Raw genomic sequence first — 115,271 nt, forward strand, 5'->3', positions numbered from 1 at the left:
TATTAAAAAGCCTCTAAAACTATTGTATCTGCCTCCACCAGCATCCTTGGCAGCACGTTCCAAGCACTCACTGCCCTCTAAGTAAAAAACATGCCCCTTTCGTCTCCATTACACTTTGCCCCTCTCGCCTTCATGTGATGCCCTCTAATCTTTGACATTTCCAACCTGGGAAAAAGGTTCAAACCCTGTCTACCCTATCTATGCCTCTCAGAATTTTATGTACTTCTATCAGATCTCCCCTCGACCTCTGGTGTTCCAGAGAAAACCAGTTTGTTCAACTTCTCCTTGTAGTTAATACCATCTAATCCAGGCAGCATGCCAGTAAACCTTGGTGTACTCTCACCAAGTCCCCACATTGTTCCTGTAATGGGGTGGCCTTCATAGTGCTGTAGAGCACAGAAACAGATTCTTTAGCCGAACATATCCATGCCAACTGGCCTAATTTTATATATTTGCATTTGGCCCATATCACTCTAAATCCTCCCTATCCATATATCTGTCCAAATGCCTTTGCGTGACTCCTAATTGTATTTGCTTCTATAGCTTCCTCTGGCAACTCCATCAAGATATGGACTATCATTTGAGTGAAAATAGTTACCGCTGAGGTCCTTCTTAAATTTCTCCCCCTCTGACCTGAAGCCTATACCCTCTGGTTTTAGAATCCTCTTCCTCAGGAAAAGGACTGTGAGCATTCACATTATCCATGCCCCTCGTGATCTTGTTCACCTCAGGCCCAGACTTTCTAACCTCCCAATAACCCAAGCCTGTATCCCCAGGTAACATCTCTGTGAAACTCTTCTGTACCCTTTCCAAGGTAATGATGTCCTTCCTATAGCTGGGTGAGGAGAACTTCACACAGTACTCCAAGAATTGTCTTACCCAGGACTTGTACAGCTGCACTCTGATGTCCAAATCTTTGTTTTCAATACCCTTCCTAATGAAGGTAACTGTTCCAAATGCTTTTAACTAATTGTCATCCAAATCGTTAATGTATATAGCACAGAACAGGCACAACCCCTGCGTCACTCCACTTGTCATAGGCCTCCAATTAGAAAAATAACCCTCCACAACTTTGACTCCTTCCACCAAGCCAATTTGGTGTTCAATTGACTAGCAGACCTTGGATTCCATACGATCCAACCTTCCAGCCTGGCCGACCATGCAGTACCTTGTCTAAGGCCTGGCTAAGGTCCAGATAGATAATATCCACTGCCCTGGCCTCATCAATCCTCTTGGTGACCTCTTCAAAATGCACTTACAGGTTTGTGCGACACAATTTCCTGTGCACAAAGCCATGCTAACTATCTCTAGTCAGACTGTGCCTATCCAGACGCTGTCCACGAGAAACAACTCTCCCACCACTGACGTCGGGCTCACCAGCATATCTTGCAGAGTCAGTGTTGTAGATTTTGAATACATAGAGATCCCACTAATGAATAATTAATATGATCCGTAAAAGCAGTAATAGCATCAAGTTCCAATAAACATATTTAAAGGGGGACTGAAAAGCAAGAAATTGATCATTGAGATGAAAAACGCTTGAATAATGCATAGATACAAAAATTTGGGAGCACATTCAACCAGACTCAGCAACAGCTTCTTTCGCTCTGCTATCAGGCTTTGGACCATTCTTTCATAAGATGGGGTACAGTTCCAATTTTCCAACCCTACTCAATGCAAGACTTTTTCTCTGAAACTGTTACGCTACAGTACTGTGAAACTATATGCTGCTTCTTTGGTATTTTTCTCTTTGCTTTACCTGTTGTATTTGTGTTTGGCCTCATTGTATTCATGTTTAGTTTCAACTGATTACCTGATGCAAACAAAACCCGTCCACTGTATCGCTGTGCATATGACAATGATAAACCTAAACCTACAATGTATTTTAGCCATTACTTAAGCAAGAAATTGAAGCTTCAGTTTCAGTCTGCTATGACTGTTTCAACTGATAATAAATTTAAGAAAGGTTACACAAGCAATCGTTCACAAGGAACCTCATGCAATTTATAAACTTAAAACATAGCCAGCTGAAACATTTAACATGCACATCCACGACAGCGCGTTTATGAACAAAGGATTTTTACCTTCTGCTTTCAAGATCAGTCCAATTGGCGGTAAGAACATTTCTGTGAATGGTTTGCACTGATTTCCTGTGGGAACAGTGCCACAATGCCATCTTGCTCTACTTTAACATTCCCTAGTATTAGGGGGTATGAGGCTCCTGCAGAAAGATTAAGAATTTAAGAGAAGATTGTACACTATGTCTCTAACTTGGGTCATGAGGTAATGTGGCTTTTCATTGGAAATCTCTCTTAAATAACCCTTTACATTTTGGTAATCTTGCTCGGTGATTCTGAAAGTTGAATTCGTATGGGGAATGGAAATGTCATCCTTGGACTGCAAGGAGACGGTCTGAAAGGCATGTTATTGGAATAAAGTTCCACTTGCTATCCACTTTGCTGCTGTAACACTGTAAATTTCCCCGGTGTGGGACGAAAAAGGAATATATTATTAAGTAATGCCTACAGTATTTCCTATTGTATAAGAAGATAACTGCAGATGCTGGTACAAATCGAAGGTTTTTATTCACAAAATGCTGGAGTAACTCAGCAGGTCAGGCAGCATCTCGGGAGAGAAGGAATGGGTGACGTTTCGGGTCGAGACCCTTCTTCAGAGCCTCATTTCCTATTGTATATTCAGGTATATTTTTCTGTCAGTGATCTAGTTGTCTATTGAAAATAATCAGGTATGTGTAGTTCATGAAATATTAAATGGCTTCATAAACTGCACAATATCTGAAAAGTATTGAATGAGGTCTGATGAGGAATGCAAAGGCCTGCAAGGGAAATTTATTCTGATTTAAATTTCTTTAGCTGACTGCCCTGCATTGGTTCATGATTGACCGCTGCCACAACCAAACTATTCCTACTTGTATTCCAATCCGTTCACCCCGCACTCCTCTCCTATCTCTACAACGTTCCCTTATATCCTTCAAGAAACCTGCTTTCATCAAACGCTGCCCTTATAGATGCCTACCTTTACCTTGAGCATTACTTGCGGCCAACCTTCTAAAATTCCCAAGCTGTGAAATTTCCTTCCTAAATGTTTCTGCTTTATTCCCTCTCTCCTTTCCATCTGTTCCTTTTTATTAAAGATAGATTCAAAAGCTGGAGTAACTCAGCAGGATAGGCAGCATCTCTGGAGGGAAGGAATGCCAGACTGTCTGAAGAAGGGTCTCGACCCGAAGCATCACCCATTCCATCTCTCCAGAGATGCTGCCTGTCCCGTGGAGTTACTCCACCTTTTTGTGTCTATCTTCAGTTTAAACCAGCATCTGCAGTTCCTTCCTACACATGTTCCTTTTTCCTTATGTTTTATCTTTCTGTGTGAGCTTGTTGTCACCTTTCCGAACGTCACCTACATTCGGCTCACCATCCGTTTCTTTTCAGACTACAGCTCTGTGAACTGCCTTGAGATGTTTTGTTATGTTAGGTACCATGGGTTGGATTTCAATGGACATTTACCACTTTACACAGGAAGATTTAAAAAAAGTTCAGATAAATGACATCAGTGGCATTTATAGTAAACTAGACCAAGTGGACCCATTGGGCCCAAACCTCTCCTGCATTGGTGCAGCACCCTCCCCCCCTCCCCTCCCCCCTCCCCTCCCCCCCACTCCATCCCCCTCAACCCCCCACATCCTCCCTCCTCCCCCTCCCTCCTCCACCCCCGCCCTCCACCCCCCTCCCTCCCTCCCCCCTCCCTCCCTAGGAGATAGATTTAAACTTTAAAATGTGAATAAAGGAAGAAGAGTTGAAATTCAACCCATACCAGGTATACGTTCTCACCATTTACTACTCTCTCTGTGCACAGACCAAAGCATTTTAATACATGAATTATGATTGAAGTAGGCAGTTTTATAACTCATTGACGGAGAAAATAATTCCAAACAACCGTGTGATAAATATAAATCACCTTAATTAAAGTTATTGCACATTGTACGAACCTGCATCACTGGTTTCAGTTGGTATTCATAGTCCTTTATAAGAACAAGTCATAAAAGGCATCTGGTTCGAAAGGACTTTGGTGCCCTGTCTAGCTGAAATCACCAGTGCAATGCTGCAGGAATGAATATATTGTAAACCCTGTCTAATCACTAGAAACAGGTACTTCAGAAATTTATTTGGGATGTGAACACTGACTTAGGAGAAGCCAACCAACATGACTGTCGCAGACCTGTACATTCAGATCACCCTTTTACATGAATCCTACATGAATCTTATTTTTTATTTTCCCCTTATTCTCATGAACTCCCCTCAAGTTCTATCATTCACGGACTCACTGTTAACTCAGACTGCAGCAGCTCATTGCAAGTCAAGGCAGTAACACTAAACTATTCAGTGGTTGATCTGCGCACAATCCTCTAAAACATTGATTTACAGCCTCCTCTTCTGGAAGGGAGCACCCATCTGGCACTTTGGTTGCAGTGACTATGATGGCACTGAACATCAGTGGTAGTTCAGGCAAAATCACGTGGATATGAGATACCAGAAGAATGCGCACAAGTGATTAGTAAACCACGATATGGTTTTGCACTTGACTGGGACTCCATTGATTTGCCAAGCTGTGGCTTTCTCGATTTGTGCAGTCACTGAATGACCAGTTGGAGAGGTAGCAATGTTGGAACTGGGTCACTGTGAGGACTTTCTTTTTATTTATCATCATAGTTGGGGGATGGGTGTCACAAAGAGGTCAACAAATACAACTCATCCCTAATTATGATTAAGGTTTGGGAGGTGACTTACTGATCTTCTGAAGTGCTGGTGGTTAGGGAACTCCAGCACTGCTGTCAGAGAGCAGTTCTAGCACATTGGATGAGCCAATGCACGTGAATGGGGGAATTTATTTATTCAAGATGTGGCAGTTCCCCGAACCTATTTTGCAAATGTCTAAATGACAGTTGTTTTTGTCTATTTAACTGGTGCAGGACAATGTGTTTCCTTTAACAGGAAGAAAGCTTTGACACTTGGCTCCATTTATTTTTTGACCAAATCTGCAAACACTTTAGTAAAGGTGGTTTGCAGCGAGTTCAAAGTGGTTCATGGGATGGCAATGCAGCAGGCTACTTTGTATTTAACGAGGCAAAGAATGTTCATCGCCTTTGGAACTGCTCTTGCAGAGACGCCTAGAGAGCATTCTTCATTGAGTTTAAAACTGCAGAGAATTGCCTCACAACCCTAACATGAATTATAGATGGTGGAATGGGTCTGCAAAGTGAGGAGTTGAGTCTCTCACAAGCCTTTAACATAGTTATAGTGCATAAGTGCCTCGTTGTTGTTATTTTCTGGTCTAGAGTTCTTACCTGGCACAAAATGAAAGGCATAGATAGAGTGAATGTGGAAAGGATGTTTCCACCGGTGGGAGAGTCTAGGACCAGAGGTCATAGCCTCAGAATTAAAGAGCACTCTTTTAGCAAGGAGGTGAGAAGGAACTTCTTTCGTCAGAGGGTAGTTAATCTGAGGAACCCATTGCCGCAGAGGGCTATGGAGGCCAAGTCAGTGAATATTTTTAAGGCAGAGATAGACAAATTCTTGATTAGAACGTGTGTCAAGGGTTATGGGGAGAAGGCAGGAAAATGGGATTAGGAGGCAGAGATCAGCCATGATTGAATGGTCTAATAGAATGGTCTAATAAACTGCTTATTCTACTCCTATAACTTGTGAACAATATTAATGTCGTCCAAAATGCTTCGAAGTCTACAACCACAGCTGGGCTTTGCTCCAGGTAACAAACTCACAGGTAATTAATGAGTGTGTGTGTGTGTGTGTGTGTGTGTGTGTGTGTGTGTGTGTGTGTGTGTGTGCGCGTGCGTGCGTGCGTGCGCGCGCGCGTATACATATATGAATTGATTTCATTTGGAAGATGTCAATTTTATATTGTACAATGACTGTAGTGAGCCTTGCATATCAACATGCTGCAGAGGTGCACAGGTGACATTAACAGGGAAGTGACACCAAATAAATAATTAATACACAAGGTGGTCAACCAATCATGATCCACTCTTGGATTTATACTAAAGTTGCACTTAAAATAAAAATCAGCTAAGTGAATGAAAACAAACCCATGGTTTGAGAATTTAACTGCTTATTCCTTTACAACTTCCAACACACTTGGTGGATCAGGCCACAAAGCCACATACAAATCAAGTAACCATTTATTACACAGAGAGTCAGGGTTTTGACCCAGAGCAGGCAGTTAGCATTTGCAGAATAAAACTAGTAGACCTTCAAATCTCTCATTACTTTACAAAGACCTCCCATAATCTAGTATATCTCCATTGTAAATAAATTTTAATGCAACTCTTAGTTCCCCTATAAGGAAGTAACAAATATTTTTGGACTATTACAGGGTTCTTTGAATTATGAAATAAACTTAATAGAAATAGGAGCCTGGAATGGAACGTGATGAACTTGTTATCAGAGGTATCACAAGGATACCTTTGATTTGTACCAGCTTCTGCAGTTATTTTCCTTCACAATTTGTTATCAGAGATATTTATCAAGAACTGCATGCTCAGTATGTGACATTTAAACATGAATAACAGGTACAATTCAAGAGAAATTACAGGATTTGTATTGGAGGCGAATGAGTGCCAGAGTCAACTTTAAATGAAAATAACAGTGAGAAGAGTGTATCATGCATCAACAATTTAAGGATAGTCGGAAGGTGACAACATGAGTTAAAGGGGCAAAGGGAAGTGTCTGCTTCAATTGTGGGCAAGGAAGTGAAGAATGAGATTGGAAAAAGGAAAATACAAGTTCCTCAGCTTCATTGTGAGAAAACAAATTAACCATAAGAATTACTGTTAATTCATGTCCATATTTTCCAACATCATCTCCAGTATGTTGTTTCTTCGTGACGTAATGACAGATGTGGTTCACATTTGCATTTGTCTTACAACTGTACCTCATTAAGGTTCCATATCACGTCCTTCAACTTGAATTTGCTCCTGCAATTAATTCAATTTGTTACTCTCCATGCATCTGTACAAAGAATATAATTTCCTAATCTTTCTTTTTGCTCTGATGTTTTAAATCACAGATTTGTTATTTCTTTCTCTTGATTTAATTATTTTGAATCCTTTGGTTTACACCTGTAATACTAAATCATAATTTCTGCCTCTTCTCACTGGATAGCAGTAACAAGATCATTCCGAGTCAGCATGGATTTACGAAGGGGAAATCATGCTTGACAAATCTACTGGAATTTTTTGAGGATGTAACTAGGAAAATTGACAGGGGAGAGTCAGTGGATGTGGTGTACCTCGACTTTCAGAAAGCCTTCGACAAGGTCCCACATAGGAGATTAGTGGGCAAAATTAGAGCACATGGTATTGGCGGTAGGGTACTGACATGGATAGAAAATTGGTTGACAGACAGAAAGCAAAGAGTGGGGATAAATGGGTCCCTTTCGGAATGGCAGGCAGTGACCAGTGGGGTACCGCAAGGTTCGGTGCTGGGACCCCAGCTATTTACGATATACATTAATGACTTAGATGAAGGGATTAAAAGTACCATTAGCAAATTTGCAGACGACACAAAGCTGGGTGGCAGTGTGAACTGTGAGGAGGATGCTATGAGGATGCAGGGTGACTTAGACAGGTTGTGTGAGTGGGCAGATGCGTGGCAGATGCAGTTTAATGTGGATAAATGTGAGGTTATCCACTTTGCTGGTATGAACAGGAAGGCAGATTATTATCTGAATGGTGTCAAGTTAGGAAATGGGGAAGTACAAAGAGATCTGGGTGTCCTTGTTCATCAGTCACTGAAAGTAAGCATGCAGGTACAGCAGGCAGTGAAGAAAGCTAATCGCATGTTGGCCTTCATGACAAGAGGAGTGTAGAAGCAAAGAGGTCCTTCTACAGTGGTACCGGGCCCTGGTGAGACCGCACCTGGAGTACTGTGTGCAGTTTTGGTCTCCAAATTTGAGAAAGGATATTCTTGCTATTGAGGGCGTGCAGCGTAGGTTCACTAGGTTAATTCCCGGAATGGCGGGACTGTCGTATGTTGAAAGGCTGGAGCAATTAGGCTTGTATACACTGGAATTTAGAAGGATGAGGGGGGATCTTATTGAAACATATAAGATAATTAGGGGATTGGACACATTAGAGGCAGGAAACATGTTCCCAATGTTGGGGGAGTCCAGAACAAGGGGCCACAGTTTAAGAATAAGGGGTAGGCCATTTAGAACGGAGATGAGGAAGAACGTTTTCAGTCAGAGAGTGGTGAAGGTGTGGAATTTTCTGCCTCAGAAGGAAGTGGAGGCCAGTTCGTTGGATGCCTTCAAGAGAGAGCTGGATAGAGCTCTTAAGGATAGCGGAGTGAGGGGGTATGGGGAGAAGGCAGGAACGGGGTACTGATTGAGAGTGATCAGCCATGATCGCATTGAATGGCGGTGCTGGCTCGAAGGGCTGAATGGCCTACTCCTGCACCTATTGTTTATTGTCTATTGTCTATTATGTAATCTCCCCCACCCCCCCTCCAAATATCTACTTGCTAAATCCTAGAGATGGCCCTATTTAGACTTTACACTAGTTTAGTTTAGAGATAGAGCGCAGAAACAGGCCCATCAGCCCACCGAGTCTGCACTGACCAGTGATCCCCATACACACGCACAAACTAGGGACAGTTTACAATTATACCAAGCCAATTAACTTACAAACCTTTAGTCAGAGGGTGGTGAATATTTGGAATTCATTGCAACAGATGGTTGTGGAGGTCAAGTCATTGGGTATCTTAAAAATTGAAATTGATTAAATTCTTGATTAGCAAGGGTGTCAAAGGTTATGGGGAGAAGGTTGGGAGGTAAAGATAGATCAACCATAATTGAACGTCGGAGTAGACTCGATGGGCCAAAAGGCCTAATTTTGCTTGTAGGAGCTATTTATGTTTAGACTAGCTACTGTTGGCATATTATATTATTTTGTCCAGATATATCTTGCTGTATTATTTTGGACATTTGGGGGTGGTTGTTAGACGTACATGGTGGCATATATATGGGCATGGGGACTGGGAGTGGTCAGATACAGGGAGGGAGAGTATACAGTTCTTACAAGACCCGGGAACAGACCTTGATGTCCTTGAACGAAACCTTGGTGTCCTTGTACACCAGTCACTGAACGTAAGCATGCAGGTACAGCAGGCAGTGAAGGAAGCTAATGGCATGTTGGCCTTCATAATGAGACGATTTGAGTATAGGAGCAAAGAGGTCCTTTTGCAATTGGAAAAGGTCCTTGGTGAGACCACATCTGGAGTATTGTGTGCATTTTTGGTCTCCTAATTTGAGGAAGGACATCCTTGCTATTGAGGCAGTGCTGCATAGGTTCACAAGGTTAATCCCTGGGATGGAGGAACTGTCATATGAGGAAAGATTGGAAAGACTGGGCTTGCTTTCACTGGAGTTTAGAAAGATGAGAGGGGATCTTATAGACACGTATAAAATTATAAAAGGACTGGACAAGCTAGATGAAGGGAAAATGTTCCCAATGTTGGGGGAGTCCAGAACCAAGGGCCACAGTCTAAGAATAAAGGAGAGGCCATTTAAAACTGAGGTGAGAAGAAACTTTTTCACTCAGAGAGTTGTGAATTTGTGGAATTCTCTGCCATGGAAGGCAGTGGAGGCCAATTCACCGGATGAATTTAAAAGAGAGTTAGATAGAGCTCTAGGGGCTAATGGAATCAAGGGATATGAGGAAAAGCCAGGCACAGGTTACTGATTGTGGATGATCAGCCATGATCACAATGAATGGCATTGCTGGCTCAAAGGGCCACCTGTTTTCTATGTTTCTATGTAATTGAGAAGAAAGAAAGAACAACTGGAACTAGATGCTGAATTGGCAGCAACCAATGCAAGAATCAATATACTAGAGTATCTGATGGGATGAACTCTTATTTTTTTATGAAAAGGAACTGCTCAAAAGAATGGACACCGAGCTAGATTTTCTGACCTGGTAGACTTCATAGAAAAACAAGCAATGATACTATCGGTGATGAAACCTGCATTTTCTCCATTGTACACGTACAAGAAGAGCCACAAAGGGAGCACAATGTTGCAAACATACGCATTTTTGGATCATGGAAGTTAATTTACCTTTTGCACAGAAAGCTTGATAAGAAGGCTGAACATTACAGGACAAAATACCAAAATTCTCTTGCCTACCATGAACCAAGTGAAACCTGAGATCGGTCATCATATCTCAGGTTTGGAAATATCAAGTCTGGACAAAGACGATTTTATTCAACTATCTGATGTGTTCACACATAAGACCATGCCTGTTTCTCAGCTAAACATCTGCCAAATGGGCGGATTCATACTGTCAAAATGAATCAGCAACAGTCATTCCACAAGAAAACGGAACCAAAGAGATCAAGGAGTTGGACTTGGACAAAGATAATCTGCCAATGGAAAGAGCACTGGGATTGCGCTGGTGCGTTGAAACAGATGTGTTCAAGTTCAGGATTGCTGCACAGGAACGACCGTACACTAGACGTGGCATCTTGTCTGTGGTCAGCTCTACATACGACCCTTTAGGATTTCTAGCACCATTTACTCTGCCAGCCAAGCTGATTATGCAGGAGCTCTGCAAGGAGAAGCTTGGATGGGATGAAAGCATACCCCAAACCTTATCGCAGCAATGGACAGGATGGCTAACAGATCTCAACAAGATTGCGGAGTTTAAATTGGACCGGTGCATGAAGCCCACAAGCTTTGGTCAAATCAGATATGCACAGCTGCACCACTTTTCAGACGCCAGCGAAAGTGGCTTCGGTACTGTTTCATATAAATAAGACTGGAAAATTATAGCAAAGAAGTGCATGTGGCATTCAGAATGGGAAAATCCAGAGTGGCACCATTAAAACAGATGACGATTGCCAGAATGGAGCTTACAGCTGCAGTCCTAGCTGTAAGAGTTAACTCAATGCTGCGAAAAGAATTACAGCTTCAACTGGACAAATCCATCTTCTGGACCGATAGCACAACAGTGCTTTAGTACATCAACAACGACACCAACCAACAGCTGTTTGCTACAAATGCTTTCCAACATTTGTAGCAAACAGGATCTCTTTTGTAAGGGATACTACTGATGATCCAATGGACCTGGAAGCACTCACACCAAACCATCTTCTTAGGTTGAAAGCCAAGCCAATACCACCACCTGGACTCTTTGTAAAGGAAGACATGCATTAAACGCAGATGGAGATAGGTCCAATAAATGGCAGATCTCTTTTGGAAACGATGGACTCGAATACTTGCCTCTAATCCAAGAACGACAACAGTGGTCAAAGGTAAAAAGAAGCTTTGCTCCAGGTGACATTGTCGTGATGGCAGATTCCACTGCACCACGAGGCTCCTGGATAATGGCAGAATATTGGAGAACATACCAGATACTCAAGGTCTTGTGCGCACAGTTCGACTTCAGACTAAGAGCATTATCTTGGAAAGACCGATAACAAAGATATGTCTGCTCCAAGAAGCTGAAGCTGACGGCCCTAAAGATTGAAGAATCACTAAAATAGATTAGATGCCAACATGTAGTACATGCCTTTCCTTTTTCGATTATGTGTAAGGTTTTTACAGTTCCTTTTAATGTTAATTGGTAATTGTTTCATTATATACGTAGAACAATTAGGGGCCGGTGTGTGGATTTATCTTTAGACTAGCTACTGTTAGCATATTATATTATTTTGTCTAGATATATCTTATTTTGGACACTTGGGGATGGTCATTAGACATACAGGGTGGTATATATACAGGGTGGTATATATATGGGCATGGGGACTGGATATAGGGAGGGAGAGTCTGCAGTTCTTACCAGATCTGGGAGCAGACCTGGAGACTAGATCAGGGTCAGAGCAGCCAGCTACGACTTGTATGTGAGATATGTACAGCCTGGTATGTTCATCTCCTTGTTTGTACAACTACTTCAATAAACAACTAATTAAACTGGAAAAACAACTGGAAGATCTGTTCTGTTGGGGTTTGCGTAAGTTTATTCCAACTCCCTGTGTAGTAATGACAATTAGAAAAGAGTTTACTGGAAAAGTCTGGAAGTTGCCATTACACTGCTGCTCTGACATGAATTTTTAAAAAGTACCTTAAATTTATTTGTTTGAATGAGTTTTGATTTATCTGTCCTTGTGTGGATAAATGTCAATTTTAGTTTGATTGGTTCTGGTGAAGTAATTAAACTAAAGTTGATTACAAACTAAACTTAGGATATATTTTACTTTCTTAAAGGTTCTACATAAGTAAAACATGCTGTTGGTCATCACCACAGTACTAGGTTCAATTTTTATGTAAGATTAAATCCAAAAACTGTTTTTTCTTGCTGAAAATGCATGAGAATGCACTTCAGAAAATATACAGCTGAAATTGTTGGTGTTGTCAACTATTGCTATCTGTTCCTTTAGTTTTAATTCTGTAAAATCATCATCATCATATCATATATAAACTGCTGCCAGAAGCTAACATGTCTAGACATCTTACTTTGATACCACTGTTTCGGGATGTGTATTGTGAGGAAAGTTTTACCTTAGTACATTCGCACTTCATTTTTCAGAAGCCTACACTTCACAAAGGCTATATGTCACACTTGAAAATCACGCACAATTGTTTTAAGTTCTACAAGATATTTTGTGGTTCAGCATTTTTGAAAAGATGATATATGTTGCAGTCAGTTATCTATTGTTTTTATATTATTTCCTTGAGAACTCTGTAACCATACAAATTTTACAACAATTACCTTTCTGCCCATCGTGTTCATGTCATCCTCGTTTGCAGTCTATAGTCTGCAGTCTATTAGCTGCGCCTAACGGCTGCGGCTCTCTGGCAGTCTGTTTGTCTTTTTTTCTTTTTTTTTGTTTGTCGATGTTGGGATGGTTTTGTTTCTGTTTTTGGCTGTGTATGTGTGGTGGGGGGGGTGGGGTGTTGGTGTGGGGTGTGGGGGTGGGGTGGGGTGGGGCGGGGGAAACCTTTCTTTTATTAGGTCTCTTCCCCGGGGCGCAGCTCGCCCGCGGGGCCTTCCATCGCCGGCGCGGCTCGGCTGCGGGACTTAACATCGCCAGCGCGGCTCGGCCGCGGGACGTTTCGGTGCCCGGCGCGGCTTGGCCGCTGGACTTAACATCGCCAGCGCGGCTCGGCCGCGGGACGTTTCAGTGCCCGGTGCGGCTCGGCCGCTGGACTTAACATCGCCTGGTGCGGCTCGGCCGCGGGACGTTTCAGTGCCCGGTGCGGCTCGGCCGCTGGACTTAACATCGCCCGGTGCGGCTCGGCCGCGGGACGTTTCGGTGCCCGGTGCGGCTCGGCCGCGGGACGTTTCAGTGCCCGGTGCGGCTCGGCCGCGGGACGTTTCGGTGCCTGGTGCGGCTCGGCCGCTGGACTTAACATCGCCCGGTGCGGCCGCGGGACGTTTCGGTGCCGAGGGCGGCTCGGCCGCGGGGCCTTCCATCCCCTTGCGGGGGCTGTGCGTGTCGTTTGCCTCGGTAGGGGTCGAGCAGCCTGTCCGTGGGTGCGGGGGGAAGAGAGGGGAAGTTTTGTTGCCTCCATCACAGTGAGGGGATGTTTGGAGTCACTGTGATGGATGTTTATGTTTGTGTTGGGGTCGGGTGTCCTGTGTTCTTTTCTTTTTTGCTGTGTTTTGTGTGACTGCTGAAATTTCGTTCGGTGTAAAAAGCCAAGTGACAATAAAGTGTTGTTATGTTATGTTATGATCACTTTCAAGAGCTTAAGCAAAATAAATTTTCAATATGTTGAGAATATCTACTTCCACGATTTTGTGAGATCTATCTCCGTCTAGTTCTCTCTGCAAGTGTAAAAAAATCCTTAAATCTCTTCTAATCCTTTTACATGGTAATTTAAATTATGTTCCTTGGTTATTCCTACCAAGAAAGATAGGTTATTTAGTTGTTGGAAACAACTCTATCCCAGTCCTTATAATTAAAATAATTCAACCTGACAATATCCTTGCAAATCTCTGAACCTTCTTAAGTATGATTAGGTCCTTTCAGCAATGTGGTGTGCACATATTCTCTAGCCTTAGGTGCCCGTGCATAGCACCCAAAGCTTGTGCTTTGTTCGGTGTACAGTCCATTGCAGTTCTCAAGCATTTAGTGATAAGAAAAAATGTCATTCTAACTTACTGTTTATGCCCTTGGGAAAAATAAATTCAAGATAAAAGAAAACTTCTTAAGGATAGCGGAGTCAGGGGGTATGGGGAGAAGGCAGGAACGGGGTACTTGAGAATGATCAGCCATGATCACATTGAATGGCGGTGCTGGCTCGAAGGGCCGAATGGCCTCCTCCTGCACCTATTGTTTATTGTTCTATTGTCTATCTGCCCCCACCACTGACCCTGGAAATTTGGGTCCATGGCCCTGCCAAAGCTAACTTTCAAACGAGAAATGCAATAATGTGTATGGTGAAAAACCCCAAAACAAATATAACATAAATATGAGGGGGGAGGGGGGGGGGGGAGTACTAGAATCAGAAAGGTTGAGTTAGAGAACTAACTTCAAAGCAGGAAACCACTAAAACAGAAGATATATCAGAAATAACATATGCCGTGTTTATTTGTCCAAGCAGCGTCCCAACATACAAAGAAAAATAATTGGTTGATTTCTGCACTCAGTATGTTCACTTGCTGCTTGCTGCTGCTGTCTCTTCTCCACCGCGGGGACAACCCACGTCGCTTGTACTAATGGAAATCAACGGTGGGGGCGCACGGAATTTGCTTTCAGCAACATTTGCGATGCACCGCTCAGGTGAAAGTTTACTTTCCACTTTTACATGAAACCAGTTCTTTTTTTACACAGATAAGAAAGCCTCCGCTTTTTGCAAAATGCAACACCGCCTCCCTGCCCCCCCGGCTCCCTCTCTCTACCTGCCAGACACCCGCTATCTAAAAGCCACAAGGCAGAGCGCACGGCTCCATCAGTCATTGCTGCTCGCTGCTCGCTACACCGCAGTTTCTATTTCCTATTGGCATATATAAAACGATCGGGGCGAGGCCATGCATTGAGCGAGCTGCCATTGGCGCCAGGCCATGTCAGTCTTTCGGCACCGTGCTTAGTTCTTTCCCGCTGAGTGGTTGAACTGAGAAAGGGGAGCGGACGATGAAGTGTCTGTCTCCATCTCACAGACAAACCCTTTGCGCCTTACTTATTTCTCAGACTGGATGGGAAGTCGACTGGGCTAATCTCTACATATAAAGAGATAAACAAATATATAAAACAATGCGCCTCCCTCGAAAATGTTGGACCTTATGCACCACCATAAGCATCATTGTGATATGTTTTAAAACAAAGGACATAACGAGATCGGAGCACCACCATACGCAACTGGGGTAATGTGCATTATTCCTATGTTAAATTAAAAAAAGTGGTGAAATTTATTTTCAGGAGTTTGCGAATCGATATTTGGAATAATTTTTATGTGTTGATGTTTAATTATCTCCTGATGAAAAGCAATTAACGTTTGTAATCCACAAGTGATGTTTTTGTTACCTTTTAGAGGTGCCTTGTAAATAGTTGTATGCACATTTTACAGTCTAGTTAGTTTTAGTTTTATTGCATTATTGTGAAGACGTGACTTAAAGGCGTTTTTTTTCCCCACCCAAGTATTGGGATTTAACTGGAAATGTTCGTGGAAGTGGATCGGTGGGAAAGGCAAGTGTGTGATGCCCGACCCCAGATCAACCTACTCCCCATATCCCACCACTCCTTAACCCTCCCCCGACAAACTCGTGTGAAAGAAACGGAGCAGGAATCTGAGAGCGATGCTGAGACACGCTCTGTTGCCGCCTGTTAAAAAACCGAGCTGTGGCTTCTTTTCAGAAACTAAAACCCTCCAAATCACTGCCGTCTTTGTGTTGCGTTGTATTCATTTGCCACCTCGCTCTGCTTTTCTCCAGTAGGTGGGATTCTGCCTGCTCTTCACATGTGCTTTACATGCCCAGTGTTTGGTATGGTACACACACTGGATGGTTGTGATTTAAGTCATCTGTTCGCAGCTCCGAAAACACATTGAACCCAGCACACATTGAAGCAAACCACACCGGTTCTTTGTGCGATCAGTGTGTCTCTTTTAATAGACTTTGGAAGGGCACAGATTGCAACTATTTCCGATTCCCCGGCTGATACTAGTTTGGTATCTTCACCTCGGGGCTTCCATTTGGGAAACTGTCATTACGATGTTAATGTTTGCTAATTCCATAACGGTGGCGGGGTCTGGATTTGTCACCGACGAGTCTGCTTTTTATTTGCCAGTTTTGAGCTGCAAGACATCCCCGACCAAGAGATACCGCGGCTCTATCTTTTTGCAGATTTGGAGGAGACAAAACATTTTTTTTTAAAAGGGCTTTTTATTTTGGTTGCGTGCAAGTCATACAGTCTGGAGATGACACCGAGCTCTCGGACTGTCCTTCATTGGGAGGCGAGGCGAGGCGAAGGGAGGGGAGGGGAGGGGAGGGTGTTGTACCTGTGGTGAAGGCTCAGACTCACCAAGTCACAAGTTTAATCTGTGCTCCGTCGCGTCCGTTTGCAAAGCTAGAAGAGGCATTTGTGTGTGTAAACAGGAAACCCGCCTGTTTGTGCGCGTAGCATCGGCTTAACCATTCGGTCTTTGTGAACACAGGATGGTCAGTTGCTGTTGCACAGTTTCCTGCAACATGCACAATGTACCTTCGGTGCATCACGCAAGCTGCGGTTGATTCATTGTTTCAAGTAATGTCTGTAACATGTCCCCTCCCCTCCCCCTGCGAAACCTAACTCTTTTAGGGATGGAGAAGCGAGTCCTACACGACTGATGGTCAACGCCTCCAGTAAAGTAAATAGGAAGAATCTGCTTCCACGCTTCGAACACTCATTGAAGGGGTGGAAAAACAACGCGCCTCTGGTTATCAAGATCAGGTATAAAGTTTTATTTTTAAAACGATTTCATCCTATCTTATCGATATTGTGCGCCCATACCTTGGGTATGCAAGCAAGGAATTTCACTGTGTCTTGTCACATGTGACAATAAAGTATTCCATTCCATTCCTGGACTATAATTAACACAATAAAGCGATCAAATGTACTCGATATTCAAAAATGTCAGTAACTACTGCGAGTAAAGTAGGGATTTACAACCCACCCACCTGGCCCATCAAGAGTCAGGAGAGAGCTAAGGGTGTTTTATTGTCATATGTTCCGAAACAAACAATGAAACTCTTACTTGCAGCAGCACGACAAACATGTAAACATGCATTCAGGAGAGAGCTAGATAGAGCTCTTAAGGATAGGGGAGTCGGGGGGTATGGGGAGAAGGCAGGAACGGGGTACTGATTGAGAATGATCAGCCATGATCACATTGAATGGCGGTGCTGGCTCGATGGGCCGAATGGCCTCCTCCTGCACCTATTGTCTATTGTCTATAGTACACCATAGTAAACAACAATAGGAAGTTCAGTATATAAAAACAAACATTCAAAATAACAACTCCATGGGTTTTGGGTAAGATTCTCTCTGGCTCTTTAAACTCAGGTAACTGGCATGGAGATGCAACAGCCTCAAGCCCTGGAACCACTGAGAAAAAAACCTCACTCTGTTTTCTCAACTTTGCAGCCATTTGCAATGATCACTGTCCAAAGTAGAAAAATAACCCGAAATAAAGTTATTCTAACCATTTACATCTGAACTGAAATAAAGCATTTGCTGCAACTCATCTATACTTGCTCCTCCTCAAGACACCTGACATTTAGCTGAACATTTTAACTGGCGGGCAGCCCTGATATTATGATCTACATAATCGAGTAATATGAGCACTAATGATAGAAATGTTTAATGAACCATGGGTATTCCTCAGACAATTGTTGATATTAATAGAGTCGTGCCTGCAGAGTTCCTTATTACGTAGCTAAACCTGTGAAGAAGACAGTTTATATAGTCAAAATCTGAAATACGGTAATGTAGTAGCAATTTTAACCATCTATTTGTCAGCTAAATTATGAACATTTACATGCCCAATGTAACATATTTCAGTGTGGACTGCCAGGTAGTAGTTGTGTGAAGAGCAACAATAGAAAATACAGGAGGTCAGGCAGAATCTGTAGCCAAAAGGACAAGGTAATTGCTTCCAATGAAAGGCCATTGACCTGAAACATTAATGAAACCCAAAAAAGTGCTGGAGCAACTCAACGAGCCAGGCAGCATCTATGGAGGGAATGAAAAGGCAATAATTTGGGTCAGGACCCTTATTTAGCCGGAATATCAAAAGGGGAAGAAAGCTGGAAAAGAGGTGGAGGCAAGACAAAGTCTGGCCATTGATAAGTGGATAGAGGCGAGAGTGGTTTGGCAGATGGGTGAACAAAGGCTAGAAATTAAAAGGAGACAAAAGATGCCAGATAAGGAGAGAAGAGGAATAGTGTGTAAAGCCGGTGGGGCAAGGACAGGTGGGTCGAGGGGGTATTTGGGGCAGGTGTGGTTGGGTTGGGCCTGAAGGGGGTTGGGTGGGTTTGAGAGGGGAATGAGGAGGGGAGGGGGGGAGCTCTTTACAGATGTTGATTAGCTATTGTGTGATTCATGCATGTTCCATTTTTACTTCACATTTCTGGCATCTGCAGGTTTTTGATTTTGTTGTAGTGCCAGAAGGTACATTGACTAAATTTAAGCTCAAGAAATATAGGCCACTCTCTGAGCTGCACTAACTCATATTTGCGGCTGTTTATATGCAAAAGATGGTGGATTTTGTTTTTAGTGTTATTACCTTAATGTTATGGTGTATTCCAGTTGCTCTTTGAGGAAGCCATGTGATAAAGTGAACCAGAAGGATTATTGACTTTACGGCTCATATCCTGCAGGAATATTGAATTTGTGACAGAATCTAGAGGCATATTGAATTGGGGACAAGGTACAAGTAATTGGTGTAAATATTATTTTGACACTGAATTGGAGGAAGAATCTACTTCGTTGAGACTGGCAGTGAAATCTGAATATTTGTGTCTGAATAAGAAAATTTAACATCACCTTCTTATCAATTGCAACAAACATTGGCATTACAATGTTAATCTGTTTTTTTATTGTTTAGTTTCTTCTAGGCATAATCGTGTTTAGAACTCATTATTCTCTCCATCCTTCTCCTGACAAAGTATAGGTATATCTTGCTCCTTGGGTACTATACTATTTTTTCAAAAGGCATTTGTAATGGTTGAGACTATAATTAAAGTTGACAAATGATTGATTGTCAGATGGCTCAAGCCTATAAGAAACCCCTGACACAACTTACTAATCAAGAATCTGTCAATCTATACCTTAAAAATCTCTACCTCAACAGCCATCTGCGGCAATGAATTCCACAGATTCACCACCTTCTGACTAAAGAAATTTCACCTCATCTAATTTCTAAAGGTACTCCTTTTATTCTGAGGCTATGGCCTCTAGTCCAAGACTCTCCCACGAGTGGAAACGCCCTCTCCACATTCACTCTATCCAGGCCTTTCACTATTCAATAATTTACAATGAGGTTCCCCCTCATCCTATCTTCCAGCGAGCACAGGCCCAATCCAGCCAAACACTGGTCATCTGTTAACCCAATCATTCCTGGGATCATTCTCGTAAAAATTCCACCATCCCCAAAACCAGTTTAATGGATCTTTGCTGCAGTTTCTCGATGACACATATGTTCTTTTTTAGATATGGAGACAAAGCCTGTAGGAATTAAATTTGCACTCACATTTTTACACACTCCTGTACTTAAATCCTCTTGTAATAAAGTTGAACGCTTCCCTAATTGTATTTCATTTACTCCTCTGACGATTTGCATCCCTAATCATTTGTTGCATCTGCTTCTTGCCATTCAGAGATTTTATGTACAACAACATCCAGATCCATTTGAACATTAATGTTACCTAATCCCCTACCATTTCAGAAGTACTCAGTATTTCTCTTTTGTGCACCAAGGTAAATAGTTTGACATTTTTCCACATTATATTGTATGTGCCATGTTCTTGCTCACATATTCAGTTTGTGTACATTTCCTTGCATACATTTTCACATCCTCCTCCCTTCTGCACACTGTTGTACTTTAGTTTGTATCATCAGCCAACTTGGCAATATGACTTTATGTCCTCTCAGAGAAATCCTCGATACATCTTGTGAGCAGCTTCTGCCTAGGCACTGATCCCCGTGGTGACCCACAGGTCACAGACTGTCAGATTGAGAGGGGAAAAAAAACATTTATTCAGACTCTTTGCTTGCTGTTCAATAATATGTTCTCAATCAATAATACTCCTGACTATATATGCTCTAGCCTTGTTGACGATATTCCAGTTTTGGAGTTTATCGAAAACCTTTTAAAATCCAAGTATTCTGCATCCACTGGTTCCTCTTTAACCATTTTACTGGTCACATCCTCAAAGAACAGTAGATGAATCAAACATGATTTTCCTTTCAGAAATCCAAGTTGACTTTGTTCATTCATATCAGTCTTTTAAAGTTGTGTAGGAAGGAACTGCCAATGCTGGTTTATACTGAAGATAGACAGACACAAGTGCTGGAGTAGCTCAATGGAGCAGGCAGCATCTATGGAGAAAAAGGATGGGTGACCGTTTGGGTCTGAAGAAGGGGTCAGACCCGAAACATCACCCAATCTTTTTAAGTAGTTCTGCTACTATGTACTTCAATCTTGATTCAAGCATTTTTCCATTTTCATATACCTCTTCTTAGACTAGTAACTCCCCTTCTCCTTTCTTCTATCTGAAATAAAGGTGAACCATTTGCTGCCCTCCAACTGACAGGAATACTTCCAGAATCGATAGAATTTTGTAAAATCATATGTAAAGTATTAATTACTTACATCTCTTTTCTCCTCTTTTGAAACTCTGAGATGTAATTATTGGACCTATGGTATTTAGTCTCACAATTGAAACATCATTATGCCATACCCATGGACATGCACTTTCCAAATAGGATTGGAAGGGGGAGCAGAAGAGGTGAAGTACAGTGCGATTGTCGAATGGAATTTTAAAATTTATCCTTGCTTCATTCCAGTCAACTGTATCCAATGTAATAACTAATGTGGATCATACTCACCTGCCTGTATGCATCCATATTGGGCAAGCCATCAACATTTAACTTCTAGTGACTTCTTTGGAAAGTGCACCTGTGTGAATGCCATGCTTTGAAGGGGTCAGGCATAAATGGCAAATTCCTAGCCTCCTGAGTTCAAGATGATGATCACAGCATTGTGCTCAAGCAACAGGATTAATAAGGAGACACAAGAAACTGCAGATGCTGAAATATTGAGCAAAATACAAAGTGATGCAGTAACCTATTGGGTCAGGCAGTATTTGTGGAGGAAATGGACGGGTGATGTTTTGGGTCGGGACCCTTCTTCAGACTGGCAAACAAGATATGAGGATGATAACCAGCCTCAAAAGTTCATCAATTCCACCATGATTCTACTAACATCCACCTACACTAGCAGTAATTTACAGCAGCTAATTAACCTACCAACGTGGAGGGAACTAGAACATTCAGGAGAAACCATACAGTCATAGAGAGAGCATGTAAACTCCACATAGACAGCTCTGAAGGTCACGATCAAACCTGGGTTGCTTAAGTGGTGAGGCTACACCTCCAGCTGCTCCACCACAGTGCTACCTTATCCACCCATTCCACCAGCCTATATACATCCCCTGACGTTTATTACTATTCTCTTCACAGTTTACTCTGTCTCATGTTTTGTGTCATTCATGCATTTGGAAATTACATATCAATGTATAAGACATTGATTTATTTGATGAAAAATTGTGTTTATGGTACTGATCCTGGGAGAATCCCACAGTACACGTGAATTCAGTCCAAAACAGCCTTTCACTAGATATAAATATATAAACTACATCAATTACATTCTCCTTAGCAAGCCTTTTTGTAACTTCATAGAGTGTGGAAACAGGCCCATCGGCCCAACTTGCCCACACCACCCAACATGTCCGATCTACATTAGTCCCACCTGCCTGTATTTGCCCCATATCTCTCTAAACCTATCCTGTCCATGTAACGTGGCCCATCTGGACCTGGTAATTTATTCACTTTGCATTCTGGTAGCCTCTTCAGTGCCTCCTCAGCTGTTTAGCTGTTCAAAAATCTATATTTATCTTCCTTTGTTGAGACTCCAGTAACAAGATATTTTTCATACAATGCACATTTAGCACCTCAGCAGTCTCTTTGCCTCGGGGCTAAAATTTTTTCTTAGTTTCTTGACTTCTCCTGTTGCAACCTTATTCTGTTCAAATACCCACTGAAGCGTTTTAAATACTCTTTTGTGTGACCGGTGGTGACCAGTTATTTCTCACGCTCTCTCTTCCTCTTTTACTTCCTGGCTGAACTTTCTAAAATCAGTCCTGGTCGCGTTTGTTTTAACCATTAGGCATTATCATGTGCGATTTTGTTCTGTTCTCTTTTACTTACTATATTTTTGGTCCAATTTGATTGATAAAAGTATCTTTTTTAATTTCAGTTTTGTTTGTTGAAATATTGTATAGATACTTAAATACATGCTCCAAACACACATGGAAAATCAATAGTTAAATGAAAATCATACAATTCTATAATTTTCACATGGGTTTCTACTCTAACTATTACACTGCATTAAGATGCTTCTACTCCTCATGGCATTAAATTAATTTGCTACATTCAAACTAGAATATTTCTGAAGAAGAGTCTGAAGAAGGGTCTTGACCCGAAACGTCACCCATTCCTTCTCTCCCGAGATGCTGCCTGACCTGCTGAGTTACTCCAGCATTTTGTGAATAAATGGATTTGTACCAGCATCTGCAGTTATTTTCTTATACTAGCATATTTCTTTGCTTTTCAGTTGTGGTTTTGAGCAATACAATTGTTAGATATTGTTTTCTCGACTGCTGAAAAATATGTAGCACATACTACAATAAAATGTTGTATTATGTTCACAACAAAAATAATACTTAAAGGAGGGAATCATGTTAGCCAATTGCACAATGTATGTGACCAAAGCTAGATCACTTATCACTGTGGTTTCATTCTTATTGTATTCAGTTGTGCATTTCTGTTCAGACCTGACATTTTGGAACCAAATGGTTGATGTTTTCTTTCAATTACCCTCTTCTTAAGGAACAATGCTGAGGAAATTCTTGTTGATGGTATTTCCAGTGTCGAAGGCCATTGCAAGACAGGATATATTTTTTTCTCTTTTAAAGTTTCACCTCATAATTGACGGCATTTTGTATCAATGAAAAATTAGGGGAAGTAGTTTACAATAAGCCCATACAAAGAGGAAAGCCTTCATAATATTGTAGTTTATCCTTTCAGTCTGAATCCTTGAGCAAATCGTACTTGCTGTGAAATACGAGTAAAAAACACTTTTGAGATAATGGAATTCAAGTAAATTTAAAAAAATACAAAAAATGATGCTTACACACAATGGTCATGGTATGAAATCCATTTTATTAATTCTGTTCCCTCCAAACTTGAAATCAGATTTTTCACCACCAGAACCACCAATGACAATAGACAATAGACAATAGGTGCAGGAGGAGGCCATTCGGCCCTGCGAGCCAGCACCGCCATTCAATGTGATCATGGCTGATCATTCTCAATCAGTACCCCGTTCCTCCCCATACCCCCTGACTCCGCTATCCTTAAGAGCTCTATCTAGCTCTCTCTTGAATGCATTCAGAGAATTGGCCTCCACTGCCTTCTGAGGCAGAGAATTCCTCAGATTCACAACTCTCTGACTGAAAAAGATTTTCCACATCTCCGTTCTGAATGGCCTACCCCTTATTCTTAAACTGTGGCCCCATGTTCTGGACTCCCCCAACATTGGGAACATGTTTCCTGCCTCTAACATGTCCAACCCCTTAATAACCTTATACGTTTCGATAAGATCCCCTCTCATCCTTCTAAATTCCAGTGTATACAAGCCTAGTCGCTCCAGTCTTTCAACATATGACAGTCCCGCCATTCCGGGAATTAACCTAGTAAACCTACGCTGCACGCCCTAAATAGCAAGAATATCCTTCCTCAAATTTGGAGACCAAAACTGCACACAGTACTCCAGGTGCGGTCTCACTAGGGCCCTGTACAACTGCAGAAGGACCTCTTTGCTCCTATACTCAACTCCTCTTGTTATGAAGGCCAACATTCCATTGGCTTTCTTCACTGCCTGCTGTACCTGCATGCTTCCTTTCAGTGACTGATGCACTAGGACACCCAGATCTCCTTAAACGTCCCCTTTTCCTATCTTGACACCATTCAGATAATAATCTGCCTTCCTATTCTTACCACCAAAGTGGATAACCTCACACTTATCCACATTAAACTGCATCTGCCATGCATCCGCCCACTCACGCAACCTGTCCAAGACACCCTGCAACCTCATAGCATCTTCCTCACAGTTCACACTGCCACCCAGCTTTGTATCATCTGCAAATTTGCTAATGGTACTTTTAATCCCTTCATCCAAGTCATTGATGTATATTGTAAATAGCTGCGGTCCCAGCACCGAGCCTTGCGGTACCTCACTAGCCTGCCATACTGAAAGGGACCTATTTATCCCTACTCTTTGCTTTCTGTCTGTCAACCAATTTTTTATCCATGCGCTCTAATTTTGCCCACCAATCTCCTATGTGGGACCTTGTCGAAGGCTTTCTGAAAGTCGAGGTACACCACATCCACCGGCTTTCCCCTGTAATTTTCCTAGTTACATCCTCAAAAAATTCCAGAAGATTAGTCAAGCATGATTTCCCCTTCGTAAATCCATGCTGACTCGGAACGATCCTGTTACTGCTATCCAAATGTTCCACAATTTTATAATTGACTCCATTATCGTGCACAAATGGACATGTGACAGCTGTGGGTTCCTATAAGAAGGATTCTAAGGGGAGTAAGAGGCAACCGTGGCTGACAAGGGAAGTTAGAGATGGAAGAAAACTAAAAGAAAAGATGTATAACATAGCAAAGAGTAGCGGGAAGCCAGAGGATTGTGCAATTTTCAAAGGACAACAGAAGATAGCAAAAAGGGCAATACGGGCTGAAAAGATGAGGTACGAAGCGAAGCTGGTCAAGAATATAAAGAAGGACAGTAAAAGCTTCTTTAGGTATATTAAGAGAAAAAAATTAGTAAAGACAAATGTGGGTCCCTTGAAGGCAGAAATGGGTGAAATTATCATGGGTAACAAGGAAATGACGGAAGAGTTGAACAGGTACTTCGGATCTGTCTTCACTAATCCCTGGGATGGAGGGACTGTCATATGAGGAAAGATTGGAAAGACTAGGCTTGTATTCACTGGAGTTTAGAAGGATGAGAGGGGATCTTATAGAAACGTATAAAATTATAAAAGGACTAGACAAGCTAGATGCAGGAAAAATGTTCCCAATGTTGGAGTCCAGAACCAGGGGACACAGTCTAAAAATAAAGGGGAGTCCATTTAAAACTGAGGTGGGAAGAAACTTTTTCACCCAGAGAGTTGTGAATTTGTGGAATTCTCTGCCACATAAGGCAGTGGAAGCCAATTCACTGGATGAATTTAAAAGAGAGTTAGATAGAGCTCTCTAGGGGCTAGCGGAATCAAGGGATACGGGAAGAAGGCAGGCACAGGTTACTGATTGTAGATGATCACAATGAATGGCGGTGCTGGCTCAAAGGGCCAAATGTCCTCCTCCTGCACCTATTTTCTATGTTTCTATTTGTGTATTGGCCATTTTGTAACCGAGCCTGATCCCATTCTCAGAAAGAATTTATACAAGATTTATTTCCAGTACATGTCACTGGATTTCAAACAGTTGGAAATCCAGGGTGATTTCTTTAACTCTGTCTTGTTTAGTTCAGCAGTAAAAGGCACAATCACATTGGATCACGATCACGAGCACAATCCATTAGATCAATTAGAAGCAAAATAGGATAAAAACTGAAACAGTACATCCATGTATCATACTATGAAGTACAGTGAAAGAACTTATGTTTCCAGTTTAATCACATCGCTTATGTATACAAAAGTAAACTGTGTATAAGTGGAATTAAAATCATAATTTCACCAATCCCCATAATATATTCATATAGAGGAAACAACGTGAAGACAGGCCTTTCACCCCAACTTGTCCATGCCAACCAAGATGCCCATCTAAGCTAGTCCATGTTTGATCCATATCCCTCTAAACCTTTTCTACTCATGTACCTGTCCAAATGTATTTTAAATGTTGTTAATGTACCTACCTCAACCACTTCCTCTAGAATTTTATTCCATACACCACCAGCGCTTGTGTGAGAAAGTTGCCCATCAATTTCCTATTAAAACTTTCCTCTCTCACCTTAAGCCTCTGCCCTTGAGCACCGTAAGCATCCACCTTGGGGATGCAAAAATCTGAGTATTCATCCAACCTATCACCCTCATGATTTTATACACCTCGAGTAAATCAACACTCAGTCTCCTAAGATGCAAAGAATAAAGTCGTAGCCTGCCCAACCTCTCCCTATTGCGCAGTCCCTTGAATCCTGGAAAAAACATAATCTTCTCTGCTCTCTTTCCAGCTTAATGGCACCTTTCCTATAGCAGCATAACCAAAACTGAACACAATACTCCAAGTGCTGCCTCACCAACGCTTTGTGCAACTGTAACATAATGTCTCGACTTCTATACTCAATGCCTTGGCTGATGAAGCCAGCATGCCAAATGCCCTCTTCATCACCCTATCTACATGTGACACTACTGTCAGGGAACCATGTACTCGGTCATTCTGCTCTACTGCACATCATAGAGCTCTACCATTCTCTGTGAAAGTCTTACATGGGTTTGACTTCCCAAAATGCAACACCTTGCACCTCGCTAAATTAAACTTTGTTTGACATTCCTCAGTCCACTTACCCAGCTGATCAAGATCCCACTGTAATTCATAATAACCTTCTTCACTATCTATGATACCACCTATTTTAGTGTCATCTGGAAACTTACTAACCATGCTTTGTACATTCTCAGCCAATTGTTAATATAAATGACAAATAATAAAGGGCCCAGCACCAATTCCCGAGGTACACCACTAATTACAGGCATTCAAACTGCCCTCTACCATCACCCTCTACTTACCATTAAACCAAATATGTATCTATTCAGCTAGTTCTCCCTGGAGGCCTTGCAATCAAACCTTCCAAACCACCTACCTACCATGCAGAACCCTGTAAAAAAGTTATTGCTGAAGTCCATGTCGACACATCTACCAACGTGCCCACGTCAACCATCTTGGTTACTTCAAAAAACTCAATCAGGTTCATGAAATGTGATCTATGCACAAAACCATGCTGACGGTCCCTAATCAGCGCATCTTTCCACATGCATCTTATTTATCCCTTAGAACCCCCTCCAGTCATTTACCTACCACAGATGTTAGTTAGGCTTGCTGGTCTGTAGTTCCTAGTTTTTTCTTTGCAGCCTTTCAGAAAATAAGGCACCACATTGGCATAACCATGGGACTTAACCCGTGGCTAACAAATATAAAATATATCTCAGCTAGGTTCTCACAATTTCTCCTCCAGCTCTCCATAGTGATCTTGAATATACATGATTATACCCCAGTGATTTATCTATCATTGTTCATTTTAAGATACCCAACAGTTGCTCTACCTCACTGAAGACTATCCCCAAGACACCCCCATTAATCATCAGGTTCCCTTGTCCTCATGTCTTTCTCTGCTGTAAAAACAGAGGAGAAATATTTACTGAGGACCTCGCCCATCTCTTGTGGCTTCACATATAAATGTCCACTTTGCTCTTTGAAGTCATAGAAACATAGAAAATAGGTGCAGGAGTAGGCCATTCGGCCCTTCGAGCCTGCACCGCCATTCAATATGATCATGGCTGATCATCCAGCTCAGTAACCTGTACCTGCCTTCTCTCCATACCCCCTGATCCCTTTAGCAAAAAGGGCCACATCTAACTCCCTCTTAAATATAGCCAATTAACTGGCCTCAACTACCTTCTGTGGCAGGAATTCCACTTGTTCCTTGTTCTCTCTTGAGTTACTGGTTTCCCCCTAAAATAAAATCACTTAGGTTTTCCTTAATCTTCTCTGCCAAAGCTATCTCATGCACTGTTTTTGCCTAACTGATTTCCTTCTTAAGTATATTCCTGTATCTCCTATGCTGTTCCAGGGATTTCAGATGGTTGTGCCTGACCCATACCTCCTTTATCTGCCGAAAGCCTCAATATCTCTCATCATTCAGGGCTTCCTACTCCTGCCAGCCTTGCCTCTCACTGTAACAGGAACATGCAAGCTAGAGTATTGTGTGCAATTTTGGTCTCCTAATTTGAGGAAGGACATTATTGCTATTGAGGGAGTGCAGCATAGGTTCACCAGGTTAATTCCCGGGGTGGCAGGACTGACATATGATGAAAGAATGGGTCGACTGGACTTGTATTCACTGAAATTTAGAAGGATGGGAGGAGATTTTAAAGAAACATATAAAATTCTTAAAGGGTTGGACAGGCTAGATGCAGGAAAAATGTTCCCGATGTTGCTGGAGTCCAGAATCAGGGATCACAGTTTAAGAATAAGGGATAGGCCATTTTGGACAGATGAGGAAAAACTTCTTCAACAGAGTTGTGAATCTGTGGAATTCTCTGCCAAACAAGGCAGTGGAGGCCAATTCATTGGATGTTTTCAAGAGAGAGTTAGATTTAGCTCTTAGGGCTTATGGAATCAAGGGATATGGGGAAAAAGCAGGAACGGCGTACTGATTTTAGATGATCAACCATGATCATGTTGAATGGCGGTGCTGGCTCGAAGGGCCAAATCACCTACTCCTGCACCTATTTTTCTATGTTTCTAAGCCTTGAATTCTTGCTATCTCATGTTTAAAAGTCTCTGTTTATGTCTCTAATATGCGTTTGTTTGTTTTAAAGAAAAACATTCTGGTAAAATCATTATTCTTGTTGAAAGACAAAAAAATTGGATAATACTATAATTTTGTCAATTGGCTATTTTATGGAGGAAATTAGCTTCTCAAATTGCTTAAATTCTGAATGTAAGGTGATACACAAACAAGCTAATGGCAATTTAGAGGTAGAAGGCACACAATTATAAAGACAATGATTTTTGAGTGATACCCACCTCAGGCGGCGGATAAAGTATGTTTTCCTGCTGTAACAGGTCTCTTATGATGTTATTACTTTTGACTCCTTGATTCAACCTGAGACTCTGCCTTTATTTACTTTGAGGATCATTTAGAATTATACTTCAGATCAGAATTATTCTTTTTAGTATTAAAGACATTGAAAAGTTTCATAATTAAAGGAAATAGTGGGGAGCAGAAAATTCAGGAAGCAGCAATAAACATATACCGTAAAAGTACAGGTTCCTTCCCATCAAGTAACATATGGGATTACCGTAATAGCAGTCCTGTGGTTTCCATTCCTTCACATTAGTACTCCGATACTGGCAGGCATATTAAATTCAGAGAAAACTTAATTATGAAAGATTTGAACACAGTGATGTGATGTGAGTTACATGACAATAACGTGGGATGCAAAAACTGTTTTTGAAAAAAAATGAAGAGAAGCTAATAAGTATAAAACAAGCAGGTTGTGTGAAGTGGTGCCATGACCATTCATTCCAACCAGTATTAGCTAACAAGACTAATAAAATAAAGGCGCCAAGGGGCTTTGAGGCAATTAAGAAATAAGTGAAGACGTTGAAGCACGTGCAGCAACAAGAGTGCACAGAATTTTAATATTAGACACATCTTAATGTTTTTGCCTGAGATTTTTAAAGTAATTTTCCATTAATTCAATACCAGATAGCTCATTTGAAATGCAAAGTTTAGCAGTAAATTATTTAATTTAGATTTGTGAACATGTACATTAACATTCTAAGAACGTGACGTAACTAAGGTGCATATTTTTGTGGGTATTATTTCTTTCATTTACTTTCCTGTCTCCTTCTGCATCTCAGTGGCCTGGGGCAGTGACCCATGGCTAATACTGAAGGAAAGAAGAGCACTTTTTAATCCTGCCTTTCATTTTATGTGCAAAATTCAAGGTGACGTCTTTAGTGGGATTATTGAGATTGGACACATGAGACTGGGCGATTGGCACTGATTTTAGCAACAGTTTAATGTGTATGGATGCAACCGCATTGGTGATATTTTCTCACTGAATTTCACAGAGGTTGAAATGGCAAGTGGTATTTGTATTTACTCATTTAAAAATTAGTATCTCTGCACCTTCCATGCATGAATTGTCAAATGTGAAAGTCCCAAATTTACTGATATGCTGGGAAAGGCAAATCTTGTCTGTTGATTCTACTGAAATGCCCTAGTGTTTACACTAAGTAATTGGCACTTGGTGCCTGGTATAGGATTTGTAACATCTTTGGTTTAATTAGAATTTAATCAGGAAGTCAAAGGTAGGGAAGCTACCTTTTTAATTTTTCTCTTTTCTTTATGTGTTTTTACACGTTTCAGCTTTTCTTTTAGGTTTCCATAAAACAAAATATTGACATCATTTTGAAAAGAGATTTTAAATGTTTCTGGTTGTCAGAAACTTTCACAGCCATGCAGAAACTCTGGTTGCTGGCAAGGCTCAGGGGTATTTTGGGTCAGCGCTTCTTCATTGTGTTATTGGAGGCCCTGACATCACTTGTCCATCTTTCTGGTCCCCAGAATATTTCATGCTAACAATACATATGGATCACGTAGGTACAGATATACGGTGGCTATTGGCAGTGATTGCAGGTAATAGTTTATGACAGCATGATTTGGCCAGTTCCATTGAATATGTCTGTAATAGTCTTTCTTATACTTGGGAATGATTTCAGCTCTTTCCATTGTGCCTATCTATACCATGTCATCATTTGGATGCACCAACTATTTTCATGGTCCATGCTAGTAATCTATTCTTGCAAACAATCAGCTCATAGATACAGATATATGTGGGAAAGTCAAATCTGTCAGTTGATTCTGCTAAAATGCCCCAGTGTTTACACTGAGTAATTGGCACTTGGCAATTTCACTCCTCCTCCATTGAGCTAAACCAATTTCTAAAGAGAAGTGAAACAATCTCCCAGGGGAAGTAAAGGGAACACCGAAGAAGCAGACAGTGGAATTTTGTAAAACATTTTGCAAGTATGATGACAGAAATGCAGCAGATATTTTTGATGTGATTTTCTTTAAAACAGGTTTTGAAATGTCACTATAATTCCTGTTGAAGCATTATTGCTTTTTTTGGAAAAGGATGTCAGAAATGACCAAATGTTAAATAATGATATTTACTGAATCATTGCATATGCTATTAATGTAAAAAGTAATTGGTGTCCAAGGAATTTACCAGATTGTCGATAATACTTCAAAATGGCGCAAATTCGAGCATAAAGCTACGACGCGGAATAAACTCCTTAACATTCCAAGAAATGTGCTTTATTTTATGGATCAATTATGATAATGTGTTTTTCATTGAGAGGTGTTTTCACAATGTACAAACTATTGTAAAGAAGAGCAATTCTCGTCTGTATTTTTAGATCTTTCAAGGTCAGGTGGCTCACTTTCACACCACATTTTCAGTCTTGTTTTACTTTCACTGAGTTATACAAAGATAGTTTTTGTGCGACATTACAGCAGAGCTATTTTTGCAATGAAGCAAACTTTTTATTCCTTTTGCTCCAAGTTAGATACACAGAAAAAAGGTGCTGATGTAGGCCCTTCGGCCCTTCGAGCCAGCACCGCCATTCAATGTGATCATGGCTGATCATCCACAATCAGTACCCCGTTTCTGCCTTCCTATATCTCTTGATTCTGCTAGCCCTAAGAGCTCTATCTTTTGAATGCATACAGTGAATCGGCCTTCACTGCCTTCTGAGGCAGAGAATTCCACAAATTCACAGTTCTCTGGATGAATAAGTTTTTCCTCATCTCAGTTCTAAATGGCCTACCCCTTATTCTTAAACTGTGGCCCCTGGTTCTGGACTCCCCCAACATCGGGAACATGTTTCCTGCATCTAGTGTGTCCAATCCCTTAATAATTTTACATGTTTCAATAATATCCCTCTCATCCTTCTAAATTCCGGTGAATACAAGCCCAGTCGCTCCATTCTTTCATTCTATGACAGTCCCCCCATCCCGGGAATTAACCTCGTGAACCTACGCTGCACTCCCTCAATAGCAAGAATGTCCTTCCTCAAAGTTAATTTAGATCCTGTCAGGGGCTGAATTAACTTCTGTAAGAGGTCATGGAGTCATCCGGCATGGACATAGGCCCTAAGGTCCAACTTGCCCATGCCGACCAAGATATCCCATCTACACTAGTCCCACGTCTGCTTTTAGCTCCTATCCATCTAAATCTTTCCTATTCATGTACTTGTCCTAATGTTTTGTAAATGCTGTTATAGTATTTTAAATATTGTTAAAGTAGGTAAATTATAATATATAATAGATAAAATGTTGTTATTGTAGGTAAATTGTATAAGTAAATTGTATTAAAATTAATTTTTTGTTGGCCATTATTCACTCCCTTTTTGAATACTCTATAATTTAGAATCAACTTAAAAAAAAATACTTTGACGGAATAGATCTCATTTATTTCCCCATTTGTGTATTTGTAGAATTCTCTGCCACAGAAGGCAATGGAAGCCAAATCACTGGATGGATTTAAGAGAGAGTTAGATAGAGCTCTAGGGGCTAGTGGAATCAATGGATATGGGGAGAAGGCAGGCACGGGTTATTGATTGTGGACGATCAGCCATGATCACAATAAATGGTGGTGCTGGCTCGAAGGGCCGAATGGCCTCCTCCTGCACCTATTTTCTATGTTTCTATGTGTTCTAAAATAACACTTCTTTGACTTGAATTGTTCTAAAAAAAATCAAAACTGTCTCTATCCAATTTTATAAACCTCTAATGAAGTTCTACACCCACCATGGTTCAGTTGAAACCATTAAAGTTGGCTTGCTCTCTCCACTCCTGTTTATTCAGATCTCTTACCACTGGCCTAGTAACTGCATTTTTTGCATCCAAAATAGTTATTGTTGTGGTGTTCGGAACCCACATGGCCTGACTATTGTACTTTTGCTTTGGCCTCTTTAGCATATAATGATATAAAATAATGTAAATAAATTTCCAGTGATGCTATTTCATCATTCTGTTAAATGAGGCATTTACAAATTTTCATCATGTTGCCTTAATCTGGTAAATGTAGAAAGCATACTTTCTGATTCATTTATAATTTTGACTCTGCGTCACTTCTTCCAATGCAGGAAGGATATTCTTCGATTTTTAGATGCAGAGAAAGACATATCTGTCGTGAAAAGCAGTTTGAAGCCAGGGGATATAATTCATTATGTGCTGGACAGGCGTCGAACCCTCAACATCTCGCACAATTTGCACAATCTTCTTCCGGAAGTGTCACCGATGAAGAACAAGCGATTCAATACTTGTGCGGTTATAGGGAATTCTGGAATTCTTCTGGGAAGTGGATGTGGAAAAGAGATTGATAGTCATGAATTTGTAATAAGGTAGGACCTTCTGAAGATGGATACTAATATTAATATCTATCCAGTTAGCAATAATTTCTTGATTTCTTAAAGCATAGAACTTTGGACTTTTGCCTGCAGATAATTAATTGTGTAAGAGAGGTGAGTTAAAGAGAATCTCTTTATGTAATTTCTATTTTCTCTGAATGTAAAGTACTTTTTTGTAAAATTCTGAGCTATGAGCAGGAATCTTGTAAATTAATTGATAAATGGGAGGGCATTACCTTTTTGGTCTAAATGAATTACAGATCAATGAGACTTGCTACTGCTGGTCTCATTGACTGTGTTGCATATTAAACCCTGACACTAACTCTCTCATTTTGGAGGGAGCTTCAATTCATTTGGCTGTAAATATTGAGGCATGGACAACAATCTTGATAGTAATACAATTTAGAAAGAAATACCAAACATTTTTTGCATGTTTATTTCTTTAAAATGTTTTTTTATAAAATGATTAATGTGAAGTTTTGTACTGTTGAGTATTAAAGGGGAAAAGATTGAAAAGAGATCAGCAGAATGTAAACAATGTCTTAATATTTTGAATTACGAAAAGTAGTCGAGGGAAGTAAATCTTCTCAAAGACTAAGAAGGAGATTTTGGAAACTGTAGAGAAAATCTACAGAGTTGGTGTCACCTAACCGGAGGGAAAGCAGCAGGCATGATATATATAAGTTGTAGGAGCCATTTTGCATTATTTTAGTTTATTATATTACTTTGTATCCTGTTGTACTATTTTTGGGCACTGAGGTTAATACTATGCTTACGTACATGGACTGGGCGGAGCCAGATGAGCCAGAGATCTTCCCGCTCCGACGTAATGCTTCAGTACGTGCAGAGAGCCTGCCGATATAAGGTTGGCAAGAAGGGTTTTTAACTATAAGAGCCTACTAAAATAATAACATTTTGGTGGCCAAAGAAAATATAAGAAGTGCCAACTGGATACAAGGTATGATAGTTTGTATAAGACATGAAAGATACGGTAGGATATTAGATTTTACCAAGTTAATCATTAAGTTAATGGCAAGAGATATGCCAATATGTTTTATTGCAACTTCAAATAAACGACTAACTAACTGAATCGTCGTGGAGATCTCTTTGTTGTTGGTTATTTGCATCAAAAAGATGTCGTTCCACTATGTTTCATCAACGGCAGTTTTGGGGCTTGATAAGAAAGACGAGAAGCTGGCCGTAATATCGTAAAAATCTACCTAAGCTGGAGCGATCAGCTTGAATTTACTCTTCAGAAGCGTTCAGCCAGAACTTGCGTTCGTTAGCGACGAAGTGTGAGAGCTTAACTGACCTGGAGGGATTTATTGCTAAAGTTTCTGAACCGAAGAATAGAACCAGCTATCCTCGGTGACTGAAATATAAATCTGTCTCTAGAGTGATTTGAAAAGTTAATTAGCTCGTAAAGAGTCTGAAGTTGTGTAGCGATTGAAACTAGAGGATTGTTTGTCACTAAAACTTTGAAGATAAGAAATCGATATCTGCGTTAAATTGGTTTATAAGAAACCCTGTTAATTGCAGTAAGCCTTTGTAAAGCTGTTTTCTGTAACTGGTACTGAAAAGTTTGGAATGTGAACCACAAAGAGACGACCTTGAAGAGTGGCTAGTTATGAGTCTTGTTTGGCAATCCATTGAAGATAAGAACACAGCTGCACGTCTTCAAGAAATACAGCATGTCTGTAACTAAATCTGATGTCCAGTCACAACGTGGTGACATAGGAACAAGGCCGAAAGTGGGGGAAAAGGACCACTAAGCTTACATCGAAAGGTCTGAATTTAGCCTACGAAAAACATGAAAAAAAGAAGAAAAGTAACTGGAAACAAACTAACAGGTTAATGGAAAGCACTAAAGAACTAATGGAATCAGCTGAAAAGGTACATGAGGTGCGATTCAACATGATTCAATTTAACCACCTCAAGGACGAAATCAATAAAGAATATGAAGCTTTGAGACTATTACAACCATCTGCAGGAGAACTTGAAAGGCAAGACAAATGGATGCGCCAGGTAAGGGACGCTCTCGATGAATTTGATCGGAAGTTAATGCATGGATGTACTAAGTTGGTCATGGGGCCACACGCGCCAATGTCGAGAGCGCCTTATGCCAGGGTGGTGTAGACGTAGACTCCCATCAGACCTGAAGATAGTGTTTCAAATATCTCAAACTATAAATTGAGCATCAAATCTCGTGCATCTTCGACGCGCTCTGCTCGTAAGGAGGCTGAGGTCAAATGGGCTGTTCTTGCAGGACAAGCTGCGTTCTTGGAACAGAAGCATGAGATTGAGGCACAGCAATTAGAAATGGAAGAAGAACAGAAGAGAAGCCAATTAGAGATGGAAGAGGAGCTTGACAGGAACAGAAGACAATTGGAAGAGATGGAAGAAGAACAGAAGAGAAGACAATTGGCAATAGAGAGCGAATGGAGGAAGAGGAATGATTAATTGAGAAGAGAGAAAGAATGATTGGGACTAGAGATTGAAATGCCAAGAAAAAACTCAGTGAACTTGGTGCTCTGAAATCAAGATGCAGCTCGATAGTATCTGATAGGGGGAGTTCTTATCTGGGCAGGGGAATTGGTCAAAGCCAATTGCCAGCTAAACTGGAACCATCTGCAGCTAGATGCTGGTATGGTCGGGGGCAACAGGATGTTAGACCGAAACAAACAACTTCGAGACCATATGCTAAAGCTAGTGATACGGCACATCGAACTCAACACCCTCCTCAAGAGGCCAGAGCAAGGCATCAGGAACAAAGAGGTGAGCAAGGGCGTGCTCGTATTAAACCCCCTGGACATTATGATGGAGGCCGAGGTAATGTGTATGACATATGGCATAGGCAAAATGAAATCGCCTTTTCTTCTGGCTAAACAAAATCTTTCTTCCACTCTACCACCAATAGACATTCCTGTGTATGATGGTGTCAAGGCATTTGAAAGAGATGTAGGAAGAAAGACGGATTATGACAGTGACCATTATCATTTCCTGGAACAATATACAAAAGGACAAGTGAGAAACTTAGTCAGTAGCTGTCAACATTTACCTTCAGACCAGGGTTATCAGGAGGCAAGGAAGCTGCTTCAAGAGCATTTTGGCAATGAGCAGAAGATTGCCACTGCTTTTATTACCAAGGCATTGGCCTGGCCAGCTTTCAAGCCAGATGACGTGAAAGCATTACAAGAGTTCTCACTATTCCTTAAAGGTTGTTACAATGCAATGGAACAGCTCAACTATATGGATGAAATGAATGCCCCCTCTAATATGAAGACCATCCTTCTAAAACTGCCTTATAAGCTCAGGGAAAGGTGGAGAGATCAGGCATATGTGATTCAGGGAAGCACAAACCGTCCACCTGGATTTCCCGACCTGGTAAACTTCAGAGGTACAAGTGAAGATACTATCAAATCCACTGTAGGGAATATTGAGGAGGCTAAAACAGCAGCAATGGTTAAAGGCCCTACCTTCACTAAGCCAAGAGAAAGGCTGAAAACGGCTAGAATTAGTTTTGCTACGAATACAGAACCTGTCGATGCACAGGCTCAAGAAAACCTGACAACAAAATGAAAGAAAGCTGACGTACCTATCGCCAAGCAGCAGGACCCTTGTCTGTTCTGCAATAGAAGGGGTCACCAGTTGAAGTGTTGGCAGATCAAAAGTTTAGAGTATAAAGAAAGGATGGATTTCTTAAAGGATAAGAGAATCTGATTTGGATGTTTAAAGATGGGTCACATGAGCAGAAGCTGCAAGAGTCGTTTGACTTATATTGTATGCAAAGGAGAGCATCCTGAGATACTTCATATTGAACAGAAGGACAAAGAAAGGAAACCAGCAAATACAGAACAGAAGAAGGAACAGGAAAAGGCAAGCGCGAGCGATGCTGCTCTTCCATCTCAAATGTGGACATATTGGGGCTGGTGAAGAAGCCAGCATCTTCTCCATCGCACCAGTGCAAGTAAAGAGCCACAATGGGAGTACAGTGTTGCAAACATATGCATTTTTGGATAATGGAAGTTTGTCTACTTCTGCACCGAAAGAATGGTAAGAAGGCTGAAGATTTCAGGGCCAAAGAAGAGGATTCTCCTGTGTACTATAGATCAAGGGAAGTCTGTAACCAGTCGTATTATTTCAGGTTTGTAAATATCTAGTCTGAACAACAATGATTTTGTTCAACTATCCGCTGTGTTTACCAATAAGACCATTCCTGTTTCACAATCAAACGTTCCCAGACAAGAAGACCTGAAGCAATGGCCTTACTTCAAGGATGTCAAGATTTCTGAAATAGACTCTGGCATTGACCTACTCAACGGAACTAATGCTACTAAGGTATTGGAACCTTGGGAGCTGATCAACAGCCAAGGCGATGGACCGTACGCCATGAAAACCTTGTTGGGATGGGTTATTTATGGTCCTCTGAGAAATGACCACAACGGCAGGGATGGAAATGGCTCTCCTGCTGCGGCTGTCAATCGAATATCCATTGCAAATCTGGAGGAACTTCTGGTCAAACATTACAATCATGACTTGAATGAAGGATCCAGCAAGGAAAAGGAAGAAATGTCCAGAGAAGAGGTAAAGTTCATGGATATTATGAATTGTTCGGCAAGGATGACAGATGGAGATTATTGTCCAGACTTACCTTTCAAGCAGGAGAATACCAGCATGCCGAACAACCAACCGTTGCATAGCAGAGCAGCGTATCCAGAGCTTGAAACGCAAGTTTAGTAAGAATGAGAAGTTTTGTAATGAATATACATCTTTCCTCACAGAAATGGTTGATAATGGTTATGTGGAAAGGGTACCAGAGGACCAGCTGAATCAAAGTGATGGAAAACTCTGGTACATCCCTCAACACGGGGATGAAAGAAAGGAACCATAAGAGTGGTCTTTGACTGTGCAGCAGTCTTTAAGGGCACATCACTTAACTGCCAACTACTGCAGGGTCCAGGCCTAACTAACTCACTCACTCACAGGAGTTCTCATTAGAGTCAGACAAGAGCCAGTTGCTTTGATGGCGGATATTAAAGCAATGTTTCATCAGGCCAAGATATCAGGAAAGCATATTGACTATTTGCAATTCCTGTGATGGCCTGACGGTGATGTGCAGCAAGATCTTGTGGAATACCAGATGAAGGTACATCTTTTCGGAGTCGTGTCATCACCAAGTTCTGCAAACTTTGCATTGAGAAAGATTGTTGAAGATAACGGAGCATACTTTTCACAAGAGGCGGCAGAGACACAGTAAAGGACAACTTCTATGTGGATAATTGTTTAAAATCCATGCCTTCGGAATAGCAAGCAATTCAGATGGTAAAAGACCTGACTGACATCTGCCAAATGGGAGGATTTGCGCCATCAAAATGGATCAGTAATAGCCGTGCTGTATTAACATCCATTCCTCAAGCAAGTGGAGATAAAGAGATCAAGGAGTTGGACTTGGACCAGGACAATCTGTCGATGGAAAGAGCACCAGGATTGCGCTGGTGCATTGAAACAGATGTGTTCAAGTCCAAAATTGCTGAACAGGAACGACCATGCAACAGACATCGCATCTTGTCTGTCGTCGGCTCTATCCACAATCCTTTAGGATTCCTAGCACCATTTACTTTGCCTGCTAAGCTGATTATGCAGGAACTCTGCAAGGGGAAACTTGGCTGGGATGACGACATAACCCAAACTTTTTCTCAGCGATGGACAGGATGGCTAACAAATCTCAACGAGATTGCGGAGTTTAAAGGGGACCGATGTATGAAGCCCACAAACTTTGGTCAAACCAGATATGCACAGTGACACAACTTCTCAGACACCAGCGAAAGTGGCTACGGAACTGTTTCATACCGAAGACTGGAAAACGATAGCAAAGAAGTGCATATTGCTTTTATAATGGGAAAGGCCAGGGTAGCGCCATTAAAAACGGATGACAATTCCCAGGATGGAGCTTACAGCTGCAGTCTTAGCTGTCAGAGTTGATGTAATGCTGCGAAAAGAACTACAGCTTCAACTGGACAAATCCGTCTTCTGGACCGATAGCATAACGGTGCTTAAGTACATCAACAACGAAACCAAATGCTTTCAGACGTTTGTAGCAAACAGAATCTCCTTTGTAAGGGATGTTACTGACGTGTCACAATGGAGATATGTTAGCACAATGAAAAATCCTGCAGATGAAGCATCGAGAGGACTGACTGCAGACCGCTTTTTAAGCTGCGAAAAAGGGACAAAAGGACTGGAGTTTCTCTGTAAATCAGACAGGGAATGGCCAAAACATCACTTGGAAGACAAATATTTGCCTCTGATCCAGGAACGACAGCAGTGGTCTAAGGTGAAAAAAAGCTTTGTTACAGGTGACATTGTTCTGGTGGTCGATTCTACAGCACCACGTAGCTCCTGGCCGATGGGCAGAATATTGGAGACTATACCATACGCACAAGGGTTTGTGCGAACAGTTCAGCTCCAGACTAAGAGCAACATCTTGGAATGACCGATAACCAAGATATGTCTGCTACTTGAAGCTGATGACTGAGTACAGCTAAGACTGGTGGTCTTGAAGATTGAAGAATCACTATAGTAGATTAGATGCCAATATATAAAGTGCATGCCCTTTTGATTATGTATGGTTTATAGCTCCTTTTAATGTTTATTAGTAATTGTTGCGCTATACACATAATAATTAGGGACCGGTGTGAAGGAGTTATTTTGGATTTATTAGTTATTTTAGTATATTTAGCACCAAGGAGGTGGCTCAAGAAATTGTGGACGCATTGGTGATCATTTTTCAATGTTCAATAGATTCAGGATCAGTTCTTGTGGATTGGAGGGTAGCTAATGTTATCCCACTTTTCAAGAAAGGAGTGAGAGAGAAAACGGGGAATTATAAACCAGTTAGCCTGACATCGGTGGTGGGGAAGATTCTGGAGTCAATTATTAAAGAGGTAATAACGGCGCATTTGGATAGCGGTTAATGGATTGGTCCAAGTCAGCATGGATTTATGAAAGGGAAATCCTGCTTGACTAATCTTCTGGAATTTTTTGAGGATGTGACAAGTAAAATGGATGAAGGAGAGCCAGTGGATGTAGTGTATCTAGGCTTTCAGAAAGCCTTTGACAAGGTCCCACACGGGAGATTGGTGAGCAAAATTAGAGCACATGGTATTGGGGGTAGGGTATTGACATGGATAGAGAATTGGTTGGCAGACAGGAAGCAAAAAATAGGAATAAACGGGTCCTTTTCAGAATGACAGGCAGTGGTGAGTGGAGTGCCGCAAGGCTCGGTGTTGGGGCCACAACTATTTACAATATATATTAATGATTTGGATGATGGAATTAGAAGTAACACTAGCAAGTTTGCGGATGACACAAAGCTGGGTGGCAGTGTGAACTGCGAAGAGGATGTTGGGAGGTTGCAGGGTGACTTGGACAGGTTGAGTGAGTGGGCAGATGCATGGCAGATGCAGTACAATGTAGATAAATGTGAGATTATCCACTTTGGCGGCAAAAACAAGGAGGCAGATTATTATCTCAACGGTGTCAGATTAGGTAAAGGGGAAGTGCAAAGAGACCTTGGTGTCCTTGTACACCAGTCACTGAAAGTCAGCGTGCAGGTACAGCAGGCAGTGAAGAAAGCTAATGGCATGTTGGCCTTCAAAACGAGAGGATTTGAGTACAGGAGCAAAGAAGTCCTTCTGCAGTTGTATAAGGCCCTGGTGAAACCACGTCTGGAGTATTGAGTGCAGTTTTGGTCTCCTAATTTGAGGAAGGACATCCTTACTATCGAGGCAGTGAAGCGTAGGTTCACGAGGTTAATCCCTGGGATGGAGGGACTGTCATATGAGGAAAGATTGGAAAAGACTAGGCTTATATTCACTGGAGTTTAGAAGGATGAGAGGGGATATTATAGAGACATATAAAATTATAAAAGGACTAGACAAGCTAGATGCAGAAAAATGTTCCCAATGTTGGGGGAGTCCAGAACCAGGGGCCACAGTCTAAGAATAATGGGGAGGCCATTTAAAACTGAGGTGAGAAGAAACTTTGTGGATTTTTAACAATAAGAGCCTACTAAAATATATGATTTTGGTGGCCAAAGAAAATACAAGAGGTGCCTACTAGATATGAGGTCTGGTAGTATGTATAAGACACGAAGGATACGGTAGGATATTAGATTTTTCCCAAGTTAATCAATAACAGATTAATGACAAAAGATATGCCAATATCTTTTATTGCAACTTCAAATAAACGACTAACCAACTGAATCGTCGTGGAGATCTCTTGATTGTTGGTTACTTGTGTCAAGAAGATGTCCTTCCCCAATCTTTCGTCAACGACGACTTTGGGGCTTTACAAGAAAGACGAGAAGCTGGCCGTAATATAGGTTAAACGCTGCAGTGATTGCAATTTAGCATGTAATTATTTCACTCTTGGAAGAAACGATAATTCTTGATAAAATCTGGTTGATTTAATTTGGAAATGATAATGTGAATAACAAAATGGTAATGCAAGAATGCATATTGATATCATATTCGACCATACTGAGTGCTGTCCTAATTTCAATTTGTCAAGATTGAGCAAAAGCTAAGTAAAAACATTGTTTCTTTCCATTAAAGCTTGATTGTAGTCACATGGATTAATAGCGCCACACACAAAGTGAGAAATAAGTATTTTAAAATAAAAACCGAAAGCACCATAAATGTTCAGCAGGTCAGAGCAAACTGTGGGAAGAAAAACAGAGCTAATGTCTCAGGTTGAAGACTTTTCATCTGAAGTTTGTTAAGGTACAGGGAGTCTCCTTTTCAGTCCTGATGAAGGGTCTTCAACAAGAAACATTAGCCTTGTTTCTCTTCCCACAGCTGAAGTCTGACTTAATGAGTATCTACAGCTTTTTTATTGTTTTAATTTCAGATTTCTGGCATCTGCAGTTTTTTTTGGATTTACAAATAAGGGGGCAGCACGGTATAGTTGCTGCCTTACAGCATCAGAGACCCGGGTTCAATTCTAACTATGGGTACTGTCTGTGCAGAGTCTTACGTTTTCCCCATAACCTGCGTGGGTTTTCCCCGGCTGATCCAGTTTCCTCCCACATTCCAAAGACGTACAGGTTTGCCTTCGGTAAAAATTGTAAATTGTCCCTAGTGTGTAGGATAGTGTTAGTGTAAGGGGATCGCTGGTCGGTGTGGACTCGATGGGCCGAAGGTCCTGTTTCCATGCTGCATCCCAAAACTAAAACTAAAAAACGAAATAAGTACTTTACCTCAGTTTACACTTGGTGATAGTGAACTAAATTATGTTCCGAGGTTTCACCATAGATCTGTTCAAGTGTAAGGTGAGAGAGTTTGGGAAATGAGGCAAATAAACTTGTGCACATTGTGAACAGTATTTGGTACATTGTTTGGGAGGAAGAAGTTAAACAAACCAAAAATAAATTAAAAAAAGATTTGAATACAGCAAACTGATGGCTGCTCTGAGCTATTTTGAGAGTGAATGAGCAGCCACAGGTGTTTACGTTTTTCAAGAGAACTATGTGAGCGCTGAAAGCGTGAGGTTTATTTTCGAGGGTGGATCTGAGAATAGCACATCGAGTAAATGTTGATATTTAAAACTCGGAATAATACTCAAATGAAAAAAGGGTTTTATAGCTTATTTTGGAGCTCGCTCTGACCCAATATCTCTCTCACTATATTGTGACGTGAGAGGACGCTGGCGTTGAGTATTCGCCGCTTTTCCGTCAGGATAGTTTGTCTGTTTGTTTCTATGTAAATTGTTTTTGTAAAGCGCTTTGAGCATGTGATAAGGCGCTATATAAAATAAATGGATTATTATTATTATTATTACTATAAAAGCAGCAGAGTGTATTTGCAACATGTTACCCATGCATAAAGACATATATTAAAGAAATAACCTGATTTTCAGTTCAATTGATTGTAATGGAGAGGAAACATCAGGCGTTTTTTGTAAGGGGCAGTTGATCATCTCTCTTATGTGAAAAGCAAGAGGGATTGCCCTGTTTAAATCTGTTCTATTCTTTAATCTTCACAGTATCACTTCTATGCATGGTTACTTTAGGTGATGTAAAGTTCAAATCAAAGACCTGAAACGTAGCAGATATGATAAAAACAAATGAGAATATTTTAAAATCGATTAGACATTTGGGGATCTAAACTGCTTTAAAAGGGGGCAAGGTTCACAATGCACATTAACCCAAATCCATTTCATACTGTGTAGGAGGTAAAGGAACTACATGCTGAAAGCTTATTTATCAGATTGTTGTACGCAGCCAGCACTAACGATGCTGTTCATTGCTCACAAGGCAATCTGTAAATCATGAGCGAGTCAAAGTAAAATGTCAACATGTGTGCTATTTTCTTCTTTTCATTTTCAACACTGCCAGCTTTAGTTTCTATGGGGCCTACAATAATACCAAACACCCCCTTCCCTCAAAATATAAGGAGCTGTAAAGATTATTTTGTTGGTTTTGACATCCGTTGAAGGTTTGCATTCATCTTCCACTTTTTAGCTCGGTCAGATTTGTCCCATCTTCCCGAGCTTTATATCTTTTTGGGTTGCAGCTACTGGGACTAGGATAGACACATACACCGATCAGCCAAAACATTATGACCACCTGCCTAATATGCTGTTGGTCCTCCGTGTGCCGCCAAAACAGCGCCGACCCGCCGAGGCATGGACTCTGCAAGACCCCTGAAGGTGTCCTGTTGTATCTGGCACCAAAACATTAGCAGCAGATCCTTCAGGTCCTGTAAGTTGCGAGGTGGAGCCGCGGTGGATCTGACTTGTCGATCCAGCACATCCCACAGATGCTCAATCGGATTGAGATCTGGAGAATTTGGAGGCCAGGGCAACACCATAAACACTTTATCATGTTCCTCAAACCTACTCCTGCACCTATTTTCTATTGTTTCCTACCTACATTCCCCAGCTGCGCGGACACTCATAATTTTTCTGATGGCTGATTACAAAGTCATAGAACAAACAATATGGAAATCTGTGACCCAACACGTTCATGCAGACCATGATGTCTCATCTAATCTAGTTTCACTTGCCTGCATTTGGCTTTTAGATTTAGATTTAGAGATACAACACGGAAACAGGCCCTTCGGCCCACCGAGTCGGCGCCGCCCAGCGATCCCCGCACATTAACACTACCCTACACACACTAGGGACAATTTTTACATTTACCCAGTCAATTAACCTACATACCTGTACGTCTTTGGAGTGTGGGAGGAAACCGAAGATCTCGGAGAAAACCTACGCAGGTCATGGGGAGAACGTACAAACTCCGTACAGACGGCGCCCGTAGTCAGGATTGAACCTGAGTCTCCGGCGCTGCATTCGCTGTAAGACAGCAACTCTACCGCTGTGCCACCGTGCCGCCCTATCCCTCTCAACTTTTCCTATTCATGTACCTGTCCAAATATCTTTTAAATGTTGTCGTAGTACCTACCTCAACGACCTCCTTTGGCAGCTCATTCCATATATGCACCCGCTCTGAGTGAAAAGTTTACCCTACAGGTTCCTATTGAATCTTGCCCTTCTCACCTTAAATCTATGTCCTTTCGTTCTTGATCCCCTACCCTGGATAAAAGACTCGGTGCACTCTATTCCGTTTATGATTTTATACACTATAAGATCAACCTTCAGCCTCCTGCACTCCAAGGGATAGAGTCCTAGCCTGCCCAACCTTTCCTTATTGTTCAGACCCTTGAGTCCTGGCAGTCTCCTCATAAAAGTCCTCATTGATGTACAGCGGACCATCGTGAACCATGTGAAAGTGTTTGAAATGCTATCAAAGTGTGGAGATGATCTCCAAAATGGTTGCTCTATCTTATTCTATCATATCATAAGTGATAAGAGCAGAATTAGGCCATTCGGCCCATCAAGTGTATTCCGCCATTCAAACATGGCTGATCTATCTCTCCCTCCAAACCCCATTCTCTTGCCTTCTCCCCATAACCTCTGACATGAAGCAGCATGGCATTCATGTATACTGCTGCCAATAAATGTGTGGATGGTACATCCATGTTTGTATCCATCTTATTAAATAATAGCCAGTGTTGCCCATTGATTTATCATGTGGCTCAAGTAAAAATAGCGCAGTTGCCTGTCACAGAATGCTGCAAACACACAGGGTATTGACTTGCATGATAAAGTGGGTATAATCACACACTACTGGGATGTTGAGGGAGGAGAAATCCTTCTCGTTGTGGTTGGTCTCCAAGTTAACATGATGAAAGGCAAAGTCATTCAGAGGATATTATACTCCACTCCCCGATAGCTACCTGGTGGGGGCTGCTCTAACTGAAGGGGGGACCCGGCGGGGGGGGGGGCACCGGGAACGATGGGGGGTGCCTGCTGCCATGTGCGGCGGCAGGCAGAAGATAGGTCTGTTTGGTGAACTTGTGTAACTTTGTCAGTGCCAAAATGTGGCAACACTTGTGTACTGCCTAGGTGAGGTGTGCTGTATGGTTTTAACTGGGTTGTATTCAAAACAAAGCATTTCACTGTACCTGCGTACATGTGACAATGAAGATGCACTGAATTTAATCATTGAATCTAGAAGGAGACATTTTCTCTGAAAACCTCAGAAAGGTAATATGGCCCTTCCTGTTTCTGTTTTTCTTTCCTCCTTCTCCTCTACCCAGCAGCATGTCTCCCTTCGTGCCCACTAATGACCTCCATGCCTGGAAACAATTGATTTGTGCAGGGGCTTTCATCAACTGGGATATCATTCCCTCTGTTCTCAAGCAACTTTAAAGAATGATAGAAAGCACTAAACCTGTGAAAAATCAAAACAGCAACCAGTAAAACTCAACCATTAACTAACTTGCAAGTATTGCTGTTATCTCTAACGAGTGCTGGTCCTTCCTGTTGCTATACATGTTTTCTGCTGTTAAGCACATTAAGCGAAGGCTTCAATTGCAACGTGGAGCACTAATTTAGCTACATTGGCATCAGATAGGAATTGCATACTGATTGATATCATGGTTTGCCCACCCTTTAGTCATTAGTGTTACACACACTAACGCGCCAACTAATCTATGTTTATCTACAACACCGAATCAGTGACGACCATAGAACAGTAGGTCACAATTTCATGCTTTTAAGAAAATAATAGTTTCTTTCAAACTGCAGCTGTCCAATGGTCTTCTGATTTTACCATCACTGATGATATGAAATGTTTATAGAGGCTTTTATTGCAGTTGTTGCACCAGAATATAAATCAAACAACTGCACAATTTTTTTTTAAAAGGACAGTTTTCTCTAAAACTGTTTCCAGTTTGTTGTTTCCAACCAAAACAGTTGCATTCCCTATTTTCTACCAGAAAGAACAAGTATTAACTGAGGTAATTAACTGTAATGAAACAGGCTCAAATGAAAAGAAGTTAATAATAGGTGAGGGTCAACTTATACAGGCTTCTCCTTAATGAGGAGGAATACATCTAGATTGAGCAGTTCCATATCATAAACTGAAGGATGGAGCAGGCTAGGTGTGTGGAATCAACTCTTGATGTTCCTAAGTTTAATTATTTTCTTATTTTAGGGACAATGAAACCCATGTAGACTTAAGGCTCATGTGATAAATTTTGATTACTTCAATAGAATTTGATACTTCAATAGAGCAATCAATAAAGTTCCATTATGTGCGCAATTATATTTTGCTGTTCCAAATATAAAAATGTTAATTAAGTTTAAAATAATTTCCGCAGCCATCATGTTTTCTGTGCCTAGTTGTCTAATTTAATAAAGTCCAGTCTGAGAAATTGATCAAAACCTTCAGTCTTTCTGGGTTATCTCCATTTGATCTCTAGGTGCTTTACACGGCTTTTGCAAATGTTGAAACCAAGCCACTTAAGAACATGTATAGGAAAGAACTGCAGATGCTGGTTTAAATCGAAGATAGACACAAAATGCTGGAGATGCTGGAGTAACTCAGTGGGACAGGCAGTATCGCTGGAGAGAAGGAATGGGTGACTGATTCTCCAGTCTGAAGAAGGGTCTCGTCCCGAAACGTCACCCATTCCTTCTTTCCAAAGATACTGCCTGTCCCGCTGAGCTACTCCAGCATTTTGTGTCTATCTTCCATTTAAGAACATATTAAGGTGTCCCTTAAAGGGAGAAGGTTAGGTGTGGAGAGACTGAGAGGGTTGAGGGACAAATTGCAGGACCAAGGACCAGGGCAACTGAAGGTAAATGTGGCCAAATTAAATTCAGGGATGGAGAGATTGGAAGTGGAGAAATTAGAGGAACTCTGATAACTTAGAGGATTGTTGGGCTGATGGAGATCGGAGAACAAAGTAGTGCATAGTTTGGCTGAAGGCACTGCATGACAGCATGCACTAAATTAAGCAAGATTCAAGATTCAAGATTCAAGATAGCTTTATTTGTCATCCAATATTGGACGAAATTCAGTCACCCACAGTCCAAAAATAAAAGCATTAAATAAGCATTAAAATTACACAACCCCAGAAAACCCCCAAAACACAGTCCAACAATAAAAGCATTAAATAGGCATTCAAATTACACAACCCCAAAACCCCCAAAAACACAGTCCAACAATAAAAGCATTAAATAGGCATTCAAATTACCCAACCCCAAAAACACACAAAAAAGAAACATCCATCAAAGAAACATCCATCAAAGTGAGATACTGTGAGTTAGAACTGGGGATAGCAGAGTTTTGGATTACCTCCAGTTTCCAGAGTGTAAGTGAAGGAAAATGATTCGCAACATGTGAGAATGAAGAGGTGTTGGGGTAATAAGAACAAGGAAGACATTTTCAGCCGCTGATGGACTGTGGCAGAAGCTGAGGCAAGCAGTTTACTTTAGGTGAGGTAGAACGGGGTGTATTAGTAACAGTGGAAATATGTGGTTGACATTTGTGACAGAGATTGGTGGCTGTGACATTGGATTTCCCAATTTTTAGTTAACTGGACATTATGCTTATCTGATGCAGATACATACAACACAGAACAGTATAGCACAGTTCAGGAACAGGCTGAACATGTACCAAACATGATCCATATCCCTCCATTCCCTGCATAACAACATGCCAATCTAAAAGCCTCTAAAATGCCACTATTGCATCTGCCTCCAACACTACTCCTGACAGTATGTTCCAGGCACCCACCACCTACTGAGCTATTTTTAAACTACTCAAGCAGAATATATGGGGCGGTTACTCTGGTTTATGTGTGGCCTCACTCTGGCAATGGAGGAGGCCCTGGACAGAGAGATCGGTATGGGAATGGGAGTTAAAATGGTTAGCAACCACTTGGTCTACCAAAGCCTACTGGATCTCCAGTTGCTAACTATTTAAAACCAACACCTGGCTCTGTTGGTCGTGCTTCCTATTTTCCCAGCATTGGCAGAATATCAAATATCCAGGGAAAAAATACAGGAAAGTATAAATGATATGCCTGTAGACTTGGCTTTGATAGATTACCAATAAATATGTAAAATATGATTTATCACATCTGAAAAAATATTAGTAATTTGAGTTATTTTTCATTATTTCCATCATTGTAATTTATTTATGTTTCACTGATGTCACTCAGAAACAAATTCAAACACAGAGCAAACCAATTATTTTGTTAAGCACGAAGTGCTGGAATAACTCATCAGGCAGAGTCTGTGGAGGAAATGGATCTGTGACATTTCAGGTGAGGACTGAAGAAGGGTCCCGACCCAAAATGTTGCTTATAGATTCAAGGAAGGATCCCAACCCGAAATGCCGCCTAGCCATTTCCTCCACAGATGATGCCTGACCCATTGATTTTTTCCAGCAGTTTGTTTTTTATTCCAGCATCTGCAGTTTCTTTTATCAACCAATTCTTTTGTTTATTGTAGGTGTAATCTTGCGCCCCTTCTGGAATACGCCAGTGATGTTGGACTCAAATCTAATTTTGTCACGATGAATCCATCAGTTGTGCAAAGAGCGTTTGGGAGTCTTCAGACTGAGCCAGACAGACAGAAATTTGTCGACAGGCTGGCAGTGTTGAATGACAGTGTTCTGTGGATCCCTGCGTTCATGGTGAAAGGAGGAGAGAAGCACGTGGAGTGTGTGAATCAGCTTATCCTGAAGAACAGGCTGAGCATACAGACAGCTTATCCATCCCTTCGACTCATACATGCTGTCCGAGGGTAAGTGCTTCTTCATATCTCAAGCTATCTTGATATTTTCAAGAGAGAGTTCTTTGGGCTGACGGAATCAAGGGAAATGGGGGGGGGGGGGGGGGGGGGGGAAAGCAGGAAGAGGGATAGACACAAAAAGCTGGAATAACTCAGCGGGACAGGCAGCATCTCTGGAGAGAAGGAATGGGTGATGCTTCGGGTCGAAACCCTTCTTGACCCAAAACGTCACCCATTCCTTCTCCCCGCTGAGTTACTCCAGCTTTTTGTGTCTATCTTTGGTTTAAACCAGCGTCTGCAGTTCCTTCTTATACAAGCAGGAACGGGGTACTGATTCTGAATGATCAGCCATGATCATATTGAATGGCGGTGTTAGCTCGAAGGGTGGACTGGCCTACTCCTGCACCTATTTTCTATGTTTATCTTAACATTAAATCTTTGTCCTTAAAACAGATGGCCTCTGACTGTTGGCCTTTGATTTTGGCGTTGCAATCTTAAATGGTTATATATGTATGATCTCAAAAAAGAGTTAAAAGAAAAGCTCATCCTTTCTAAATACCACCATATTTTAAAAGAAATGAAAATACATTTGTTTGGATTAATGTAGAATCGGATCATGTGAAAATTTGCACAAAATGCCTGCCTGACTTTGTGTCTCATCCACTAGCTATGTTATTTGAATCTAAAGGGTCCCTACAAAATGTAATTACAGAAAAGTTGGTGACAATAGTGTAAATCTAACTGTAAACCATCATTACTTTGAACAATGTAAAAATCAGCCCACTTTCCCTACAAAATAGTAGTTCACAAAAGGCCTATGATTGATAACATAATTTAAACTTTCTGCACTTGAAATCTTTCTCAGCCTTAAACTCATTTATCAACCACATTCCAAGGCAGTAGAAGTGCAAGATTACCACTAAAAAGTTAATAGCTGTTCACCTCTCTGCCATCCATTTTGTCTGCTTCTATGAAGATATATGTGCAAGTAATGGACCTAGATCTGTAAATAATTGTTATTGAGATTTTTTAAATGCTGCATAAGTCACAAATGTTACACCATTTTAAAGAATACATGAATCAGACTGTTTCTGGAAGGTAATTAGCCATGGTACGAGTGATGTGCTGCTTATTTTACCTTGAGAAAATGTCAGGAACCCCATTCAGTGAGTGAGACTTACATCTTGCAGATGGCTTATTAAACAATTGTTGGTCTACTCAGTGACAAGTTGTCTTGGAACATTTTGCCCTATTACTCATATAAAGATAAACACGAATATTTAGGTTTCATAAGCCTTTCAGTTCCTGATATCACTTTATGTACCCAGCAGTTCTTTTATGTTTGATCTTTTAAAGAAAAGGTCAGTTTCACACAATTTTCAACTGAATAGCCTGGTACGTGTGACTAAATTTCCCCCAAAATCCCTTAAATCTGATGAAGGAAGTTACCGCGTATGAACTAACGTATTTTCTTAACTCCTTGCTGGCACATTTTACACTTTAAAACTGCTGAGTGGGAGTAGGTTTCCTTCATTAACTTCATTGTTTTATACTATTGCTGTGGACGTTCATGAAATTTGAGGAGAATGGTTTCTATTCAAAACTTACACTCCTAGGCTTCTTGTAAAATATAAATCAATTAATAGGTAACAAAAGCGAATCCATTAAGGGTGAAATGTATTTCTTTTGTATCCTTTAGGAACAATGATTCCTGTCAGCAGAGTATACATAGTCTATTTGTGAAGATGCATCTGCAGTTTTATTAAAGATGAATGAGTTGGTTGCAATAAAAATGCCAAGTACTCTGACTCCACCACAATGATATTGTGAAACATAACTATTTGAATATTTTATGAACTAATCATAGATAATATTTTATTTTTCAGTGTGTGCTGTGATTGACTCATTATGATCAGTGTCTATGATATATTGATATCTTCAGCCTGTGTCCTCGCATTAAAAGTCAAATTCTTGAGTATCTCCAGACTGGTTTTGCCTGGTATAAAAACAGTTGAAAATCTTTCTCAAATTTGAAAGATTTTTTGCTTTGTCATATTTATCATTGGAAAAAAAATACCTGGGATTAAGGGAACCAAATATTTCTTGTCATGAAACTAACTGAAAGATGTATCATATCATATCATATATATACAGCCGGAAACAGGCCTTTTCGGCCCTCCAAGTCCGTGCCGCCCAGCGATCCCCGTACATTAACACTATCCTACACCCACTAGGGACAATTTTTACATTTACCCAGCCAATTAACCTACATACCTGTACGTCTTTGGAGTGTGGGAGGAAACCGAAGATCTCGGAGAAAACCCACGCAGGTCACGGGGAGAACGTACAAACTCCTTACAGTGCAGCACCCGTAGTCAGGATCGAACCTGAGTCTCCGGCGCTGCATTCGCTGTAAAGCAGCAACTCTACCGCTGCGCTACCGTGCCGCCATGTAGTTAGGTTTTGGGGGTAAGGAACAAGAAAGAATAGGACAATAAGCAAATCAACTATACAAAGAGGATCGTAAAATATTTATAATGGAAAGAGTAATGGGTTTTAAGAGGAACAGCAAACTTGTATAATTAAACAAGCTGTCCAAAAGAGAGAAATATTTTATCTTTGATTCTGTATTGATATGTATTTTATTGCTGGGGAGAAAGTTGGCAAGAGCAGCTTTGCTGTTCTTAGTTGGTAATAATGCAACTGAATCACTTGCCAAACCACTTCATAAAGTTGATGCTGTGGAATAAGCTTAAAAAATTAGCAAACACCTTTAAGATGCTGGATTTACTTCCTTAAAGGTGGTTTAGTGAACATGTTGGGTTTTACAATAATTCAAGTTAATTTCAGGTTACTTTTCTGATATCAATTGTTAGTCTTCAGATCTTTTTTCAAACAAATTTGTAGGCAGCACAGTGGTGCAGTGGTTCAATCCTGACCTCGGGAGTCGTCAGTGTGGAGTTTCAATGCTTTCCCTGTGACCCGGTGGGATTCCTCCAGGTGCTCCGGTTTCCACCCAAATCCCAAAGATGGGTTTGTCCTCTAAATTGCCCCTAGTGTGTATGGAGAGGATGCAAAATTGGGATAACAAAGAACTGGTGTGAACCAGTGACAAATGGTCAGCGTGGACTGTTTTCACAATGGATCTTTCAATCAAAATCTCAAATTGCTCTTGGGGATTTGAATTTCAATATTCTCTTGATTATAAATCTTGACCTCTCGATTACCTTTATTACATCTGTGTGATGTGGATGCCATTAGGAAGGTCAGCATTTTTTCCCTTTCCCCAATTGGCCTTAAGAAGACTGGTGAGTTGCCATCTTGCAGTCCTGGTTTTTGCACTCCCAGAGTGTTACTGGCTAGGATGTGTGGAAATGTATCCCCAGTGTTATTGAATGAATGGTGACAGATATTCAGCATGGTGTATGATGGAGAGAAACCCACTGAAGGAGTCGTTCCTATGTTCCTCATGTCCTTGGCCATCTTGAAGGTGGACTTCATCAGTTTGGGAGGTGCTGTTAAAGTAGCCTTCGACACATGGCACAAATCACAGCCACTGAGCAAGTGATGGAAGGAATAGATAGACGCAAAATGCCGGAGTAACTCAGCGGGACAGGCGGCATCTCTGGGTAGAAGGAATGGGTGGCGTTTCGGGTCGAGACCCTTCTTCAGACTGAAGTCAGGGGAGAGGGAGATATATAGATAAGGAAGTGTAAGATGTGAAATGGTAGAAAAGGGATGGAGATCAAGGAAAATGTAGAATAGATCATTGTTAGTTGGGAGAAGGTAACAACAAAGCAAACAGAGATAAAATGTAGTCGGAGACAGTCAGACTGGTCGGAAAACTGGGAAGTGAAGGGAATAAATATTTATAATGATGGATGGAGCTTTTGCATGTTACAAGATAGGTCACTTGACACAGAGTAAGCAGCCTCTGACTCATCCCCGGCTGCGATATTTATGTGGCTGATCCATTTGAGTTTTTGATCCGTGATGAAACTCGGGGTGTGGATGGTGGGGTCTGAGCATGGTGATGCCATTGAATGTCAAGTACAGTAGTTGGACATTTTGCTGTTGTAGATGACCCTTGCCTGTCTTTTTTGGTGTGAATGTTACTTGCAGTTTGCCAGCAAATGCATGAATGGTGTCTAGCATGCTGTCAGGGGCTGCTTCATTTTCTAAGAGGTTGTAACTACAATTATGGGGTTTTGGGCCGTGCGTGTGAAAAAAAAATGTTTAAAAAATCTTAAAAGGCAACGGTAGAGTTGCTGCCTTTCAACGCCAGGGACCCAGCTTCGATCCTGACCATGGGTGCTGTATGTATGGAGTTTGTACATTCTCCCCATGACCTGCGTGGGTTTTCTCCGGGAACTCCGTTTTTCTCCCACAATCTAACGATGTGCAGGTTTGTAGATTAATTTGCTTGGTATAATTGTAAATTGGCTCTTGTGTGTGTAGGATAGTGTTAGTGTGTGGGGATCACTGGTCGGCATGGACTCAGTGAGCCGAAGGACCTGTTTCCACACTGTATCTCTAAACAAAGCTAAAATTGAACATTGTGAATCACCGTCAAACATCCCCATGCTGACCTTATAGTGGAAGGAAGATCACTGATGAAGCAGCTGAAGAGGGTTGGGTTTAGGACACTGCCCTGAGGAACCTGCAGTTCCAACCAAAAGCTGCAATAATTGACTTCCAAATGCCACAGCCATCTTCCTTGTATAAGGTCTGACTACATTAACAAAGTGATTTCCCCTTGATGCTCTTTGATTTTAGCTTTACCCGGCCACCGTCAGTCAGATGCCGACTTGAAGTCAAAGATGGGGCACTCTCACCCCACTTTAGAACTAAGCTCTTCTGTCCATCCCTGTCCTCAAGCTGGAAAGGGTACAGAGAAAATTTACGAGGATGTTGCCAAGACTAGAGGGTCTGAGCTATAGGGAGGGGTCAAGTAGGCTGGGACTCTATTCCTTGGAGCGCAGGAGGATGAGGGGTGATCTTATAGAGGTATATAAAATCATGAGAAGAATAGATCGGGTAGGCGCACAGAGTCTCCTGCCCAGAGAAGGTGAATTGAGGACCAGAGGACATAGGTTTAAGGTGAGGGGGATAAGATTTAATAGGAATCTGAGGGGTAACGTTTTTACACAAATGGTGGTGGGTGTATGGAGCAAGCTGCCAGATGAGGTAGTTGAGGCAAGAACTATCCCAACATTTAAGAAACAGTTAATCAGGTACATGGATAGGAGAGGTTTGGAGGAGTATGGACCAAACGCGGGCAGTTGGGACTAGTGTAACTGGAACATGTTGGCTGGTGTGAACAAGTTGGGCCGAAGGGCCTGTTTTCACACAGTATCATTCTATGACTCACACAGGAATGTGGTCTACAGTTGAGTGTTTTTGGTGAGAAGGCTGTTGAGCATGAAATGGCATTTTCACACTTGGACAATGTTATTTTCCATGCTTTTGGTGATGGGTGTAATTAATTCGATAGATAGGATTGCATTTTGTGGATAGGTCAGAACTGGATACTTTTCCACATGATTTGGTAGATGCTAGTGTTAAAATTGTACTGTAACAGCTTGGTTTATGGTACAGCTAGTTTTGGTTCCCAAGTCTTCAGAACTGGCATTTCAAAGCGGTATTTTATCTGACCCCTACGCCTTGGGTCCTCATCCATATGTTGATATCAGCTGGAGTGAATTGAGTTGATTGAAGCCTGTAACCGTGAAGGTGGAAATCTCAGAAGGTGCCGAGATACATCTTCCATTCAACATTTCTGACTGAACATCAGTGCAAGTGAGGTCTTGGGGCCACATGTCTGAGGTAGGATGTGCTAGCTTTTGAGAGGTTCCAGAGGAGGTTGATGAGAATGATCCCAGGGATGGTGGAGTTAACGTATGAGGAACGTTTGAAGGCTCTGGGCCCGACTCGCTGGAGTTTAGAACGATGAAGGGGGATCTTGTTGAAACCTAATGGATATTGAAAGGCCTAGATAGAGTGGATGTGCAAAGGATGTTACCAGTAATGGTAGAGTTTAGAACCAGATGGCACAGCCACAGAATAAAAGGACGTACCTTCAAATTGGAGACGAGGAGCAATTTCTGTAGCTAGAAGGTGGTGAATGTGGAATACATTGCCACAGATGACTATGGAGGCCAGGGCATTGGGTATTTTTAAGGCAGAGATTGACACGTTCTTGATTAGGAAGGGCGTCAAAGGTGACAGGGAGAAGGCAGGAGAAGGGGTTGAGAGGGGAAAATAGATCAGCCATGATTGAATGGCGGAGTTACTCAATGTATTGAATGGCCTAATTCTGCTCCTATGTCTTATGATCTTATAGTTTAAATGCTTCAGGGTTTGTTTTTACTGCTTATGTCCCTTCTCATAACTTATTCACGAATATCCCCACCCCACCACCCTTTTTTATTTATCTCAGTCTTACCTAAAAAAAAACCTATAAGAAGGAACATTAGGATGACATTCTTGACTCTATTTAAGCTGTGTTTCAGTCGCAGCTAAAGTATCAGTCTATGTTCTAAGTCTTCAGTTCGCTTGTCCTTTTTACTAGTCAGAGTATTGAATATAGACGTTGGGAGGTCATGTTGCTGTTATATAAGACATTGGTGAGACCACATTTAAAGTATTGTGTTCAATTTTGGTCAGCATGTTACAAGAAAGATGTTATCAAGCTGGAAAAGTTGCAGAGAAGATTTACAAGATGTTGCCAGGACGCGAAGGCCTGAGGTTGAGCAGGCTAGGACTTCCTTGGAGCATAGGAGGATGAGGGGTGATCTTCTAGAGGTTTTTAAAAATCACGAGAGGAATAAATGCAGTCTTTTGCCCAGAATAGAACCAGAGGACGTAGGTTTAACGTGAGAGGGGAAAGATTTTGAGGGGTTTGGGCCAAATGCAAGAGGTGGGACTTGTGTAGATGGGGCATTGTGGTCGGCATGGGCAAGTTGAGCCAAAGGACCTGCTTCTACTGTTTCTGCACCACTTGCATTTAGGTATGTAGCAGTAAGCACAGCCAGCCTACACTTTTGTTTATTTCCTTACTTTTGTTCTCTCTGCTTTCCAAGCTCTCCCCTTACTTTTCTGCCTTCCATTGTCTGCCTTGCTTTTCCCTTTCTCTATCTATGCTCAGCTTCTTGTCCATCTCCCAATACGTTACAACCCTCAACAACATGAGGGAATCTGCCAATAAGGTCCCAGTTCTTTTGAGGTGCAACCTATGTGACCTATACAGCTCCCACCTTGCCAAGAAATTACTGTACCCTGTTGCCCCAATAAATTAAGTCTCTCCCATCGGCATCATCTCTCCAGCCATGGATTCATCTACATTATCTTCCTATTTCAATCCTCACCAAAGTGTAACATTGCCAGTAATCCAGCAATGACCACCTTTGAGACCCTTCTCCTTCATCGATTTCTATCCTTTCTAAAATTCACCTGCATGATCTTACCTAACTAATTTTCTGACTTTGTCCCTGGTACTAATATGCTTAACTTACAACTGAAGAAGGATCTCGACCAAAAACATCACCCATTTCTTCTCTTCAGAGATACTGCCTGTCCCGCTGAGTTATTCCAGCTTTTCGTGGCTATCTTAATTTATAACATGGTTAATCTGTGGACATGGTTACTCATGGTTAATCTATGGACAATACTGTTTCACAAAAGTGTGATTTAAAAAATACAGGCCATCTTGACAATCGTTAGGTGAGAAAGTTACTATCTTTTCTCTTCATGCAGAAAGTACCCATGGAGATGGAAATCGACTTTCAATAGCGCCGGTGTATAATACAAACTGGGCATTGTACTCCACTTTCAAAACTTTCATAGAAAATACATTTCAGAAGCAGAATGCATCACACGGTTACTACCATATGTGTGCATTTGGTGTAAGTGACAGAGGGGATGAATTTCTTAGCAACAATCTCAGTAAACATAAGAGTCTCATCCCAAAGATAGACACAAAAAGCTGGAGTAACTCAGCGGGACAGGCAGCATCTCTGGAGAGAAGGAATGGTAATTACTGCAGCTTTTTGTGTCTATCTTCGGTTTAAACCAGCATCTGCAGTTCCTTCCCACACACTCATCCCAGTTCCTTTCACTCGTTCACAATTATCTCAAAGGACACCAAGAAATGAAAGGCAAGTCACGCAGCACATCCATTTTTCAACAGCATTTGCAAAAATCACAGAAAAATAAACAAATAAATCACAAAAAAAAAAGAAAAGAGCAAAAACTCTTCATTTAAGAACACATTCAAGCTCTAATCAGAACACTATTATGGCAACAGAATCCAGCTTCATGTAAGAAATGGCCACAATAGGCAAACAAAAACACAAAAATAACACCCTGCAGGTTAACAATGGATGTTGAGATCAAACAGCTTTCACTGTGCCTGTTGCTATTATTGATCTCAGCGAAGTGATAGCAGAATGCCGCTGAAGCTGTTTGCTTATGGCTCAACTTGCATTTACATAGCACCATTAAAATAGTAACATATTTTAAAGTGCTTCACAAGAGTTTTAACAGTCAAGATTGGGCACTCTGTCCCATAAGGAGATATTAGAACAGGTGACAAAGAGTCCTTAAAGGGAAAAAAAACGACAGTCTGGATCAACTCAGCGGATCAGGCAGGGATCTGTGTATCTGTGGAGGGAATGGACAGATGGCATTTTGGGTCTGGGCCCTTCAGCGATGAACTGGTGGGAGAAAGCTGGAGAAGATAGGTGGGGATAGGGCAAGGCCTGGGAAGTGATAGGTGGAGACAAGGGAGGACTGGTGATTGGCAGATGGAGCAGTGAGTGACAAAGGCAGGAGGTGAAAAGGAGACAAAGGGGTAGTAGGTAATGGAAGAAGAGAAGGGAAATGTAAAGCTGGCAGGAGGTATATGTAGGAGGAAGAGGGGATCAAAGGGACACGGGGAAGGGAGATGAGCATGCAGAGGAAAGGAAAGGAGCAGGGTGGCGAGAGTGGAAGAAATGTGTGCACGCCAAGATGAGGGGGGTGGGGCAGGAGAAAGAGAGGGAGGATGGGGAGGGAGGGTACTATTTGAAATTAAGGAAATCAATGTTCATACAGTTGAGGGTAGTAAGCTACCCAAGAATGAGCTGTTCTTCCAGATTGTGTGTGGCTTCACTCTGGCAGTGCAGGAGGCGAAGGGCAGAAAGGTCCGTATGGGAATGACAATGCTCTTTAAGGGATGTCTTAAAAGAAAGGGGAGAGGAGGAGAGGATTATACAGGAAGATCCATAGTTTATGGATTGGGCAGCTGTAAGGTATAGCCATCTATGGAAAGAAAATCAATGTGCCAAGAATTGAGGGAATGCAGAGATCTTGGAAGGCAGATAGAAGTCATAGTATCGTAGAGAAAAGGTTAAGGGGGAATTTGAACATCACTATCTGGTCAGTCTTATCTAAGTCGAGCACTATCCAAAGGAGTGGATTTAATTTGAGGCATTGCTAGACTAGTGATCTTAGAACTGAAGACTGAAAGGGACCTTTTTGTGTATATAATTGAACCTTGTGTTCAATGGTCACAACTAAACAGAAGGTGCCAAGTGGAACAGTGGCTCTGAATGTTTTTAGATGGAGGTTAAAGAACCAAGTTTCTTTTCACAGTTAAGTGCCACTGTTCCGCCTGCTGTGCTCAGGAAGAACAGATGTTGTTTGCTGTCACATATTCAGAAAATAATATGTGATTGAGATGGGCAAACTGTTGTGTGTAAGAGTGGGAGGGATGGGGATGCAGGAAATGGAACGGACACCATCGAGAGGCCTATCAAGCAAGAAGGGGAAACCACGGTGAGAAAAATGAAGACGTGTCAGAAGTATTGGTGTAGATCATGACATTGTCACGGCAGATGTGCCAGAGGAAGAGAAATGGTCAGAATGAAGTGGTGTGCTTAACCAAGTAGCAGGAAATACAGAAGATATATGAAATGTAAAATATTGAGGAATAGATCGGGGTAGATGCACAGAGTCTCTTGCCCAGAGTAGTTGAATCAAGGACCAGAGGACATAGGTTTAAGGCGAAGGGGAAAAGATTTAATAGGAATCTGAGGGGTAACTTTTTCACACAAAGGGTGGTGGGTGTACGGAACAAGCTGCCAGAGGAGGTAGTTGAGGCTGGAACTATCCCAATGTTTAAGAAACAGTTAGACAGGTACATGGATAGGACAGGTTTAGAAGGATATGGACCAAACGCAGGCAGGTGCGACACGTATAGCTGGGGCATGTTGGCCAGTGTGGGCAAGGTGGGCTGAAGTGCCTGCTTCCACACTCTATCACTCCATGACTCTGTAGATACTAAATGCTGGAGTAACTCAGCGTGTCAGGCAGCAGCTCTGGAGAAAAAGAATAGGTGATGTTTCGGGTCGAAACCCTTCTTCAGACTGAGAGGTGCAATATAGTCAAGGTAGTTATGGGACTCCAAAGACGTACAGGTATGTAGGTTAATTGTCTGGGTAAATGTAAAAATTGTCCCTAGTGGGTGTAGGATAGTGTTAATGTGCGGGGATCGTTGGGCGGCACGGACTTGGAGGGCCGAAAAGGCCTGTTTCCGGCTGTATATATATGATATGATATGATATTCCATTTGGCTGTTGTGATTACCAGAGCTAAACAACCTTCTGAAACTGAGCCAGGGAAGTCCAATTAATGATTAACCATAAGAAAGTGAGAGCAGTGAATTTTGATACTAAACGTCCCGATTTAGAGCAGGAAGGCATCTGCACAGACATTAATGTACATCTGAAAGGAGTGTGGGTGAGAGGTTAGGGGAAGGAGCCTGAGTAGAACTGAAACAGACCTGTTACGTCTATTGAACAAAAATCATGCACCATATGGATCTGTGTGGGTTCCTTGTGTTCTGTCTTTTTGGAGGAAGTGAGTGGAGATACTGGTTTAAACCGAAGATAGACACAATATGCTGGAGTAACCCCAGGACAGGCAGCATCTCTGGTCCATTCCTTCTCTCCAGCCTACCCCGCTAAGTTACTCCAGCATTTTATGTCTATCTTGTTTAATGTGAAAGCAGGTTCAGGCAGGTAAATGAGGTTAGCGCTGGAAGGGGACTGCTTGGGTCTTTGTTAAAGGAAGAATTGAAAGTCCCTTAAGCCGACAACACATAGGTGGAGGTGTAGAGCGATTGGATATCCAAGGATAAAAGAGCCTTCTGGTCCATAGACTGGAAAGCATTAACGTGCTAGAGGACATCAGGAATGTCACATGTGTAGATGGGAAAATGGTGAGGAGAGTGCAGCAGCTGTTTGGGACACAATAGACTGATGTTCAGTAAGATAGAATGTGGTGGAGTAACTCAGCGAGTCAGGCAGCATCTGTGGAAGAAATAGATAGGCGACATTTCAGGCCAAGAGTCTAAGGAAGGGTTCTGGCCCAAACGTCACCCATACATTCCTTCCACAGTTGCTATATCGGAAGGAACTGCAGATGCTGGTTTATACCGAAGATTGACACAAAATGCTGGAATAACTTAGCCGGTTAGACAGTATCTCTGGAGAAAAGGAATAGGTGACGTTTCGGGTTGGGATCCTTCTTCTGACACCTTGTCTACCCTCCACAGATGCTGCCTGACCTGCTGAGTTACTCCAGTGCTTTGTGTTTTTCTCAAGATTCCAGCATCTGCAGTTCATTGTGGCAGTATTTTCTGCATTATTTTGTTCTTATACTAATGCTTGATGTTAATATTGTCCATGTGTGGACTCCAGTGAACTTAGTTACACTCTGAAATCTATGAACTGGTGGCAGTAACTTGCTGCTGCTAAAGCAGAAAAATCAGTGAACTGATGAGCTTTAGAGGTATTTACAAACTGTTCCCATTGTATGCAAAACCCTGAAAACATCACGATATGTTGCAAGAGGTGTAACATTTAATGGATCACTGAGCCATAACTGCAGCTTAAAGATATCTACCACTTAAAAGATATGAACAAAACTAACTGTGATCACTGTAGATAATAATTTTACCTTTATTTATGATAGTTCAACTTTAACTATTGCTTGGTGTATGTCCTGATCTTTGTTTTGCTCTCTGTAAAAACTGTTTTTAAAAAATCAGTTAAGAATTTGTAGTCCTCTGGTTTGCCTTTTGGGAGAATTTTTCAATGTGATTAGCTGTTCAGTTAGCATGATGACATTACTGTCACCAGCTGCCAAACAGCACCAAGTGCCGGGAAAAAGGGAAGCTTCCACTAGAAAATCTCTCATTGTGGTTAGCTTTCTCTAAGGTCAGGTGGAGCATTGCCATTTATCATGACGTCAAAATTGTTCTGCTGTTTAACCAGCTTCCGATCAAGAATTCCCCTAAAATCACTTTGTCGTGGAACTTTACCAGAAGCATGTTTGAATTTGTTTCACCCCACACAGGAGTTTCTGCAGTTTAGTTGTATTCTCACTTCCTCAAAGGAGACGGGGCAGATGGTTTCTTCTGTTGAGTGCATGCAGAATGGAGCTAAATAGGTTATTGCTTACCAGATAATTCTAGTATTTAATTCCATTGCCTCGATAAAACTGTTGCCTGGGAGAGATTGCACTTTTAACTAGGATACTCTTTGGCTTGACTTTGATTCTAGGGAATTCGTTGGAAACAAAAATAGACTTGAATTTACAACACAAACATGAACAAAGAATGATGAAAGTGCTTGCTTTCTGAACATCAGTTCTGATGAAGAGTCCTTGACATGAAATGTTAACCTTGTGTCTATCCTCACTGATGACACTGTGTGCGTTTACAGAATTTTCTAATATGTTTCCGATTATCAGCATCTGCAGTAATTGGCTCCAATTGTACTTACCTCAGGCTGACATTATAAGAACAAGAATTAAATGCAAAAGTAGGTTATCTGGCCCATCAAACCTGTTCCACCATTCATGAAAATCATGGCTAACCTTTTACCTCAATTCCATTTGCTAACACTGGCTCCAAGTCTCTTAGGAATACTATCCAGAAAACTATCAATCTCTCTTTTCAACATGACTGAGTACCATAGTCCCCCAGAGTAGAGAAGTCCAAGGAGCTACTGCCCCCTTAAGCAAATGTTTCACCTTATCATTAATCTTAAATGGCCTCTCCCTTGCTCCTCCCTCACCCACCCTGTTTAGCTTAACAAGAATTATGCAAGTTGCAAAGAGATCTCATATTCTTCTAAACTCAGGAGAATACAGATATAGTGTACTCAATCTCTCCTGACATGAAAAATGAGCCAACCTGAAAAGCAGCCTTGTGAATGAATTACACTCCCTCTATTGCAATCATAACCTTTTTTCGGGTAAGAAGACTAAAAAAACTCACAGTACTCCAAGTGTGCTTTTACCAAGGCCATATACGATTAAGATAAGACAACTTTATTCCGGTGTCAAATCCTCTCATAATAAAATCCCACATACCATTTGTCTTCTTAATCGCTGTTGCAGCCGAAGTTGAGCTTTTCATTGACTTTTACATATGATCATCAACATTTATCTGCTTCTGACCATTTAAAAGAACGCTCTGCTTTTCGGCTGAGTGCAGCAAAGCAGATGGTCTCATATTCTTCAACAATACTTTCCACACTTGACATGTTCTGTACAAGTCATGAAGAGCATGAATAAATTGGACGCTCACAGTCGTTTTCCAAGGGTGGATGATTCTAAAACAAGAGGGCCTATATTTAGGGTGAGAGGGGAAAGTTTTAAGAGGACCTCAGGGGCAATAGGTTCACTCAGATGAAATGTGCTGCCAGAAAAATGCTATTGAAGTGAATATTATTACACCTTCAAAAAATATTTGGACAGGTATTTGGAAGGGTTTAGGGGGTTATGGGCCAAATGCAGGCAAATGCGACTAGCTCAGAATGTCAGCATGGACAAGGTAGGCAGAAAGGCATTATTCCACATGTATAACTCAAGACTCTATCTGCCATGTACTCACCCACTCATGACTTAATCCCACTCGTTGTCACTGCTTGTTCAGAACCTGGTTATTTTCTGGGTACCCACCCAGCCAGTCTTTTCTTCACGGGTATACAGAGTCGTGTATGAGTTGGGCATAAGGGCTATACACCACGGAAGCAGGCCCTTCAGCCCAACTCGTCCTTGCCGGCTAAGATGCCCCATCTAAGCTAGTCACATTTACCTGAGTTGAGCATAAGGGCCTGCATCTCTGTGTTATACACAACGGAAGCAGGTCCTTCAGCCCAACTCGTCCTAAGATGCCCCATCAAAGATAGTCACATTTACCTGCATTTAGCCTTATCCCTCTAAACCTTTCCTATTCATGTACCCGTGCAAGTGACTTTTAAACATGGATGGATAGGACAGGTTTTAAATGGATAGGACAGGTTTGGACGGATATGGACCAAATGCGGGCAAGTGGAACGAGTGTAGCTGGGACATGTTGGCAGGTGTGGGCGCAAGTTGTGTCGAAGGCCCTGTTACCACACTGTATCACTCTATGACTAAATGCTGTTATAGTATCTGCCTCAACAACTTCATCTGGCAGCTCATTCCGTATACCCACCACCAGCTGGGTGGAAAAAGTTGCCCTAGGTTTGTATTAAATCTTGTCCCTGTCACCTTAAACATATGTCCTCTTGTTTTTGATTCCCCAAATCCTGGATAAAAGCCTCTGAGCGTTCACCCTATCTATTCCCCTCTTTACTTTATACACCTCTGTAAGATCACCCTTCGGTCTCGTGCGTATATACTGTGCATTTGTATAAAATTTGAAATTTGGAATTCATCCCTGGAATGCTTTTATATAGTTAAATCATTATTTCAGGTGGAAGTCCAGTTTAACAGTTTGAATTGTCCATAGTTCTCCTCTAGCCTTGGAGTCTACAGAGCTTATGGTGAATATTATATCACGACTTGGCACTACAAACTGACACCTTGTATCTTGAGGATATCATTCGCTGGGCCACTAATTTGGATATTACCAGCCCTTACATTTTACTTTAGAGGGTGATTTGTGGCAAGCCCCATGCTCCATAGGGTTGTCCTTGATGCTTTGTGAAATGTAGCTTCCATCATAACTATTATTGAATGTCACTGAAGTGTGCAGCTGAACACTCAGAGGATACCGGGCGATGCCACTTGTACAGGATCAAACTTAAATGCTAAAAGAGTTCACATGATTGCAACAATGACTTGAGTATTCCTTGTATAAGAAAGAACTGCAGGTGCTGGTTTACATCAAAGATAGACACAAAATGCTGGAGTAACTTAGCGGGTCAGGCAGCATCTCTGCAATGGAATTGGAGATGTTTTTGGTCGAGACCTTTCATCAGATCTGATCTTCATGCGTCACCTATTCCTTTTCTTCAGAGATGCTGCTTGACCCACTGAGATACGAGTGGGATTAAGTCATGAGTGGGTGAGTACATGGCAGATAGAGTCTTGAGTTATACATGTGGAATAATGCCTTTCTGCCTACCTTGTCCATGCGTTATGTGTCTATCTACTGAGTATTTCTTGACACTTTTAGTGCCTTAACGGTTCATCCTTATTCCTTTCCAGATTCTTTACATAACTTTTAGAAACATAGAAAATAGGTGCAGGAGTAGGTCATTCGGCCCTTTGAGCCAGCACCACCATTCAGTATGATCATGGCTGATCATCCAGAATCAGCATCCTGTTCCTGCTTTCTCCCAATATCCCTTGATTCTGTTAGCCCTAAGAGCTATATCTAACTCTCTCTCTTGAATACATCCAGTGAATTGGCCTCCACTGCCTTCTGTGGCAGAGAATTCCACAGATTCACAACTGTCTGGCTGAAAAGGTTTTTCTTCATCTCAGTCCTAAATGGCCTTCCCCTTATTCTTAAACTGTGACCCCTGGTTCTGGACTCCCCTTACATGGGAAACATTTTTCCTACAGCTAGCATGTCCAATCCCTTAAATATTTTATGTTTCTCTAAGATCCCCTTTCATCCTTCTAAATTCTAGTGAATACAAGCCCAGTCGATTTTTTGCAAGTCGAACGTTTACACTCTTGACAATCTCTTTGCAGACGATGTGACTTTGCGGTGTGGCCCTTTTTAGTTGAGGAGCTTTTGCCATAGCTGTAATGTCTGTGCTAAGACGTGAGAGTAGAATAATAGAATTTCCCCAGAGGTCACCACAAATTTCAGTGGATATTCCTAACGGGAAGTGGCTTCCTCTTTTTGGTAATCATTCTTGACTTTCAAAGCTGATTTATAGAAAACAATCGAGCTAAGTTGCAGGAAGAATTGGGCTTGGCAGCAATTACTCTGTCTTCTTTTAAGTAAACACCATTTCACATGGACCATAGCTTCACCCTCCACTTCCTTCGTTATCTCGATTCAAAAATTTGAGTTGAAGCAGACAATTATGTAGAATTATGTGCTGCTACAACTTAGAATATCTTAGTCACTACAATTTAAAATATCTTAGTTTAAAATCTGAATTTTACTTGGAAAACAAAAATAAGGTCAGAGACCATAGAATAAAGAAGAGAAAATGTTGGAAAAATGCATTGCGCTTGAGCCGTGAACTGCCAGGCGATGGGCCAGCTACTGGAAGGTGGGACTTAGCCATGTAGTTCCTGGGGTGAATGGGGGAAACATGATGGACTAAATGACCATCTCCCGTGCCATAAAATCTCCATGGTTCTTTGATGCAGATGTTGAACAAAGTGAAGTAATGACGTGATGTATTTTCACCATCATTCAGATACTGTTCAATTTATTCTAATTTTAGGTATTTGTGGGGCCCCATCCAAAACTAACATTAGTCCTCATTTCAACATAGGAAAGGTTTAACTTTAGATCCCTGACCTAATCCTGCTACCGCTGGATATGATGCACTTTATTAACATGCTGTTCTCCTGTTTGGGTTGCCAAAAATGGTGCGACAGTGGTGTAGCTGGGTTGCTTCACATCGCCAGAGACCCGGATTTGATATTAACCTTAGCTGCTGTCTGGGTTTGGTTTGTGCATTCACACTGTGACTGCGTGGGGAGAAGGGCCTCTTTCTATGCTGTATCTCTTAAACAACTAAACTAAACTAAAATGCCCTTTTAAAAAAAAAAATTAGCACTACAATATGTAAAAGGAAAATATGCAACATTTATTTTTTAAATCAGAAAAGTGGGAGCCAGATTTGTTGTTTTACAGAATTATCTTCCAAAATTAAAACCCTTCAGCAATCAGAAATCCAATAAATCATTTGCTTTAATCATGTCTGGGACATGCAAAAAAGGTTCAGTGAATGCCTCATCTCTTGGTAGATCAATGCAGAATATTTTTCATTTATTAACAGTGATGCCCAATCAAAAGTCCCTTTCATACATCAGAAAATATTTCCCCTTTTCTTCAAGAAAGGAGCAGATCAAGTGAGCTGATTTTAGAGTTCCTGAACTACAGTTCACTTTGTGAATTTTAAGTGGCTCATTCTAATGCAGGGACGAATGACAGAATATGTAGATTAATAAAGGCCGTCCTTCTATAATTGTGAATCAATATGAGCTCAGGGTTGTTATAGGAATGCTTTGGATTGATACAAAAATGATTATTTGCAATAACTCAGATTCATTTAGTGTTAAGTGGAGCTATGATCAACAGCAGACCAGACAGACTAAACATTGATTGTCTGCTTCATTGTTCTTAATGAAAGGTGAGTGGCAGATTTAGGAAAATATATATTTCCCTTCAAGCTCCATTAAAGCCATTAAAATTTAACATCAGCAAAGCACTCATGGAATCATTGGGCTGGTAATTATTCCGCTAGCAAAACTTTGTGACGGTGGGAAGGGAGGGGAGGAGTTGCTGAAATCAATATGCCAGGAAATTATGTGCTGACCCACTATCCAATATGATGTACTAGGAAACCTTTCAGACCTTTGAGTCTGTGCCAGTTGACAGAACAATCCTATTGCTCCCACTAGATTTCTCTGCAACCTATTCTCCCCACATTTCTATCAGTGCTCCCCACATTCAACCACCCACTTGCACCTAGGGGGATTTATTTAATATAAATCAGAAAGGTTGGAGTCCATAATGTAACTCTACTGTAGAATTGCAAGCTGCCCAAACAAACTGCAAAAGGAATACACATGGATGCTAAAATGAACATGTGCAATGTCATTTCCAATGTCATGAAGCTTCTTCCTTATTCCTTCTCAGATGCTCGGCACAATGTTTATTTCTTCGAAACCTCTTGTCAGACTAGTGGAGTCTAATTCAGGCAACACGTCTACTGCCTACTGAATTCAATGACTGGAGTGCGAAGCCATCATTAACCACACTGTGGATTAGCTGGCTGCTTCATGAGATTTGAGCATCTGAAGTGGAAGGGTTATGGATGGAGGAATAGATACATCACATGGATGCATCACAGAAGTACAAGAAGGGGAAATATATACCAGACAGTAATAGGCCATTCCCGTAATCATTTTTGGGCACCTTCATATTGCCATTAGGGGAGGTTCCTTTTATAGAGACAAATTACTTTCCTAAAGTAACTAAATCATACTTTTTCTACTTCCTGTTATGGCCATTCTTTAGGTTTAGGTTTATTTTTGTAATTTGTACCGAGGTACGTAGACAATAGGTGCAGGAGCATGCCATTCGGCCCTTCGAGCCAGCACTGCCATTCAATGTGATCAGTACCCCGTTCCTACCTTTTCTCCATACTCCTTGATTCTGCTAGCCCTAAGACCTATATCTAACTCTCTTTTGAATACATCCAGTGAATCGGCCTCCACTGCCTTCTGAGGCAGAGAATTCCACAAATTCACAACTCTCTGTGTGAAAAAGTTTTTCCTCATCCCCGTTCTAAATGGCCTACCCCTTATTTTTAAACTGTGGCCCCTGGTTCTGGACTCCCCCAACATTGGGAACATGTTTCCTGCATCTAGTGTGTCCAATCCCTTAATCATTTTAGATGTTTCTATACGATCCCCTCTCATCCTTCTAAATTCCAGTGAATACAAGGCCATTCGTTTCATATGACAGCCCCACCATCCCAGGAATTAACTGTGTGAACTTATGCTGCACTCCCTCAATAGCAAGAATGTCCTTCCTCAAATTAGGAACGGTAAAAGCTTTGTTTTGCATGCTATCCAATCAAATCAGATACTACTAAATACGATCCAGCCAAACTGCAGTACAATGGAAGATAGACACAAAATGCTTGAGTAACTCAGCAGGTCAGACAGCATCTCTGGAGAAAAAGAATAGGTGACGTTTTGGGTCGAGATGCTTCTTCAGACTGACAGTCAGGGGAGAGGGAAAGGTAGGACAAAGGGATGATAAAGAGTGTAGAATTTAGTTCTCAAAATCATAGCACACCAGTTCCAGAGTCGAAGTCCAATATACACACTGGGGTAGTGGAAGTTAGGATAGTACTTTAGCTTATGGAAGGACCATTCAGAAGCCTGATAACAAAAGGGGAAAAATATATTCCTGAGTCTGATGGTGCGTGCTTTCAAGCAGAGATAAGAAAGAACTAAAAAAGTAGGCTTGATTTGGAAGCATGGAATGCTTTCTCTGGCCATTATTGGCAAACCATTAGTTTAAAAGATTACGTATTATTTCAGATTCCTTCCAAATAGGTTGAGGATATTGAAAATGGAATCCCATTTGTCGCAATGGGTTTTATTTCATAGAATGTTGCAGAACATCAGAGTGTGTCAAATAGATCTGACTGTGATGATTAAATGGACACTTTTCCATGGCTCCAAGATATGTTTATATTACCATTTTGTTTGACTTAATGGGCACAGATCCTTGACTTCAAAATATGTTCTAATTACCATTTTGTTCACTGCTATTATCCAGGTCAAAACATTAAGAACAATTTCATAAGGCATCAGAGGCTTTTGACTAAATGTGTGTAAATGGAACTAGTATAGATAAGTATGATGGTCTTCATAAACTAGGTGGATTAAATTGACCTGTTTCTCTCTCTGGCACTGCTGCTGGGATAGAGTGCAAGGTAGCATTAGAACATCATAGCCACTAATCTTCAACATATGCTCAATGCCGTCAGCAGAGACACAAAATAAACTCTATATTCTTATGCTTTCTGTACTGTATATTTTAATTGTATCTTTGCTAACTTAATTCCAAAAGCAATTTCTCTTCAATTACTTTATCATCCAAATTAATTAATCTCCAATTAATCATTCCAGTTAATCTTCAGTGATCCCTTTACCCAGCATTGACAAGTCATTTTTTTGAAGTCTGACGCTCCAATAATTGTAATTGTGCTTAATTCTTTTCAGTAAATCACATCCTGGATTATGATCAAGTATCTAAACATTGAGACCTAATGGTTTAATTACTTTTTCTAATGAGTAAATAATAGATTTGTTCAATTCTAATTATATAGTTCTAAGAAATGACAGTAATCTATCTAACTATATTTTAACTAAGGCTTTTGGTAGACATCAAGGACTTGTTGTTAAATTTGCTCGATCGTGTTCTTATGAACCAACTTCTTGAAGGCAGAAACAGCACATTCTTTTTTTGCGTTCTAAACTGCTTCGTGTTTATCTCAAAAATAATTATATCATATAGATGCTTGAAATCATCTTAACCACTTCCCACCTTAGGATAAAAAAAAGTTCATCACCAAAGCTACAACAGTTAAACAGAATATATAATTTTGTGATCCCATTTAATGATATGAACTGGAAAAGAACCGCATGATCAGATTTTGCAGCTAGTTTACACCCACGCTTAATTAAAGGGTAACGAGGTGTGTGGGTAAAACCATTCTAATTTAAATCCGATCAACAAGACCTTTTCAGAATTTTTTTTCACTTTTGTGTTCAAATTCAGTTTGTCCAGTTGTGGCTTAAGAATTAAGCTCCAGTTTTACCACAGCCACTGCCAGAGAACGTAGTCCCTCAACAAGTAACGTTATCCATATATGACCTGTAAAATTAATTGTCGAGTTGGGGTTAGAGGCGGAATATTGAGGCTGCCCATTCTTCTGCATGCTTCCTAAGAATCAGCCAAAAAGAGATGAACTTGCAGGTTTTTAATCTGGTGGAACTGAAGTGTTCCTCTGGGCTGCACGGAAATACTGTGGTTGCTATCCGTCTGGGCTCACTCACTTCTTTCCCAGGACCTTCCAGCACACTCTCTGACCCTGTAGCCAGAGGAAATTATTCTTGTGACCCAGGACCAGCCAGTTGCCTTGCAGCATCAACCAGATGACCAAGCTGTGGTGTAAGCAGCTTCCTTACAGGCAATGCCAGTAAATCTCCTAGAAACCAGGATTCTTCTCAGGTTTAATTTAGTTTAGTTTAGAGATACAACGCGAAAACAGGCCCTTTGGCCCACCGGGTCCGCACCGACCAGCGATCCCTGCACATTAGCACTATCCTACACACACTAGGGACAATTTACATTTATGCTGAGCCAATTAACCTACAAATCTGTAAGTCTTTGGAGTGTGGGAGGAAATCAAAGATCTCAAAGAAAACCCACGTGGTCACGGGGAGGAGATACAAACTCCATACAGACAGCACCCGTGGTCAGGATCAAATCTGGGTTGTGAGGCAGCAACTCTACCTCTGCGCCACCGTGCCGCCCTTCCCGCTACCTCTCGCTACCAGTTGTTGTATAAAGCCAGGCAAAAACTGGTAAGATTTAGATTGCGTTGTGTTATGTTTTGTGATCATCCTACTTGGCTAGGTGGAGTCATGTCCTTCACCCTTGCACAATATTTAATATATGTTAGCTATGTTCCTTCTGACATCTGGGAAATTGTAAAATGAAGGCTATTGCAAACTTCACTTTTGATGTGTCTGTACATTTTCTTGCAGATACTGGCTGACAAACAAGGTTTATATCAAACGACCAAGCACAGGCCTACTGATGTACACACTTGCAACTCGGTTTTGTGATGAGATTCACCTTTATGGATACTGGCCCTTCCCAAAAGATGCAAAAGGTTCCCTGGTTAAATACCACTACTACGACAATTTAAAATACAGATACTTTTCTCATGCTGGGCCACACCGAATGCCACTGGAGTTCAAAACGTTAAAATCTTTACATGACAAAGGAGCTTTGAAGTTAACAACAGGGAAGTGCAGCCAACCCTAGAAGTCACAGCTCCGAAGAAAGTTGGTGCGAGGTTTGCACATTGTACATTTTATGTATAATTCCTCAGTGATAATTACAGCAATGCTGTGAAATGCTCAACGGCCAACTATGTTTACAGCTTCAGATTGAAATATAGTCTCACTGCTTGTAGCAAAGAGCAAGCAATGATGTGTTAACAATGATTGAATATTGATTGACAGAATGGTTCAGGTCTGTGAGATCTGTCGTTGCTAGCGGGGCCCTGCATTCATTGGAGCCTCAGATGGCCTGAGAACAAAATGGGGCTTGGTGTTAACTAGAGGTCAGTATTTGTCTTGAGCAGCTGTCTCAGCAAGCAATCAATGCCAAAGTGCTACATGTGTATAATAATTGTAACTGAGCCACAGTTTGAAGAGACATTTTTCTTACCTACCTATGTGAATCAGCTGAGGGTAACATCTGCTGTAAGAATTAAAAGGGCACGAGTGGACTAAAGGACTGATAGCACCTCTCTGCCCATCGTCGTCAGTAGATTTATAGCTCAAAGAATGTGAAGAAGCTGTCTTATGTAATGTGCTGAATGTGAACTGTAACTTGTTAAAGGTGCCCTTTCTGCTGGTACCAAAGATCTTTATATACTGATCCTGTTATATAAGTCGCTTGCATTTGCTAAATTTACTTGGGCAAAATGTTTTGTGCGATTCCTACATTTGATTTCAGTCGGAGAAACAAGGAGATAAAGAAGGTAATGTGAATGAAGTAAAAAGCACAAGTCTTATTTAAGCAAAAGCACAGGTTACCGGATCCTTAAAGCATCCTTGAAGTTAATAGTTTAAAAAAATTAAATTAACACATTTAAAAAGTTCAGTTAAAAAAAGGTTTCCACCCAAATATTCTAAATCATATTATGATTTTAACTTTGACTTTTTTTTTTACAAACCACAAACACATTGTTAGCACTATTTCGTCTTTCTGTACATTGTGAAGCCATTGTGGTCAAATCATATATTTTACCACTTACTGTTTCTGCTTACTGTTTTAATGCTTTGTGCAGTTTTTGAAGGAGGTTCTTGTTAGAGTTTTTAACAATTTGCAACTCTTCCTAAATCCCACTTTCCAGTGTTGAAGTAGCTCTCCTGATTACACTATTAAAAGAGGCATGGGTGTAGTGAAGATCTACTTACAAACACTAGGCGTTAGGGAGAGTGATTCAGGATCTTGCATTTCTGTTACGGTGGGATAAATATAAAGTGAGCATAAGGATTTGAACTATTTCAAAACTAATATGCAACCTATAAAACCAAGTTATGATCAAGCAACAGATAATAACAGATTCGTATTTGGTTCCTCAGAGATGCTCCCAATTAGTTTTATTCTCCGTTTTAGGAAAATTTTCATCATTCTTAAACAGAATAATCTCTGTTTATATCATAAAGAAGGCACCAGATTCTGGCTCCCAGCCTGAGACCAGAATGTACACTTAAACACATTTAGATCTTCAAATTGTCTGGGGGCAGTGGATGGGGTCAATGTAAGAAGATTAAATAGGTCCCAAGAATTTAATGTTATAATTTCACACAAAATTATCACTCTCACTATCTCAATGGAGGTGGCATTCTCTTTGACCACCAATTCTTTAACTCAGAACTGCAGAATAGTTCCACAACATCGACACATCCTCAACCAGATAAGGAAGAAATCTTTTCTCTTCTGTTTCCTGCTGACCCACTTTTGGCACCCATCATCTAAAGTGGGTGAAAACCCACTTTATTATCTAAACGTTGATGATATTTAGATAAAATATAAAGGACCCATCAACCTCTTAAAATAACATCTCAACTAAGCCTTTGCAGAAATATAAAAGCAGGAATCTGCAGGTGCCAGAAATCTGATGGAAGATCACTGACCTTGAATGTTAATCTTGTTTCTCTCTTCATATATGCTGTGCTGCTTACTGAATACTTCCGGCATACTTTATTTTTATGACTCTTTACATGGCTGCTTTATTTGCTGAGGTGCAGTGTTGGTTTACAATCTTAGACTCCCAGTTCCTGTCCCAGCAATTGCAATGGAAACCTTACAACCTTTCCACTGATTCATCTTTCCCATTTCAGACTCATATCAACTCATCACCAACCCCACCCCCACCTCCTCTTTGACTTTTTCCAAGCAACTTGGCACAATATGTTCAACTACTAGTTTTTTTTTTTGCAGGACCAATTGGTTCTCAACGCTTACCACAGTTCTTTTCAATCCTTACAGAGAAGGCAATGAGATGCACAGGCAGGTTCTCTGCTTTTGTTGCTGTCTTGTTTGCATCATCTTGCTGACTGAGCACTTGTACTTTGACCCAATAGACACCACCTTCCAACCATTTTACTGTCTCTTTAATCCCAGGGTATTCATCAATTTGCATAGATTCAACACTGAAATGAGCACGGAAGCAGAAATAGGAAAATAGGACAAGTCACCCAGGGTTACCATTTTCAAGGACAGTAGCAGAGAGTAGTCCCGAAACTGATTCCTCACATCATTACAACTGGCATGAGATGAGAGACATCTGACGTGCACATCTTCTGTATGAGCAGCCGACCGCTTCCAGTGATCCTGTCTCTTGAGTAAACAAGAGAATAGATAATAAAAACACAGGGTTCATGTGGAAGGCAGTTTAAAGAAAGAACAGGTTGATTAAAGTAAAATGGAATGTACACTTACACTCATTACTGATTGAGACAAACAGAGAAGTGCACACTTAACATAGCTGATTTCTTTACTTTGATGATGATTGGGAATGGACAAAAAAAGAGTGGTTAGAGAGGATTTGGGCTGCTAAGATAGTAAATTGGAGCCCTCATCAAGCCAGCCACCACACCACCGCGAATAAAACAGGTCAGTAAAGGCTTACAAAAACAAAGTATGCTGGATATACCCAGCAGGTAGTGCAGCATCTGTGAAACGAGAAACAGAATTGACACTTCAGGTTGCTATGGTAGAGCAGTGTTTTCATGGAATATTGCATCATTTTAATTTGAGGAGAAAGTGTGTAATGCGAACCATAGACCTTATTCTACAGCAGATATTGCATTGTGCTTTTAATGCTTCTCAAAATAATTTATTGTTGCCCTCTTTGCTCCATCTCATGGCACTGCTGCAGTTCAGAGGGAATTGTATTTATGCTTCCGAGAAGTCCTGACCACAAGTCGTGAGTTTGGTGATGGGAGACAGAAGATGGGAGTTGTCTCATAATCTGGCAGCATAAGAGCAGACAATGGGAAAAGCAGTTAGCAATAAATGCAAATGTGCAAAAGCAAAAACAAATTATTTTAACAACACCTGCAATATTTGCAGATATCATCCTTCAAAAATTATTCCGATCTGGGACGTCAGCTATTTAGGCGGTTTTGGCCCTTAAATTACCACAGTGCCAGATCAGAATAAAAGCAGGGAAGCGGGAGCTGAGATGCCAGTGACTGATGACAATGAGGTCAATGACAACCTGGGAAGGAGTTGAAAGAGGGGTCTAAAAGCACCAAGAAATTTGTGTAGAAATATTTAAGGGCGGAGAATGGACTGAAGAGATTTCACATTCCAATATCATACAAATTCCAACATTTTTCCTGTTCACAAGAAATTCACCTGCACTATGGCCCGATCTTTCTACTGTGATTTGTGCCAGTTTTGCAACTGAAATGAACCCAGTGGATCAAACACAAAAATAGCTTCATACCAATACGCTGACATTTCTCAACTAAGGCTGTCGTGATCCCAAAAGCTAGGAGTACATCCAAATTTGTTTCTGTCAGATGAAGATTCATGTACCTGGATGGATTGAATGGTGCAGCTCAATGAGAATATTGAGATGAGCCAGAAAAAGATTACCTATGAGAGAAAATGTCAGAATTGCTGAATGTGGTCAATTTATAACATTTCAGACTAAGCACCACTCTCATCAATTCTTGTTCTTGGAATTAGTTAATCACACAATGATTTATTTTACTTGAAAATATTAAGAATGTTCTATTTCGTCCAGTTAAAAACAAATACCCATCTTATCCCACAAATGAATGGTGCCTTCCTCAAGACACACAATTGGCCTGGGATTAATTTCAAGCTGCAAAGAAGCGACACACGGCATCCAGCTGTGAGGAATCCTTCATCCTTGCAGGCTAATGTCCTGTTTTAATCATGAGTTCTGGAGTCTTTACCGCACTGTCTTTACAAATCTGTGGGGAAGTAAATAGAGTTTTCATTTATTCAAGTTTATTTTCACACAACTCAAACTTCCCAATTTTTTTTCTTGGAGATTAGGGGAAGAATTTCAGGGGTTGTGGATAGAAAACAGCAATAGTGGAACAGCCCCCCTTTATTCACTCACCAATTTTCTTTTTTCAAATATGGATCTGCAGACAGCGATTTTCTACCTGAAAGAGACAATTATACTGGTTGGCTTCAAGCTGGACCATATTTCTATGAATAGATGTGCCATCCAGCACCATTCCTAAGTTGTTTTTACTCTGAAAGATGCAGGCATGAAGCATAGGAAGGACACAGGTCCAGAGGGAGAATCAGAACCAAAACTGAGTTTGCCCTCTTCTGCAGTTCGTATGCCTGCCATTGAATATGGAACTGCACATTTCTGATTTCTTGCAGATGCAACTCAAGAAAAGAAACAGGAATTAAAGGCTTAGACAAGAGAAAATAAGATTATGCTTGTAGCTGTGAAGGTTAAGGAGAGATATGAAAGTTGTTCAAAGTGAGGATTTGACAGTAATTAAGGAGAAACTGGATAGGCAGAGGACAAAAGGTAATTGGCAAAATAAACAGAGAAAGTATAAAGAAAAAGTGTTTATGCAGCAAGCTGCCACAATTCAGTAAGGCAATTGAACTTGAAGTGGAAAATATTGCCAGACTGCTGGAAAAAAGCAGGGATGGGGTTCAAATTTGTAGTTCTTTCAAACAGCTCTCACAAGACATAATGTGACCATCCTGGTTGGATTGGACATGCTTTCTTCTCCCCCCCTCCACACCCCACCCCACCATACAATCAGTCTGAAGAAGGGTCCTGACCCAAAAGGTCACCGAACCATGTTCTTCAGAGTTACTCCAGCACTTTGCCTACTTTCTTGGATTCACTTTTGCTCCTTTGTGTTATCATTTTCACCACCTCATGGGAGATAGTAATAATGCATCTCCATAATGCTTTATCATCATAATATTTTGATAAGCAATTATGGAGTTAGTTTCAAAGACCCACTGACGGCAAGGACATTATTTTTGCTGGCTAGCTGAATAGATGCTGTTTCCTAAGATAATCAGAGAAGCCCTGTGCTTTTGAATAATTCTGGGATAATTGAATGTCATCCACCATAGTGGCACCTTTTACTTTTGATTAGCCATTACTAAAGAATTCCAGATTTTCTAATCTAAACCTGATTATGACAATTTGACTGAAAAAATAAAGTTACTTGAATTATGTAACAGTCTTTAAAGGGCAGTGAAAATTAGTGGCAGCCCTGATGGAGTAAATATTCATGTTTCTCATCTGTACAATCATATTTGTTGCATTACGAGGAAAGCACTAGAATTTGTGTGCATATTATAATCATAAAGATACTTAGACTGGTATTGCTGTGTGTCAGTGTGTACATGGTAGAATGTTTCAGTGCCTAATGCGCTGTCTTTAGGAAAAATTGAAACTCAAACAAGATTCGATGATACATTTTCCTAACTAGAAACAACCATAATATGAATATTATAAAATCAATTTAAACACAATTTCTCTGGATGATACAGGAACAATTAAACATAAAGATTTTTGAATGTAAATGTCTGGTTGTTTCATATTGGTTCTGTTTTCAGCATGTATATAGTTACCCATCTTCTCAGTACCTATTTTATTCTTCTCCCCGTGTTTCATGTCGGGCAGAGTTGAAAAGGCTTTTTTGGCCTAAAGCTTCAGGCATATTCTTGAGTAGTTGAACCAGAGAGATTATTCTCTCTTGCAAACATGGCAACACCTCCACTGCCTTGTTATTTTAATTTTTCTTTCCTACCCTATGCTTGTAAACGGCAACAAGGGCATGATGGCCAATCAGGAGAGATGATCCGAAACCCCTATCCTACCCATATTATTTTGACTTCCTAAGGAAACACATGAAAATTGATTGTGGGCACGAAAGACCCTGGACTCTCCCAAGAGAGAGTATCTGTGATACATCTGTCCATTTATAATCCATTGGAGCATTTTTAAGATTTACTCATCTGAGGGGCAACTCAATAGTGGCAATCAAACCTGGAAAATGCTGGAGAGACATAGGAGGTGACCTTAAAATTGGGTAATGGTTTCTCTCATCAGCTGGGATTTGTAACTAATTGACACATATTAATGAGACTCCACTTCCACTCTCATACCAACCCTGAGGAGAGCTCTAAAGGGATTGCAGTATTTCAAATTTACATATTATAAATCCAGCCTCTTACCACGTATGCATTTTTTTGCTTTAGTTTGGGGAGCTTGGGCTTAATGATACTTTTATTACTTCGTCACAAGTTACTCAGTGTGAGATATAAATAAAATTCTGGCTTACATGTGGAGATGGTATTCGAGGTGGGAAGCTGCATTCACAGCAACTTAGATGTATTTAGTGATAAAACTGCATATATAAATATCAGAGCCTAGATAGTGAAAATGGAGCAAGACACTTCGAGAAAAAAAGATACAAAGTGCTGGAGTAACTCAGCGGTTAGACATCATCTCTCGACAACATGGACAGGTGACATTTCGCCAGTCTGAAGAAGGGTCCTGACCCGAAACGCACCTGTCCATGTTCTCCAGAGATGCTGCTTGGCCCACTGACTTACACCAGCACTTGCTGTCTGTTTTTGTAAACTAGCAGCTGTAGTTTCTACAGGACACTTCTCGACTAGTTTTGTCCATTTCCATCAGATGTTTTGAAAGTATGAATTATTAGCACCAAAATTGCTGTGGTCAAAGCTAATGCGGTGGTGTGATCCAACAGGATGTGAGCAAATAATACTAAGCACATCGCAGTCAAATTTTTTTTCCATTGGTTTATTATCGCGATCAACATCTTCATTTTACCAAGAGTTTGAATTTTGACCAATTTGTAGAATCACAAATTTGTAATTTGTAGAAAAGAGCAAAATTAATGTTTTGTATATTTTGTGGAGCTGCTGCCCTTAGTGACAACACTGTAATATAGATCTCTGTACCTCATGAGAAAGAAGGAAACGTTTCTTAATGACAGGGTATGTAAATATAAATGACCTTTGATGTGAAAAAAACAGATTTTTTTGGAAACAACTGAACTGTGATGATCCACGCGGATTCTGTTTGTATTGCGAAGTATTTCTTGTATTTTCTGTTTTGCTGTCTCAGATTTGCAGAATACACTCGTTTGGTTTAATCCTTGACCATTGTTTGCATTGCTGGACATCTAGGCCTAGAAATCCAAACGGATGTGAAGTGCAACGCTAAAGTAACCTATTCTGGGGTCATCTGTGCAGGATTCCTGACGCACACCTCATGCAAATATTTAACACTCTGAAATGGGAAGCCATTCCTCATTAACACATGTAACCACAAGTAAGGTGGAATCACTGCCTCACTTACTTTGTTGACCTGAATGTATGCATTCTCCTGGTTGTGAATTATTTTAAAAAATACAGTTCCAGCATAAACTTCCTGCTTTTACATTTTACGGCTTGAACGATAAAGGAAAGGGTGTTAAGGGCTAATAGTCTTCCAATTCACCTTAGAGCATGCAACAGTACAGCCCAGAAATCGGCCCTTTGGACCACAATGTCCGTGTCAAACATGATGCCAAGTTTAACTAATCTTCTCCGTCTGCACAAAATTCCCTTCATTCCCTGCATATCTATAGTGGAGTTTAAACCTCATAGCTGCCACTTTTGTATCTGCCTTCACTGCCGTTCCTGGCAGCATAAGAACCTTGTGCCGGAGTTCTTCACATTAACTCATTAGGTATTGCCAAAATACACACATGTGGTTCAAAACATTGCAGTTTGGAATTGCGAAGTGCCTGTATCCGCGCTGTATCTCTAAACTGAACTAAGTGCAATTTGAAAATTTGTTACAGTTTCTTTTGTAAAATATATAGAAGACTGGCGGGTGAGATAATGCAAATGACACCAGCTGATATCAGTCCTCAGGATTAGTGTTTTTTATCTCCAAGGTTGACTTTTCAAGTAAAGTCAATTAGCTGATTTTAACTGCTCCTTAACTGCTACATTACAGTATCACGCTATCAGAGATTTTTTCTTTATTCAACCGTCCTCCTCTCTCATCTTCTCTGCTGTCAAAAACCAACCTGTTTTCCCTCTCTTTTCCATTTATGACAGTCATGGACATGCAATGTTAACTGTTTCTCCCTGCCTCACCTGTTGAGCATTTTTGATCTTATTTTAAAAGTACTATGTTTTCAACTTATTCCTACATTTTCTATTCTCGATATTAGTCCTAATAAACTTTTTTAAATGGATGACAATAACATTATCACTTCAGGTCACATGATGCCCATGTTAATATTTCCAGGTAATATGATTTTATCTTCCTTACCTGGAAATAATATGATGCACATTTCATATTCAAAAACCACACGTGCAAATTATCAGCATGCTTAGAATCCGTTGCATTAAAAGCATACTGAAAACAATCTGGTTTCAATATAGTGTATGAGTCTGAAGAAGGGTCTCGACCCGAAACGTTGCCCATTCCTTCTCTCCTGAGATGCTGCCTAACCTGCTGAGTTATTCCAGCATTTTGTGAATAAATGGTTTCAATATATGAAATCAACATAAATGAAATGCCAACTACATCAACTTTATTTACTGCATGTGTATTGAAGACTGACACTTCAGACTTAATTTTGAATAATTCAAGTGACTAGTTATCACCTGTTGCCGGGGAACTCAAAAATATTGTATAAATCTTACTTGGAAAATGTACTTACAGTCTACTGTTATTCCAGAATTGATTGAAGGACTGTTCACTCAGGTCCAAAAATAACAGCAGGTGATGACAGCTCTCCCATGGCAATGGAAGCTAGAAGCAGCATCCAATATTCCGAACTGTTAAAATAATAATGAATGTAGTCAATGTGTTTATCTCATGTGGATTATCTGCTGGTTCTGCTTATATTTAACTTCCTCTACCAGGTTTTGAACAATTTAATCTGTGCAGAATCCATCCAAGCAACATCCTGTCAAGCAACCGTTAGGCATCGATGGTATCAAGAGAACCCCAGCAACTTTTCCTCAACAAAGTGTTTGCTCAAGAATATATTGAAAGTAAGTAGTTGTGGAGGAATGCAGTGAGGAAAGCAACATTCAATATCCTCCCACATACTTCCTGTCAAAAGCATAACTGTTGACACTGCTAAAATGCAAGGTAAGATCAATGAGTTGAAATGTTTAGTTCTGACTGTCAAGGTTCCTTTGCTCATCGGCGCACAACATTATACGTTGTCAGTGAACCAGCCGGCACTGACTTGTAAGCTCCAACAAGTACAATCTACAGAATGTTACACCAGCTCTCGAAAATTACTATAAAATAACAGAAAGTCAGCAGACCAGCAGCCAGAAATAACTGATTTGACCTTTACTAATCAAAAGCATCTGTGTTCATAAACCACACAAAATTGCAAGTCATGTGCCAGAGATCTGCAGTTGTACATGTGAGATAGTTGGGTCTTATTTTATGTCTGACCTCATGAATGCACAATTCTTGAGTGAAACACAAACTGCAGGAGGAACTCAGTGGGTCAGACAGCATTTTTGGAAGGAAACAGAAAGACAACTTTTCAGGTCGGGCCCCTTCAATGCACTTTTAGAAAGGTGGTGAGGAGGAACTTTATTAGTCTGAGGGTATTTAATCAGTGGAACTCATTGCCAAAGAGGGCTGTGGAGGACAAGTCAGTTGATATTTTTAAGGCAGAGATAGACAAATTCTTGATTAGAGTGGGTGTCAAGGGCTATGGGGAGAAGGCATGAAAATGGGATTAGGAGGCAGAGATCAGTCATGATTGAATTGCGGAGTAGACTCAATGGGTCGAATGGCCTAATTCTACTCCTAGAACCTGTGAATGCAGAATTCTTGCAAAATGCATTAAATTTAGAGCTAAATTGGTATGCCCTTTAAACACTTTTCCATCAAATTCCCCAGAGTGGTTATATTGGTGCTGTTATCATTGAACAGAAATGCTGCAAGATGATTGTACATGGTTAACCTCTGCCACCTTCTCATTTTGGGCATTCAGATCAGATAACAAACAAATTTTAGTATATTGCCAAAGATGTCCTCCATTCAAACTGCATTGTAGTGCTTTGTGTGGTCAGTGAGGAAGAACAGAGATAAAATTTTAACATTGAATACTGATACCAGTTGTACACATCATAGTTTCTCCCATAGTTTCTCCATGCAGATTCAGGAATTGGAGTGCTCTCTTTCCAGTGATGCTGGTGATAAAAATATTCTTGACCCCCTCCAATTTCCAACTAGTGTAAGAAAAAAAAATGGAATAAGGAAAGTTACAAAAACAAAGTGTGCAAATCTGTATCAAAATGGTTCTCAAAAACTACAGAAGGCTCTCGATCAGCTGAGTAACTGATCTGAGGGATAGTTCATAAGATCATAAAGTCATAAGTGATAGGAGCAGAATTAAGCCATTCAGCCCATCAAGTCTACTCTGCCATTCAATCATGGCCGATCTATCGCTCCCTCCTAACCCCATTCCCCTCCTCCCCATAATCTCTTGACACCTGTACTAATCAAGAATCTATCTCTGCCGTTAAAATATCCATTGACGGCCTCCACAGCCATCTGTGGCAAAGAATTCCACAGATTCATCACCTTCTGACCAAAGAAATTCCTCCTCATCTTTCTAAAGGAACGTCCTTTAATTCTGAGGCTATGACCTCCAGTCCTAGACTCTCCCACTATTGGAAACATTCTCTCCACATCCACTCTATCCAATTTGATAGGTTTCACTATTTGATAGGTTTCAATGAGGTCCCTCATCCTTCTAAACTCCAGCGCCCAGCGCCAACAAACACTCATCATATGTTAGCCCACTCATTCCTGAGATTATTCTCGTAAACCTCCTCAGGACCCTCTCAAGCACCAGCACATCCTGCCTCAGATATGGTGCCCAAATAACTAATAGAGTTGGTTGCAAAATAGCGTGGTTGCATTTTTGGAAGTCAAACAAGGGCAGGACTTGCACACTGAATGGTTGGGTCCTGGGGATTGTTGTAGAGGAATCTAGACGTTCAGGTAGATTGTTTTCTGAAAGTGGCACCAAAGGTAGATAAGGTGATAAAAAGGTATATTGGCCTTCATCGGTCGGGGTATTAAGTATAGAAGTTGGGACACTGTGTTACAGTTGTACAAGGTTGTTGAGGCAGGTACTACACCAGCATTAAAAAGATACTTTGACATGAGTCCACATTTGGAGTACTATGTTCAGTGAAGATATGAAAGAGTGCAGTGAAGATGTATGGGGATGTTGTCAGGACTAGAGGGACTGAGCTATGGGGAAAGCTTGGGCAAGCTAGAGACAAGAAAAAAAGTTCCCCCCTCCCACATAATACACAACTAAAAGTAAACTATAACATGCATTTAACATTAGAAATAAGACAAGAAAGAAGAAGACAAACGGACCGCAGGCGAGCCGCAGCTGCTAGTGCAGCTCCACCACTTCCGGGAAGCCAGTGGACGTAGGTTTAAGATGAGAGAGAAAAGATTTAATCAGAATCTGAGGGACAACATTTTCACTCAAATAATAGTGGGTATATGCCAGAGGAGGTTGTTGAGGTAGGTACTAAAACAGCATTAAAAATACACTTCGACAGGTACACGGATAGGAAAGGATTAGAGTGATATGGGCAAAATGCAGGCAAATGGGACCAGCTTAGATGGTCAGCACGGACGGGTTAGGCTGAAGGGCCTGTTTCCTTACATTATGACTGACAATTAAATATCTATTTCATCAGCCAATTTCTGAGAGCCACAACCAACATCACCTTGTACTATCATTAAGCTTGGTGTTTGTAGTTCATAAAATATTGTATACATTACAACATTACATGACACAGAAGGAGCCATTTAGTCCTTAGCTTCCCTGCCATTTCCCAGGGAGCAATCCCACTGGGTTCATTACCTCTTATTTCCCAGTACTCCTGTAACTTGTTCTCTCTTATGCATGCACATTTGCACTCATTTTGCCATTAACCTACACTAAGATGGTACTTTACAGTAGCCTATTAACCTACCATTTTGTCTTTGGGATGCGAAGGAAACCCATGCAGTCATAGGGAGAATGACCAAACTCAGCACTTGGGGTCAGTATCAAACGGAGCTCTGTGATCTGTGAGGATAAACTACTGTGCCCACGTGTCTGACAGTGTGTGATGGGCGACAATGTTAGCACAATTGAATGGCCTGATTAATGTGCTCCCCTATGCATTTATGAAAGGCATATACAATATTGCTGGGTTACTCTGCATTATTCCTCTGCGATGCTCCTTCTTAGTGTAGGTTAATGGCAAAATTAATGTAGATGGGCATGCATAAGAGAGAACAATTTACAGGAGTGCAGAGAAATAAGGAATGTCGTAATGACCTAATGGGATTGCTCCCTGAGAAATGGCAGGAAATCTAATTGTTCTTAGTAAAATGTAATGCTACGTATTGTTAGACAATGGTATTAAAGGAGATAGGGCATGAAGGTATTAACTGCAGAAACCATTTAAAGACTTTCAATGTTTTTTTACCTAATTTATTGTCATGGCTGACACATCATGAGACAATGCCAACCCTTTCTGAAGTTCCTTCCCTCTGTTTGACACTCCTTTACTTGGAGGATTGCTTTGTATGGAGGACTTCTTGCTGCATAAATCTGAAAACTCTACTTTCCAGTTTTGGTCTGTGTTTTTGTCCACATAGTAGAAGTAGAAGTTCAAATTAATGGTAATCTGCAGCCCTTCTCTGATTCTCAGCAGTCATATTCATGGCCCTCAAACTTCAACCAGAGAAAGCATCCTATTGAAGCGCATAGCATCTTGTTCTGCCAACATGCTCTGCCCAAGACCGCAAGAAATTGCAGAGTTGTGAATGCAATCCAGTCCATCACACAACCCGGCAATCCCCTCATAGACTCCAACAGCACTTCATGCTGCCTTAGAAAAGCAGCCAACATAATCAAGGATAACTTCCACAATGATCATTCCCTCTGCTCCCGTCTCCCGTCGAGCAAAAGATACAAAAATGTGAAAGTACATGCCACCCAATTCAGGAACGGCAACTTCCCTGCTGTTATCGTAATAATAATAAATTCTAAGAGTTTATTTCCATTCTCCCAGCCTACCGTATTGCAGCCCTTGCACTTATTTTGATCTGCACTTCCTTTGTCGCTCTAACACCCTATCTGCACTCTGTTTATTTTTCTCTTTTGACTATTATACTTGTGCTTGGCTTGTAATCATGTATGGTGTGATTGACTGGATAGCATGCAAAGCAAAGTTCTCATGTACAATGTAGGCAGCCTTATATGCGTCAGGGAAGTAACATGGAACAGGGACAATTCCCTATTTATTGAAGACTGCATGAGTAGTTGAAACAGAATATTGAGAAACTACTGAAGAATTTCTGAAGGCAGTTGACATTTGAGGAAGTTTTCACAACCACAACACAAGCAGGGAACAGAAGAGGACAAAAAAGCAGAAACAAAAAAAAATACAGATTATTGATATTAGATGTGTATTAATGTTAAAATGTTGCATCCATTAATATTTTGTGATTTTTTTTCCCCATGATACTGAGAACATTTTTTGTTTATTCAACCTGTTAGGAAAGTACGAATGTATAAATTTGGAGGCGTAGGCCAGACATCCCTCAAATTATTCAATCAGGTCATTACTCATTTGATGGCCACCCCCACCCCTACCTTCCTGTTTACGAGCAGTAACATTCCACCCCCACACTCATTAAGAAAGCGTCATCCCACTCACCTCCGGGAATCCTTTGCCCTCTCAAAGTAGAGAAGGAGCAATCAAGATGTTGAACGTGGAGAGGACTGGGAGCACATAGAAACTCAGCGTAAATAGCGGAAGGAGAAGAGCACCTCACCCACCACTCTGTCTCATCAGGCACTTCCAGCTACTGATGACCTAGAAGAGTTTGTACTTCCCAAATGGACCCCATCGGTCTCCTCAAACCCCACAGCACTGGAGCAAGTCAGCCACCAATCCAAGGAAGAAGTAGATCCACTCATGATGTGCTCAACAACATCAGATCAGCACCTGCCAAAACCTCGTTGACTTCAGTCTGTAAACAATAGCAATGAAAATCTGCAGGCTGTCAAACAGGCTATTCCCAAAGTCAAATTCAGCTGTTGAGAAATACTTCTAAAAACTGCTTTTCTTTCAAATTTTAAAGTGCTATTCAACTCAACTCATTGCAAAATGCTAATTAATTTGTCTAAATTACAATAGCTTCATTTGTGACAAATAACAGATAAAACTCTGATGACAACTATATAAAATATTTTAGTCGCAATTTCCAGGAATTAAAAGCATACATCATGCGACTGGCAATACTTTGTATCTTCGTCAGATCAACTAAACAGGAAAATATATTAGTAGTTTAATCGTGTATTTTTCCCTTCACGTAACAGTACATCATGCATTTGATTCAAATAATGTGTTTTACCTTTTCAGATCAAATATCACTACATCCAGAGTCAATTCAGTCCATCAGATACGTTGAAAGAGCATTTTGAAAAGCATTCAAAATATTAGGCAATTTTGAGATGGAATTGCACTAGACATTGCCAGAGCTGCTAAATTTAAGCAATGTGGAAAGACTGGACCAGCAAATTTAATTTCTCTGAAAAAGTGTAAAGTAAAGGGGACACAAAATGAGATGAAAAAAGTAATGATGGAGCTGGATAGTCAAGAGCATTACTATTTGGCCTAGCAGAAGGGTCATAAACCAAAGGAGGATTGATTTAAAGTACTTCTTTGAAAGATCGGAGGAGAGTAAATTATTTTTTTCACTGAGAAGGTGATTGGGATCTGGATCAAAAGGATGAGTGGGACAAAAACTACTGTGATATTTAAAAATAACTTGAATGTGTGCTTGAAAAGCTGAGACCTGAAAGAGGTGGTGATTCTCATCATCCATGCCTGCCATTGCTGAGGTGGGTGTAGAAAATAAGTAGCCCTTATTTTCCACGGTGCTGTTAACAAGCTTCTCAATGAACTCATTTCAGTGTCTGTTTCCTAAACCACAGTGCAGACTCTTAGTTTAAGTCCAGAGTGGTGCTAGCAGAAACAAGTTGTTAAGTCCAAGAACCACCCTCTTGTAATATTTCAAGGTAGCATATAAGAAACATACATAAGATAGAATTGAATTTTTGAGGGCCAGCCATATTTGAAAGGGGTGTTCCAATGTCCCTTCAGATTATTGGAGTCAAAGACTTTGGTGACATCAAAATAAGACCTTGTGTCTTGAGTGGTTCTACATTTTTTTTAAATTATTGCACAGTAAGGATCATGTCCACTGCATCTCTGAGTGAACAGAATCAAAACTATGATTTGCCCGTTGTTCTTTGGAGGAGACTGCTGAGGAAGACCCTGGTGATGGCTTTGTGTCAGACAATAGGGAGACCACTCTGTTGTGACCATAGGCAGGCTTGTCACTTTTCTTAAAGATGACCATGATTACCATTTTTCCAAGGACCCTTGGATTAACCTCTTCTGCCCAGTTGTAGATGATGACATTGTCGATTTGTGCATGAAATTGGATAGGTTCCAATTCCAATGTGGTCGAGTGTGCACATATCAGGGACAGAGTTGTGCTTGAGCCGATTTTTGTAATGTTCCTCCTAGCAGGCTTTGAATCTCCCTTTCTATTCTCCAGAATGATTTCAGCCCTATTATCATCTCTCTGTGGGATGGAGCTTTGGGTCTAAGGACTAGAGATTACTTTAAAACCGCTGATTAGCCTGCACATGTCCCAGCGCTCAATGAGTTGCTGACCTCCTGTGTCCTTTCCATCCACAATGTGTTTCTGAGGTCGTGGGTTCCCTGCTCCATCTGTACTTTCAAATGTTTGTGAAGCTGAGGATTTTTCATGAAGATAATGGTGGAGTTTTCAATCTAGGAACACCTTATATTTGAAGCTACTTAATGGCTTGATTTCCTGATCATTCGCATCAATCCATTTATAGTTCTTCTTGGTAGAGAAGCCAAGAATTGTTTGACAGGTGCCAATTGTGGCAAACCTCAAACCTCAAAGGGTCCATATGAACACTTTGCATGCAGTGTTTTATACACTTGGAGTTATCAGGTTATCTTTATTTGGAGTGCCTGAGAAAAGCTGTCTTTGTCCACAAAGCTATCTTTGCACATCTTGATAACGTTGACGTTGAACTTCTTGCAGCAAGGCTACTATTGATGCTGATGTTTTGGAACCAGTTTGATGGGATTTGAGAGCGATGATTAGATAGCGATCACTCTTGCATTCTTTGATGGCTATTGTGGGTGTTACAAGTACCTTTGCTGTCCCTCGCCCAATGATATAAGTTCATAAGTTCTCGGAACAGAATTCGGCCATTCGGCCCATCAAGTCTGCCATTCAATCATGGCTGATCTATCTTTCCCTCAACCCCATTCTCCTGCCTTTTCCCCATAACCCCTGACACGAGTACTAATCAAGAATCTATCTATCTCTGCCTTAAAAATACCAATTGACTTGGCCTCCACAGCCTTCTGTGACAATGAATTCCACAGATTATGACTAAATAAATTCCTACTCATCTCCTTCCTATAGGATTGACCTTTAATTCGGAGGCTATGACCACTGGTCCTAGACTCTCCCACTATTGGAAACATCCTCTCCCCATCCACTCTATCCAGGCTTTTCACTATTCAATGAGTTTCAGTAGGAGGAGGTAAGGCCCACCCTCATCCTTCTAAACTCCAGCGAGCAGAGTCCCAGTGCCGTCAAACGCTCATCATGTTATGATATAATCTAACAGGTGTCAGTGACTGGACAAACGATGTTGCCATGGAATGTAGGAAAATAACTGCAGATGCTGGTACAAATCGAAGGTATCAAAAAATGCTGGACGAAACATCACCCATTCCTTCTCTCCTGAGCCGAAACGTCACCCATTCCTTCTCTCCTGAGGAGTCTGAAGAAGGGTCTCGACCCGAAACATCACCCATTCCTTCTCTCCTGAGATGCTGCCTGACCTGCCGAGTTACTCCAACATTTTGTGATACCAATGATGTTGCCATGGTGGTCACCAATTCGGGGCAATCGTTCCAGTTTTATATGTTTTTTCATGGAGATTTTTATATTGACAAGATACATTAAAATGAACTTCATTCTCCATTCCATTAATATTTCTGCGGATTGTTACGCTTATTCATACAATGTTGAATAGCATAAGTCATTCTTTCAAATAGATCCATAGGAAAAAAGCCAATCAGTGTACTGTTACCACCCTAGTCAACTTGCATGATCACGTTTTGTTTGAATGCATCTGTGCCAAAAGATACTGAAAGAAATAAAATGTGAAGCTGTGAAAGTCATCTCCAATTTGGAAATGCACAACTCATCAATATTGAAGACCAACAAAATAGCTTAACTGATACTTTTTGCAAATTACATATTTAAATAATTCATTCAGCTGAAGGAAGAGCATTAGCTTTGTCAACCTTGACGTATTTAGTTATTAATCAGTACAATTTTGTTCAACCTTAATAAAAAATAAGCCACAGCCACAAATTTATTTTTCATCATTCCATAATACCAAAAGCAGAAACTTACTCCATGAGTGATACAGATTAGTCACAAAGCAGTGCAAAGTTGATATAACCTTGACTAATGACATTTCGGAAGAAAGATTTAAGGAAGAGAGGAAGGATGTGTGAAAGATGTCTCATTCGGTCTATTCTGTAAAAGAAATCCAGCTCCAGAATTATGAATTGTAGCTCTTATCTCAGCAACTATTCATATCAATGTTATAGCTCTCTTAGATTCTCTCATACTATTCCTCTACTTTCTGTGGGGACTAATTGAATTCTGTCACCTAGTTTCACATTGGTTTAGTCTCTAGAATTCAGTCCGCACTTCAAAAATTCACCATTGCCTTGCGCCCAGGAGACAGGTGGTTTAATACAAGAGCATGAATCAGGAGCCAACATTGTAATTTATTGAGGGCAATGCTGGAAATACTTTATTTGTTTTGATTAAGTAGACTGTGAATATAAGCACTCCAGAAAATTTATATTCCACTGTCAACCTGCAGTGCATTGCTGTTTGAATGCAGCACTGTTATTATTAGTTTCCACCATTACAAATTATTGAAACATTCCAAAAACATGATAGATTGTGCTTAGTAGTGGGAAGTGTCCCATTATACATCACTTGATACAGTCCAAGAAATGCAATAAATGATTTTAGCTTGAACTGAAAGAACAGAATGCTGTCAGAGCCATCACAGAGTTGATTCATGCCTATGGGCATAACTGCTGCTGGAGGGTGATATTGTATCAACTTGTGAATAAGACAGATTTCACTTTCAAATAAATTATTGAAGTGTGTACAAATCATCGCAGAAAGAAGGAAAAATGTTGTCATTCTTGAAAGCAAGAAGATTCTTGCAAATAAAATCATCTTTCATTTTATTTGTAACAGCTCCTTTTGGTCTGATTAGATATGAATGTACTCAGCTCTGAACTTTGTCAAATGGTGGAAAGTCTCTGGATCAGATTTCAGTCAAATTCCATGCACTAAACAACTGAACAAACCACCCTACAACTTTAGCTTGTCATTAGCAGCGTAGGTTCACTAGGTTAATTCCCGGAATGGTGGGACTGTCGTATGTTGAAAGGCTGGAGCGATTGGGCTTGTATACACTGGAATTTAGAAGGATGAGGGGGGATCTTATTGAAACATATAAGATAATTAGGGGATTGGACACAGTAGAGGCAGGAAACATGTTCCCAATGTTGGGGGAGTCCAGAACAAGGCGCCACAGTTTAAGAATAAGGGGTAGGCCATTTAGAACGGAGATGAGGAAGAACTTTTTCAGTCAGAGAGTGGTGAAGGTGTGGAATTCTCTGCCTCAGAAGGCAGTGGAGGCCAGTTCGTTGGATGCTTTCAAGAGAGAGCTGGATAGAGCTCTTAAGGATAGCGGAGTGAGGGGGTATGGGGAGAAGGCAGGAACGGGGTACTGATTGAGAGTGATCAGCCATGATCGCATTGAATGGCGGTGCTGGCTCGAAGGGCTGAATGGCCTACTCCTGCATCTATTGTCTATTGTCTATTATTTTAATATTTTAAGTTTTTTTTATCATTATAACCTTAGACTTTGCTTTTGTTTTCATTCTTCTCATAGGAATATATTTGTATTCGAAAACACAAAATGCTGGAGTAACTTTGAGTCAAGCAGCGTGTTTGGTGGGAATGGATAGGTGACATTTTGGGTCGGGATCCTTCTACATACTTTAGCGTCTGAAGAAGGATCCTGACCCAAAATGTCACATATCCATTCCCTCCACAGATGCTGCCTGGCCTGCTGAGTTACTCCAGTACTTTGTGCTTTGCTCAAGATTCCAGCATCTGCAGTTCCTTGTGTCTCTATTTGTATACCATGTACTTCAAATAATCTTTGGTACTTTTTGTCGTGCCTGCATTGAATAGGAAAATAACTGCAGATGCTGGTACAAATCGAACGTATCACAAAATGCTGGAGTAACTCAGCGGGTCAGGCAGCATCTCTGGAGAGACGGAATGGGTGATGTTTTGGGTCGAGGCCTTTCTTCAGCCTACATTGAATGCTACACTGAGGCACTATAAAACACAATATTATAATAAAACATACTTTCTGGAACAAAGTTATCAACTCTGCTTCGAGATATTTTGAGAAGATTCAACAAATGTCCTAACTCTAACTGCCATATTGACACATTCTTTCACTGGATGTTTGCTGCATCACTTTCTATAGGCATGGCTTTCCCTAACCAATTTAAAGTTATTATTTGAACATTCCTTGACTCTGATTAAAACAAATCTACTCCAATATATGAGTAATTAATAAAGACAAGTATCTAAAATGAAAAGAGGTCTAGGAGTACTGTGCTATGTGGAATGACGTGGTGAAAAGGTGGCACATAAAAGGCCAATAACATTTTTATTGTTGGTCTACAGCTGTAAAGTTCTATTGTGGACAGGGCCGAAGGCATCATGCACAGTAAGCTCAAAGACCTTGTATATTTGAAAAGGTTGTTCCTTCAAATGCACCACTGCGGTGGAGCAGGTTGAGAAACGTAGGTAGATTGCAGGGTCAAGTGAAGGAGGTATAGGATACGGAGCAACAGAAAGGGAGGGGGCATCAAGACATCGAAGGTTGTGTTGGGTCAAATGAGGTTGAGACATCGGAATGGAGGATGCAGGCAGGATATCGGAACAGAAGGGTCAAGGTCAGTCATTGGGCTTGCAGTTGTCAACAGGCTGGAATACAGTGTCATGCCTGGGGAAGAAATTGGGTTGTCTGGAGAGTTTACAAGTGTACCAGGGGACCTGTGCATGCATCAGGGGATATTACAAGTGCCTGTATTAGTGTCTGGCCAGATATGCATGATAAAACATCTGGGAATGGCTTCCTGACTAATTAATCACTGCACCTGGTAGGGGCCTTTCAAGGTTACAGTTTTGACATTTAGAGTCATTGAGCATGGAAACTGGCCCTGGGTGGCATCCAGACATATTAATCACATATTAATGGTATCCAGGCATAATAGTCACTCCACTTGTGATGACCTTTAAAGGTTATAGTTTTTGACATTTAGTGTCATAGTCATACGACACGGAAACAGGCCCTTTGCCCCAACTTACCGATAATGAGGAAGCTGCTCTATTTACACTACACTGGACTCACCTGCCCATGTTTGGGCCGTATCACTCTAAACCTTTCCCGTCCATGCACCTGTCCAAATGTCTTTTAAATGTTGTTATAGTACCGGCCTCAACTACCTCCTCTGATAGCTCATTCCATATTAAATCTTTCCCCTCTCACCTTAAACCTATGTCCTCAGATTCTTGATTCCCTTACTCTGGATAAAAGACTTGTAATCTACTTATCTATTCCTCTCATGATCTTATACACCTCTATAAGATCACCCCTCATCTTCCTGCACTTCAAGACTCCTAGTCTGACCAACCTCTCCCTATAGCTCAGGCCCTCAAGCCCTGGCAACATCCTCGTAAATCTTTGCTGTACTCTTTCCAGTTTGACATCTTTCCTCCAGCAGGGTGACCAAAACTGAACACCGTACTCCAAATGGTACCTCACCAACATCATGTACAACTGTAACATAACATCCCGACATAGACAATAGATAATAGACAATAGGTGCAGGAGGAGGCCATTTGGCCATTCGAGCCAGCACCGCCATTCAATGTGATCATGGCTGATCATCCACAATCAGTACCCCGTTCCTGCCCTCTTCCCATACCCCCTGACTCCGCTATCATTAAGAGCTCTATCTCTCTTTTGAAAGCATCCAGAAAATTGGCCTCCGCTGCCTTCTGAGGCAGAGAATTCCACAGGTTTACAACTCTCTGAGTGAAAATGTTTTTCCTCATCTCCGTTCTCAATGGCCTACCCCTTATTCTTAAACTGTGGCCCCTGGTTCTGGACTCCCCCAACATTGGGAATATGTTTCCTGCCTCGAGCGTGTCCAATTTACATCTACACTTCTATACTTTTTGACACTATCTCACCTATTAACGAAAGACAAAAAAAGCTTCTGGAGTAAGGATCAGGGGAAATCTGATGACTAGTTCAAGAAAAGTCATATTTAGTACAACACCATCATGTGAAGAAACTGACATGTGATGCTTGCAGTTCTGAGGTTGGGGCAGTGGTTAAAATTGTTATGGATGGTGGAGATGAGAGGTTGGTTCTGTTTGCCGACCAAAAGTTAAAAAATGCCATGTGCAGATTCAGAATGAGGTCATGGAATCATAGTCGTACGGAAACAAGCCTTTCAGCTCAACCTACTGCAGCTGACCAAGATGTCCCATCTGCCCTAGTCCCATTTACCCACGTTTGGCTTAGATCCCTCTAAATCTTTCTTATCTATGTAGCTGTCCAAGGGTTTTTAATTTTTTGTTATAGTTTCTGCATCAACTACCTCCTCCAGCAGTTCATTCCATATACCCACCACCCTCTGTGTGAAGAGGTTGCCCCTCAGATTTCTATTAAATCATTCTCCTCTCACCTTAAACCCATGCCCTCTGATTCTTAGATCCCCTACTCTGGGTAAAAGACTCTGTGCATCTACCCTATCTATTCCCCTCAATATTTTATACATCTCTGTAAGATCATTTCTCAGCCTCCTGCCCATTAAAGAATAAAGTCCTAGCCTGCCCAACCTCTTCCTATAGCTCAGTCCCTCAAGTCCTGGCCACATCTTCGTAAATCTTCTCTGCACTCTTTCCATTTTAATGGCATCCTTCCTACAGCAGGGTGATCAAACTGTACACAGTACTCCAAGTGTGGCCTCACTGATAATTTGTTCAATTGGACCATAACATCCTGACTTCATATACTCAATACACTATATGTTTTTAAAGGCCAATAAAGAAGGCCAGTGTACCAAGAGCCTCCTTTGCCACCCGATCCACCTGCTCCTTGCAGGGAACTATGTAACTGTTCTCCTAGATTCCTATATTCTACAACGCTCCCCAGTGCCTTACCATTCACTGTGAAGGTGGCTTGTGGGGCAGTAGAGCTGCTCCAGTGACATAGGTCTGATCCTGACCTTGGGTGCTGTCTGTGTGGAGTTTGCATGTTCTCCCTGTGACCACATGAATCTTCTCTGGCTGTTCCAGTTTCCTCCCACATCCCAAAGATTTGCGGGTTTGTTGATTAATTTGCCTCTGTAAATTGCCCAAATCTGTCAGGAGCAGACGAGAAATTAGATAACAGAACGAGTGTGAATGGGTGCACAATGGTCAACATAGACTCGGTGAGTTGAAGGCCTGTCCCATGTTGTATCTCGAACCTAAACTAAACTAAACTAAACTAAACTAAACTAAACACAGTTTCAATCATTCTTGCTAATCAGACAGTTTACATCAGTTGCAGTTCACAATTCTCTGAATCTGAAACATGTAATTTCCACCCCACAAAGTGGTGGGCCATGCCATCATCTCAAAATGACTTCCATGTTAAATATAGAGCACATGAGAATAAAGTAGAATGCAGGTGCCTTCATGAGATCACTTTATGAAGAGGCCACCAGTGAAATAGAGAAAGGTATTTTTACTGCACTGGTGATGAGCAATGCTTCCCTTTCCTGTCAGAGGAAATAGCTGGAGCTGAACAAAAGGGGGCCAGTTTTGCAGCAGATGTATAAATACACACTCAGTGGTTAGATAGATCAGATACAGGTCTGTCTGAAGACACAAAACCATTCTATCATGATGCTACGAATTTTCCACAAATCAGGACGGTATAAAATGGCAACACGTGATACTGAAAGAATGGCAGAAGAAAATCTAGGCTAACCTCCATGCACAATTCTTGGTTATAGGCAATCAGAAAATGTTGGCTGGAGATAGACACAAAATGCTGGAGTAACTCAGCGGGTCAGGCAGCATCTCTGGAGAAAAGGAATAGGTGACGTTTTGGGTCAAAACCCTTCAAAAGCTTGCTGAGTTACTCCAGCATTCTGTGTCTATTTTTGGTGTAAATCAACATCTGCAGTTCCTTCCTAAACACAAATGTTGGCTGGAGGTTGGGCGGGGCGGGGGGAAGGTTGCTCACTATTGGCCCAGCATTGACAAAGACATAAAAGACCAGGCCAGCAGATGTATTGAATGTCTGGACCATTAAATGCAACCTTCTAAAACACCACTCAATGTGTTGATGTAGTAATCATCCCAATGAGTAGGGAGTGGACCCGTTTTTTGACAGTCATGGATACAGCCTTTGAAAGTGGAAGCCGGATAAGAATGCAGTCGACCACACCATTACAATCCATACGATGTTATTGAACATCACCTCATTCAACAACAGAAAGTATTGTTGAAATGTTAATGAATAGGAGATGCAGTACAAGATTGAGTCTCATCCAACCCAACTAGGACAAGAAGTGTCATAACTTAAGCCACAAGGAGAATTAGTTCATCTACATAATAGCGTTGTGCTGGGATCTCCTTGCAGGTCAGAGATGCAGAAAAGACATATTGGGATGAGTGGATATATATTCGGGAATGAGAATTATCCAGTGAAAACCTGACAAAAGGTTCTTTGAAGTCCACGTTGACTACTTACTCCTGTGCACAAAGCAAGGGAGGACTGTTATATGTTCTTTATGTGTGGGCGAGTAATGAAATTTGAAAGGAAATTATGGGGTTGTGGGAAAGATTTGTGTACAGAGGTGCATGACTGATGGGTTGGATGGCCTGTTCTGTGCTGTATAACATACAAACATTTAGTTAAGATTTCCCAACTGGTATATTTTACTTATGTCAAGATATCATTTTGTTACTTTGGTGAGTATTTTATTTTCTTTGAGCTCTGGACACTAACGTGTTAAGCAGTCCTGGTCGCACATCGCAAAGATTATTACAGAGTAATGTTTTTTCTACTGTTTCTCAATCACCTCCGTAAGTACCAATCTCAGATGAACTCTGATTGCTAGCAGAGGCAACATTCATTCCATTAGTCTGAGCTCTGGAATTGAAAGGAGCCTTACTGATTTATTGAACACTCAGATCTTGTCATGGATAATAATTGCAGTAATTTTAAATTATGGGTATATCTCAATGTTTTTCTCTCCTCTATTTCCAAATCCAAATAATCATGCTAATTGAAAGAACAAATATTGGGTTTATAGTTTAATTTGCATTAAAGGTAAACAAAAGCAAACATGGCACTCAATTAAGGTTTTCCCAATTCATTGCCCTGTAGAATATTGTACTAGTTTCCATTTATTTTATCCATTTTATTCACATCAAATATCAGAAGGGGAAATTCCAATAAAAGAAATTTAGTTTAGTTTAGTTTAGAGATACAGCATGGAAATAGGCCCTTCGGCCCAACGAGTCTGCACCGACCAGCGATTCCCACACACTTACACAATCCTACACACACTAGGGACAATTTACAATTATACCAAGCCAATTAACCTACAAACCTGTACATCTTTAGAGGGTGGGAGGAAACCGGAGATCCCTAAGAAAACCCATACAGGTCACGGGGAGAATGCACAAACTCCGTTACAGACAGCACCCACAGTCAGGATTGAACCCGTGTCTCTGGTGCTGTAAGGCGTCGACTCTACCACTGTGCCACTATGCCGCAGTGTGATAGTCTTTACATAGCAACTACACAACAAAAACATGGTCAAGTATGTTCTAAGGCTATAGGAGACAAAGATAACTGAGTTTTACTTTTTGTCAATTCAAAAGCAAACTGCGATCCTGTTCAAACCTGAAACACTGATCTAGGTGCACCTATTTTTTGATGATGTGTAGCTTTCATAATGATTTGTTGATTACCTAGGCTTCCTTTCTTCAGTCTTCTGCAGAAAGACATTCAACATTCTTATCTGTACCTTGACAGAGTACAAAGGCACAATGCAACATTAGACTGTGGTGCATTCAGGAAAGGATCAGATTACGGGAGATACATTTACTAGATAAGTGCTTGCTTAATTACTAAGAATTTCATCAGAGAACCATGTTTGAAAATAGGTCAAGTTATATATTTTTTCATTCTGTGATTCTTATATTATTTTGAGGAAGTCTTTGCAACATTATTGAATATACTCAGTTATTGTCCAATTATCTTTTTGTGAAAGACAACAGTTCAACAGATACTGTATCTGTGTTTTCTGGGCCTAATTAGCACATCAACATTTGCTGCCACAAAACAGTGACTGAGCATGCTTTGCCCATTAATTGACCAGGTGCATCCTGTTCCATTTGGCAAACTTTCAGCACATCAGTGCAAATTGGTGTCCTCATGTTGTGTCTACCAGAAACTGGAGGCAAGAATAGAGTTTCTTTTTGTGTAGGAAGGAGATGCAGTTGCTGGTTTAAACCGAAGATAGATATAAGATGCTGAAGTAACTCAGCATCTCTGGAGAGAAGGAATGGGTGATGTTTTGGGTCAGTCTGAAGGAGGGTCTCCACCCAAACATCACCCATTCCTTCTCTCCAGAGATGCTGCATGTTGTGTCTATCTAGCATGAAGAACAGTAAAAAGAGCAAGAGTGGGCATAGTTCCTCAACATTAGCAAGTTGACTCAGTAGAAACAGAACTAAGGTTAAAGTTGTAGGACAAGAGGAAGGAGGAGAGTTGAGAAAATTAGAACATAGAACAATACAGCAGAGAAACAGGTCCTTAATTGGCCCACAATGTCTGTGTTGAACATGATAACATAACATAACAAAACTTTATTGTCATTCGGTATAAATACCGAACGAAATTTCAGCAGTCACAAGACACAGCAAAAAAGAAAAGAACACAGGACACACGACCCCAACACAAACATCCATCACAGTGACTCCAAACACCCCCTCACTGTGATGCAGGCAACAAAACTTCCCCTCTCTTCCCCCCGCACCCACGGACAGGCAGCTCGACCCAAGATGCCAAGATCATCTCTTATTCCCTCTCTCCTAGATGCTGCCTGACCTGCTGAGTTACTCCAGCATTTTGTGATACCTTCGATTTGTAGCAGCATCTGCAGTTATTTTCCTACACATCTCTGATCTACTTGTGCATAATCCATATCCTTCCATCACCTGCATATCCATATGCCTAGCCAACAGCCTTTGAAATGTCGCTATCATATCTGCCTCAACCACCTACCCTGGCAGCGTGTTCCAGGCACTCACCGCCTTCTGTGTAAACATTTTGTCCTGCACATCCCTTTAAACTTTGACACTCTCACCTTAAAGTTATGTCCTCTAGTATTTAATTTTTCCATCCTGGGAAAAAAGTTCTGACTGTCTATCCAATCCACACCTCTCATAATTTTGTATACTGCTATCAGGTCTCCCCACAGGCTCCGTCATTCCAGAGAAAACAATCTAAGCTCTCCCTTTAGCTAATACTTCTTAATCCAAGTAACATCCTGATAAACCTGCTCTGCACCCATTTCAAATCCTCTAATTGGGCCACCAGAACTGCACACAATGTTCCATATGCAGCCCAATTAGTCTTATAACGTTGCATCATAACATCCTGACTCTTATATTCAGTCAATTGGCCTGTGAAGGCAATTCTTACCACTCTATCTATGTTCTTTACCACCCTATCTACTTGTATTGTCACTCTCAAATTAAAGGGAATGGTACAGAATGCAGTTCAAAGCTGGCCAAAACATACAATGAGGATGTGATGCAGCTTTATAGGACTTTGGTCAGGAAGTCTAGAGCTTGCCATGGAACTAAAGAGACAGGTAATGTACATAAAATTATAAGGGGGCTAGAAAGAGTAAATTGGAAAATTGGAAGTACCTGTTTCCTTTAAATATATGGGGCATTTAATTAAGAGGGGTGGGTTGGGGTGGCAATGGCAATTGTAAGTGTAAGTAATTCCTGGAAAGATTAGGCGATGATAGACATTTTTCCACCAAAGGGAATGTTGGGTCAAAAACTCACTAAATGGAAGGATGGGAAGGGCCTAAACCTTGCCATATTTTACTAGTATTTGGAGAGCTGTGATATGTGAGAATTGAGTGGTGGAAGGTGTGATAATTTAGTTAGCTCTTGATAAATATAGGCAATATTTTCCAATAAACTTGTTTTGATGTCCTTTATTTTCTAAGATTCTATCATTCTTTGTTCTTATCCCCCTGTGTGTTGGCCCTCTGAAACGCATGATAAAATTATGAGGGCCCCCTTTTAGCTTTTAAGCTTGTGAGCTCCTGACACCTTCTTACTGGTGGTAAAATGTTTCCTCATCTTTCCCTTAATCCATCTTCAGACAGAACAATTTGATTAAGAGATTGATTGATGTGCAAGAGGCAGAAGATACTTGCATACCATGGAATTAGTGTGCCTGCTCTGTGTGTGCTGGGATATGGAACTTGGCTGTAATGCTCATCAGGAAAAAGACCCCCCCCCCCCTTCTAGACCAGTTGGACTCTGAGACTAAGAGGTGCTTGATTGTCTGGAGTGACACCTTAGTCTGTAAGATGAGGAGGCAGGCAAACGAGGTACAGTAGACTCATGAAATGGTTGCCCTCTACAAGTGCATATATCGCTGTTTGGCTACTATTGTTGTGGGGAAAAGAGGAAGGAGTCACTGAATGGGTTTGGGGAGAGGAAAGGATATTTGTCCAACTGTGGAGAATATCAACCGATGCCTGAGTCATATAATTACAATCTAGAGCCAAACTTAAAACCTGCACAGATTAGGTAGTGTCATGACATTTCTTCCTGTATTACTTTATATTTGTTAAATTTTGTTTCTGTAAGTTGGTCCAGCTATTATCCACTGCCAGGTGCATTTAACTGTTGCCCTAGGCAGTCTTCCGGCCTTTTCTAGAATGAAGGACCTCTCATGTTTCTCAATATTCATCTGTGAAATGACTGGTGCTGATCACTTTCCATCTCATGATTCCCCCTGTGCCATTTTGTAGATTGCTTGGATTGTTGTAAGGGCTGGATCGCATTATTATAATGGCTCAATGTTGGCAGTTACATACATTCAATTGAAGAAAGCTTTTTGGCAAACCTGGACTAAGTTTGCATTTGTACTCGGTGGCTCTTTGGAAGTTTTAATACCTTTGCTGGATTGAATGCTCCTACTTGGAAGCAGATTAATATCTAGACCTCTACCTATATTAGCATAATAAATTCTCTAGACCAGTTTCCTTTTCATTAAAAAAACATCTGGAAAGGGTGAAAAACAATGTACCAAGTCTGCTGGGTTTGAGTTATAAAGGGATGCTAGATAGGTCAGGCCATTTTCTCCCTACAGGGCATGAGGCTGAGGAGATAACATAAAATCATGAGGGTCACAGATATGGTAAATATGGTCATATTTTGACCGAGTTGTGGAATCTAAAACTGGAGGGCATAGGTTTAAATAAAAGGGGAAATAATTAAAAGGGACATTTAAAAGGGAATTGTATGGTAAAATGTTCACACACAAGGTGGTGTGTATATGGAATGCACTACTGGAAGAATTGGTAGAGATGGGTACAATTATGATACTTTAAATATTTGGATTGGTTTATGGAAAATAAAATGTTTGGAAGGATATGAGCCCAGTGCAGGCAAGTGGGACCAGCTCAGTTGGGCAACTTATTTGACATGAACCATTTGGGCCGAAGGGCCTGTTTCTGTTTTGTACAGCCCTATGACTCTGTGAATGTATCTGACTTCCCAGTTATGGTTCTGGCTCAGAGCTCTTTGCTGTGTTATTTTCATGTCATTGTCTATTCTTACAGATGTTCACGATCCTTTAACCCTGCTTAATTTTCTGAAGAACCCTCCTGGGCCTACAAATATCGTGTATTCCTGCAGAAGATTTTGATTGCACAGAAGAGTCCACAGGTGCCACTTTAAATATACTTTTTGCATAACAGTTACAATTTCCAGAAACATTTCCTTAAATGGATATTGGCTACTGAATAAGCAGCCAGTTAGAGAAGTTTTTATTCATGTGAACTTTAAGCTGAAGATGCAAGGGAATTATTGACCACATCATTGGAGTCAAGTTCATTCGATTGACATACACACGGACTTAGTCTCAGGCTTTCCAGTCAGCATTAGAAGGTGAAAATGTACAGTGTAGCCAATCATATGTATTAGGAAACTGGAATATAAAATATGAGCACATTTGTTAATTGATTCAACAAAAGCAAGTTGACTGCATTCTGGTTATTTGTCCAACGTATATTTTTGTCTGATTTTGTCTGATTTAGCCGTAGTTTATGGCCACAACTAGCAATAATCAAACAGAGCACATGTGTGATATTCCAAATAATCAGTGAATGACATAAACATAGTGTGAGAAGCAATATAAAATATGAACATCAACAAAAACAGCTGCATATGTCAACAGTTGAAAGATGGTTATCCACGCTGTGAGCAGATTTCCTTCCTTTTATTTTGTCCTACATGCCCTGAGTCACCATTTTTGTTTAGTTAGTCATAGTGACCAGTTTCTCTTGGCAGCTGAACAAGGAACATTCTGTCCAGTATTTGAATACTCTTGTACAGATCTCTCTTTTAGCAAATCCATTACAATAGAAGCAAACATTTAATGCATGGCTATCATCTATGTTAAGGTGAAATTTAATCTAACATAAAACTGGCTTGCTTACTTTTCCATTTAAAATCAAAGTCCCATCAAGCTAAACAGCATGGAAACAGACACCTTGGCCCAACTTGTCTATGCTGACTGAGTTGTGTAATGAGCTTGACCATTTGCGTGTGCCTGGCATGTATCCCTACACTGATCTGGCCAGTAAGTGTCTTTTACATGCCAAAGTTGTCCCTGCCTCTATCACGTCCTCTGGCAGCTTGTTCCATTTATGCAACTTTGTGTGAAAAAATTGCCCCTTTAAAATCTTTTTAATCTTTTCCCTCATGCTTTAAATCTATGCCCCTCTAGGTTTTGCTTTTCCTACCCTGGGGAAAAGACTGACTGTCCACTTCGTGTATGCTTCTCACGATTTTATAAACTTCCATCAGGTTATCTCTCAGCCTTCCATGTTATAGGGAAAAAAGACCCAGCTAATCCAGTCACGGTGACATCCTTGTACATCGTTATTGCACCCTTTTCAGTATGACATCCTTCCTATATGAGAGTGGCCAGAACTGCACACTCTTACAGTTCTGCACACAGAACTGCACACTCTTACAGAGAACTTACAGTTTTCCAAGTAAGGACTTATCAGTCTCTACCATACCATCTGCACCTACTTTCAAACCAGTTTTAATCCAATCAGCCCTGGATCATGTATGATCTAAGAACCCGTGCGATACCTTGTCAAAGCCTTTGCTGAAGTCCAGGGAGACAACATCCACGGACTGTTCCCTTGGTTCCCGCATCAGTCTCCTTGGTCATTTCTTCAAAAAGCTCCAAAAAGATCTGCTTCGTTTCCTCTTTCTCCTGGAATTTAGAAGAGTGAGAGGGAACTTCATTGAAACATGAGGTCATGGCTGGTCTTAATAGGGCTGATCTAATGAGGATGCTTGTTTCTGTAGGACAGTCAAGAACTAGGGGGGTTACTAATTAAAAATAAGGGGTCACCTTATTAAGACAGAGATGAAGCGATATGTTTTCTCTCTCTCTCTCTTTCACCTGTCTTTGGAACTCTTTGCCTCAAAGGGCAGTAGAAGCACTCTGAATGTTTCTGAGGCAGAGGTAGATAGATATTTAATAAGTAAAAGAGAGGGAAAGTTACCACAGTTGGAAAGGAGTGTGTTGAGGTCACATTCAGATCAATCTATCGAGCTAGCTTGATGGTCTGAGTGGCCTTTTCCTTTTCTGATTTCATGTCTTTATGTTCTCCATGATCATTTTGCTGGTGTGATTTGAACTTATTTATCTTCCATCTCTGGTTATAAAATAGAACAGTTTAATTGGTGCGATGAATACTAGTTTGGTCCATAGCATTCTCAGTTTCTTTTATTCTTCACCAATAACACGATTCCAATCATATACAAATTCATAGTGATATGTTCAACAAATTAATCTCCATTATGATAAATGTGTTATTAATTTGTTGAACATTTTCAGTTTTGTCGACTATCATTAACAAATGTGTGCTCATCTCTTAACCCATTCAAGCAGAAAATGGATTTTCCCTTTTCTTATTTAATGTAATGTCAACGCTTAAACATCAGCAATTTCCAAATAAAGGACTGAACATCATCTATTAAAACATTGATCAGCCTTGGATTTAAGTAGAAGAGCAAAAAAACCCCCAATGCTCCAAAAGTCTTCTTCATCATTCTTTCTACCTTTGAAGCTACTTTCAGGGAATTATGTATTTGCGCCTCTAAATTCCCCTGCAGGTTGATTTCCACATTTATCTGAATTAAACTCTATTTGCCATTCCTCAGCACATTACAGAGTTGATCAAGATCCCGCCATCTTTATTATCTGTGATACCATCTATCATATCATCATATCATATATATACAGCCGGAAACAGGCCTTTTCGGCCCTCCAAGTCCGTGCCGCCCAGCGATCCCCGTACATTAACACTATCCTACACCCACTAGGGACAATTTTTACATTTACCCAGCCAATTAACCTACATACCTGTACGTCTTTGGAGTGTGGGAGGAAACCGAAGATCTCGGAGAAAACCCACGCAGGTCACGGGGAGAACGTACAAACTCCTTACAGTGCAGCACCCGTAGTCAGGATCGAACCTGAGTCTCCGGCGCTGCATTCGCTGTAAAGCAGCAACTCTACCGCTGCGCCACCGTGCCGCCCAATATTAGCAACACCTGAAAACTACGCTGTGCTCCGAAGCGTTCATATCGATAACAAACAATAGGGGACACCCGTCATTGTATATTAATGATTTGGACGAGGGAATTGAAGGCTTTGTGGCCAAGTTTGCAGACGATACAAAAATAGGTGGAAGGGCAGGTAGTGTAGAGAAAGCAGGGACTCTGTAGAAGGACTTGGACAGGTTGGGAGAGTGGGCAGAGAAATGGCAGATGGAATATAGTGTAGCAAAATGCGGAGTTATGCATTTTGGTAGTAGGAATAAAGGCGTACACTATTTTCTATATGGGGAGAGAATCCAAAAATTGGAGGTGCAAAGGGGCTTGGGAGTGCTGGTGCAGGATTCCCAAAAAGTTCATCTGCAAGTCGAATCGGCAGTAAAGAAAGCAAACTCAATGCTAGCATTTATTTCAAGAGGGCTTGTATACAAAAACAGGGATGTAATGCTGAGGCTCTATAAGGCGATGGTAAGGCTGCATTTGGAATATTATGAGCACTGGTCACAGACCTCCAAACAGAAAAATAACCCCCACAACCATCCTTTGATTCCTTCCTCCAAGCCAATTTTGAATCTTATGAGCTAGATCTCCTTGGTTTCCATGTAATCCATAACTGTGTAGCCAGACAAAGTTCCAACTTCATCTTTAAATTCGCCAATGACCGTTGTTGGATGAATTATGGATAATGATGAGTCAGAATATAGAAGGGAGATTGATTGTCTGATTGAATGGTGCAAGAACAGCAACCTTGCTAAAACCATGGAGCTGATTGTTGACTTTAGAAGAGGAAAGCCAAGCAACCACAAACCTGTCTTCATTGTTGTTCTTCCTTTTGAAGCAAGCATTGAAAGCATTTCGCTCTTCTGGGAGTGATGCATCGCTGTCACTTGAGCAACTCAGTTTCACTGTAGGAAGTGCTGCTGTGCAAGCCCTACCGCAGTTGCCGAGAGTCGGTCGGTCTGAGTTTCCGGTTTGGACTTGAAGCGTCTCTTCACATTCTCAATAGTTTTCTGGAGATCATACCTAGACTTTTTGCATAATCCTGGATTGCAGGAAGTGAACACCACAGATCTGGTCCTCAGTAGATTGCGAACCTCCTGGTTCATCTTAAGCTTCTAATTAGTAAACATTCAGATAAAGGTATAAGAAAACAATTTGTCGTCTGATTTGTCACTGATATTTTAGAGATTCAATTAAAATTGAAGAATTAAAAAGAGAGAATTAAATTTGAATGAATTCATCCAAACGAGCACCACGTTTACTTGGTGTTTCTTGGCTAATAGTGCCACTTACCTTATTAAGTTTGGGATTTGCCTTTTCTCTGGAGGACAGTTTTGTTTGGAGCTGAAGAAAAAATAAGTGGATGCCATTTCCTCTGCCTCTTCCCCTTGTAATGAATCAGCCTGGTGCATGGGAATTGTATTTATTGAACAAAAAAATATTCTCCATATCATCCACCTTCCTTTCCTTGGTGAGAGCCAGTTTAAGAAAAAGCAGAAGGAATTCAAATTAGTCTTTTCAACTTGGCCCATTATAATGTTCAGTAGCATTGGAGCAAAGAAGGTATTTCAATAATATGAATTTAAGGAAAGTTTTTACAATTTGTTTTGTTCCAGGGTCTTATAGTAGATTTACTTATTTTTGAACTTGATCTGGTCCCAACTGAAAACATCGTTAGAATATTTCTTTGTGTGGACGTACAATAAATTAGATAATTAATATTTACTGTAAATTTACTACACGTATCCTTCCAGAATGATTGTACTCACCTTTTCTCAAATTAACAATGGGAATCTTGCAGTTGCTTATTTCTCCCTTTAAATGGTTGTACTGGTTTGTTCTCGTTTGAGAACTGGACCTTACTTTCTTCCTCCTACAGCTAAGTGTCCTGCATTAAAAATGCACCACCTAGAGGCAAATGAGATGTAATGGTCCTTACATGTTCACATGTTCAGAAATCATGAATGGCTCCAGCAAGCTTCCATAGCATTTAATATTTGACTGAGATCACCTCATTCTCATTCTCCTAAACCCTAGGGAATAAAGACCTGGTTTAGGACCATTCATCATTTTAGGAATCAGTCTGGTAAACAATGGATGCACTCTCCCTACGTCAAGTATATCCTATATACATGGAGAATAGTACCTTGGAACGGCACTACTGGTAGAGGCAATGCCTGGCAGCAGCAGAGTTCTATGTTCCATCATTACCTCAGGTCCTATCTGTGTGGAGTTTGCACATTCTCCCGGTGACAGTGTGGGTTTCCTCCAAGTGCTCCGGTTTCATCCAACATCCCAAAGACGTCCTATAAAATTGCCCCTAATATGTAGGTAGTGGGATAACATAGAACTTGCATTGATGGGTGATCGAAGGTTGACGTGGACATGGTGGAAAAAAGGGCCCGTTTCCATGCTGTACTTCTAAACTAAACTATGTGGTACACCAGATGAAGCCTTATAAAATCTTGTACAAAATACACAAAGTTGTCTTTAATCTTAGACTTCTATTCTTTTGCAGTAATAGGTAACAATCCCATTGCATCCTCAAACGCTTACCTGCAAATATCTTTAAAACTTGTGAGAGAGAAGTAAAAAGGGTTAATTGATTTAAACTAAGGACCATGAGAAATAGCTGACCTGACTAAGAACCGCAAGAGTAAATAGTGACATTCCGAGGATAAGGGCAAGATATCCAAGGAACTAGTGACGTTCCAAGGAGAGGGCAAGATATCCAAAGAGTAAATAGTGACATTCTGAGGATAAGGGCAAGATATCCAAAGAACTAGGAGAGAGGGCAAGATGACCAGAGCACTAGGGGAGAGGGCATGAACTACTCTGTACTGCGCATGCCTAATGAGATAAATGAATATTGCAAAAACGCCCCGCATGACAAGATGCCTCATTTAAATGTACATGCGATGTATGATGTGGGAGGCAACAGGGGCGGTGATGGTAGATTGTGCACCTCAGTGCTCCGATTGGAAGGAGCCCGAAGGGGAGGAATTTAAGATGTGACAATTGTAAAGTGAAGTGAATAAAAAGAAGGGATTTTCCCGACCTCGGTGTGTCTTGAGAGGGAAGGCACCCAACTCTGCAGACTTGCAAATAAAATACTTGTTTCTCTAGATTGTCTCGAGCATCGTAATTGTGAGCACTCAAATTTGCATCTCACAGCTTGGGGGCTCGTCCGGGATCGCCACTCCGGCCGGCTGACGGGAGTATACGGAAGAAGGGACGGTGCACCCCGCTGAGTTCAGCGGTCTCAGACTCCTTGCTTGCCGTCAGCAGTTTGAGCGAGTGATACCTGGACCAGAGACTCGAGAAACAAGTGGGAGGACCAGGAAATCGCGAGGAGCTAAATCGAGTGATTCTTGTGCACAAGACCCGGGTAAGAAAACTGACTATTAAGTACTACTCGGGCGATTACAGCTAAGATCGGAGGGGAATTCCGATCGGGAGAATAAAAGATCGGAGGGGAAATTCCGATCGGGAGGATGGGCAGTGAAAACGGAAAGCCCAAAAGGGAGGGGAAGGGCGGTAAGCCCAACCCCCGCATTCCGCCTGATAGTCCGTTGGGGCGAATGCTGAGCCATTGGTGGCAGGGAAAAACCCAGGGATTGGAGAAGACAAAAATTATTAAGTTCTGTTATTTTGATTGGCCAAAGGAACCAATAAAAGGGAGTTCAGTCTGGTGGCCACGACTGGGCTCCGATGAGGATTGAGTACGGCAGGCATTAAATGTGTTTGTTAATTCAAAAGCTTCCCCTAATCTGGAGGAAAGTTGTTATGCTTGTAAGGGGAAAGCAAAGAATAAATCACAGGCTTGCCGATGCCTCGGAATAAATATTAAAGGAATATAGTAGAACTATAGAAGATAGAAATAGCGTAATAGGTAGCACAGTGACTATAGAGACGGAACGGAGTGAGAACAAGGACTGTATTTAAACTGACTGACCAAGTACACTAACATAAGACGAATACAATGAATAAAATAACTGCAGTTGAACTACTAAGTAGGAAGTTCCCCGTATCCAAAGAGGATATTTAAAAAAAAACACTCTGAGAAATGGAAAAAAAAAAAAAAGGACGAAACAATTGGCGGTACGGTAGCGCAGCGGTAGAGTTGCTGCTTTACAGCGAATGCAGCGCCGGAGACTCAGGTTCGATCCTGACTACAGGTGCTGTACTGTAAGGAGTTTGTACGTTCTCCCCGTGACCTGCGTGGGTTTTCTCCGAGATCTTCGGTTTCCTCCCACACTCCAAAGACGTACAGGTATGTAGGTAAATTGGCTGGGTAAATGTAAAAATTGTCCCTAGTGTGTAGGATAGTGTTAATAGTGTTAGTGTGCGGGGATCGCTGGGCGGCACGGACTTGGTGGGCCAAAAAGGCCTGTTTCCGCGCTGTATATATATGATATGATATGATATGATATGATATGAATTGGTTACGAAATGGCCCACGGAATGATATAAATATGATATAAATGTTGATATAAATGTTGATATATTTATATTTTGATATAAATATGTGTGATGAAATGGGAGTGTTAATTAAGAACTATAAGCCTAAGGATAAATCAGAAACCCGAGTAACGAAAAAGGAAAAAGAACTAGACGTACTTAAATTGTTTAGAATAGAAGGAGAAAGGCTGAGGAAAGCGTAGCAGGAAAAGAATACCACCCCAAACAAGGGTGAAAGACCCCCAAAACAGCATGAAAGTCAGGAGCTTCAGGAGAAAAAAATCAACTCTGTACCCCAGCCTATGGGACCCTGGGTATCCCCCTCCCTATTCCAGCCAGGACGGAACAAAGCAGTGCCCTTTGGTAAAAGGGAATAGTGGAGATAGAGGGAGAAGTCACCACTTGGAACGATGAGCAAGACATAAAGGAATATAGACAGAGAAGGGGGCAGCGGGAAAAGGAAAGGATGAAGCAAGAAGCACGGGAACTAGAAGCAGACATCAAAAGGTTGCAGGACCTCAGGGACCTCAGGGACAGAAAGATTTATGGGACCCGTCAGGCAGCAAATGAGGAGTATGAGGGAGACAGCAACGCAGAAACACAGGCATGTAATCAGCAGGCATCAGAGGCAGGACAACAACTGCTCAGGGCAAATTTCGTGACTAAATACAGAGATGGAAATACCTGTTAGTGGTAGTAGACCATTTCACTAGATGGGTAGAAGCATTCCCTACAGTAACTGCCACCTCACAGTCGGTAGCCAAGGTATTATTGGAGCAAATCCTGGCCTGATGTGAGGAAAAAGTTAGAAAAGATGGATGATTGGAATGAGAGATCACTACCTCAGTTGCTTACGGAGGCCCAGAAAGTGTACGTGCGGAGGGATGAGGAGAAACAGAAGGGAAAGGCAAAGATTATGTTACAGGCAGTAAAGCAAGTAGTAGACAAGGAACAGGGAAGTACAGGACGGCGGGGGAGTTACGCCCAAGGCAGAGGGAGAGGAGGCGGCAGAGGCCGTAGAAGAGGGGGATATGGAGAAGGTTACGGCAGGGGCCGGGGAAATACGGGTACGGGACAAGGTTGGAGGACAGGGCCTTCAAAATGTTATTTTTGTAATAAGGAAGGACACTTCAAAAGGGAGTGCCCTGAGCTTGTAGCGGAGTCCCGCACGTACAGTATGATGGAAAATGAATAGGGGGGGTCAGGGGTTCTCGTCCTTGGGGTCGAGGGACTATAGAAGGGAGCCCCTGGTAAATTTAAAAATAGGACCCCAAGGAGAAGATACGGTGTTCATGGTAGATTCAGGAGCGGAGCGATCAAGTGTGACCAAAGTACCAACAGGTACGGAGGCAGGACAAGGGAGAGTAAAAATTACCGGGGTAGGGGGAACTGTGATGGTAGCTCCCGAGATAGGAGGAGTGAATGTAAGGTATGAAAACCGGGAGGCGGTAGAGGACCTGATCTTAGTACCCCAGGCTGGCGTAAATTTAATGGGCAGAGATTTACAAATACAATTGGGAATAGGCACAGCACCGGTAGAGGGAAGAGTAGTGGTCCAGTTGTATACTCTGTATAGATGGAAAAAGATATAGTGGATACGGTATAGTGAATGGGGAAACTATGGAGGAAATTGAAAGTGGCAGGCTGCCTGATAGTTGGTCAGCCCAATCTTGTGAATTATATGCACTAATGAGAGCTTTGGAACTATTGGAGGGAAAGGAAGGAACAGTGTATACCGACTCAAAATACGCCTTTGGGGTAGTACACACCTTTGGGAAGATCTGGAAAGAGCGAGGAATGATAACAGCTCGGGGGAAAGAATTAGCGCATGAGCAATTGATAGGACAGACACTGGAGGCCTTGCAGAAACCAGAACGGGTAGCCATAGCACATGTGAGAGGGCATCAGAAGGGTAACACCCTGGAAGTCCGAGGAAATAGGGCAGCGGATGAGGTGGCAAAGAGAGCAGCCACAGATCAGACGGTAGAAATGATGTCACTGATACCTTTAAGGGAACCAGAGGAAAAGATACCTATCTTTGGTGAAAAAGAGCAGGAACACATGAGAGAAATGGGAGCCCGGCGTACCCCAAATGGGAAATGGTGGACACCGGATGGAAAGCAGCAATTGAACAAAGAAATTATAAGGGAGTTATTAGGGAGGTTGCACGGGCAAAGCCATTGGGGAACCCAAGCCCTCTGTGATACCCTCCTCAGGACCTACGCTTGCCGTGGGATGTATACCATGGCCAAACAAGTCATAGGGGGTTGTGTAATATGTCAGCGAATCAACAAAAAAAATCATGAGAGCAGTCCCAGGAGGAGGACAACCATTAGCAATAAGGCCCTTCCAAAGAATACAGGTAGACTTCACCGAGTTGCCCCGGATTATACCCAGATATGGGATTGTGGAAACAATAGACTCAGATAGAGGGACCCATTTTGCCTCCAAAACACATAAAATGATATGTGAAGCATTAGGGATTGAATGGAAATTGCATACACCATGGCATCCCCAGAGTTCCGGAAAGGTGGAAAGAATGAATGGCACCTTAAAGACCCAAATCACCAAGTTAGTAGAGGAAACGAGACTCCCCTGGACTAAGTGCCTTCCGATAGCCTTGTTAAGAATCCGAACGGCACCTTGGAAAGATATAGGGGTATCCCCATATGAAATGTTATTCGGGCTCCCGTACTTAGGAAAGATAGAAGGGATCCCAACAATACCAGGGAACGACGTGTTCTTAAGGAACTATTTACTGGCAGTATCCCAATCTCTTGCAGAACTAAAAACTAAAGGATTATTGGCCCAGAGCCCGCCACTGGATTTTCCGATTCACTCAGTCAAGGCTGGAGACTGGGTACTAATAAAAACGTGGAAGGAAGAAAAGTTGCAACCTAGGTGGACTGGACCCTACCTTGTGTTATTAACCACCGAGACAGCAGTACGAACAAAAGAAAAAGGGTGGACACACGCAAGTCGATTTAAGGGTCCCGTGGAGGCCCCACCAGACAATATCAGCCCGTAGACGGCACGTGGAGGAAAGGAGCCATTGACTTTGGTATTCACCAGGACCCCGCACGGAAAATGAAGACTTTGTGCTGGTGGATCGGGTGCTGGGTGGTTATCCAGGTTGTGAGTAATGTAACATGCATAAAAATAACTATACCACAGAATAGAAGGGCCACCACCATCCCATTTGATGTATGTGAAGGAAAATGGTGGTGTGGTCATAGGATGTATGTATGCACCCATCCCTGTAAAGATTGGCACGAGGTATTCACTTCATCTAGAGAGGGGTGGCATAAGCCCACCTATCAAACTGATAGGTGGAGAGTATATCAAAACCCAAATGAGGGATTGCCAGGACGTGTATATGTAAGCATACAGAGGGTTCAAATGAAGGAAAGTGGTAGGTATTGGATATGTGCAGATAAAACAGGGAAGGACGCATGCCTGAGGTTTGAAATAAAGGTAGAACGGGACGGATATATGGTAAAATATGAGGATAAGGGGGGAATGTTCCAGATAGAAGACAGTCAGAGTAGGGATCCCTGGGTTACCCCAGCACCACCTGTAGTCAGCAATGTCACCACGGAGTATGAGCCTAAGGATTTAAATATAATGATAGTAACAGGAGAAATAGAATTAATGCAATTGTATGGGGAGGGAATACCAACAGGGGGAAAGGGAACCAACACCTGGCTTACCTGGATGATGTACACGGCCAGAAGTATGCAACAAACCAATTGCTATGCCTGCGCCGGAGCTAAGCCTCAGCTGGTCCCCGTACCATTTCCCCTGAATTGGAATAGGACACCTGGGGCTATGTCATGTATACTACAACTATTCACGAATCCCATACTACCAAAGAATGAGACCTGCCAGAAATACCATTACCTATTCCCGGCTAGCAACAACAACACGAAGGGCTGAAGGGAAGACCCTCGACCCCCCCCCCATTCACCATTCCCCTCGGGGAGGAGGGATTTGAGTGCTATACAAGATATAACCCAGATGGACAGGAAATGGGGGAGGTGCTATACTACAATCAACAACGCTTTATAAATTACACTCGAGATGCGGTTGAAGGATTAGCGGAACAACTGACAGCTACCAGCCTAATGGCCTGGCAAAATCGCATAGCCTTGGACATGCTCCTGGCTGAGAAAGGGGGGGTGTGTGTGATGTTTGGGGAACAATGTTGCACCTACATCCCCAACAACACTGCTCCTGATGGGTCTGTATCAAGAGCCCTAGCAAGTCTCACCTCCCTCTCTATCGAATTGGCCGAAAACTCTGGGGTAGACACCTCCTGGACCGGGTTTCTAGACTCCTGGTTTGGGAAATGGAAGCACATCTTTACATCAGCCCTAACATCAGTGGTAGTTGTGATGGGGTTGATGTGTCTATTCGGATGTTGTATCATTCCCTGCATACGGGGGTTGTCTCAGCGATTGATAGAGACAGCCCTGACAAAGAACGACATCACCATGATGGCCTGCAGAGTACAGTATGACCAGCAGGAGGAATATAGAGAGGCAAAGACTCTGCTGTTAGCACTAGAAAAGGAGGAAATAGTATAAATCAAAGTAGCGTGGCATAAGAAAAAGGGTGGATTGTGAGAGACAAGTAAAAAGGGTTAATTGATTTAAACTAAGGACCATGAGAAATAGCTGACCTGACTAAGAACCGCAAGAGTAAATAGTGACATTCCGAGGATAAGGGCAAGATATCCAAAGAACTAGGAGAGAGGGCAAGATGACCAGAGCACTAGGGGAGAGGGCATGAACTACTCTGTACTGCGCATGCCTAATGAGATAAATGAATATTGCAAAAACGCCCCGCATGACAAGATGCCTCATTTAAATGTACATGCGATGTATGATGTGGGAGGCAACAGGGGCGATGACGGTAGATTGTGCACCTCAGTGCTCCGATTGGAAGGAGCCCGAAGGGGAGGAATTTAAGATGTGACAATTGTAAAGTGAAGTGAATAAAAAGAAGGGATTTTCCCGACCTCGGTGTGTCTTGAGAGGGAAGGCACCCAACTCTGCAGACTTGCAAATAAAATACTTGTTTCTCTAGATTGTCTCGAGCATCGTAATTGTGAGCACTCAAATTTGCATCTCACAAACTATTCCGGCCTTCAAACTAAAACCAAAATATTTTTCTGATTTTCCTGCCAGTGTCACACGTGGTTCTCAGGCGCCTACAAGCTATTACAAAGGTGAAGGAGACCATCATCAGAGATTTCTTATTTGCTGATGACTGCGCCCTCAACGCCAGCACAGAGCAGAAGATGCAGCATGAAATGGACTGCTTCTCACAGGCCTGTGACAACTTTGGTCTCTCCATTAGCACCAAAAAGACTGAAGTTATGTACCAGCCAGCGCCTGGAAAGCCCTATCAGGAACCACACATCACGGTGAAGGGGCAGAACCTACAGACAGCTTTACCTATCTGGGTAGTACACTCTCGCGAGTGGTGAACATTGACGCTGAGGTCAACAACAGGATTGCCAAGGCCAGCGCTGCCTTTGGGCGACTCCGTGGGAATGTTTGGGAGCGGAGAGGACTCAGCCTTACCACCAAGCTGAAGGTCTACCGTGCAGTGGTACTCACCACTCTTCTCTATGCCAGTGAGACTTGGACTGTCTACAGGAGACATGCCAAACAGCTCAACCACTTTCACTTGAGCTGCCTACGTAGACTCCTTCACATCAGGTGGCAGGACAAAATTCCCGACAGAGGTCTTGGAACAGGCTGGAATCCCCAGCGTCCACACCCTCCTACGGAAAGCCCAAGCCAGATGGGCAGGCCATGTCGTCAGAATGCCCAAGAGTCGACTGCCAAAACAGCTTCTGTATGGACAACTGTGTCAGGGCAAGCGCTCAGTAGGAGGACAGAAGAAACGGTTAAGGACTGCCTCAAAGTGTCCCTCAAAGACTTGGACATCAACCTCAGCACTTGGGAGTCTCTTGCTCTGGACCGTCCAACCTGGCGTAGCAAGCTCACCACAGGAGCCCGTGCAGCAGAGAACAGACGCACCGCGCGCAAGGCCCGGCCTACCTCCACTTCCACTGCAGCAGCCATCCACTTGTGTCCTACGTGTGGGCGTGCCTTCCGGGCCCGGATTGGCCTCACCAGTCACTTCCGGACCCACAGTCACCAATCCTCCAACTGAAAGTGAAGTCATGGTCATCTTCGAACCCGAAGGATGAACAACAACAACAACAACTCATATTATGTCATATGTGCACTTGTCTTCACTGTGCTCAATTTCATACTGAGCTTTGTTCATCAACAATTTGGCATAACTATTACATTTTGTCATTAATGATCTTATGAACTGAGACCAAGGCTTATGATGGTTCATGTGTTGTAGTTTGTCAACTTGAAAATATCTACTTTATTCCCTGTTTTCTGTTTGCTATCTGATCCACAATCTATTCTAATGCATT

At 41.3% G+C, this 115,271-nt stretch overlaps 1 protein-coding gene across 1 annotated transcript; it reads left to right on the plus strand.

The window, feature by feature from the left end:
• The first annotated feature begins 15,217 nt into the window (after nucleotides 1-15,217).
• On the plus strand, nucleotides 15,218-79,217 carry st8sia4 (ST8 alpha-N-acetyl-neuraminide alpha-2,8-sialyltransferase 4). The gene is made up of 5 exons (XM_078396432.1): nucleotides 15,218-15,400; nucleotides 16,833-16,964; nucleotides 33,306-33,563; nucleotides 49,440-49,733; nucleotides 71,529-79,217. The coding sequence occupies exons 1-5, from the start codon at nucleotides 15,291-15,293 to the stop codon at nucleotides 71,809-71,811; spliced, it is 1,077 nt and encodes a 358-aa protein (XP_078252558.1). The 5' UTR covers nucleotides 15,218-15,290; the 3' UTR covers nucleotides 71,812-79,217.
• The last annotated feature ends 36,054 nt before the right edge of the window (nucleotides 79,218-115,271 follow it).

Source organism: Rhinoraja longicauda, chromosome 3 (assembly GCF_053455715.1).
Source record: "Rhinoraja longicauda isolate Sanriku21f chromosome 3, sRhiLon1.1, whole genome shotgun sequence".
NCBI lineage: Eukaryota > Metazoa > Chordata > Chondrichthyes > Rajiformes > Arhynchobatidae > Rhinoraja > Rhinoraja longicauda.

Bases quoted from the DNA above. Each gene is read 5' to 3' on its own strand.
- st8sia4 (XM_078396432.1), top strand. From the start codon at position 15,291: ATGCGCCTCCCTCGAAAATGTTGGACCTTATGCACCACCATAAGCATC. The intron at 15,401-16,832 runs GTAATGTGCATT...TAACTCTTTTAG, and splicing joins CACCACCATACGCAACTGGG to GGATGGAGAAGCGAGTCCTA. The intron at 49,734-71,528 runs GTAAGTGCTTCT...ATTTTCTTGCAG, and splicing joins CTCATACATGCTGTCCGAGG to ATACTGGCTGACAAACAAGG.